At 34.4% G+C, this 134,540-nt stretch overlaps 4 protein-coding genes across 6 annotated transcripts; 1 reads left to right on the top strand and 3 right to left on the bottom strand.

Moving 5' to 3' along the window:
* Positions 1 to 1,433: 1,433 nt before the first annotated feature.
* On the bottom strand, positions 1,434 to 90,376 carry LOC128209928 (E3 ubiquitin-protein ligase TRIM9-like). Of its 3 annotated transcripts, XM_052914195.1 has the most exons (9): positions 89,560 to 90,376; positions 58,477 to 58,572; positions 53,623 to 53,856; positions 40,815 to 40,971; positions 36,004 to 36,143; positions 31,629 to 31,767; positions 23,209 to 23,281; positions 20,978 to 21,002; positions 11,095 to 11,213 (listed from the first exon to the last, which is right to left on the bottom strand). In XM_052914195.1, the coding sequence occupies exons 1-8, from the start codon at positions 90,331 to 90,333 to the stop codon at positions 20,987 to 20,989; spliced, it is 1,629 nt and encodes a 542-aa protein (XP_052770155.1). In that variant the 5' UTR covers positions 90,334 to 90,376; the 3' UTR covers positions 11,095 to 11,213; positions 20,978 to 20,986. The 3 variants fall into 3 exon arrangements, with proteins under 3 accessions (XP_052770154.1, XP_052770156.1, XP_052770155.1); XM_052914194.1 differs by lacking the exons at positions 20,978 to 21,002; positions 23,209 to 23,281 and adding an exon at positions 1,434 to 3,714 and having other exon boundaries at positions 10,989 to 11,213; XM_052914196.1 differs by lacking the exon at positions 20,978 to 21,002 and having other exon boundaries at positions 11,072 to 11,213.
* Positions 90,377 to 90,456: 80 nt separating this feature from the next.
* Positions 90,457 to 103,693, top strand: LOC128209238 (L-2-hydroxyglutarate dehydrogenase, mitochondrial-like). The gene is made up of 9 exons (XM_052913181.1): positions 90,457 to 90,575; positions 91,078 to 91,211; positions 92,991 to 93,142; positions 94,281 to 94,412; positions 95,649 to 95,852; positions 96,792 to 96,959; positions 97,502 to 97,659; positions 98,176 to 98,307; positions 98,873 to 103,693. The coding sequence occupies exons 1-9, from the start codon at positions 90,472 to 90,474 to the stop codon at positions 99,066 to 99,068; spliced, it is 1,380 nt and encodes a 459-aa protein (XP_052769141.1). The 5' UTR covers positions 90,457 to 90,471; the 3' UTR covers positions 99,069 to 103,693.
* Positions 103,694 to 108,698: 5,005 nt separating this feature from the next.
* On the bottom strand, positions 108,699 to 112,343 carry LOC128209771 (uncharacterized). The gene is made up of 2 exons (XM_052913972.1): positions 112,282 to 112,343; positions 108,699 to 110,952 (listed from the first exon to the last, which is right to left on the bottom strand). Exons 1-2 carry the CDS (start codon positions 112,303 to 112,305, stop codon positions 110,053 to 110,055), a joined length of 924 nt encoding a protein of 307 aa, XP_052769932.1. The 5' UTR covers positions 112,306 to 112,343; the 3' UTR covers positions 108,699 to 110,052.
* Positions 112,344 to 119,577: 7,234 nt separating this feature from the next.
* LOC128209980 (restin homolog) lies at positions 119,578 to 121,083 on the bottom strand. The gene is made up of 2 exons (XM_052914263.1): positions 120,932 to 121,083; positions 119,578 to 120,768 (listed from the first exon to the last, which is right to left on the bottom strand). Exons 1-2 carry the CDS (start codon positions 121,037 to 121,039, stop codon positions 119,911 to 119,913), a joined length of 966 nt encoding a protein of 321 aa, XP_052770223.1. The 5' UTR covers positions 121,040 to 121,083; the 3' UTR covers positions 119,578 to 119,910.
* Positions 121,084 to 134,540: the final 13,457 nt, after the last annotated feature.

Below are 134,540 nucleotides of genomic sequence, written 5' to 3' on the forward strand. Positions count from 1 at the left end.
GTCACCGCCAATACATCATTTTTAACCTGAAGGTAACCGCTACCTTGACCTTTGACCTTTTGATCTCAAAATCAATAGGGGTCATCTACTATCCATGAACAACTAGCATTCCAAGTATGAAGTTCCTGGACCCAAAGGATCTTTAGTTATAGAGCGGAAACCGTTTCTTCACCTCAAGGTCACGGCGACCTTGACCTTTGACCTAGTGATATTAAAATCAATAGGGTTCATCTACTAGTCATGACCAACTAGCATACCAAGTATGAAGTTCCTGGGTGCAAGGGTTCTTTAGTTATTAAGCGGAAACTGTTTCTTCACCTCAAGGTCACGGTGACCTTGACCTTTGACCTACTGATATCAAAATCAATAGGAGTTATCTATTAGACATGACCAACTAGCATACCAAGCATGAAGTTCCTGGGTACAAGCATTCTTTAGTTATTGAGCAGAAACCATTTTTAAGCTTAAGGTCACCGCCAACATATCGTTTTTTGCCTGAAGGTAACCTTGACCTTTGACCATTTCATCTCTTAATCAATTGGGGTCATCTACTAGTCATGAACAACTAGCATACCAAGTATGAAGTTCCTGGACCCAAAGGATCTTTAGTTATTGAGCGGAAACCGTTTCTTCACCTAAAGGTCACGGCGACCTTGACCTTTGACCTAGTGATCTTAAAATCAATAGGAGTCATCTACTTGTCATGACTAACTAGCATACCAAGTATGAAGTTCCTGGGTGCAAGCGTTCTTTAGTTATTGAGCAGAAACAAAGTGTGACATACAGACTGAGTTCCTGGGTGCAAGCGTTCTTTAGTTATTGAGCAGAAACTAAGTGTGACATACAGACTGACTGACGGATGGGGGAAGACATAATTTTTGGTGCTCACTCTGAGAAATATATTACTATCTTACACTAAATCCAACAATTATCCTTTATCTCAGGGCGTAGCTAGCCCTCCTATTCATGTGGATTCATAATTGTGCTACTGGGTCCGGGGGCATGCCCCCTCTAAAAATTTGAAAACCATGGTATATTGTGGGCATTCTGGGGTGCTTAATTTAATACTGTAAAAAGGGCAGTTTAGGATCATGTAATCAAGTACGCCTACTGCAACTTTGGTTGATTTGTTTTATTTTTTGTCAGAATCATGTGGATTCAGCAGCATACTCGTGTATAGGCAGCTACGCGCCTGCATTTCGTAACTAAAAAATAATTTCCATGAAAAGTCCCAAAATTCATCAATAGTGGAAATAAAAGGCAATGTAAACCCAAACATCAACAGTTCCAGCATAGCTCCATCAAAAGACACAGACAACGTTCTTGAAGTCGGGAGTTATTTCCAGAAATTAGGGCCTGGTGATTTTCTTTTCTTTAATTCTTTAAACTGCTTGAAGAGCATAAAAGACAACACCATTGTAGTTAGAGTTTTATCATTTATTATTGGTCAAAATCTGTTCACAGTCTATTTGCTAAACAGTGATAAATACATGAATAATGATGCATATTCTTACAGACTCCTCTAGACAAACATATAAATAGTGGTTTATTACAGATCAAAGCGAAGAGATGATGTAAAAGAAAAAAAATGTTGTTTTTTTTAATTAAATACTGTCTGGATATAAACGAACAAAGGCGACGTACAGAAAAAAACAATTTCTCTCATCTCGACATCAAATATCAAATGTTTTATATAAACTCAAATCTCACGAACAACAGATCAGACGATCATATTCAACAGAAAATAAATCAGAAGTCAGATGTCTTAGACATTTCTGCAGACTTATTAAATTTTATTTATAATATCCTTTAATGTTTTTTTCAGTTTAGTGTTCAGCCACATGTGTTCACCAATGGGATCGTCTGACAGATTCACATTTAATCATTTAGAAATCTAAATTTAGATCAAACTAACCATCAAATATCTATAAGGCAGATTATGAACAACTATTTAATTTCCATTTAGTCATTAAAGTTGTTTTTATTAAATGGGTTATTTAGAAGCTTGTGTGTGCACTCTGGCTTGAATAGATAAATATATATATATACTGAGCTCAACTCTAAATCTGAGCTCAACTCTAAATCTGAGCTCAACTCTAAATCTGAGCTCAACTCTAAATCTGAGCTCAACTCTAAGAGAGTTTAGCCTTCTAAACAATTAAGTCAGCACAAGAAATAAACACTAACTTTTACTTAGGTCAATGGAAAATATAAATTTTATAAGTGCAGTTTCGTCTGCCAAGTGTCTCTGAGAATTTATTTTAACTATATATTTAAATTCTAAATAAGTGTTGTTAATTAAGTCCAGCCACACCCCTAAATAGAGATATACATTATTTAATGTGGAGCTTGGATTATCAGAAACCCGTGATCGATCCATTCTGATACATGATTCATTGGATTGTAGAAGAAAGGATGACACATGGGTATCTTCCAGGGTATAACTCAAAGAAAAACATAAGATCTCAAATATATAACGTCACTGGAATTTCCGCCCATAGGCAGACGCTTCGAAAATAAACTGAACAATAATAGTATCTCTTTTTTTACCAAAAAAGTCCACTTTTGTCAAAAATTATATATTCATAAAAAATTGATCTTTCACACTTCAGAAAAAGGTATCTGCAACTTGCGTGACAAAAATAAGATGGTAGCAAAAAATGAAGATTCACATGATAAAATGATTACACTTTCATTTGGCATCTCTACGCGTTCTCTGGTAGTTAAATACGTGATATGTACAGCTAAAATGTAGTTTTTTACATGACAAAATGTAAAAATAGTTTATCGAGATGACATGACTGTAAGAAATGATGTTAAGAGCTGAAGTGCAAATGATATATAAATGAATGATTTTAATAGATGCTATCATCTTAAAATGAAAATGGCAATGAAATTTACTAAAATATTTTTTTTTCAGATGAACCACTTATGTATAATTTATCTGTGGCAAAATGTTTTCCCAAAATAGATTACTAATTAAGACAAAAATTCATTATTCAAAACCCATATTTACTGCCATAAAATTGTTTCACATTGTATGCAATAGTCGCTTCTCCTCCAATAATAAAAATGTGATAGAAACTACATAATATGGAAAAAATATGAAATCACTTCATTACTTCTTTAATCGCAGGCATCGCAAGAAAAATCCATTATTACCTGAATGAAATAAATTCCATATTCCATTTTCCATAAAAATAGCATAATAAAATAGCACATTAGCATGATAAAAAGATATCTAAAATTATACAACAAAAACAATAAAACTCTTTGATGCTTATGTAATGAGAATGATTTAATAAAACTATAATGAACAATGGTGATATAAGAAGATGAACGGAGAAACAATGATAATCTAACAAACAACATTGCAACAAGTTTCAATTTATCAAAAAATATTTTTCTAAATTGCTGAGTCATCGCTGTCATTAGCCTCAGTGGGTGGGGTAAGTCCAGTGTGAAGTGTCACTTGAACATTACGATTGATACTGACTGCTGGGAAAAGAACACCACACAAATTTGAGAACGCTATCGGGCCTTGAGGCTCCCCGTTCACAAAGAAACTCAGTGTCTTTTGTTTTAAATCGAGCAAGACCCCGATAATGCTAGATCGCTTGATTCCGCCGTCGGTACGGTCTGAGTGTATGTCGGCGTGCATGAACCAGCTCCGACTGCTGTCAACATACATGGACCAGCCTTTTTCGTCCTTGCCTGAAAATACAGAAAAACAAAATCTCATGTACTGGTAATGTAGGTTGAGGTCAGCGCATGCTGCTGAATACAAGGCTTATTTTTAGACATAGTCTCCATCAATTAGCAGCTCGCATCAGTCAATGTCTAGACATTCCTATGCAACAATTACAACCCAATTTAGACCAACATGAACTACACCAGTGCATTCAAATTAACTTTTTTTTCTACAATCTTACACCGATAAAAACCATAAAATTCATTTAATATTGTTCAAAAAAATTATATTGAGCCATAAAACATTGACCTCCTCAAAAACTTTTGTATGAAAAAATACTTTATGATTAGAACTAAAACTTCTGGCTATGGAACATTTTCTATCAATTTTGCCCATAAATAAGACAGGAACTATGTAACAATCATTTTTAAGAAAGGAAGTTCCAGACATCATAAATGTTTATGAACTTTTGATATTTCATAAACCAGCTAAATACACTAATTAATCAGGAAGGGCCTCTATTATACGAGATAAAAAGAAAAGAAAAAAAAAATCCTCCTCCATCTTCTGTTTCACGTCTGTCTGTTAAAATGCCAGAAAATCACTAGAGACAAGTTGAAATTAATGTCCAATAATATTTGTTTAACCTTGATTTTTCTGACTTTCAATAAAAACCCGACTACTTTTTTGGATGGCTGGTGCAGATAATGTCTGAACTTAATACACCTTTTTGAAAACTTGAGAAGTTTTTGTTTCCATTTTGTCTGTATTCTGTTTTCTTCCGTGACAATTGAGTGATTTTATTCTTGTTACTGAGAAAATGCAACTGCTCCAAAAATGTTATAATTACCTTGAAAATATTCAAGAAGTTTGTTCACCTTTTGAAAGAATAATACCATATTGCAGGTATCAACCAATTATACTGCTTTTTTAGAAAAAAAACACATTACCAGACATTTAACAATGGAATCCATACTTGCTTGGTTGCTTGTCTAAGTCAATACAGAAACTTCTACTTATACAAAAGCATGTTGCACTTCTGTTAAAGTGTTTCGCACACTGACCTGTAGGACAAATCGAACAACACCAAAGCCTATTGGTGGTTGCATATTTGCCTTGGCCAATGACAAGAATTTCCTTTAAATTAATTTTACTTAAACTGATTCTGACGAATGTCAAAGAGTATATTTCAGTCAGTCTGTTTTTCCACCAAGGGTTATTTGTTAAACTAGTGGTAGTAGCAAAAAATGTAGCATATACTTGGTGTTTGAATTTTTGTGTGGGCCAATGACAGTAAAGGATTCTTAAATATTTTCTGTTTATTTCTTTTAAATAGATTGATTCTGACTATTTTGGGGGAAGTACGTCTGCGCTATTTTCTATTGAACTCTTATATATAATTACCGTACAATATACAGTGGGTTTTTTTCCGCCTTTTCACCTCTTGAAAAAGTTCCCATTTTTTTAGGGGGGAGGAGCAGAGACATTGAGCATTTGCAGCAATACAGTGCTAGTCCATAGGTTTGTTGAATAAAAGATTTGAAAACAAGTTGAACATTATATAAATCATGTTAATATTATTCCCCTTTTTACCTAAATGACATTATGTTTTCCCTATCAAAGGGCCCCACCACCATTCCCTTAAAAGTGTATAAAAAAAACCAACTGCAATACAAACAGACAAGCTTAAATTAAGCACAAGCAAGAGCACTTACAAAATGAATTGTTTTGTAAAATTAATGTAAAAGTGCATACTTGTTGGCAAAAACCGATGAAGATGGCTCTTGATACACAAAACCTTTGCTATTGTATCAATAGATATTTCCCCGGCATCTGAGCAACATCTGTCTTAGATGGTGGTCATTCAACCAGCCTAAACTATTATGGATTAATAAACTTGAAAGGGGATAGCATGTTTAGTTTTTGTTTACACATCAAGCATGAACCAAAGAATGGTTTTAGCAACATGTTTACTTTCTACGAAAAAGATAAGACTACTGCCAACAGCGGCTGACAGATTTGACGAGTGAAACCTACACCCAATACTGACCCTTAGCCTTATGTTAGAACCTATGCCCTACCCCAGGGAAAATGTGAACTGAAATTTCAGCAATATTTCAGCACAATACCAGTAAGAATTTAGTAAAAGAATTGTTAGAAATTTTATTTTTCCACTGAATTATGACCAAAATTTCACTGATGCTATAAGTCAAATATTTTTTGAATAGTACTGTTTGAAAAAAAGTCTGACTATTAAGAATCATACTATGTATTTGAATGGATATTATGCAAATATAACAAAAACAAGAACCCTGCAAGAAGATGTCATTAAATGAGTGTTTCTCTCGTAGAAATGGACAAGCTAAAACATATACTATTACAGTAAGTGAATCACAGTGCTTTCTGAGTCGAAAAGGGGCATAACTGAAAGTTTTTTAAAAGCCAGATTTATGGGTCTTTCTACGAATGAAAGTTAAATAATTATGACCAAGGTTATTAAATTTATTGCACAACAATGCCATTGACAGTGACAAAGACACCATTAGGCTTAAACAAATTGCCTCATAATCACAAAAAAAACTTTTTTTTTCTTCAAAAACAGACAAGCCTAAATATTACCAGACATAATGGCACATCTCCTTTTTAATATGATTACAACCAATGCAGGAAAATATAATTCAGTAACAATTAAATCATCCCTTTGAAATCAGACACCATCAAACTTGATCATAATGTTGCACTGATGATTCAGACTTTGGCTACAAGTTCAATACCATTCAAAGAGCATACACCCTTATGAAATGGTCATAAATGAGTCACATATGGGGCCCCATTTGTTCGTTAATTAGTCTCGTTTGATAAACGAAGCTGATATTAGCCGATATTAATAGGAGTCAAATAGCTAGAAAAATACAGAGCCTAATTACAGGTTATCATATTTTTGAACAATGACAAGTTATTGATTTGATAGCATCCTCAGACAGAATCAACATTGAGAGATACTTTTTTAAAAATCTGGATAATAAAGAATGACCAGGCTGGGGCAAAATGCTCTATTTATAGGCATAGCGCTGGGAAAAGCACTTCCTCGTTTAAAAAAAGAAAATTATTAACCAACAGAGGATATATCACTCTGCTCTGCCTTAAGACATGTTGATGTTGTGTTTAAAGTTAATTTTTTATGTAGATTTTCTATGTTATGACCACATTAAAAAAATGCTATCTGCAAGGCAGCGAAATTCTAGCCAATGGGGAACAAGGTGGTGCTCTCAGCTGCCTTATCATGTTTTGCCATACTTAAAGGGACACTCTAATTGATTAACATAAAAATGTTTTATCCATAAAATAAATCCATGAAAACAATTTTTTTTCAGAATAATGTTAATCTTGATAAGAAAAATATCAATTTTCTGGCAAACCTAATCAGCATAGGACATTACAGACATTTCCTGCATCAGGTGTTACCTGGCTTAATTAGACAAACTTAGCTTGACAAAGCTATAATCAGTAAATCAGCTATTTATGCATTGGGGTAGGTTCTTTACCATTATTTCTCAAAAGCTCTATTTGACAATCTATGAGAGGGTCCCTGTAATAATTAAATCCTATTTTCAGTTATTATTCCAGCTGAAAAGATATTCTATGCATCACGTGTGCATAAATTATACTTTTTTTTGTAGTGAAACTGCAGGTCTTAAATTGCTGACAATAAAATAAAAATTAAAGAAATTATGCATTTTCAATTTTCTATCCGGAAGCAATTTAAATTTTACGATCATATAATACATTTGCACACCAATATGTAAGTGTAAAAGACTTCAAAAGATTAACTATTGCAAAAGCAGTGGTGATACACTTTGGAAAAAAAGATAAATAATTAGTGCCAAAACCCATTTTACAAACAGCTTAATTTTCCGCAATAATATTTCTCTACAGGAGAAAGATTTAGGAGGCCTAACAGGTCATAAATAACACGTTTACTTAATTTCATGTGCATTTCCGTGATGACTTATGAAGACTTAAGCAATAAATAAAAAGTAAGTAAAATTCTAAATCACGAACCATAATTTATCATTAACCAATGTTTGCTAAAACATATCTTTGAAAACAACCTACATTTGCAGCCAATGAAATTGCAAATAGGCAATCATTAAGTTCTAGGCTGTTTCATACTGAATTTCAACTTTCACGAGTGTTAAACACTCAAAGGTCCGCCTACTGCCACTCATCTGCTACACAATACCTGCGTCAGATTTTGCATTGACAATTGTCAGTCAATGAGGTAGTATTCTAAGACAGTAGGATGACCTGAAGTAATATTTTAATAATAAAGAAGGGCTTGTTCACTACTCTAACTCCGCCCATTCTTAATTATTAAAATGTTACTTCACTTCCTATTACTTAGTTGAATACTACATTGTATGAAATGCTGAACTCATGATTATGTAATACTGTTATTGTTCATTTTACTTTACTAAAGCAAAAATAGATAAAAACCAACTCAGTAAGGGTGCCAACATTACTATACTAGCCAGCATAATAACAAAATGGAACTTTGGCAGTCTTTTTGCTTCGAAGCTTAAAAATGTAAGTGATTCAATCAGAATCTGTCTCAGGCGGTCCTAATTGTGGAGACATGAGCGTAAACACTAAGTTGGCTAATTGTTAATGAAATACTTAATTATTATACATTCATGTATTTCTCACTGTAAAAGTAAGTTTACTTTTTGACTCATTTTTTGTTCAAATTCACCAACTCATGTTTATATACATGAGCACTTTTTATACTAGTCTGGCTAAACACAGCTTCAGATAATCGAAACGTTCAATCGTTTCTCATACGTTTAATATTTCCTAAAAACAAAGCCTCACTTGTCGGTATGTCTTTTTTTCTTTGAACTTTCAATAAACGTGGGTGGGATAAACAATTAATCAAAATTTAAATCCCCTATTACCTCCCTTGACTACTCTTTTAATCTTAATGTGGAGATTCTTGGGCAAGTTTCACCTTATCTGCATTAGCAGGTGGTAGCCAGGTGTGAAAAGACTCATAACAACATTAATTGTCATCATTGAGAACGTTTTGCAACAATTTGGGTTTGTTTTATGCTATTTTAAATACAAACAGAAAATTTTATTATGATCCATGCTTGTTTCATGTTATTGCAGAACCTTTATGCATCAACAACGATGTAGGCATTTAAAAAAAAATCAGTTCATGCAAACCTGGAATGTGCAAACAAATTGATGTAATTCTTAGTCAGACAAGTAGTTTCCATTCTAACCATCTGGACTTCATTTAAAAGTAAAAAAATCCTATTAAACAAGTTTTAACTAATTCATTTGATTTGAATAGTTTTAGATTAACACTTATTCAGTTGATTTGAATAGTTTTAGTTTAACACTTATTCGTTTGATTTGAATAGTTTTGGATTAACTGTTTGTCAAGGGGAGATAACTTTGCACATTAAGGCCTGAGAGTTATAATTTGTACATTGATTGCATAATTTCAAATTGCCATCTATCCTTAAGTTCCAAGTTTTCAATCCCTTCCTTCAAGTGGTTTCTAAGTTCTGCTCTGCACAAAACTTGGTTTAAGAAAGAGAAGGAAGAAGAATACTACTGTTTGCAAATGAACTTAGCATTTGAAGATCTTGGAGCATTGATTGTTTACGACTTTTGCTCCGCCCACGAACACCAAGTGAATTCCGAATCAAGTGCAACATCTAAAGTCTGTCAATGGACTTCACACATCAGAGAACTCCTACCACAGTATCATTGAGTTCTGCGATCAACAAGAAACTTACTGCAAAGGGGCCGGCTCATACACCCACAAAGGAATCCATGCATGTGCAGTGCATTTGTTTCAAATCAACACTCAATTAAATTGTAGCCTGAAATTACGCTTTGAAGTGCCAAAAATTTACTCCTCAAAATCGCTTTCGAGTTGGTGCATATTGATTGTCTCTTTATTGCAAAAAGGCATTATGATCATGCTTTTATAAGCTGATAAGACGAGTTGTTGTTTTTGCAATAGAAGTAAGAATAATGATTAAAACAGTATGTCTCCTTTTGTCGGAGGGGTGATGTGAATGTAGGAAATTTCAGTATTTAACTTTTCAGAGGACAAAGTAACGAGAATTTCAGAAAATAAATTGCTGGACATAATCCTGTTATTGACTGGTTTTATCTCCTGATGTGTGACAGTCTGCACTTTACAACGTCAGTCTGTACTTTTAGAAGTGAGTCCTAAATCTTCATAAAACAGTAAGATGAAACTAGGTATTACATACCAATTCAATAAGCTGAGCTTATGTAATCAGTTTTTGTTGCCAAATTTGATTCTTTTGGTTGCCTCGGAGAAAAATTATATGGCTTACTCCTTATGGGAAACTATATGTATATTAAATGAACCTTCTGAAAATGTCATTGCAACATAATGATATTCGGTGAAGTAAGCAGACACCACATACATGATAATTAAAAAGTTGCATTATCCTTCTAAAAATAGCTTATTTAAATTTCTGTCAGATTTAACTTGTTCTACAGACATTTGTAGGACCCATTCTCTTTCACTGTCTCCTTGCAAACAAAGGTATGAGCATGGTACAATGGATTGGTCAATGAGCACCAAACTTATTTAATTTTATATTCATTTCATTGAAAATATTTTTTTTTAACCATAGGCGTTTGTGTGATCTTATTCATGTTTATTTTAGTCAAATTAATTGGTAAAGTCTGTGTCATTTTCTCAGCTGGGTATGATAACCGTAGTGAAGGCTGGTTCGACTCCCTGTCAGGCCGTCGTGATGGGTAATTTTATTTCATCGCATATTTTCTTTTTAGGCATGCCATATCACATTTTGCAGTCAGGGTAACAAGATCTTCATGTCATCACCATTATGCCAGAACTCATCAAGTTGGCCCTATGATTTCTTATATATAATGTCATGCCCCAATAGTGTTATTGCACTTGTCTGCATGTGGTTCTGTGTTACTTCGATCAAACACCTCTTTCTACATTCTTTCATGTATTACTAATTAAACAAGTTCAATTATTCAAAGGGAGCCTAAGCAATTGCTTGAGATAGTTGTCTTAATTTGTATTACGTATACTATAACCATTTAATAGTTTATCGTTAAAATTCAGGTAAATAAATCATTAAGTAATAATGATGTCACCGCCTTATAAATATATTGAAAGAATCATGTATGCCACTATCTTTACCATGCATGAAATACTTGGCTTTGATTGGCTAGTTTGAAACTATTAACTATAACACAGAATATTACCCACCAAGCATATGATCCTTCCCAACATCGAATCTCGCAATGCCAACAGCAGGATCGGTGTTGCTCTCGAATCGGTCGATGGTCACTTCCCAATAGTGGACGCCTTTGGAAAAACCCGTACTGCCTAGTATGACGCGATGCTCGAAACTGTTGCATGTTGCTGTTAGATTGTCGTTGGAAATGATGATGTCACGATGAGCTGTGGACGGGTCAAGATTAAACCACGCCACTGAAATAAACAAACAAAATATTAATTTGAGCAACTTTGTCAATATCTTATTTCTGGAACGTTTGTTTTAAGTCCCTTATAACAGGCTCAAGCTTAGCTTACTATTTGTGTTGTGGTATAAAATGAGAAATGTTTTCCTTTCAAAGAGATTTGAGGCTGTTGAAGCAAATCATTTGAAATAATCACAAACTTCTTTTTGTTTTGTAGAATCAAGCTCAAACGAGAAGTTTGGCTAATCAGACAGTAAACAGTTCAACAGAAATATGCTTAAGATATTTTGAGAAATTCAGGTAAGGTGATAGTGTTTACTAATTTTTTATGGGTAATCTAATGCATTCAGTTTTAAACAACATTATAACATGATATTCACCAATATTTTTCTCAATCATAGTAATTCTTCCAGCAATGACATCATGATAAATAACAAACAATGACATCACATTATATGAATATATCGAGGATGGTATTCAAAATACATCTATTAAATATTCTGTCACTTAACATTCCTCATACTCTTAATTCTTCCATCTTCTCATGTATGCTGTAATGGATAACCAAATTTGATTTTGAAGAAAGATGGCTTCTTGGACGCACGATTTGTTCCCCATTAGCTCACATGCTATACATAAAAAACGTAACAACATAACATTAGTTAAAACCTTGTTTTTAAACTGAAAAACATTAGACTTAATAAAAACGTGTCAAAAAGTAAAAAGACTCTATGGCTTCATTCATTAACCCCTGTCTATTTTCCCAACCTATTAGGTTAAACCATTAATATCAATAGCACCATAGGGCTTTTCCTAGCAAAACGCATTAACCACTTTAATCAACTTAAATTTTACTCAGGTGCCTTCTTTAAACATATCAGCAGCGATAATGTTTTAGTTGCCGGCATTACAAATGGAGAACTGATTGAATGATGAAAGCCAACAGCAAAATATGATTGTAGAATCAGTTATGATATGATACATACACACTATTGTTTGCAAATTAATTTCGATTTAAAGGCTTTGAAGAATTGATTGATAGTGGCTATCACTCCGCCCGGATCCAACAAGTGTATTTCAAATCAAATGCAAACGTCTCTTTCCTGTCGATTGACTTTACACTTCAAAATCACATACTGCATGACTCTCAGCGATTGCACTTCAAATTCACATACTGCACGCACGACTCGTAGCAATTACAATTCAAAGTCACAAACTACATGCACAATTCTCAGCGATTGCATTTCAAAGTCACAAATCACAACCTGCATGACTCTCAGCGATTGACATATTATATTTTTACATATCAAGTGGACGATGATTTTGCACTGGTTTAGCTTCAACCAGCCAATTGAATCATAGATTTAGATAACACTTATATAAAGAATGTGCAAACAGAAGAGATGCTGCAACTAATCGTTCAATGCTGTTATTTTGGCATTACAAATCGAGTCTTCTCTTCAGTGTAAAAATGGCATACTTTGTTTAACTGAGTTTATTTGCGAACAATAGTCACATACACAAATTGTTGATAAACGGATTTTTTTAAGTCAAACTTACGTTCTTAATTGAAATGACACAGAAGCACTCTGATATGAATATTCATAACTGTTAAACCAATGGAGAGATCTACTGGTCACATGATTTCCCATGACAAACACATGGCTGTGGACTAAGCTGGTTTCAATAAAATCTTTGTTAAACAAAGAAGGTAATTATCAAGGGTCATCTTAATCCAATTTAGTGTCATGTCAATTACTGAATGAGACTGAAATATTCAAAGCAACTCAATTCTTATAACATTCTGCAGGATCAATGAATTTAGTCATTGCATATCGCAAATTCCAAATACAGAAACAATGGAAACCGAACATAATAACACTTAATAAAACAGACAACATAGTGAAATTTACTTATTAAATTACAATACAACTGAACTTTCTAAACATGAAAGAAGTAATGTCTTTGCAAAGAAAAGCTGGCATGATATAACCATCTGCGGATGATATTATGATTGAAATGATTATTCTAATGTTCCACATCAAAGAGCCAGCTAAGAACACCATCTACATATTGTTTTAGATCAATAGCAGAATGATGTGAGAATAGAAAAATTAATCTATATTTGTTTGAAAAAACGTCACTTCAAATGGCCATTATAGCCGAACAGAACACCACAACATTACAAATGGCTGGCCATTATAATATATTAGCCTGTCTGGTACAGTGAAAATTTGGAAAATGAAACGGTTTTTTTTAACTTCTCACAATCACTTTATTTTTATTCACTGCCATATTCAGTCTCGACCAATATTATTATGTTCATTGCCATATCGGTAAATACATTGAAGCTTTAAGTAACTTCCTGCCCATTCTCATATTTTTTTCATAGCTATAACTTCATTTGGCTGTATTAAAGTTTTTTTTATCTCTGTCAATTATCTTCATTATAAGCCATATGTGGATGCATTTAGGCTTTTCCCTGTCAATAATGTTAATAAACTTGAGTGCATTTAGGCGGCTGGTACTTGACCATTATGTACCTGTCCATTACATTCATGATGCATTTAGGCTTCTACCTGTCCATTATGTTCATTGTGCATTTAGGCTTCTACCTGTCCATTATGTTCATGGTGCATTTAGGCTTCTACCTGTCCATTTTGTTCATGGTGCATTTAGGCTGCTACCTGTCCAATATGTTCATGGTGAATTTAGGCTGCTACCTGTCCAATATGTTCATGGTGCATTTAGGCTGCTACCTGTCCATAATGTTCATGGTGCATTTAGGCTTCAGTACCTGTCCCTTTGGTTCATGGTGCATTTAGGCTTCTACCTGTCCATTATGTTCATGGTGAATTTAGGCTGCTACCTGTCCATTATGTTCATGGTGCATTCAGGCTGCTACATGTCCAATATGTTCATGGTGCATTCCAGCTTCTACCTGTCCAATATGTTCATGGTGCATTTAGACTTCTACCTGTCCATTTTGTTCATGGTGCATTTAGGCTTCTACCTGTCCAATATGTTCATGGTGCATTTAGGCTTCTACCTGTCCAATATGTTCATGGTGCATTTAGGCTTCTACCTGTCCAATATGTTCATGGTGAATTTAGGCTTCTACCTGTCCAATATGTTCATGGTGCATTTAGGCTTCTACCTGTCCATTATGTTCATTGTGCATTTAGGCTTCTACTTGTCCAATATGTTCATGGTGCATTTAGGCTTCTACCTGTCCAATATGTTCATGGTGCATTTAGGCTTCTACCTGTCCATTATGTTCAAGGTGAATTTAGGCTGCTACCTGTCCAATATGTTCATGGTGCATTTAGGCTGCTACCTGTCCATAATGTTCATGGTGCATTTAGGCTTCAGTACCTGTCCCTTTGGTTCATGGTGCATTTAGGCTTCTACCTGTCCATTTTGTTCATGGTGAATTTAGGCTTCTACCTGTCCAATATGTTCATGGTGCATTTAGGCTTCAGTACCTGTCCCTTTGGTTCATGGTGCATTTAGGCTTCTACCTGTTTAATATGTTCATGGTGAATTTAGGCTTCTACCTGTCCAATATGTTCATGGTGCATTTAGGCTTCTACCTGTCCATTATGTTCATTGTCATATTTGGGATTTATTTAGACCACTCCTTGTCCTTAATGTCCACAGTACTATTTAAGTCGGTTAAAATGCCTCTGTGCAGTATGCCATATTTGTGTTATCAATACTACTCTCTATCATAGCATTCATACCATATTTGTGTGCATTCCGTCCATTATGCTCAAAGCCATATTTTAATGCATCCTGTGGTGTTCAATATGTTTATTATTAACCATATTTGGGTGCACCCTGTCCATCATTCTCATTGCCAAATTTGGGTGCATGACATGTTCATTATGATCATTGCTCTGTTTGGGTGCACCCTGTCCATTATGATCATTGCCATATATGGGTGCACCTCGTCCATTATGATTATTGTCATATTTTGGTGCATCCTGTGCGTTATGATCAATGTCATATTTGGGTGCATCCTGTGTGTAATGATCATTGTCATATTTGGGTGCATCCTGTGCATTATGATCATTGCCATATTTGGGTGCATCCTGTGCATTATGATCATTGTCATGTGGGTGCATCCTGTGCATTATGATCATTGCCATATTTGGGTGCATCCTGTGCATTATGATCATTGCCATATTTGGGTGCATCCTGTGCATTATGATCATTGCCATATTTGGGTGCATTCTGTGTGTTATGATCACTGCCATATTTGGGTGCATTCTATGCATTATGATCATTGCCATATTTGGGTGCACCCCGTCCATTATGATCATGGCCATATTTGGGTGCATCCAGTGCATTATAATCATTGCCATATTTGGGTGCATCCCGTCCATAATGATCATTGCCTTATTTGGGTGCATTCTGTGCGTTATGATCATTGCCATATTTGGGTGCATTCTATGCGTTATGATCATTGCCATATTTGAGTGCACCCCATCAATTATGATCATGGCCATATTTGGGTGCATCCAGTGCATTATGATAGTTCAATCGTATTTTATTGTAAATAATAAACACACGGGGTATACATATATTCAACAAACAATATTATTGTACAATTGGGTTGGGCCACAGGTTATGACAACATTAGAAAATGGCCCTCCCCAAAATGTGTCAGACAATCGTTAAAATTGAAAAGTTATGACAATGTCTATATGCATGTGAATACATAAGTAAATTATAGTGGTTCTATATTTAAAGTTCGAATAAGTACGAGATTGGTTTAAGAAATAGGTAAGCGGAAAAGAGAGAGAGAGAGAGAAAGAGGGAGAAAGATAGGAAGAGAAATGGTATCTGAAACGAATTCGTTGTCGCCAAGTCCACTTTGGCTAAACCTACAAGTGTTTAGTAGACAGGCATCCTATTGAACTTCAGTTGTCTTAAATCTTTTAGATGCAACAATATATGTATGCACTTTTTGAAAAATATATGAATTCTGTTCGTCACTTAAATTACTGTAGCCGTGTAGTAATTTATAGGCACTCAGTGGGTGATATTGCATAGTCTGAAAGAATAACTGACGTCTTTGTGTAGTAAAACGACTACATTTGAAAAAAAAGGTGTTCAGCATCTTCGATTTCAGTATCACAAACACAGTTAGGAGACGTTGCGATATGATTATTGTAAAGATCAGAATTTAAGTTGCTGCAATTGTTACGCATTCGAGCATGATGGACTGAAGCGGATCTTTCGCCTTCGATATAAAATGTAGGGACTTTGGGAACAGTATACATAGATTTCATTTTACCTTTAAACGCGGGCAATAATACTGCATTTTTAATTGAGTTGTCAAGATCGTTCCACATCCTCAATGTGGATGGAAGTATAGACTGTGCATAAATTTGAGTTCTTCTAGGTAATGTTTGAAAGTTATCAGAGTTTCGTTAATAGTACGTGTTGTTACTAAAAGCTTGCACACTTGGAGGAAATAATTGTTCGAGATAAGGTGGTAACATGTTGTGTTTGTATTTATATACTAATGTCAGCTTTTGAATTGTTCTTCTATCCGTAAGGGACACCCAGCCAATTTCTTTTAGTAGATTGATTCTTGATACGGATCGTGTAAGACCGGTAACTACGCGAGCAGCCTCATATTGTATTTTGTCTAGTGTATCTTTTTCGAATTGGGCACAATTATCTCATAGAAGTGATCCGTATTCTAGATGCGGACGGAGATATGATAAGTATATGTGGTTAAGTGTTTTTCTGTGTAGTTTGAATTTCATCATTTTCATTGTTCCAAGAATTTTTGATGCTGTTGCGATGATATTAGTGATATGTTGGTGCCAAGACCCATCGTTACTGAGTGTTAAGCCGAGATGCTTGTGGTGATCAACAAACTGAACAACGGTGTTATCGAAAAGAAGTTTTGGAGCATTTCTTTGACAGAAACATAGCTTCTGTTTTAGCGGGATTAAAGTTAACCAACCATTGTTTAGACCATGCTAAGATTGAATTTAGATCGTGGTTTATTGTGTCTTCTATCATATTTACGTCACGGGAGGAAACAGCTAAAGAACTGTCGTCTGCGAAAAGACGAATTATGCTTAGTAGAGAATCTGCTATGTCATATACATAGATAAGAAAAAGTAGAGGCCCTAACACGGATCCTTGAGGGACACCACCTCCTAATACTCTTGATTCTGAAAAGGATGATTTTACAAAGACGCATTCTGATCATTGCCATATTTGGGTGCATCCTGTGCATTCTGATCATTGCCATATTTGGGTGCATCCTGTGCATTATGATCATTGTCATATTTAGGTGCATTTAGGCTATGCTCAGTGCCTAATGTTTGAGAAGTTCTATGAATATCAATTGCCTATATATATATATAATTTCCCTAAAACAACACTGGTGTTGCTCAATGTTAAGGCACTTTAGGCTCCATGTAGGCACCTTAGGCCCAGGCCTGCACATGATTTCAAAAATGTTCATTTAGAAAAGTCCATTATAAAAACTGAAGGAGTAATGGGGGTATATACTTCAGGTAAGAATATTAGCCAGGCTTTTTTTCTTACGTTTTTTTTTTGTTTGTTGCTTGTGTTTTTTCTAAAAGATATTTTGAGTGGACCTAAGCGCATCCTGCATTAAAAAATCTAGCAAACTGCTCATCAATTCTGGTCTAGCTGCACACTCCTGAAAACCTATAATATGCTGCGACTCCGGGTTAAAATATTTTAATTGCAAGGGTTATTACATATTGAATAGTAAATGTGAGTGCAATTCCAAACAGAAGTGTCAATGTCTTTATTACCAAGTTGATGCATGTCGGGCTAGAACAGAAAAGGAGGTTTTATTTTTCATTTGGGAAGAACTACTGCAACATAAACAACGCTTTCCCATTTATTATTTAAATATCTTGAGTTGAAACTGCACCCTGGAGTACATGTTTTACGAAAATGTGTGCTTTACCTACTTTAAAATGCAAATGTGAATGAAATTGTTCCCATTTAATGAACAATGGCTTGGTAATGCATCATGAAACTTTAATTTCTACGTTACAGTCATCAACTGAGATGATTACATACGAAATGAATTTCATTTGAGAGCATTTTCGTGTAATTAAATAAGATCATAAATGCCCATATATTTCATTGCAAAAGGCAAATGGTATCCATCATGCTAGGGTGAATGTTAAGGACACATTATACTATTACTAATTTGTCAGACAGATTAAAATCAGTCCATCTAGGGCTCCTATGTAATAGTGTATTTCCTTCCTCTCTACATAAGCCTTTTCTAAAAGAATACTCTGAAAAAAAACAGCATTTCCCGCAAGAATACTCTTAGAGAATAAAAGCTGATTAGGAGAAAAGTCGTTGACACAATTTTTATTCCATGGAAAGTCTTAAATGGGAGATTTTTTTCTGATTTTTTTAACTGAAAAATGATAACATTTGCAATGAATCTTATGCAGCTTTTTCTTATCAAACTTAACAGCGGAAATGTAGAGATATTTATGAACATGAAAAATTACTTATACATGCAAGCGACTATGACAGAAAGCAGATTGAATTGATATTCATGGAATTTATTGAACCAAAATTTGATTGACAATTAAATATTTCATTGAAGTCTGCAAAAATATTCCAGGCATTAGATGTAATCTCGGTGCAAATGTGCAACAGTGGAATTTATAGAAATTCTCCCATTATTTTCAGTATTTTGTTTAAGTTCTGACTTAATGCTTAAAACACAACAATCAATAATCAATTTTCGTAGGAAATAAATACACAGAAAATCTTTCAACAGCGATTGATAAACACACCTGAGTCAGTCTAAAAAAATGCTTTATATTCTTTCAGAACAACTGATTTTTTTTCCTGAGAAATGTTAATCAAAAAGTTAAGTGATGGAACTTGGAAGAAACGTTCATTCCCCTAGCAAAGAACAATGCTAACCATTACAACAAGTCCAGGTTAACAAAAACAATCATGACTTCTTTAACTATCTTGCAGACTCCGAAATGTCTCCGCAAGCCTTAAAATCAACAAACAGTTCCTTAATATAATCAATCTTTCACAGGAAAACGACCAAATAAAAGATGAATCTTTGGGAACACAGAGTAAACATCGAATATTTATTCACATATTTTTGCAATTCCATAAATTCAGAACTTGATCATCTATGCAAAGCTTATTCAGAATAGCTTGCAGGTTTTCTGGTCTACTCCTGGATATTAATCATTGATTTTTTTTATCTTACACTAATTTTACACTTTTTTCAGGAAGGGTTACAAAAACATTCAATATTTTTATAAGAAAAAAGGAATCTTTCTAATAAGCTATCAGACACCTGGTTCCCTATAGTACATCAATCATTTTAATTAAAACAAGGTGCGCACACTGTGACCTTGCAGGACGATATTTATGAAGACCAATATTTTATGTATTTTTTATTAATTTATACAAAATTTAGTTAAGTCAATAACATGAAAAAAATCCATGGTCACCTAAATATGTAGAAAATATAATGCTTTAAATGTTACAGTTTACAATAGAATTTGGTCCGAAAAAAATTCTAGTGAGGTTAACCTTTTTCTCAAAATATTGTATTTGACTTTGCCAGATAGGATTTAAAGAAAAAATATTCTGAGATAGATCCTCTTAAAACTTATCTCACTAAATATTAATAAATAACATCAAATAAAAGTCTAAAAATATCTAAATCACTGTGAACTGTAGATTCCATCAAAAGTTTTAACTGTCAAAATTGATTCAACTTTGAAAGATAAAACTTATCTAAGTAATGAATTTTAAAAGTTTTATTTCAAACAAAATTAATGTGTACAGTTTTATTACAAATATTGAGTTTTCTACCTAGGTGGCTATATATCAGATTTGTAATAGAGATTTTTTAATATAACATTCCATCTTTTTCCTATCCTGGTTTGAACTTATCATAGCAGACAATCGTAAATATTTTATTTGGAAAGAGAATACTGATAATGATTTGAGAATTTAAATGAACCAGTACAGTTACATATAATTGGTTTGCATTTTATTATTTCTATTATTTAATCCCATCTTTATCAAACTGATTGACCTTGACCTTGTTTTAGATTTGACTATTTTATTGACCTTGATTGAACTTGACCTTGGTTTACATTTGACTATTTTATTGACCTTGACCTTGGTTCACATTTGACTAATTTATTGACCTTGATTGTCCCTGATCTTGGTTTACATTTGACTATTTTATTGACCTTGTTTGACCTTGACCTTGGTTCACATTTGACTATTTTATTGACCTTATTTGCCATTGACCTTCTACAATAAACAGACCAAATTCCAGCAAGTTTCATTTAACTTATTATGCAAAGAACATATCGAGGACAATCAGTGTAAAGTCGCAATATATTTCCACCAAAAGCTATCATTAAGCAGTGCACAAGTGAAATATTCAATTTTGGTGCTCACGGTCAAATTGCTCAGCTTCAATAAATGCCTCAAAATAGAATGCAAATAAATAAATTTCTTACAGAATCAACATATGTTTTTTAAATGAACATCAAAAATTGTACAGAATCCTTCAATACATAACTCTGAATAAATATTTAAGCAATCAAATCTTCAACAATCCAGGAAAGAAAAAACAGAAAAGAGAGGTGACAAAAGGTCAGATAAATATTACAAAATGGTGATATATAGAGTTTTATATCAATCAAACTTGAATTGATAGCAGGAAAAAATATAGTTTACAATATCTCTCATTACCTATAAGTGTCATTTCCTCAGATGTCTGTAAAATAAAGGTATGTGATTGACTTGCTATATTATAGAACATCATTCTGATTGGTCAGTAAATCATGTTGTATTAGCCAATAAGGGCCATCTATTACAGTAAAATCCTTTTTTCTTTCTTTCTTTTTCTAAATGATGGATGAATAAAATGTTGTTTAACAAATTATAATTCTTAAAACATATTAAAAAACAATAAATAATTACAACAATTATGTCGATACAACAGGTTTACATTACAAAAGACATGAAAACGATATATGTTATGATTAATTGTGCAATGAATAAAAAATAATGTGTTCAAATTCAAAATGCATGGTGCGATATTTAAGGCCAAATTTCAAAAAACAAAATAATACATCACTTAAACATAACACTAACAGTGATTCATGTTCAAAAGAAATTCCAGAAAACAAAATGGATACAGCACAAGTGTGACATAAATCAGTAGAAAAACTCACATACTTTTCTTGTTATCATAATTGTTTAATCAAAGATCAGCCTTAGGTGTGAAGTAATAACTTGATCAAGATGTTCATGCAAGTTAGACAGTAAACCAGATGGATCTTGTTTCCTAAGAACTGATTCCAATTAAGAAATCCAATTAACAAAGTTTATTCTTAGATAATAAATGTGGGTAAGAAAACTAGCAAAAAAGGTGCCAGAAAATAAATAACTGAGTGAGAATTGGAGAATTTTGCCGTTAGCTATTTGCTGGAATGATTTGATCATAGCATGACATGCTCAATGCAAAAAAGCAAAGTGCTCAGCAACGCAAATTCTGCAGATTTTCTCAAGTATTTCTGCAGTAACATCAGAAAATGTGTTTTAAGTTGATTTATGGTTCTGTTGGCACTTAAACTTGTAAAATATAGGCCTTTAAAATTAAGCCCTATATTTGCGTCAAGATTTACTAGCAAAAACTTGAAGCAGTCTTAGGTCTATAAATAATGCTTTTAAACAGGAATTGTGGCTATATTTTTCTTTAATTATATTGTTGAGGCAGTTTATTGGTGAAATTTATCCATATCATAAAATTTATATGATTATTTTAACACATTTAATAAATATTTCTCTCATAGCCCTTTATAATTATTATTCAACAAAACACGGTAAAAAATATGTTCAATGTTACAGCGAAAATAACCTAGAGGTGACTTCAATGTGGTCAATGTCCTTAATTACCAAGTCAAATAGTGTAATTTCATAATGTCGTCTGCATTAGTACCGTAATTGTCAAGGTAACCAGTATTCCTTTTGGTCTCAACAGGTGTAGCTGTTTAATCCAATTAACGCCTCACGGATGATTTTTTTGATATGGGTGTGTTTATGTTACGCAATGTCAAAGAATGCTGAGTACCACTATTAAAGATGTTTTGAAAAGGTCCTCTTTTATGACTTCTATGATGTCACATTGAACCACAAATGAAGACAAACGTTATGAAATGGAGCGCTTCGACGATATGTACAACATCATAATACATCATGTCGTACCATTTTGAAAACAAGGCTATGAAATAGCGTGATTTGACTTCATGCGCATCAAAGTCATTGATGTTTTGTTGGGGTCTCTGTAACGTTCAAACTAGTTAATAACTGCAGCTAGCATGTGCTTTGTTTAATAGTGATACAGGTTGTATGCCTGAAATGTGCATTGAATGTGTCAAAATAACTTAAATCATTGAAGATATCGAAGAATAATTATTTAATTAATAGTGAAAACTACTAGAGAATTGTGTTACTAGCATGCAGCGTGCAAATAGAAAAAATATTTTGAATATAGTTATTTTCAAAGATTTTTTTTGTATAAAGTACCATGATACCAGTATACAAGCGTATTAAAACAAAACATTACAGATAACAGCTAAATCAATTCAAATAATATGTTTGTGAAAGAATGATGATGAATCAGTATGTTTACTTTGTTTTCTCAGTTGGGACACAATAAAAAATAAAAAATAATTAAAAATCACAATTTACAACATTTGACCACACCAAAACTTAAAACAAAATGAATGACCACAACCTTAGAACAAAAGCGTCCTGCCACAACTAACAACCAACAAAATCTATATATCTTGCAACAACAACAGTTATATGGGAATGAAATGATAAGAAATGATGATGACTACAACAACAGGAACCAAAATGCATAGCTCTAGATATATAACGGTAACATGCAGCTTCTGTAACTCTTTTCCACATACCGTAAATGCTCTAAAAGTCGTCTCGTGTCTGTCAATAGATGGTTTTCCAGCATACATTGGGAATAAATACCCGCTGTAAAACAAAAATAGCTATTCTATTATTATGCTAAATAACTAACCCTTTCCCCATTTCAAAAACTACCTTAAACTACCTTTTGCGTATTAGCAAATAAATTTTGACTCACATTTTCACAGACTTGTAAAAAACTTTTATCATCAACATAAGTGCATTTTTATCAAATATCAATGTGCAACCCTTATTTCAGACCGTCAAGGGTGTAACTCCATATTGATTACAGCTAGAGTTACCTGTCTTGCTACTCATGTGCCTATAGCCTATTGTAAACATTTGTACTTATGTTTCCTTTTAATAACTTTAACAATTCATTGTTATTATAATGGCCAATATTAAATAAATGCACTCAGAGCAGTTGAAAACACAACACAATTTTAGGCTGTGACACTGTGCCTTCCGAAATTTTCTCAGAAAAACGGACAAGATGAAGTAGAAAAATTCTTCCTTCTTTTAAGTGATTGATATTTTGCGAGTCAAGTTTAAAAAAAAAAACCTACACATGAAATTTTCTCCAGAGCATTTACACAAGCAAATACATTATCCACACCACTAAAATTTCACCATACAAAAATGTACTATACTTTTACCAAAAATATACTAATAATATACGCCAGGTACACAACCATGCATCTTAGAAAAGAGGAATTCTAAACAAATTGTTGAATCTGAAATAAATATGAAAATGGATGATCATAACGATGAAATAATTATTCTCAAAGTTTTATAGTTGATTTAAAAAAATGAATTATTTTATGACCACTGTGGTCAATATCTAGCTGTCAAACTTTCAGAAAAACAAGAGCACTTTGGAGCAAATGCCATCGCTCATCTGTTCATGTTTTTCAGTTGAACAAGGCGTATAACTTAATAGTTTTAAAAGTCAGAGTTATGCACCTTGCTATATACATCCGTAACATGTGTATCAAGTTCCGACGAAATATAATTATGGTTCTCAATATGTTATGGCAAACTTGTAAAACAAAAATCACAACAATGATGATGACAGCAAAACCTAGGCTATCATGATAGCCTGATTTCTTTCTTTGTAAAACAGATGAGCTTCAAATCATAAAAACAAAGAGGAGGTCCAGACAAAATATTTAAACTCGTTTTTACACTCATTTTATCAGGTTTTGAAATGAGCTACACCATAACAAACTCCATTCAGTTGCTTTTATTATGTTAATCAGTATCAGTGATTACGCTTTGACACTAAAAGCAACAGGTGACTTGAAATATTAGCATCGTAAAATTTTAACTCCTATTCCATAAACAGTGGGTGATTCCAAAGAATTATTAAGTACAGACAAAGTAGCGTGGCATTATCGGCTTTCATAGTAGGACCTCTCTGAAAAGTACGAGGTGTAAAAACAACTTTATAAGCCTTTCATTTACTTATAATAAACAGGAAGACACCAACTCATTAAAAATATAATGCCAATCAGATATCCAGGTGTAAGAATAATTCTCTAAAAAGGAACGTTTTGAAGGTGGTTGTTGTTGATGATGATGATGATGATGATGATGATGATGATGATGATGATGTTGTTGTTGTTGATGTTGATGATGCTGATGTTGTTGATGATGATGTTGATGATGATGATGATGATGATGATGATGATGATGATGAATTATCTATATATAAGAGGATATACACACAATTACTTCATTCAATAAGATAATAATAAACCGGCCAATTCAGCAAAAAAACATGTAATAGTGTTAATAAGGTAGACAATCCATCTTTACTTTTGCATGACACAGAATAAAAACCAGCAGGGAGAGATATTTAATGGCCGACAAAAAAAAGGACAAACTTTATGAGATTTCCTCCAGATCACATCAAATCCCTACTCAGCATTTTTTCTAATACATCTTCATACCCTACCCGGAGTAATCAATTAAATCAATAGATTTTTGCCAATAACAAACTCAATGCCCGATTGGAATGGAATTTTCCTTTAAATTGGAATGGTCGGGTAAACTCGATCATGCTGTCATATTAAAACAGGATAGATGTGAGTATCAGAGAGGCTGGAAATGTGCTGAACAAAAACATGTGAAAACTGCTGTTGCACAGAAAAAATCCCCGCTTTCTGAGTACAGGTAAGCCATCCGCTATGAAACGATTAAGCCTAGGTATCAAATTGGGTAACACTTTCGCCAGACTCTGAGACTGAGTGTGGAGGCTTTTGAAAAGGATCCAAGTACTTTATAAGATTTAAAGATGAGAGAGTAAGTTCTAAAGACCAGAGAATGGGGGTGGGTCGGGATGTTACGGCTGGCACGTGACCCTCGTGCATGGGTCACTTGCAACACGTGCCTCACAAGGCACATGATAGCACGTGCGGGATTTCAACTCTGTACCCTGGGATTTGTTTCAGGTACATTAACATCAACTTAAGTGAATAAACAACAATCCTCATCAAGCCTTGTATCAATCATTCTTCTACCTGAGTGGAGTTTAATGGCTAAATGGCTTCAATCGATATGGAACAGAAATATCGATATGAAACAGAAATATCGATATGCAAAAAACAGCTTAATATTAACTGATGTAGATGAAATCTATGTATAAAAAAGAGGTTTTGGTAAATTAGCTGAGATGAAAAGTTTTAAAATGATGCATTTCTGCAAAATTATGATTACTTGCACTTAAGTGATTGAAATTGTTTTTTTTATGCGAAATCATGCTGGGCTAAGTAATCTGATTAAAAGACTCAATGCAATTTCCAGTCATGTAGGATATATTTTATGTGATTCGCAAGTGAAAACAACAATAAAAAACAAAGAACTTCACAGTAATATCAAAATTTATTTTGCCTGTATAATTAAAACAAAATGAATGTGAAGACATAAAACACACATAACAATCTGCCTGGCAATAAAAAAATGCACTTCACTGATAAAAAGCAGCAACTGACTCTTTAAACAATGACTCATATGCTGCATTTATATGACATAAAATACCATAGTGGCGTGCAAATTTCCCCCACCTCCAGAGGGAAAATTTTCCCTGTGGGTATTTACTTTTGTATGCATGCACATTTTTGCCCCAGGATTGCTCCTTAGGGTAAAACTCTTCATATAAACACGAGGATGAAACAATTGGTACTAGATTATATGCATTTTGTATTGGATATTTTTGGAGACAAAATAACAGTTTTATCACTTTAACATAGTCCAAAGTATCTTAAGTGATGCACGGGTACAAGAGTACCAGTCACAAGAGTAACACAGGCGGTTGCCAATGCTCCTCTGTTTTTTCTCAGTCCGTCAAGGGACATAAATATACAAAACATTCGAGCAAGAGTTACCAGACTTAGTACACATTTATGACTTTTTTTGAGTACTTAGTTAAGTGAATATTTAAACCAAGTTTCACGTAAATAATTTGAACACCGCTTACAAGTTCATATGGCAAAAAAATATGGGGGTTTTGCAGACAACAATAGCAATGAAAATGGCACATGGTTGCATCACAGATATGACTACACTTATTTTTTCCCAAAAAATCAACAGACAAGCAAAATATATCGGATTAAGCAATATGAGAGCTAGGCTGACATGACTCTTTCACAAATGAACTCAGTGATTTGTCAAAATGGCCTTATCTTAATACCAACATTTGTGACAATTGTTTGAAACCCTGCCAAAAATATCAGAATAATGAAAAACATTTCTAAGAACAGCAGATTATGGCTTCGAAATTATTGAAGTTTTTTTTTTTCCTGTTCATGTAATTGTGAAGAACATCCCTTATGTAATAAAAAGAGTCTAGGCAAAACTCAATTAAATTTGAAATGAGCCGGTTCTTTCCTTTATTTAATGATTAACAAATTCTTGTCCTGGACACTAATTGCAAACTTCATAATTATTATCCTCATTTCTTTAGATTAGCTTTTAAATTAAGAACACACAGTGTCTGGGTAAAAAACAAGTGCACTGCGGTAAGCCGTTTAATACTTGTCTGTTGATGTTTGACAGTTTTACAGGGGGAATAACTCAACTTAAATTTTAAGCCAGTCTCAGTTATTACAGGCCTAGATTAACATGTCCCTATTTGTCTATGAGAACATGTGTACCAAGTTTCTGAGTTTCATTTGAATATCTCAACACTCAACACCAACGCTATGATAATACCTTGAAACTTTAAAAAAAACAAAAAAAAAGCGAGCTTATAAAATAACTACTTCTCTTTTTTCATTGGCATCTAAAAACTTTCCCCAAACAGTTATTGACAAGCAGTGAGTAAATAATAGCTTAAAAAGGAAGATTCTGAAAAACATCCCATTAAATTATTCCAGGAAAATTAGATCTTAAAATTTAAGAAAAATGACGAGCTTTCCATCACCTTCTGGCCTTTAAAATATATATTTGTATCCTGTATGTAATTTCTTTCTAGAAAGATAATCATGTGAAGAAAATTCCAGTTTTCCATCATTTATAAAGCTTATTCAAAATACCGTTTTTTTCTGAAATAAATCTTTCAAACTTTTCTACTCTCAAATTTACCTGATTAGTATCTTAAAAGCATTATATTTGTTGGGTTGTTGAAAATTAACCTCAAATGACCACGTATGATGTCTGCACTTAAGTCATTAGCGCACTCAAGAACAAAATAATGCTGCTCAAAAAAACGTACACTCAAATCATCATTCCCAAGTTGAAGCCAGGATTTTTCAGCTTCTGAATGGAATATCTTGAACTGATTTTTAAGCCCAAATGAACTTCCTCAGGTCTAAAAACATGAGGTTTAAATGTTTTTGAATACATGTATAGCTACAGTGTATGAGCGGATGACAAAGTGAATGCCAATGTTTGTTTGATATCATTTAGTATAACAAGGGGAATAATTTGACATTGATCAAAGTCAGAATTATTGGTCTTGCTACATATGTGCTTAATTATCATCTCTGGCAACATGTGTACCAAGTTTCATTTGAATCAACAGTTCAAGTGTGGTAGCAAAAAGAAATGTTTTTACATGATGACCATGCCAACATGACATCCATTACCAATGCTATCACAATACATCAACCTTTCAGTTTTTCATCATACACAGACCAGCTAAAAAAATCAGACATTTTATGCAATAAATCATTGAAATTGAATTTGCCTTGGATACTTAAAGCTAGGCTATGCAAACAAATGAAATTAAGTTAAGCATTTGACATTGTTTGCCATGGGAAATCCGAATTAGGTTTTATATTTAAATGATGAGCATTTGTATTGACTTAAATTGAAAGAATGATAGAAAACCTAATAAAAAGTGTCAAGCATGTTTTATCAATTTTAAACTTAATTTGATCTCTTGCAGCATCGGAAAACTTATAATAACCCTTTGAACTGGTTATTCAATCAATGTACTACAAAAGTTTAGGATAACAATATACAAATGCAAAGATGATGTCATAAAATATGCAAAAACTACTGAAAAGGCACCACAGTGGCTTGGAACTACATTGGACTTTTCCCAAAGCTGAACTTTCGAAGATACAGCAGTTAAATATGGTGCATATGATTTGAAATAATTGAAAATTTTGAGGGGGAAAAATTGCCGCATTAAACATCAAACTAGATTTGTTTGGGGTGTATATTGCAGCAAGCTCCAATATGCAAGCCATAAAAGTTTTATTAGAATTGGGCTCTGAGAAGCAGAGACTCAAAATAACCTGCGGTGATTTTTGGTGCAATTTGAAAGGCTGATTCCCTTAGAAAAAACAGTCGATTTTCCCATAAAATCAAAATAATTTCCCAATTCATTAGACAGAGTCTCCTTAAGTGTATTAAAAAGCAATGAACTTCTTGAAAAAACAACAACAAGTTCTTGACAAGACTTCCCTTATTTAGAATGGTGCGTGCATAAAACAGTCAAATTATGAATATTTGATATCATTAATATCAGCTATTTTGGTATGCTTTTGTTTTTTTCCCCAAGGTCAGAATTTTTCCCAGTTGGGAATTAGGCATAGGTAGTGGAAAAAAAATCCCCAAAATAATATCTTGAGTCCCAAAACTTTTAAAGCGCTTCAAAAAGCGAAACATTGAAACAAACAAACACACTATAAAAGTCAACAGGAAAGAAACTGTTCAACTTGTCGTTGACAATGATTGTCAGAGAGTATGCAAATGTCACATGGAGATACTCTTCAAGCTCTTCAATTGGAGGTTAGGGAGATTTGATTAGTCCCTACTGTAAATTTGCATCAGCAGATAACATTTTTTTACTTTTTTCTGGAGTTCATTAGCAATTTATACATAAGGATCACCAAGTCTTTGAGACAGTTTTTGCCACCTTCATGAAAAATAAAAGATCTTTAAAATTTTAAAGAAAACAAATTCCAAAGTTGTTGTTTTTTATTACTGTGACCATGACTTCATTTTAATTTGGTTTACTTTAAAATTGCAAATTTCTATAAAAACAATGGAGACGAAAAAAACAAAAAAATTAAAATGAAAACTTCTAAAAGAAGAGAAAATAAAAAAAAATGTTAGACGGTTAATGAGGTTTTGTGACCAGTTAATCTGCTCTTAATTGAAAGGTAATAATTTTCTACCAGAAAATTTCCTCTAAATTTATTAGTCTCTGCACAGCTCTTAAAAAAGCTGTCTTTCTTGAGATGAAAAACAAAAATAATTATTTTCATATGACCTTCTAACTAAATTGCGTAATTTATGACATAATCATTACCTAACTATTTTGATACTAATGCATTATACATGTCCTCCGATTAGCAATTGCACTGTAAGCACCCTTCTGAAGGAAATTAAACATATAAATCTGATTGTCACCAGCAGCAGAATTCCCAGAAAGTTAAAAGAAAATTAAAACAGCTTTGACAAAGTATAAAATCTTTAAAAAAAATTGAGAGGTTGTTGTTTCTCTGGCCTTAACCTTCTGTATCTAAAAGAGTCTTCTTGTTCTAGTTAGATGACATGAATTAAAATTTTAATGATTAAGAATGGGCGTAGCCAATAAGCCCTTCCCAATCATTAAGATTTTAATTCAGATCATCTTACTGACTAAGAATACAATCTCATTGGCTGATGCATTGTCAACGCAAAATCTGAAACAGTTATTGTGTAGCAGACAAGTGGCAGTTGGCGGACCTCTAAACACCCACAAAAGTTAAAATTCTTAATGATTAAGCCTAGTAATTAATGCCTATCTGCAATTTCATTGGCTGTAAATGTAGGTTGTATTCTAATATTTGTTTGTCTTCTTGGCTTGTCCCTGTAGTTTCCATCGTATTATTAAATCGAGGTTATTTATACTGATGTATTGTCAATTACAAGACTTATAAATATGTCGTAAGAAACAAACATAAATCATTGACAACAAAATGGTATGCATCCTTGTCTTAAGCATAGATGAAACAATTTTCATTCATGTGAATTTGCCAAAAAAATTGACATAACAATAACCATCACTCCAGTTATGATTAATAGGTACACATTTTATTACACATCGCTCAGATACCCAAGTCGGCAAATATGACACCGAACCTGTCAGGAGACATAATTTTATGCTACAAAGCTGTAAAATAGCAGCTGCAACATAATGGGACAGTATTATCACTCAATCGTCTCATAATTATGACAAAAATAATAAACACAGCAGCTCAAATTAAGAATTTGATTAGTATGTGTACACTTCATAATTGTGCTGCTCATAATTTTGCCGTTCACAAGCTAATATAATGCAACAATAAAAGAATGGCAGAATTTTGGCAAAGTAAATACTCATAATGCGAAATGCATAAAAAGTTATGTTTTATGTCCTCAGAGTGTTAATGATATAGTAGTTGAATACCACTTTATTACAGCTTTCACCACTATTTCAGCACCACAGACAAGGAACTCTCTCACAATAGTCAATAGCTGAACACCTAAACAATGCTGTATGGGTGATGTTCTAAGAAAATAAATTCAGGCGTTTTTGTCAATTTCATGACCTCAAAAAGTTGTTGAAAACATTATTTGTTTCTGACGAACGAGCAGAGAAGTACCTAAGTTACATCTAATTACCTGTACACATTTCTAATTTTACAATTACGATAAATTAAAACTTGGAATCCCATTTCTTAATAGAAACACTTCCCATATACCCATCAAAATAAAAATCTGAATGTTTTTTAATCGCTTATCAGCGAATAAATTGGTCAAGCTTTTGTGTACTTGTGCATTTCAAAAATCAGTTTAAAAATCAGCAATTTAACTACCTAATATTGTCACCCACATTATAGGGTGTGATAACACAAGCTTCTACTACACAAAAATTAAAGTTTGGGGAGTAAAAACTGTGTAGAAAGCTAAGTAACAATTTTCCCACTGTGCGTACCTTCTGCGGTTTGGAGACTGACTAGATCGCTGTATTCGCCTTCACCTGCATGATTCTGACATTTGACACGCGCGTTGTAGATGCTGTTAAAGTGAAGACCATCGACTGTACACATCATCTCCGGACCAACATACACAACCTGTGACAAAAGAAAATGAAAATTTGCAATCAAAAATTGACACCCATACAAAAGCAATCTATAATATATTGTCTATTGTATCATATTGGAGAGTTCTTTCTTTGTTGGTTTTTACACATTAATGCTCATATCAGAACAGTTACCAGAGTGCTTAAGCCTTGTGAATTAATAATGCAAAATTCACTCTTCACACTCATGTTGTATAATAACTCGGTAGTTTAACGTGTGCGGTAACTATAACATAATGGCCAAAAATTCCAATAGGCAAAAAATTCAAGAAGGTTCAGATAAACTGTTTGCCAAAAAATTGCCAATGTAATGTAATGAAATGTTCCAAGAAAGAGGCTGAAAAGTATAAAAACAAGAAATAAAAATGTACATATTGACAATTATTATAATGAAATGTCATTTTTTTTGTAAGACAGGTAATATATAAAAAAAATACTGCATATAATTTAATGTTATTATAAGTTTACTATATAATAATATTTCTATTGCTAATGTTACTCATGCATTGTCAATTCATAGTGGTTGAAACCATTTATGTCTTAAGATAAATGAATTTACCGTCTTTAGATAAATGAATCTACCAATAAACATAATTTAGTAAACTACAAGTTGATAATGTTTCTCACGATTCAGTGTCTTTAAAGAGAAAATTAACACAATTTGTTTTGTGAGCTAATTCAATTTTCTTCGATTTCACACAATACTGAACACCAAAGATTTTCGGCCAATTTTCTTTTTTCAGTCAATTTGAGGCAATATCCATTTGTGTCGGAGAGATTTATACGTCTACAGAATATGTCTACATTTGAGGCAGAGAGATGTATATGTATCCATATAATTGGTGCCTCAAGCATCTTCTTTAGGGAGAATCAAGAAATACAAATTTTATGTTTTTGTACTCTTCAATTGGAGATCAGCAGTTCAATGAACTCTTCAATGTAGAGTTATCAGGGGAGATAATAATTATTTTAATTAGTTAACAAGAACACCACAATACATAACAAGGCTCTTACATATTTGCAGACAATCAAGGGAAGTAACTAATGACATATTTGCCAGATTTATCAGGTTTGCTAAGCATTGTTACCTTTACTGCAAGTACTCCATAGCTTCTACTTAATCATGAACTTGTTGACTTTTTGCACAAAGGTCATGTTTTGTATATTCAATATAAACATGTGTACCAAGTTTCTTGTTAATATCTTCAAAATCTTTTGTAAAGCTTTGTTCGCAGCAATGATGATGATTATTATATTGCCACCCTCAACAATTTCAAAGCTGTATTTTTGTTGCTGTTATTTGTCAAAAAAGGGACATAACTGGACAATTATTTAAGTCAAGAGCAATGGGACATGCTACTCATGTGAATATTGTCGTCTGGCAACATGTGTACCTATTGTTATTTTTTTATTTTTCAAAAGGTTTCTAAGATATGGTCAAGGTTTGCTATCACAATACCTTGACTATTTTTCTTTGATAAACAGAAGAACTAAAAATATTTCATATTGTTTATATTTCATATTGTTTCGCATTTATCTTCGATTTCTTTAATTTCGTGAGTTAGTTTTTCAGATATTATGCATTTTGCATGAATAAAACTAATAGGGAGATCCAGCCTTTATCCACCTTTCAATGCAATCTAAGGTCATTTGAGATATTTTTATGTCCTACAATGGCCTATTTCAAGACTAGAATAAATTGTTTGGTCTTAAGATTTCAAAGCAGACTGTTTCAAAGTAAGACAAGTGCATCAAAGTTTATAGGTGTTATTTTTGTGCAAAATGATATTAATGTCAAATATTCTATTACTTCTACAGTCATAAATAAACCCTTAAATCAGTTTAACTGTTCTTTAGAAAATCTTGGTAGCCTATTTTAATTTTTTTAAAACAAATTTCACCACTTTATTAATGGCAATTACTGTCAGATGATTTTACTTTCTCAGAAAAGATTTCTTGCCTTTCTGACAAGCTCTTGACAATGTTGTTTATAATTTTGATAAATAGGTCTCAGACTGTATCTTTATAACCAGTAAATAATCCAGTGGAATATATAGACAAAATGTGAAACAATGTAACCAGTCTTATATGATTTATATTGATTCGGTTTTGTTACAGACAAAATATTGCTTGCGGGATCAGAGAACTTCAGCAAAGCAAATAAATTGTCATTCCATGTAATTGGCACGAAACTGTTTCCAAGCAAGCCTACCATGATCTATATGGACAACCACATGACATAAGCTTGAATCACATGACATTTGCCCAGTGCTCGGACATCAATCAACCTTTGCATGGCCAGTGTGAGGAAAATCTGGAATTATTTCGGGGACATTGCCTCTCTTGAATTAAAAGCGACAAAGTGACGCCGCAGGGATATTGGACTCAAAGATTTACGCACATGAGGAAAGTAAAAACGCAAAGTAAGGTCAACAGGGGTTAACATCTCCGAACATGTAAGGAATGAGAAGAAATAAAACTGCTTCTTATGTTATCAAGATTCTGTTTGGAAATGACGAGAAGATGCTCAGGCACAAATTCGCCCTTTCCATGGAATCACTTAGCAGTGAATACGAAATTAAGTCACGGCCCTGATGAATAAATTGTGCATTAAATGGCCGACAACAATATTGGGACAAAAACAGAACAAAAAAAATCTGTCTCAGCAGACTCTCGAGCCATTAGAGGAAACTTAGTTCCAATATCTGATTCCTAATGACTTACTTCACGATTGCTTTATTAGCATCAAGTTTCACAAACATTTTGGTTTCAGGAATGGTAAAATGAGCAAAATCATATAAAGTTGGTTACAGTCTCGTTGGTTTGTATAAAATGTGTATTTACACGGAAATATTAATTACTAATTGGTGCTTCTCTTCAAAGCTATTACACACCAAATATTATCAATGTGCGGAATAATTAAATGGTCTAATTTAAATGGCCGTACAACTTTAATCCAATTATTCATTGATTAGTGCTACATATTTAATTCCTTTAACATTTCCTCATTTGTTACATCAAATAAAGACAATAATTATTGCAATCCAAGATCAGTTTTCTGTCATTACAATGCACAGCATTCAACTAGCATTACTGCCACCGTAAAATAACCATAAAATTAGGAATATAGCTGTAATTCTTGTGATCAAAATCACCCATGACCGCATTTGAGACAAAGCTCAACTCCATCAACCAAGCTTGACATTCCAAAAAACTGACATTTTTAACACTGTCTTCGATTCCTATGGAAGTAAAACAAAAAACAATTGTTGATCTCCAAGAGCCAAAACCATGAGTCACCGGCCCCAAATCCTGTCCCCTTAGTCCCAAAAGAAATCTAATCCATTTTCAATTGGACCCTAAACATGATTAGTGAGTTTCTTTCCCAGCCAGATATCCCCGATGACTTTCCCTTGGAATGTCCATAATGTCTTAAGCTATATTTTCGACTTTAGAAATTTACCACACTCTGGAGGCAACATTGAACCCCTATTCCCTAAATTCTAATACATTAAATGGGTCAGTTCAATAATGCCACAAGTCCACCAATAAGGCTTAAAGGATAATTCATTTTTTAACATCAGCTCAAAGTACTCAACAGTCCTCTGAACTTTCTCTTTCTCGATGATGTCAATGTCACTTCACATAACCCCTTGACTAATACGTTATCCATAATTTCATACGAGTGACCGAGCCCTTTGTTTGGTGACAAATTGCGTTTTGTAGAGGGAATAGCTATTGTGACTTGGTGACTCAGTGCCAAAGAAATGAATTAAATTCGAGACAAATTTGTCACATTCTGCGACAAGACTTTTCTCCCTAAAAGGGGGTTATCACTTGTGGATTTTTTTTTAACTGACATGTTGCCATCATGGAATTTAATGAACAGTTTGGGATAGAAAATCAATTAATTTTAAACATGTGCTCTCAGAATAGGCTTTAGTCACAGATCTCAATGACTATAAATTAAATGTTTTATAACTCCAAAGCTAGCTGCATGTTACCAAACCTAGGTGTTATTTATATGTAACAGTCACACAAAATTATGTTTCATTAATGAAGGAGTTTTTATAGCTTAAAGCAGTAATACATATGGTTGTTGTCATGTGTTCAATTGCATCAGATGCACGCTGCCTCTTACAATTTCTTATGCTTCTTTAAAGGCCAACATACTTGAAAGTCTCAAATACATAATTCAAGCTACCAACTAATCTTAACCCGCATTTACCCGAAAGTCTCCACCATTTCCATCGTCAAGCTCCAATGTGTACGCCTCCACCACGCTTCCTGGATACGGTTGCCACGCAATGGTCACGCTGTTGTTCTCCGCGCTGCACTCCTCAGGCAGAATTGAGGGCTGACCAGGGGCTGAAAGGTCAAATATATAGAGATTAAGGTCAAAGATTTATATAATGAATGGAAATAATTAAGTTCAAGGTCACAACAATGTTATTAGATTCTGAGTTTAATACATTATTGCATGGAATAATTTAAAAAAAATATTAAGTCACAAGTCACACGATGGCTTAAAGCTACATTAATCAAGTTGTCATGTATGAGGACATTTTTTAATAATTTCAAAGCTTTCAGTAAACTGATATACTCATAATTTTTTATGTGTTTTATCACAATTCATGATTTCTTAAATAATTGTAAGGCAACCACATACAATTAGACTTTATAAGTCTAGACAGATATTTCACAATTGAAATTATACACCTGTGACAGGAAGCCGAAAATCATATTTTATACCATTCACATAAATACACAGGAGAGTTTCCGAACATCTTTCACTTGGAACAGGAACAAATTTCCATATTATAGCCCTGCAAGATCCCGTAATTCAGATGTCTCGAATAAATTGGACGGAATTATCAGATATCTACAACGTCTATATTCTGGCATTCTGATATACGATCAATATAAATCAATTATGTAGTAAAAAAAACAACGTTTTGGCATCACATATGCTGTCTATTTGAAATTAGCAAGATGGCACCAGGCAGGCATTTATGTCATTATACCATTTTTTGTGAAATATTTCTTTATGATTTGGGTTAATTAGTTGCTTGTATTCAGTGAATTAAAGGTAATTTATTGACTTGCCTTTTATGCAGTAATTAATAATGGTAATAGTCCCCAATTATGAAACAACGCAGTGTCTGGAGCTCCCAACCACAGGTCGAGTATTAAAGCTCATGTTTTGCTTATTTGACAGGAACTAATGATATGCTATTCAGTGGATACGTATTCATAAACATGTTTTTTGCAAGGACAAACAAAGTCAAATACCTACCCATCCGCACTTTACCACAGCTTTTTCACCACACGTAAATATAGCTTTTTTACACAATATAACTCCAAGCAATAAAATTTGGTACCCTATAGTTATAATGAAGTCAAGTACATTGTCTTTGAGCGGCAATTACTCAGAAATTAATCGCCTAATGAGAGAAATATGTTGCTGGTAGCCATTCACATTAATGGCTTATTGGCCATATTCTGTCCAAAATAAACATCAAACGTTTCCGCAAACTCATTACAGTACATTCAAGAGCCAGTTCAAAGGAATTTCACAGCATTGATTATGATTTTATAATAAGATAAATAATGTGTTTATTTTCCTTTCATTTCCCATAGCATTATCACAGGTTCAGTCAAGCACTACTTCGAGGATTCTCTTCTGGGCTAATTGTCTTCAAACCTAACAAATTTCATGAGTTACAGGTCTAATTAATGACCATTTGAAGTGTCAATTAACTCATCATAATAAAATAGATTACAAATCCTTCAAAGATGGGAAACTCTCTGGGATACTGCAAATCTAGCTAATAATTCTGTGTTTATTCCTATGATTGCCATAATGGCCAATCAGTATATGAAATAAGAAGTCTGATAAGCCCCTCTTGCATTGAGTTGACGCATTGTACTTGCACAAAAGCATAAGTTACTTGCAAACCTGGTGGCGCTCACTTTGTCAAATGCTAAGCCGTGCAGGTAGGATCATCTTTACTCTGTTTGATATATATTTCAATGAGATTTTTACCCTGTTAAATGGCTGACGATATAAAAAAAGCTGACGCCAAGGTACAGCATCTGGATGACATTCATCCTCCATGGCCAAGGGGCATAACTCAAGCAACTGAGTTTGGTCATTGAGGGACTTAATTGCTGCATATAACATGCATTATTGTCAGTGTTTTAATATAGATACTCCATACCAAGTTTCATACAAATGTCTTCAACATGTTGCTTAATGTTCAACATAAACAGTTTTGTACCGAAGCTGCAGAGAACACCAAGGCTATCATGATTATCATACAAATTATTATAATACAATACCTTGACTATTTTTCTTTACAATATCTACAACAGTTATTTATGTAAGCCAATATTAACAGAAAGGCCACATGCATTTTTCTATTAGTCAATAAAGAAATGCATTTAGGGTGACAAACGGTATCTATTCATATTTTTTTTTGATAATTATAATTCAAACAAAATAATAAAAGCCTAACACACACTACAATAAACAAGGCACAAGTTGTGATTTTCAACTAAAAAATGAAGACATTCAAATCCTTTTCAAACAAAACTTCACTATATTGCCTAAAAGCAACACAATGTCATGCAATGTGCCTTTCGTCTAATAATGATGAAAATAAATAAAAAGATTTACATAACGAAGCGCTGATTTCACAGACCGGAATTATAATCCAACTTACCTATAATACCATCTGAGAAGCATGGAAAAACAAAAACCATTTCATTTTTAAAAAGTAAGGGAGATAATTTTTCAACTTAAGCTCATTTCTCTTGTTATCAAATTACATTTTGGCCACGCCACTGTGAAAATATGGCTCTCCGTGATCACTCTGTAATCTAAATTTTCATCTTAGACCGAACTTAAATGTAAAAACATCTATTTCTTACGTATTTTTATCCGTAAAAACATAAAATAATGATAAGACATCTAAATAAGAAATAAATATATCTTGATTCATCATAATTTACCTAATAAACCGTCTCGCTAACAATAAAATAAAATTAAGAAGATCGGCTAGAGCATTGACCTTCTGAAATTTTATGACAATTTTTACCATTATAAACTTTGATATCATTCTCCACCCAACATAAGTAGCCAAAAACAATTGAGCGAAATCTCGATGATACAAAAATTAAAGATAACAATTATGATAGGTACGGTGATCTGGGGTATAATATTTTTTCTGGCCCAGGTATAAAAATTCCTGAATGGGTCTGGCATAGATAAAAGGATAAACTAATTATTTAGTGTATTTGTTTTAATATAACTTTGGGATTATTTGACATGAGCAAAATGTTAACAATTTGTACCTGGGGATACTTGATTTCATAAACAAAGGCCATGTTTTCTTTTGCATCGGACTTACAAGAACTTGATCGAGAACTTAATTGGATAATCATACAAGTGTCTGATAATTATACAAACATTCAAGTACACTATAATCGAGGAAATGAGAACAAATGTATATAGGCGTAATTTGGTAATGTTTAAAATCTTTTGGAGTTCGCACTTATTTGTGGGCAAATGTCAATCAATGATTTACCCCATTTATTTTAACCTCTGGAGCAGATTTGACAGTGACTACAACATTTGTTTTCATAGAACATATTTTGTCAGTCTACCTGAATTGGTAGAGTTGTCTATTTTTCATAGATCGCTCTGCCCTCTGCGCATGTACAAAGTAACTATGATTGACAATTAGGACTGCAGTTGTCGGGGGATGTTAAAGCTTACATCATGAACCAAAATTCAAACTAGATGTTTCAACAGCTATCAAATCATGTTGACAAGTATTCAGTTCACAATTAACTTTCGTGCCAAAATATCACGTGCCTAAATATCATGTGACGACACAAAGGGCGGAGCTAATGGGTCAAATAAGTGCGAACACCAAATAAGCTCATTTTGGCGATCAACAGAAAATGCTGCAAGCTTTCTTGGCCTTACCATGCCTTGATGCCATTGCCAGAATCAACTTGGAACTTGATCGATTAATCATATCAGTTTTATAATACTTCTGTCTGATTGTTTATTACAAATATTCAAGTACATAATAATGAAATAATTTAAGTGAATCCATTCTAAATGTATATCAGCATAATCATAATGATGTACTTTGTAAATAAATAAAGGGTGCAGAGATAAATTTATAAGATTTATTATCTAGAATGCTCTTACAGGCACTTCCAAATTGTGGGTGGAGACCAGTTTCAAGTTATTATAACCCAACATAACAAATTACAAATTCTTCTAAAAGAAGATCTCAATGATAGCATGTTCTTCTAAGCATTGCATCTGGTCCCTCTTTTCTGATGAGATCTTAATAATGATGTTCTTCTAAGCATTGTGCACACACAGAGCTTAAAACTTTTCAAGGTAAGTAATCTTTTAAATCTATTGAAGAAATTCGTAGTTAATAACATAGGTGTGCTAGGCTCTCTGTAGGCTCGTACAAACCTGACTATTAGCAATGTAAAGGTTATTATAATAAGTTCATGTTCTACAATTTAACAAATCTAATTTTCCTGGGGAGCAACAGCATCCCAAGGAATAAATTTGTTTAATAAATTAACCAATTTAATTTATTGTTGAAAACTCATCTAAGGATATCATTAAATATGACATGATGGCCATATAAGTGAATATAGGCTAATAAATGAAATAGAGTGCAGAAAAAGTTCTGATCAGCTTTACTATTCTGATAGGTTACTACAATGGGACGAAGCCCAGCTCTGCTATAGTCCCTTATAAGCCATTGAGTGCTGACAGCCAGATTTATAATATAAGTGAATAGGCCCATAATCTTAAGCACATTTTACCAGCTGATGGTGGCCAGATTGTGTCAGATAAATGCCACAGGTATCAAGTGACATAAAAGTATACAGTCCTTCCCAATTGTCAGACCCTAGACTTTAATGTAAAATTTAAGTTTGAAAAGTTTTTAATCACAAAAACTTCCTATATATGAAAAATGATTATTTTCTACAGCATACCTTTCATCTGGAAGAAGTTCATGGTCTGTACAGCATGAAGGACAGGAGAATTATCCAGGGTCAGTTCAAACTCCGGTGACACTCGCGGCACTAACTCGATCTCCTTGAAGAAGTTCTGATCCACAGCAGAAACCCTGTTCAGCAGTGAACTTGAGATCTGAAAATGCAAAATTAAGCGTTGAATTTTAAGACTCGTGCATAATTTTTCTGCATTTAACTCCAAAAGACAGGAAGAAAAATGTATCCTGTTTAAGACATTTCTAAAAAAAAATAATTATAAAAAAAAAAAAAAATAATTATAAACAAAATAACAATTCAGAAGTAATTATTTCATTTTCTGGAATTTCCGAATTTCATAATTCTTGAAAACAGAATAATAGGCGTAATAAATCAAGCTGATGCTTAAGGGTGATGTCCGAATTGCACTTCATTCCATTGGTGTCAATGAAGAGTCTCGGAATCAACTAAGTCTCCAGCAACATTTTCATATTTTGTACGTAATGGCTAATTGTTTAGAACTTTGTTAAAGTTAACAACGCCATTAACAACATTTTTTTTAATTTTACTTTTTAGGCCAAATATTTGATGACATTATATAACCATGTATTTAAATCAAAATGAGCACAGCTGAAATTATAAGTAAATGTCTCTAATCTTGTGAGAAATTGACCGCAGGTCATGGGTGTATCTGTGAAACTTCCAAGAGCATTTTCGATTTTAAAAAGTAACAACAATGATATTCATAATTTTGTTAATTTAACAAATTTCTGAACAATGGGCCCAATTAGTGTGCTTCAGACAATCTCAATTTTTCCTGCCAGAACGTATTTAACAAAAATACTCTCTAATCCATACTTTATATAAATGTTTGACTAACCATGTTTTTAAAATAATAATTGGCTATAACAAAAATGTGAAATTAAGCATTTTTTTTACAATTCCAATCATATGTGAAATCTGTCAAAACTTCAACACTCATCAAATTGTGACAATTGATCATTTGAGGAAAACCAGCCTTGAGGACAACAATTGAAGAAAATGGTGCATTTGAGGAAAAACCCAGCAGGGAAACAATATAAATGAAATGAGGAAAAAAGTAAAAAATAAAGTTCCTTTTCTTTTTAACTGCCTCCTGCTTTCCATATTCAAAATCTTAACCCACCCACATCTCCGCGTTTTTCATTATTCTCTCACCCAATATCGATGATATTTTTTTGCAACTAAGCGAAACCCAAACACTGTCCAATCAATATCTACCAATGAACCGTAAAAACTCATTTCAACGAGGGCAATATATAAACATCTCCGCAGCATCTTCGCTACCCTATGGCAGTGAGAGTGCATTAACACTCCGGGAAAATATCGTAATGGAGTGTGGGATTTCTGCTATCCCGACGGCTTTTAAAGAGGGAAATCGTTGTAGACTGCAGGCATTTCTGCGACATTCTTTTCTGTGATAACACTGACTTTTATGGCTGAATCGGAATCAATGCCTTACATACAAAACAGTGTCTCTGGTTTTAATGACAGTCAATCTCCATCTCAGTAGCTATGGGGAATCTGACGATCTTAAATATATTACAGCAGGCATACTAACCCCATTGTATCTTTCTCTTAGACTGAACTTCTCAGCTTTTGCATGTTATAATAGCAGACATATGAGTCTTTTCAAAAGACAGTGTTATTTATGGAATCTTTAAGCTTCTAGTAATAGACATTAAGTATTGAACTACTTTTTTCATGGCCATAATATGAGCAGTGCAGTTGAAAGAAAACAAGAGTACTGAAAGAGAATGCCATTATGCTCGATTTTTTTAGATGAAAAGAGCACCTTTAACTCTATTATTAAAAGCAGCTAGAATTAAAAGTCTAATGCTACACATGTGCTTCGTTATTATCTCTGTATGCAACATGTGTACCAAGTTTCATTTCAATATGATTAATGTTATGGCCTAGGTTAAATTTGAATATTTGCATGTCATTGACGATGCCAACTCCCGACACAAAGGCTATATAAATACCTAGTCTCTTTTTTTTCTTCAAAACAAGCTAAAAAAGATAAATTTAAAAAAAATACTTGTAGATGAGAGATATTTAGAAGACAGCAAATATCAGCAGAAATTCATTTCTTGATACTATCTTTCTCACAATGTATTCCGGTTTTACCACACAGAAATATTATCATATTTAACATAATTCTGAGAAACATTTAAACGATTTTACATTATTTTTCCCGTTGATATTTTCATCACTTCAATCTCCTTTCTAACAATTAACGAGCCTGTAGATTGCATGTTGCACGGAAACATAACGATACATAACGGAAAGCGCATTACTGCCTTACAGATACCATGACTGAATTATTAACCAATATGTGCACATGAGTTCCGTATTTGTTCCTTTTCAGCTTGCTTTTATGCTAAGAAATCATGGAAACGTTTTCCCTTGAGATGTCTTGTAGTTCTAATGTTTCATGAAACAGTGATACAGTTATACAGCTGAGATCATTTTATTGCAAAATTGGGGAAGATTTTCTTTACTTCATTTATTTCTTAATTACTATTCATGTTCATGAGTAACATTGATTTTTCTAACACTAAAAAAAGAGAATTTCACAAAACCATTTCATTTCATAGTTTCCTTTAACATTTTTTATGACTTCTAACTATTTGAAACCGTATTAGATTCCAGAAAACTATGTGGTCCGAAGCTGAAAATCAGCAATAAAACTGTACTAAACTGCTGTTTACTCACACTCATTATAATTAGTAAGATCCCCTGAGTCAAAGATTATAATCAAAAGATGATCACATCTGAATGAGTCTTTGTTAAATGACAATAAATTAACATAAAGTCTTCAAATATCCCCTTTGTCTTAAAAGCCCATCTCCTAAATTACATCTCATTATTGGTAATGGTCACTTTTATTTCATCTTGGAGCTTGATGAAACTTGGCCCCATGCTTCAGCTGTAAATCACCTGATAACTGTTAAGTGCAATGGTCAAGTTCGCCCTACCATGACCGATATATCTGCATATCAGAATGAGCCAGATTTATTTTCAGATTTGTTTTCAATGATCAAAAGCTCTCAGATGGGTCTGCAAAATGTTAAATGGGGAGTAAAATTAAATAAAATTAAATAAACAAGTCTGGGAAATTGCAAACTTTTTTACTGGAAGACACCCAAATAAAACACTATTTTCTAATATGACAAAACAAAACTAAACAAATATGTATTGTTTTAATTCATTTTTTTGCAGTTTGAGAAACAAAAATTGTATAGTGTACTCCAACATATGGTACTTTTTAAGTTTTGTGAATGACTCTTGGTAAAGTCCGAACTTTTCACTAAAACTTGATGAAGAAATACCCATTGTTTTTATCTAATATAAGCTGCACTCCATAATAATTAACTGATTCAATAAAATCTGTAGCTATTGAAAATGTACAACAGCATTTTTTAAGTGACAATCACAGTTTCCATAAAAATGCCCGCTACATGCTATTGCATCGGAATGATCAATTTCTTACCTTGATTAGAAATGGGGAAATTAATACTGGAAAATGTAAAAAAAGCAATCAATTATTCATTCTAAAGTTGTCAGGAAAATATAATCTAGTTCAGCGTGGTATAATAAAGAATGAAATATTAATTAACGCAAATTTGATATGAAACAGCGTAACACGAGTTAACAAACAAATGTATCTGCTAACCGTAGGATTAATTTACTGCTGATTCGACTAAAAAATAAAAAAAATACAATCTTGATGCAATTCTGTCTAAAGTTTAATGGAAAGATGAAATATTATCCAAGAAAATCTCCAACGAATTGCTCAGGTTTTGCAATGAAAGTTCTGTCCATTTGCAGTGCGTTTTAAATTTATAACATTCTGCAGAAATTCAAATCTGAACACATACAAGATCTCTGCTGTCGGAACGAATCTGACAATTATGACAGAGATATCTGACGGGTTAATGGAATTAAGTAGACATTATCATTTTCCAAAACAGGGGCCCCCAGCATACTTTGGACTCACATTTCATCAGGATGCTGCCCATAGATTTCCATTTTTCTTAAAAAAACAAACCAAGATGTTAGTTTTCGTGATGGCCTTCAATACTGATCCTGACATCAAATTATCTGGTTGGACTTTGTTTAAATTTAGACATAGAATTAACTTATTTTTCAATGATCCTACATTGTATGTCACTAATAAATTGTGTAATCTGGAACATATAAAATCTGCAATTCCTTTACAGACTATCATATCAAGAACTACAGCCACCAGGACGTTAACTCTTTGATGAGGCATTGACATTAATGGGGTTTACGACAAAACTTACCAAACAATCATTAATTTTCTTTGGTACCTTATGGGTATAAAACCCATATAAATATGCGATAATTGACGATCAAAGCCATCAGGGCAACACAGTTTTTCATAAGATTTTTTTATAACAAACATATCGATCGATCTAATTTCATTATGAAGTCTCCGCTTTGTCCCGCTTATTTCCTTACATTTAAAGCCACTTAACCACATCTTTCCTGGCATTTATCTCGGCTAATACTCTTTGCCTCATCTTATTAAGACATACACAGACGGCTCATGTCCCTTCTCTGAGCGCGACCTGGAAAATCTAACATCATCAGTAAAAAACATCAAACAATTTCGTTGCGACATAAGAGTATTGGTCCATTTGCATTGCAAATAATGGCCATGGCCGACTAGCTGTCCCCGAAGAATACATTATGCAATCAGTGAATTGTTCAGCAAGATATTGTCTGGCGTTTTCCTTATATTTCTTCACTAAAGAAGAGGCAATTATGCCAACTACAGGCTTAACGAACATCTGAGCGGAATTGTGAAGCCCATTGTCATTTATGCATTTATTCAGGCAATATTTGTTAAGTATGTCGTTTGAGGGGTGAACGTGACATAAGAAACAAATGCACTCCTTCACTTTTCCTCCCTCTGCATAGAATGTAATTATTTTGTCTGGGAGATCTGCAAAACAATGTCTATATTTAGCCGTTTTCAAATTGTCCTTGAATTCTGCTGCCTTATTACAAATACATTAACATACTGAACAGCAGCTAAATCTGTTAGGTTTTCTGTTTCCTTAGTTCCGAAACTGTACGCAGACTGTTCTCTTTGAATACAGACGATCAACACAGCATGTCTCCATAAACACTGACTAACAACTGCAGACCATAGAATTTGAAAAGCCTGAAATCGATCGATTTCAAGAAACATTTTACGCTATATTATCAGTAACCACTATCTGTTGAAGATTGAAACACATCTTAACACGCTTGTTTTGAGCAAACTTCGGCTGCTTCAGCATTTATTTCTAAAATTTACTGTGACAGAAATATATAAATATAACACACAGACAACAAAATCGTACCCAGCAGACGCCAGAATTGCACCCAAATGTATTATAAATATCAAAGACAATATCTGAATAAGTAAAAAATCAGTTGTTGGTAAGACATTAGCAAATTAGTTTCTGCGAAACTTACAAGCAAAAGTGGATATGATTATATTTATCTCCTAGCTGGTGCAGTTTAGATGACAAACTAAGTTTCCGGAAAATCAATATGTTGCCTGCTGGTTCGGAGCGCCTACTTTTTGGAGTGTGACTTTAGTCAAGGATTTTGGCAATTTAAGGACCATAACTCTGGTAGTGGAAATGAAAAAGCGACGCCAAGGACGCTGTGGATGAAGTTGATGCGGCCACGGCCTTACATATAGTCTGCGGTGCTTACAACATTGATATAAAAATTAAATTCCACTGTTTTCAAAAGTAAAATATCACCTTTATTTTTTTACTATTTTGAACTTAATGCCTGTTTAAAACAAGAGAAAGTGCACATAGGGTTGGAACATAATTTGACCACATGTTTATACTATCATATAAATTGGCACGTTTTTTTGAAAAAATACAATTGAAAGTCATTTCATATTGTTTGAGGCATTATAAAGAAAAACAGTTTGCTTCAGTGTATAAGATAAAAATAAGTTTTGTCTCTTGGACACCCAAAAGGTTAAGATTTTACTTGTGCCATAGTGAAATATAACTTTTGGACTGCACCCTCAATAAAATATATTGTGCTCTCACACAGTAGCGAAACTAACAATTATCCTCAATCGATGTATATTGATAAAATTATATCTAAACCTCATTGCAGCATGTGTAGAACATACAATATTATGAATGAAACACTATATTTAATTTATCAATGCGCTAATTGCAATGTCACTTTAAATTACACGCCAGTTGATTGGATAATTCCTCAGGTAACAGTTGTGGCACGCTGCCTGTCAGCACCAATCACATCTAATATTTGTTACTGTCAGGGACATGCAGGGCAGTTAGCCCTGGCTGGGGACCACTGCTGATAAGGCATTAGGCTGTCAGGGCTGTCAGGCCATGTCATTACCTTGGATAGAATTGATTGAGTCATTCTTCATTTGGAAAACCTGTACAGGTAAAAAGCTTAATGCTTCTCTTTAAACCAGTATTAGCCCATTAAGGCTGTCAGAGCAAATTTTCATAACATTTAACTAGAAATGGCTCAAGGGGTTTAATCTTCATAAATGAAAATCAGAACTGGTCAACTTTAATATGCTCTTCTTTTAACCAATCAGCCAATGTCCTAATATTCCTTGGCTAGAGATGGTCATTGTATTGTACATGTCCTTCATTTGAAAATTCAGTACGCGTAAACTTTATGCAATTCTTGTGAAACCAATCACAATCAACCAGACTATCACTAGAAATGACATTTACCAGTCTTGAAACAAATGAAATACTATTACATAACTAAGGACTGGAGATCAATGCTTTTTTAATTAAATTAATCCTGCGCGTTTAAGAAATACATCTTATAGGATTTTGCAATTTGAAAAAAAATATGGAAAAATAAAGTTGAAAAAAAAACTCTTTAATTGTGACAACCTTAAGTAGAAAAAAATGTAATAATGTCAATCAAGCTCGTAATAATTTGTCTAAGGTATGCACAAACATTTACTCAGAGACAGACCGCCTTGAGACTCAGGAAATTGAAACTCGTACTTCTGTAAGAAAATATCCGTCTTGCATTCTAATTGCTTTTTTTGCCGCAGACTGTTCTACATATGGTCTAATATAAAACAGTTTATTTCTCTTAATACCTAGACTGCTAACTTATATATAGCATTGCAGTAAGCCGTAGAAGACACCGAGTAGGTCTTTAAGTGGGCTTTTCCCTGATTTTGATGTTGATTCTGTCACACTTTGTTACCCCCCCCCCCCAGCCCCCCCCCCCCCACCACAGGTCCAGGGGTATACCGGGGATAGCTCAGGGAAAATGGGCAGTGTTTTTAGCTTCCAGGTGGCCCTGCAGTGCCAGCAGTGGTTAAAATTAACTGGTGCATTAGCTTAATATAGTGCCAAAAAGTAGCAACTATAATGTAAAGGTAACCCCAGATAATTTAGGCACAATTGAGTAGTTATTCCCACCTCTTTTATAATTTCACCTTCATAAAAATAATGCATTTCTGCAGAAGTATTTAGAGCTCTGACATTTGAGCATAATGCTTCAGACAAATTCATCAAAGGACCTGGGGGACCCCTTTATTACACCAATGACCTCATCACATTTTACTGGCCTGGAAACCATTTGTTTCAATTGACAGATGTTCATGTGACATTTTAATTTCTTTCATTAACAAGTATTCAATTGGTGATTCTTCTTACCGGAATTTCTGCTAATGGATGTCACTTCCTTATAATTCTTTCTCCATATAAGCTTACACAGACAAATAAGTCATGTTATTCTTGAAGATAAAATGTTATAAAAGTTACTAAAAGTACAATGTAACAAGAGTGTTGCGGAGTGAATGTGAACGCTTGTCTGTTTTTGATTCAGTCGAACAAGGGTCATAACTCGATCATTATGAAAGCCTGGAGATTCATAGGCCTTGCTATACATGTGTGTATTGTTCTGGTCACATGTACACACATTGTTTTGATGTCTTCAAAAAATATTTTAAATTATGGCTATGGGTTAAGTTTTTGCACAAGGACAAGGACGATGGCACCAAAGTTTGTTTTTCTTTGAAGACCTGATGAGCTAAAGATTGGTTAATATAATTATGCCTTTATTAAAGACAGGGGTTTTCTTAAGCGGACGCCCGCTTGCCCACGCCGGGTTAAAATCGCCGCGGGCAAGTGATTTTTCAAAGCAGGTAGCCCGCCGGGCAAGTGAGCTTTCGTACTGAACGCTTTCCGGTAGTTTTATTTTATTTTTCTTTGGGTTAAAATATTTCCTAACAAGCATAAGTTAAACCAATTTTGATTGGTTATTGGAGTTTAAAAAGCCAATCAAATGAATCGTTAACGTATAGCGTTCGTCAGCCTTTGCAAGATGGTGGACGGCGACAAACTGACCAAAACTGAACACTTTTTTCTCAATTTTCTCTAAAAGTAAACAAAAACCTAAGCCGAAAACTACCGATAATGAAAGAAAAAGATAGTAGAAAGAGAATCTTTCAATCTTCCTGGTTAAACGAATTTAAATGGTTAGAATACGAAAATCATCTCATGAAATGTAAAGTTTGTACGAAATATGATGATGTTGGTTCTTTTGTTACGGGTTCAAACTTCTTTCGAAAACACTCTTTAAAGGCTCATGAAGAATCGCAAGGTCATTGTAAAAATGAAAAGATGCAAGAAAATGCAAAAAATCGACAAGAAGTGACAGTGAGGCTATGGCTGGATGATGCTCGTTTGAAAATAAAATGTAGCAGTTAAGATCTGTTAAATGTTATTCTTTGTGTTTATTAATAAATATCATTGCCTTTAATACAGATTGACTAAAATGGTATACATATAAACATTTGCAATGATCGGGCAACAAAATTTCACAGGGGGCAAGTAGATGTTCAAATTGACTTGCCCCTGGGGCAAGTGAATGTCAAATCATTAGGAAAACCCCTGAAAGAGTGCAATGTTTTCACAAGAATGCATGAATACAAATCATCCCACCAATTAACCCTGACAGGCCCTTACCCCAGGGAGCCGCCCTAACCAATTGAATATGGGAGTGGAATGGGAGGACATTCCCAAGGGGCTAAAAGAAACCATTGGAACTTGCCTTTGACCCCACAAATGCAAAGGTCTGTCATATCCAGAAATGGCCCTTGACTGGCTAAGGAAAATGTATGTGACTTCATTTGCCCCAAAGCATTATGACCCCACATAGGCAACTCTATCCTATTCTGATATGCGCCTTGATTTCCCTGGGGTTGGGGAAATGCATGTGGCCTCACTGATGTCCTTACTGACATAAACAGCATTTTTTTTTCTAAATGTCAGACTGGATCCGTGCATGAATACTTAGAATAATAATAACTCCCATAAAACAGGATGCATAACTCAATAATTGTAAGCCAGAGTTAAGGGTCTTGTTGTACAGGAAGTCATGCATATCTTGTCTCTGAAAATATGTGAACCAAGTCTTGACAATAGATTTTGTGTTATGGCGAAAGTTAAAGTATGTGCACGCAACCAACATCAATGACTCTGCCGATTATGCCAACAACAGCAAGGCTTTGACTTAATATCTCAACTTCGTTCTTTGAAAAGCAGATGCTCTCATAAAGGCAGATAATGGTTTACCACACACATAAAAAGATCCACATTTCCACACAATTTCTGACATTGTTTAATGAAAGAAAAATCCCTTTAAGAGCTGGACAAATAAATGTAAATCTTCTGAATAATATAAATCCAGAACGAAAAAGACAGATTTGCCGACAGCTTAAACACCTTACATCAGACAATCAAAAAAGTACATGAAAATAAAGGCTTCCAATCAGGGATCAGACACATCAAATCCCTCCGTAAAATTGGATGGCAGAAATAATAATACATCAAAAAGGCAAATTAAAGCAGAACTGCAATTTGTCCACAGGGTCGGCCAAGTTGTTTTGGTTTATGCACTTTGGAGTCCAGAGCACCAATAAGCTCAGACATCTTGGCTCCACAAGCCATGGCTCATTTCTCCTGGCCATCTAATTAACACATCTACCTTGCCTGCCTGTCGGTAGGTTGATACATGGGTCACATGGTGGCACTAAATCAACACACCTAGGCCATACTTAACAGATTATTTGTTTAATTGCTTACAGTGGCCAGACCTTCCTGCCAAAACTACCGATTCGGTAATAATTGTGTTGCTCGTTCCTCCCTTGTTTTATATTAAGTTTTCACTCAAACACAAGACAAGAGGTTAGCGGAGAGAACACAAACACTCACCTGTTGCTGTTTTGATCAGTTGAACAAGGGGCATAACTCTACAATGATTATAGTCAGAGTTATGGGCACTAAAATTGCTATACATGTGTATATTGTCTCAAAGCATGTGTAATAAGTTAGTACGAATATCTTGAAGGGTTTAAAAGTTATGACCAAAGTTAAAGATTAATCACTACGATGCCAACATTGATGAAGCCAACTATGACATAAAACATTTTTTCTTAGAGAAACAGACGAGCTAAAAAAAAACAACAACTCAGCCTCCACTGCAAACGAGCATTATTTTTAGGATTGCCCTATGTCCATAGTGGCAGGTGTTCCATCTCCAGTGGTTAAAGGTGACAGCTTAATTTAAGCAACATGCATCTTTTATCAAATATGATGTCAAAATTTCATGGCATTCTGCAATGATTGGCATGTATTCTGAGATTTTTTTACAAAATTCATGTTTACTGTTTGGATTTTAACATGCAGGAAAAGAAGTTAATATGTTTTAGCAGTATAATAATCTAACATGTTTGTATTTGAGAAAATCTAATAGTTTGGGATATATTTGTCTTAGGTCAAAAAAAAAAAATTGTTTGTTTAGGGTAACCTTCCCAAAATTTCTAGGTAGGGTAGGTAGGGATTTTTTTTGATTTTTAAAAAAAAATAAAATCAAAATCTGTCGTAAGTTCAGAGTGTTTTCTTGCACATGGCAGTCTTTCCTACATTACTGTCATTGCCTGACTTTGTTTGATCATATAAACAATAATTCTGATTAAAATCTGCATTTATCCGCCCTTCGTAACTCTCTATTCGCTATCGAATATATTTTTTGCTCAGAAACGGAAAAAAATAGTTAGGGTCGGCTCATTTTTATAGGTAGGGTCGGGTTACCCGAAACAGACATATTTTTTTTTAGGCGCTTAGGTACAAGTATTTTCAAGAGTTATCTCTCCTATTTCTTGAATATTAATTTGCCATTGAAACTGTTAAACTTCAGTAAATGAAATAAGATACTTAAGCCTTAGTATTAGTGTTACCCTTAGGATTTTTGTTAGGAAACCGGAGTCTTAAACAATAGAAACTGACTTGAAGCATCATCTGCACACCACCTGACAATCAGCTATAAAATGGAACAATAAAAAAGATATTCCCACATTGATCTGAAATAACAAAATGATGGTCAAGCTACTTGTTTCTATAAGAGAAGAAAATGCTACCCAAACTGTCTAGGGCTCAGTTCCATAAACAGTCCGTGTTTTTATTGCCGATAGGTGCCTGACAACTTGATTGCGGCCATTGATTCAATTGCTAGTCCACTCCTGACAACATAAAAATAGCTTTTAATACTCAAGATTTCGTGTTCTTGGTTAGGGCAAATGTTTGCTAAGAAAATATATTTGTGTACCAGGAGAACTTCAAACTAAAGAAGCTGACATTATTTTTTTCATTACTTTGCCAGTAATTATCTTAATTTATAATTTAAGCTAATAATATGTGATCTTAACAAGAAATATTTATGAAATGATCTATCGTTAGCACTTATGATAATAAATTTAACACATGAACGTTCCTGGCAAGAATTAGAGCATCACTAAAACCACTTGCTATGACCATCCCAAAACACTTCAGCCACTTAAACATGAAAGGCACTGATCACATACATTTTATTTTGTGGTCACTAACCAAGACATTTTACAATGATCATTATCAAAACACCAGATCTGTGCCAATTCTGAACACGTTTTTATTCTGAACATGTTTTACGGCGCCACTACGTTATCTTTATCACACTTATGAAAACTAATAAATTCTGAAAGATCTGTACCTAATGTTTCCACACTTTACTTTGTTCTCCAAGAAGTGTTATCAAACTTATCATCGACCTTCAACAACTTCGACAGCGTAAAAACATAACTTTATACCTCAGTATTAATCATAATCAAGTTTACAATTATTTTATCTCGTAAATCCATTTTCGGCATGTAATCACGATATAATAACAAAGATAGATGCATTTCTTCTAATAAATATTACAAAAAGTCAATAGATTTCCACAGAAAATCGTATTTAATTTAAGACAAATTATAGAGGCATTTGATATAAAATTACAACATAGGCCAGACAGTTTCATCTTGAATGCCATGAAATGAAGCTAACAGACCTATTTGTTTGAAATAAATTCCGGAACTATTCCAAAATAAATCATAGAGAGAGAGGTACACATGATGATTTCCACAGTATGAAAATAATAGTTTTATTTGAGACTGTTCTGAAATAATGTCTCTGTCAAAGGCCCAAAAACTAGTAAATTCCTATACTTTTTAGAACAGGTTTCAGTATGGTGCCGATGTTGGGTACCAGTATCCAACCCTTCTTATGGCCAAAGTCAAAGTTTTTGCACGATGACAGCAATGTTAAAGATAAAGATTAACACATCGCCTACAAAAAGCTATCACAATACTTCAATTTTTGTTGCTTCAAAAACAGACGACAAAAAACAAGGCAGTTACCTGTAAAAATGAGGCAGGGTCAGACTCCTTCAACACTTCAATGCAGAAGTACAGGAGACTCGTGGTTTTCTGGAGGTGTGCCGTACAGGAGTGCGCCTGGTCTTTGAGGATTTTCACCTTCATTTCCTGTTCTGCACTGACAAAATCCAACAGTTCCTGTTTACGCTCGTTTATGGCTTCAATGAGAGCGTCACACTGAGCAACAACGACTGCTTCAAACTCTATGCAGTTCGACTGAAAAGGTTATAAACAACTATCATAAGTTACATCAAAATATCAGAGCATCGAACCTGGTTTACAAGGATTTTACAGTTTGTCTCTGAGTCTATGGTTATTTTTAGGGTCATTTCTCAACAAATATTAAAACCAGTGGGCTTATGAGACTATTATCAAAGTAATCATGATTGTGTACCAAGTTTCATGCGACTTACATCTCTTTAAAGCTATATTTGTGTTATTCGCAAAATTAACGTGTTTGCATGATCTTGATGTGACGATGACACCAAGTTAATGAAAATACCTCGACTTTTTTTCTTTGAAATTACAGGCACGCTAAAAATGTCGTTGAACTGCAATTTTTACCCAGACAACCTAAGAGTACTTGACCAACCAGTCCTTACTGAATCTTTCCTTTGCTAAGTGCTTTGTAAAGACATCTCCGGAAACAACAGCTGACACAGAAATGACAAAATAGCAGGTCTTTAAAACCATGATTTTATCTTGTGAAATTGGTTTCTGGCAAAAAGTACACAGGAAATGTTTCGACTTGTACATGCCATTGATTTCAAATTATTTTTTAGCTCATTTGAACTCACCAGAATATCATAAGTCGGGTCACTGTCACAATGCCACTTTAATTGTGTTTCTAATATTTTTCATTATTTTATGGCTTAAATTATTCATAATTGTCATATCATCATGGAAATGTCTATACAAGGCAGAGGCAATTTTCATCATGGCACAGGTTATTTATGGCACAAGTTCAGAACGATGTGGAAGTGTTCACACTCCTGTCTCCGCCCATTGTCGCCAACCATGGTACTAACTTATGTTACACTCCATGCACATACCGAGGGAAAATTGACAGATAAAATCTCGCTTTAATGAATATGCATGATGCATATTAACTCTTAACTCCTCTTCCAATGAAATTGCATGTTACAATTCAACACTCTTCAACAACCCTTTACTGTCATTGTCTTCACAGGTGAGAGGGCTAAATGGCTGTTTTAAAATTTGTATCGATCTGGTGGAGCAAGTTCAATTTGAGCTTTTGCCTGAATACTTTATGTAAAAAAAACATCATTATGAGTGACTGTGCATATTTCCGAAATTAGTTTGCTGCGGAACAAATTAAACTGCATAATTGATTATTAATTCATGATTATGAGATTTGCTTAGTCGAATCGCCCATGGTCCATAACAAGGCATAGAACAGTAGTGTATCGCCGGTGTCCGAGGATGGTCTCTCCGCCAACGAGATTGCTGGATATATTCTGATTTAAATATCTCAAAACAGCTCTACCAAAATGATTGGTAAAATTGCATTCAACTGTCATTAATTTAGATATATAGATAGATAGAAATAGGTTATTTCAAAGTTTACGTATGAGCAGCTGCTAGAACAGGGACATTCACACAAACACTAAGAATGTTAGTAATGCTGACTTAATAAAAAAATAAAAACATCAACTTTTTCTTCATGATTAACAAGCAGAACAGCTTCTAACCAGGTAGAACAGTATGATGAATCATACATTTAGCCAAAAAATCATGATTTAAAGCAAATTGTGTAAAATTTTATTTTAACAATACAATTTATCAATAACATCTATCCATTTGAAATAATCACTGCAAAAATCAGCCTTTCAAAGTCATATTTTATGGTCATCATAAAGTAATTCCATTTTTTTTTATATAAAAGCTTCCCCAGACCAATATATCATCGGCATCAATTTATCAATTCTTTCTAGAAAACCTCACTTTTAATCTATTATACCCCCAAGCACTGAATGTCAGATTTGTTTACTTAATGCCAACTTATGATTGTATCTCAATTAGCAATACAAACAGAAGATGCTGGCAGTTTTTTTTTTATAAATTGCATACAAATTATCCTGTTGCCATGTAGTGTGCCTGTAGTTCAATCAAATTTATCTTCCAGCTCAGATGTGGTTTTCTGGATAGATTTAAGAATGTGTCCCAAGTGGGTTTCAAACTCACATGGAGGGGTAGGGGGTCTTAAGTTTGTTACCCAAGTGGGACTTAAACTCACATGGTAGGAGGGTTGGGGGCCTTAAGAATGTGTCCCAAGTGGGTTTCAAACTCACATGGAGGGGGAGGGGTTGGGGGCCTTAAAAATGTGTCCCAAGTGGGTTTCAAACTCACATAGGGGGAGGGGTAGGGGGCCTTAAGAATTTGTCTCAAGTGGGACTCAAACTCACATGGAGGGGGAGGGGTGGGGGGGCCTTAAGATTGTGTCCCAAGTGGGTTTTAAACTCACATGTAGGGGGAGGGGTAGGGGGCCTTAAGATTGTGTCCCAAGTGGGTTTTAAACTCACATGTAGGGGGAGGGGTAGGGGCCTTAAGATTGTGTCCCAAGTGGGTCTCAAACTCACATCGGGGAGGGGTGGGGGCCTTAAGATTGTGTCCCAAGTGGGACTCAAACTCACATGGAGGGGGAGGGGTAGGGGGCCTTAAGATTGTGTCCCAAGTGGGTTTTAAACTCACATGTAGGGGGAGGGGTAGGGGGCCTTAAGATTGTGTCCCAAGTGGGTTTTAAACTCACATGTAGGGGGAGGGGTAGGGGCCTTAAGATTGTGTCCCAAGTGGGTTTCAAACTCACATAGGGGAGGGGTGGGGGTGGGGCTTTAAAAATGTGTCTCAAGTGGGACTCAAACTCACAACTTCTTAATTGACGCCATATAACTACTTAGATATTTTTCAGTTTCTTTTAACTTAATAGCTTAAAATTCCTATATGCGATCAGTTATTTTCTTGTGAATATTCAGTTGCAAATCGTGTTCTTAATTTTCCGTTGTTTTCTGTATCAGTTTCAAAATGCCCACATTAAAGGTGATTTATTTTTTTGTTTAAATTTGAAACATGTTTAATTGAAATTACAGGGCAATACCCGAGTGCAAAAGTATTAAGTAAACCCCCACAAGTCTGCGGACTGGCCTTAAAACAATAGCTTCCTGTGGTGCATTCTGTAATTAAGCTGATTATTAAGACAAAGGTGACATTCAGTTTGCTTAAGTAAAGTTACAGGCCAAATTGACTGTCTACGCGTTTCAGACGGTTTCTGATTTCAAACTGATTTTCATGAAGCGATATAATTACAGAGCATTTTTGCAGTTCAGTGCACTATTCTGTTTACAGCAATTATTTTAAAGCCTTTTTTCATGTGTCAATTATAATGTTTTTGAATCAGTTCTGAAACCTTTTTTTTCAATTGGAGAATTTTGCAAAAAAATCCTAATCATTTCAGAGACAGACTACATCAAAGCTAAATATCAATGCACTAAAGATCTACATTGAGATCAGAATTACTGAAAGAAGACATTCATTTTGCTATAATATCTGATAAACACTAGATCAATAAAACATATCAGTATCTCATAAAGGACCATTAAACCCACAGATACAAACCTAAGCTATAAAATGCCATTGTCTCGAAATAGCATTAAATTCCCATTAATTGTCTACCCTGCATTGCCGCTACTGATAAGCGCAGCCATATTATGGCTTATCAGCCATCCAGCGGGTATGATTAGCTGATGATGACTGACCTATCATGCTCAACTTATCATTACCTGAGGGCCATAAATCACTGACATTGTTAACAGACCTGGATAAGGTTTCCATAATTTTCACACTCAAATTTGCTTTAATTTTACGGCAAATGTTATCCAGCTGAAGCATGACATTTTATGATTAACCAGTGCTGTTGTTGCAGTGTGTGCATTTGTGCACCAATGAAGCAGGCAACAGTATTATGCTATGAACAATTGTGTTATAAAAGCCATGAAGATGGCTGGATGGAGCTGGTATTAGTTTATTTTCAGTAGCTCCAGGGTTCCCTTCTTCATCAATTATTAAGTTATCAAGTTAAGCCCCAGTCTAATTGACTTCCCGGACTGTCCCGAATCGAATCAGCCCGGATGGAAATTTGGCTGGTCTTAGATCAGATCTGTGTTGGGTTGAGGCTGATCAGAGCCAGTCTGGGATGGTACGGGATAGTCCTGAATGATCCGGGATAGTCCTGAATGATCCGAGATACCACCCCTGCAATTTTAAACTGTTTAAAACTGCCTTGGTGATCTAGAGCCGTCTGGGACCATCCAGAAGGATCTTTCAATTTGGGGTAATCTGGGAAGGTCCATGTAGGGACCTTGTTGGCTCCAGTCAGGGATGTCATCAGTGTTGACAATGTGTTGGTCCAGGTCATTCCTCGACGGTATGTGGTGCTGCTGTGATGGTACCAGGATAATTGGTGTTGGCTCTGTGTTGATCTGTCATGGTGCCTTGTTGGAACTGGGCCAGTCCGATGTTTTGAGACCGTTGAGGGATCGTTGACTCAGTTTCATCCAGGACCACATTGCATCACCCCATTAAGATATCTTAAGATCCAGGTTATTCCATGTTAATAGCTTTATCAGCCAGAAATGTTGAGTGTTTCTTAATCACATATATTTAGCAGATTTTAAAAATACTCATCACAATAAAACTTGTTAATCAGTGTGATGCGAATATTAATCCGACCGTAACCTCTTAATTCCATTATAAGGACTGAATTTTACGAAACTTTTTTTTGATTTTAAACAATTGTGCTGGGTGTTAATTAATACTTACTGGTATTCGCTCTGTCATTGCCTTAAGCTTCTGTATGAATTCTGTTTCAGTTTTTGCCTTTTCCGACAGGGCTTGCAACGTCTGAGATAGTTCCGTCTGAAAGCATGACAAAAACGGAAAATTAAACAATGCATCAAACTTGACCTCACAATCCAAAACTCTGAGAGAACTAGGAATGGAGACATAATTGAAACCGTGAAAGGCGGGGATTTTTAACGGATTATAGAGAGTGCAGCTCAAATATCTGTGAACCAGTGGACTTTTTTAGGCCATTCACTGTGCAATGATGGAAAATGTAAGGCAGTGGTCAGACTTTTGATGACCTTGAAAACAGTTAATGGTGATATCAATACTCCCCAAGTTGACATTATTGACTTTTGACCAGGCTAATCAAAATTTCCAATGATATGATTGTAAATGACAATTCACTTTAGTGGACCCATAAACAGGCAGAAACTAGGGGCAATTCAACTTCCCTGGGTGAATCAAGTACGTTAACAATGGGCACACGACCACGTGTATTCAAGATCGTGATGGTCACATGTCGTCATTGGCTACTGCGGCAATTAGTACATTGTAGGGGGTAAATCAACTTAGAGATGCGCGTGTTTTCCGATATCTTAGTATCATCCTGTCTTCGCATCAGCAATATTTTTCTCATTTTCCATGGAAAATATGGAGTACGCCACATTTAATTGTGGGTAGTTCAATTCCATAAATTAATCTGGAATTTCTATCATGCAGAAAAATCAATGCTGATAACGATAAGATGGGAAGACCTCTCAAATGAAGCCCTAAACCGGGCTTTGGCACAGGAAAGAAATTAACTCAAAAATAATAATGTTTAAATTGTCACCAAAACCTTTCATAGCCTGACATCAGTTGGTAAAAGGTCAATTAAGTTCATTTTTTATTTCCTCGTCTCCAAAATCAGAAACCTCCACCACAATGTCTTATAACCTGACAGCAAGGACTTAAATGAATCAATGCTGAATGCAATTAAAATTAAAATCTACCTACCCTGGTGCACAAACCCCAAATTTAATGAGAGTAAACAAAAAATAATGTCTGGCCAGTAGTGCACTTATTATATTTTCCCTGGACCATAAAAAACTTAATGATATTAAATAAAAAAATGTCTGGCCAGCAGTGGACTTAAGAATTTTACCTCTGCACCATTATTTTTTAAATACCCCTACTCCATCTCTATCAAGTTGTAGTACTTAGGCAAATAGTTGGAAATGAGTGAAATTTCTGGAAAATTATCAGACAATTTATTCAAGTGGTCTATCTTTATTGTTCTGCTATCATCCTTTGAAGTAGCTTTAACGACTTCCCTGACAGTCTGCATTTCAACACAGATGTCATGCTGACAACGAATTGCAGATTCACAGGAATTAAACTTTTTTTCCTGAAGACAGGTAGTGTGACTATTAATGAAAGTGTGTCTGGATCTTCTTCAAAAACTGACAAAAAACATAAGCCAGGGTTTCATCACACAGTTGTCCAAAACCACAGTTAGCTAAAATTGAATATAATTAAAATTCATTTCAAGAAATACTGTAAAATGATCATTCTTGATTAACTATGACAGTTTATGTGAAATCTCAGCTTTAAGATTAAATCTTAATATAAAGAGAATTTTAACTTAAAATTCAAGCACAACATTACTGAGAAAATGATAGCAGAAACATTCGTATTTATATAAAATAAGACAAAATATGACTTACGAAAGATAAAATATTTGAAACTAATCCCTGAGTATGTCACAAAATATTTTAAAGGATCGAATGCAGAGAGCATAACCTTAATAAACATAATCTGCACATAAATATTACAGAGTTCTGTCGTTAGTTTGTCCTGAAATACATATTATCATAAAGTTTTTCATTGGCCAATTGATCGAGTAATTGTCCTTGGAATTAGTTTCTTCTAATTTATTTTAGTTTTAGATAGGGGTGACAGAACATGTATCTTCTGAAATGAATCTTTCTAATGTCAGTCCTTGTCCTAGGTAGATATCAGTACTGGTGTGCTTTAAAGAGAGGCCACGAGAACTTCACCCTGGTGAGGCACTCACCCTCTTGGATGATAAGCAGACATTTGTACATCTAAACCAATATGATGAACAATAGTTTCAAAGTGTTGTAAGTGTTTACAAAGAATTCGGTCCAAGCATATTGGCTCTTGGACTGTATACTTGAAAAGGGCACTCAAAGCCTTAATTTTTATTAGAATCACTTGCTGGTTTTCACATACAACAGTCTCTGTTGGGTTGCTTTTCATAACAATAACAATAATCCATCAATCAAATTTTACATGAAAAATTCCTATATTTATAGAGCGGATGACTTTCAAGAATACATCAAGGACATTAACAAATTAACATTTGGAAATTTTGGAAAAACAGCAGCACCCATAAATGCTTATCTTTGTTTGTACAGGCTATGAAATGTAGCTAGGAAGACATATAAATGGTGATTAAGATGATGAACATCTGATCGGACTGATATATGAAACTGGGGAAGTGATATGATAGCCCCCTGCACCAGTACTGCACACTTCCTCAGCACCAGAAAAGCCCCCCAGCTGTTTAGACTGCTGTCTCAGATAATTCATTGATAAAATGACTTCAAAATACTCAAGTGCAGTTACCAGATTGGTTTCTTTTTCATTTTTCAATATAAAAAAGGTTCCAAACACTATATTTTCGTGTAGCTGGAAATTGCAGTTGTGTTTAAATGTTGTTAGTTAATTTTCTCTTCAAGCTTTTATAGGTTTTAAACTTTCCTCATGCTATCATACATGACATTCTAAACTTGTACACAGCACCTGGTGACATCATTAGTGTACAATAAGTAACCCACCCGTTCAAGAAGTGTTTTGAAGCCCCTCTATTATGTCTTGACTATCTTTGTTTGAGTGGTCACCAACTATTTTCATTTAACTGATCTAAGGTTTGATTGTATCCTGGACACTCAAAGAGATCCGAAGACAATCTTATGGCCATTGTATTATATTAGTCAAATAAAGTATTGAGATTCAGAGAACCTTACCCATAGAGGGCGGAGAACAGAAACTTGCCATTAAAGATACTGAAGTCAAAATTATAAGAAACTGCTCACACCTCACAAACTAATGCCGACTTTGATGAGCATGGTGAAACGGTGTGAATTCGACTGCAAGAAGATTTTATGCAGTCTCACTGTGAATTACCCACATCAATTACAAAATCTTTACCATATCGTTCTAGGCCAGTTTTGCCAAGAACAGACCATCAAACTGTCATTAAGTGACCAGTAGTGACCAGTCAGGTCCACCCACTGACCAGCATCCACCTCTAACTTGATGACCAGCAGATGAGGAGTTTACTGTCCAACTGTTTAGGTGCAAGATCTAGAGTTCATCCAAGTCAAATTTAGTTAATAATGACTCCATTTAGGAAAATCATTATTAAGCTGACAGTTATTAGAGTCCTGCTTGTAAAAATTGAAGGGCCATTCATAAAGAGTCCTAGCTCTAAGATCAATTTCCTACAAGAAAAGATTTTGAGCAACACAATACTGTAACTGTTACAAAATCTCAAAAGGTACAAATTGCTCCTAGGATTCTTCAAAAAACAGCCACCGGAATTCACGTTATCCAATGGGAGGGGCCAAGAAAAATAGTCTCTGCTAAATGCCTCAAACCCACGACCTTTTGGGTAAGAGGTGGACAGTCCAACATATAACACATATACTACTAAACAAGCTCACAGTTAGCTGAGATGCTCCAAGAAAAAGAACTCACTCTGCAAAATACATCATGACAGGACTTGTTAATTGAGTGACCAACAGTTTAAAACAAATACTGTGATTAACTGAAACTAACAGCTTTATTTGTTTTGAAATATTTGCCCATTAACCTAGAAGTCTTTGTCCTAAAAAATGACAACTTCAAACACTGAATTAAACCACTGAAAAACCAAGTCTTAGTTAGTTATGGACAAGTCATGAGAAAAACCAAGCATGGCTGACCATAGGTCATTGAACTAAAGTGACCTGTCAAAGAAGCCCAACAATGCATGCTTTTCATTTGTCTGATAGCTCATTATTACCACGTTATCACCATGCCATCACAGCCTCGTCAACTCAACCATCATTACTTATAATGCCTTTTATCACTTATACTGTCAACTGCATCAGTTGAAGATAAATTACAGAAGTTATTATTCTGGCCTGGTCATTATATTTAGTTAAACAAAAATTTTAATGATACACTTTTAGAACAACAGTAACATTGAAATTGGTTTACCAGCATAATTGTTTAATTGCCCACATGATTGTTTTTTGGATGACCTCATAGGGGTTACACCGCACTAAAATCAGACTTCTTGTAAACTGACATTAGGAAATTTCCATTGTTCAGTGGTGGTAAGAGTCAATGGGTTCAAAAGGATAATGGCTGCAATTATCCTTGCCTGAGTCTATTTTAGTATAATACAATTGTTGATCCTATGATCCAGAAATAGAGGATTTTCTTTCCATTTGCAATTCGCACAGTGCAATGTTTTTCCAACACCATTCAAATTGCTTCCCTTTGCTAAAAATTGTCCATGAATTTTCCTTCTACACATTTCTGTTGATATTAATTTTGAAACTAGCTTAAATTGAACATGGAACATATTAATATCATTAATATGATGTCATTGTAAACAAAATTTCTTGTACAAATTCTTGGTAAAAAAATAATGGGACAGGAAAGTAAAAGAAAACAATGATATTGTAAACAATCTGAATTCCAGCATCTGACATATCGGTTTTGCATCTCTTGTTTTCTTTGTAAGATGGTTATGTTAACATGAGTGATTATGATCAGAAAATGTGTATTGCATGGAAGTTAATGTCATAACATAGCACTAATTCTGACAGCGTTAGTGATAGTCTGATCAAGTCTGTAGAACTGATCATCATCAATACATCATTTTCTGATGTGGTTTTTCCATTCTCTTTTGTGATATAAACCATAGATGATTTATGGTCCCAGAAGTTTGGTTATCAATATAATTCCATATGATATATATAGCTGTTGGCAATGAACATGATTAACATTTGTTTGCTGTGGTTTTAATTATATCAGGTTTGTTTATATATTTTCAAAATCATTAACATGGAATTTGACACAACGTTAGTATTTGCAATATATATATATATATATATATATATATATATATATATATATATATATATATATATATATATAAGCTATCAATTCTAATTGTTCAGACCTTTGTTATAGTCAACAATTTTTTCAACACTACAATTTTAAACTTTTAATCGTATACTACTCTTAAAAATTCATGGCCATCCCCAACACTAATATTTGAAAGGAATTTGAAAAAAAATAAAATTGTTTCAGCTATTTTTGTTTTATTTCAATATACATCAAACATTATATTTAACCTTCAAAAGATATCAGCTAGGTCTAACAAAGTTCTGAACAATCCCATTGTTATTTAAATGTAAGGCAAAAATAAACATAAGGACTAACTAATACTTTAATCATATCCTGTCTACCAAAAGTACAAAAACAAGGCAAGAAAGAACTATTTATTTACAATGCAACATTGCAGATCTCTGGTAATTCTTTGATGCAACTTTAAGTACAAGCAAAAAATGACATCGACAGGCACGTGGCTCAATGTGCAGGTTTTGCCACTGTAAAAATATCCCACAATTGAGATTTAATACGAATGTGGAGAAAGATCACTTAACAGAAGTGATTTCGATAATAACAGTGAAGCCTCTTTAAGCGCTAAAGAAATGAGAAATTGCGAAATGAAAATTTAATACACAAGTGCAAAATCAAGTGTCATTCGCAGACACGTGTGCTGTGTTAATGATGTAAAAATATAAGCGAACACGCAGCGCAAATTTTATTACATAAAATCTGAAGAGAAATAGTCATCAGAATTTTCAGAATATGAATGCAACTTTCAGGAAAACTCATAGCACTGTTATCATCAAGAACATGTCAAGATGCGCTTATTATGATTGCCTTGTAATGAAGTTTGGATAAGCAACTAAAGAGCGCAGCAGTTTTCCGAAGATTTCGACAGACTGATGTCTCCTCGCCTGTAAAATAATCAGCATAATCCCCAGATAGGAATCGGAAGAGACAAAACAACAGTTATCATCATTATGATTTTTTACAAAACTTACATTTTCTTCGCGATAATTTACATCTTGCTTCAAACAAGCACTCTAGCCACCCCAGTAACGTTAAAGCCATCTGATTTTGACTCATGATAAAAAGGATGATAGACATTTTTGCTTTAGAATGGAGCCACCAAAATCTTTGGAAATATGAGAAAAAATGCTGTAAAGTCTATTATTCATGCTTATCTTGTAATATTATCTGAACAGGACGGGCTTTATTACAATAAATAATAAGAGATTCCAGTCACATTTTTGCAGGCTTTTAAATCTTTTCATTTCCCTCATTAATTCCTAGTATCAGCAGAAAATGAAATGATTTAACTACATGTATGAATAAAGACAACAAAAATTGCTCATGAAAATATCTCATGCAATAAATGTGCAAAGATGTAAATTGACCGAATCAATACTCATCAAAAGTAGATCCTAACGAAAATGATCCTAATGAAAATATTCTTTCACTGAAAAAAAAAATGTTGAACATCGGAAACAACAACATTCGCCTGTACATAAAACTGCTGTAGGTATCTTCATTAGAGTAGCAAAATTTGACCAGAGGTAGCTGTGGAATGCCTATTAGCGGTGCTGTTCACCACATAAGTTGTGTTTTTACAGCCAACTTTGTCTACATGAATGCCTTCCACGGTCATTTTTCATCATTTTCTTTTGTTATCTTACTTTTGCTTGAATTGTTGAGAAAGAAATTACACATTTTCCTAGGGGTCTGAACAATCATTCTACAACTGCCAGTCTTTCAATGAGTCTGGCTTACAATTGACAGTCAGATTGACCCTGATGATGGAAACAGTTTGTCCTATTCCCATTCCACGGCCTGTAAACGCCAGCTCCACCACTTTACGTTGGTGCAAAGACAAGGAGCTGTCAACACTTCCGTGGTGGAGCTGTGCCCTATATTTACATGAACAAACGTGAGTATGATTTATATATTATTTGATAATTTCATTTAACGGACATATTTCGAAAATCGGAGAATGTGGTACTGTGTAAGAACACTTCTACTGTAGGCTGGTTACTATTTCGTTTCAATATTGTGCAAACTGTGGTGCCAGGAGCTTTTCTCCCGAATCAGACTTGTGCTTATTTTGAGATCTGATTGCATAGCGAGTACATTTCGGTGCTTACACACTCGGTAAGAACATTCTCACTCATGCAAAAATAACTGTTATGTATTGTACCTATGCCGGAACACAACACAACTAATAAGCACTTCTTATATCTGTAGATAACTGTGATCAGCGTCATGTAGTATGTAATTTATTACAATGCATTATATATATTTAACAGTTTCAAAGCTCTGGTTGATGATAAAAACAATTATCTTTGGTCTAGTGAAATAAATGTCCAGCTCTCAACCAGGTGGTCTTGCAGGGTTGGAGCTCCACCAGTTGGAATGTCCTGTAGCCTCATTGAATAAACTGGATGACACTGTTTTTTCTCTTTCTGATATGCGTCCGAAATTAGGCTGTTCACAATGAGACTACTTAAAAGTATTACTATTTTTGAAAAAGTGGTAGCAAAATTCAAAAGAGAATGTACCCCTGGTTGACACCTGCACCACTTGACCACTCCAACCCTCAGTCTTAACAATCAAGCTTAAAGAAATATGTTATTTAATTTGAATAATCATCAAAATGTTTTACTTGCACTTAGCAGACAAAAATGTTCAGTCAATGACAGGGATAAAACTGAAGTAACAAATAGTTCCGAACATCAGACCTGTAACATATTTAACATAACCTCTGTGAGAGACAGCCAAATGTTCTACTCCAGTTGAAAAAACATTCCATGTTTCTGAGATGGTACCAAACAAACACAGCGACCAGCATGGGGGAATAATTGGACAGATTCTGTTCACATGTCAAGCAGAGACAAATGACTTCTTCCCCAAATCTCTCACATCAATGCCTCTAAGACAATGAAACTTCACCAATCTAGACTCGACAAGCAGCCTTACTCTAAAAGTCATTTTGGAGTTTATGTATGGTTAGCTAGGTATGGATTTGGGACTTACGATAATTAGTACAGTACAGCTAGCTATACATTGCGCATGCCTTTTATATTCATCATAATGTCATTTGCACGTTTTGCATTATGTGTTAAATATGTCATGTTTTGTATGTGCGCGCTTTTTACATGTTTTGAATACTTGTTTAATGTTACTTTAATTATGCGCGCTTTATATATAATTGTAGTGGAGCTGTTAGTTAGTTTGTCTGAATAAAGCTCTCTTTCCCCCTTATCTTTGTTGGTCATTCGTTTAAGTGTAATTAAGAGTTAATTGTATTTAAACGAATGGCCAATAGCGCTCCCTGCTTGGTACCCCTTGCTGGGGATCACGCAATTCTGGTGGGCTTATCAGCGCTCTTGTCCGGCGTGGGCATTCTTCACACGCCAAGCAGCTGAGCAACTTGAATTACCCTCCCTCCCGTCCCTGCGGGTGTCTATTTTGCTTATTTGTCCTCAGAGCGGTAAGAGGGTCTGAGAGGCTTTCTTTTCATGTTTTTTTTTTTTTTTTTTTTTCAAGTACCTGTTTGTGGACTTACGATAATTAGTATAGTACAGCTAGCTATACATTGCGCATGCCTTTTATATTCATCCTAATGTCATTTGCACGTTTTGCATTATGTGTTAAATATGTCATGTTTTGTATGTGCACGCTTTTTACATGTTTTGAATACTTGTTTAATGTTACTTTAATTATGCACGCTTTATATATAATTGTAGTGGAGCTGTTAGTTAGTTTGTCTGAATAAAGCTCTCTTCCCCCTTATCTTTGTTGGTCATTCGTTTAAGTATGGTTAGCTAGGTTTCTTGAGAGCCAAGTCTTCAGGTGATGCATTTTTTTTATTTAAAAGCGTTACAGGAAGTTGATAAAAAATACTTAACAATAGGGCCTTAAAAAAATTATTCTGACCCTACCTAAAGCCATAATCTGCCACTAACTACCGTTTTTTATAGTCTGTTAGTTAAAAAAATAAAACTTACCTACCCAACCGGTTTTTTAAGGACAAAATGTAACCCTGATCACAAAACTATTTTTTGGGGCCTAATCGTCCCTGACCGTTTTTTTTTTCTACAATTTCATGCTTTTAACTGATTCAAATAAAATCATACCACTTCTCTACAATATTAAAGCATATTTCGGTCATCATGTTACAAACTTTCTTTAACTAGCAAAACTGATTTACTATTCCAAGATCAATTTATAAGCCTTTGCAACATTCCTCAACAAAAAATATAGAATTTCTTCCCAATGGTCGATTCATTTGCATGTAAATGGATACTGTAAATCTTCTAGCAGTAAACAGTGATGCCAAAATATGTCCCTAATATCAGAGAAATGTTCTGCTGATGCCACAATTTTTTATCGCAACTTTGTGGTATGTTTCCTCGATGGCCTCATCATGGAAATAACACCATATTCAATCAGCCATCAATTCGGTAGCATAAAAATGGCTGCATAATAAATATTTGCCATTAAAGTGTTGACATTATCGGAATAGTCATTTTGCATATTGGAAGCAAAATTTGATATTGTCTGCTATAAGCATATACTATATTTGCCCTAATAGATGCACAGGGTAACATTAAATCTGGGCTCATGTCCATTTTGTTTGTAAAAATTAGTGGTGTGTAACCTAAGAAGAACATTAGAGAACAGCAATGCGTTCATTCAGGCGAGCGTTTACAACACGCTCGCAAACGTTTTGTTTTGTATCCCTGTTGCAACGCAGCGCATAAACTGCAAGGGGGGGACCATAAAACAAACGATCGCCGCAAATGTCTTTACTGAACGCACTGCTGGTTTATAGTGATGACACCATCAGGTGCATTGTCAACAAACTTGTCCTACAAGAAAATATGCTTATTTGTTTTAAAAACCTGTGAGAATGCTAAAGAAAAGAGCTCCTGTGTTTATTTTATTGTATTATATTGTATATTTATATTAAGTCTGTAATGAAAAAATACTGCATTTGTGTCTTCTTTGTTATTCAAGACCAGACAGACCTGTATGTATCTCATAGTATGTTTTGGAATCTTATACATACTTTATAAAAACAAGACCTTATACAGCAAGTTTGATTCTAAAACAAGAGCTGTCACAGAGACAGCGCGCTCGACTATTCCGCCACTTTTCAGTGTAAGGATTGAAAAATTTTGGCGAAACATGCATGGATCACTGTTAGATTAGATTTCAATGCAATACATGATGTGCAGAGATATTAACATAAATGTGGTTACATGCAGAATTTTAACCAGAATTTTTAAGTGTAATAATAAAGGGCCATTATTTTCAAAACACAGTTATCTAACTTGATTTTTCAATTAGGTTGGGTGGTTGAATACCATTGTATAAAGTCTCAATGCAATACATCAAGTAGTTGCTGAGATATTATCCTATGTGTGCTAACATGCAAGACCTTAACCAGAATTTCTAAGTCGCATAATAAAGGGGCAAAAATTATATAATAAAGGGGCAAAAATTATATAATATGAAAGACAGAGTTATCTTACTTGATTAAATAAGAAGGTTAAATGGTTGGGAGCCTGTGTGTAAAGTTTCAATGCAATACATGATGTATTTGCTGAAGCATTATTGACTTAAAAGTGGTTACATGCAAAACCCTAACCAGAAATTCTATGTTGAATAAAAAAGGGGCCATTATTTGAATTTAATGCAAACTAGAGTTATCTTACTTGGTTATTTAAGTAGATTGGATGGTTGAGTACCATTTTATAAAGTCTCAATGCAATTCATCCAGTAGTTGCTGAGATATTAACCTATGTGTGCTTACATGCAAAACCGTAACCAGAATTTCTGAGTCGAATAATAAAGGGCATTATTTGCATAAAATGCAAACTAGAGTTATCTAACTTGGTAAATTAAGTAGGTTGGATAGTTGAGTACCATTGTATCAAGTCTCAATGCAATACCACAAGCAGTTGCTGAGATATAACCTATGTGTGGTTGCACGCAAAACCTTAACCAGAATTTCTATGTCAAATAATAAAGGCCTATTATTTGCATTAAAATGCAAACTAGAGTTATCTAACTTGGTTAATTAAGTAGGTTGGATGGTTGAGTACCATTGTATAAAGTCTCAATGCAATACCTCAAGTAGTTGCTGAGATATTAACCTATGTGTGCTTGCGCGCAAAACCTTAACCAGAATTTCTCTGTCAAATAATAAAGGCCTATTATTGGCATTAAATACAAAGTAGAGTTATCAAACTTGGTTAATTAAGTAGGTTGGATGGTTGAGTACCATTGTATAAAGTCTCAATGCAAAACCTCAAGTAGCTGCTGAGATATTAACCTATGTGTGCTTGCACGCAAAACCTTAACCAAGGGGTGACGCCGACGCCGACGCTTGGGTGAGTAGTATAGCTCTCCTTATTCTTCGAATAGTCAAGCTGTATGTATGTATTTCTTTAGACCTTGCGATCAAGGATAACCTGTGAAAGTGCAAGCACTTATTTCCAATGGGGTCCTTTGTTTTTGCTGAAGGGACAGCATGCTGAAGAGACAGTGGTGGGATACAAGGAAGTCCGGGTGCGAGACCCTAGCTCTTTTTCGAAGAGACTCCTTGGTTCTTTTACGTGCTCGGTGTAAAGCACCGATACACGGGGTACAACTTTCCTGGGTTAAACCAGTACTGAGTACACCACTTTTGCAAGCACTACCCTTTAAATGCCGAGCACAGGGAGCTACTTGTACCAACTTTTAATGTCTTTTGGTATGATGCGGCCAGGGATCGAACCTACGACCTCCCGCTCCGTAGGCGGACGCTTATCCACTAGGCCACGGAGACAGTTTAAATAAGCTAATAAGTTTACATACAGATTTATTTGCCAGCAGAAAATGTAATATTAAAACATGCATATTTGAAATTCTAACTGTTCAAAATCTCTGAGAAATACTTAAGTCTATCCATCACAAGTGTCACAAATGTGTTTAATTATTACATCCCTACCCCAATTTGTTTTTCAACTAAGCTTACTAGAAGTGATCCATCACTCTTCATTATGCGAAAATTATACCCAACTAGAGGTAAAAAGAAAAGTGACTTATTGCAATCAAACTTGTAATGAGGGTTAAGACAGTATTGAATTAACTGAGAATAATAATTAACTTGACACAATATTAGAATAGGTATCTCATTTGTACATCATATATAAATATTTTTGACATGGTGGGCCCTTAGGCCCCTAAGGGCTCCTCATTTGGTGTCAAAGTAAACACTTATTTGCGTAACTCTGGAACAGTAATGTTGACCAGCTGTCCAGACACATCACAAGTAGTATGACAAATGGGATATGACATCACTAAATCATTACAATAACTAATGTCTAATGATGCTAAAATGATAACATTACTAATTTTACAATACATAGCTGACAGTCACCAACATTAATTATAGTTCAGGGCAATTTTTTTAATTTCCTAAACAACTCAAAAATCCATTAATTTCTGCTTGTTTTCCTGGTTGGCAAAGACAATTTACAGTTCTTATCTCCGAAAATCAACATTATAATGCCATTTATACATTATGAGCAATGTTTGAATTATTAATTGGAGTCAATACATTGACTCATTCATAATTAGTGGTTATTGTTTTTCAACAGGCTCCTCAACTGTATCAAATCCCATAAATCTTTGTGCCTATGACAGAAAGGAAACAGAAGTACTCTCAGACCTGAAAAGGGACTCTGTAGAAAAAATATGTGACTCATTGGCTCCAGTTTTGAAAGACAGAAATGTTAGTTATAGTTCATCGCTCGCTAGGGAGCTAATTGGCGCCAAGAGTTACTCACATTCCCTTTTATGCTATGATGATAGTGGAATCAGTGGGCCAACTTAAGTCACACTTAATCTACTTACCTGAATTTTAACAATAATCTATGTCATAGTTAAAAAAACTTGTCTCTTTGGTCGCCATCCCTCTCTTGAAATATTTGTTTAATCTGCAATGCATGAACTTAACCAATATATTTTCAATGCTAAGAATGTACAACAGAGCAGTATAATTAGCACTGATGATCGGAGCCCATATACTGAAGACCCTTTTCAGCTCTTTTAATTCAACATTCACTGACTGATATTATATAATTATTTGGACCATTCCTTCAACAAAATGTCACCATATCAAGCACTGCATGCATATTATGAAGAGTCAGGAATCTAGCTGTAAGTTTCTAAAGCTTTAACTTCAAGTTCATATAAAAGTCAATCTATTCTTTTCATTAGCTGTCAGACTCAGGTGGCAATACACTTATACAATGGTACAAAATTTTAGCAGTCTTATCACAAAATTTGATAATTTTTTTGCAAGGTAACACCTTTTTGTGCAGTGTCCAACAACTTATCACCAAATTTGATCAAGATTTTTCATGTTTACACCTTACTGTGCAAGGTCCAACACTGATAGCCATCATGACATCATGTGACTAATTGCTTCAGGGATGTACTTCCATTGAATTCATTTATGAGCATCAGAACTCTCCACAAAATACCCCACCTCAGCAGGTGACAAAGTGACAGACCATAAAATAGTGATTAAGTCATGATTACCTGCTGAAAGTTTCAAAAATCATCATTATTTGGTTAATGTGACACCTTCAAGTGGTCTGCTAGGTCAAAAGTGTAATGTGAACAAAAGTAGCAATCAGTTTCAACTATCCAGTCATGAATAATTGCATACATTGAATGTACCCCAAATCGTTGAACTTGGACTATCCAATACATTTAACCATGATTACTGCAAACAAAAAGTTGCTTGCCGAATTGTTAATTTCCGATGCGGAGGGTAATAAGCTTTCCCCCCTTAACCCCCCACCCCCTACACACACAAAAAAGGTGGGGTTCTGAGTCCTACTATTCATAGCTGATGGGGGAACCATAAATGTACCATTTTGGACTTTAAATTTTTACACTCCCCCCACCCCCACCAACAACATTTTGGTTCTGAGGGAAGGGGTACAAGTGAAAACGATAACCCCCTAAGTTATACCTCTGTCTAACATCTAATCCTGGATCAGCCCCTGCTATAGCTTCACTGGATAATCTAAGAACACCTGGAAATTGGGAGACTTACATAATTTTATGTTTGTATATCAAAGCGGACCATTATTTTGAAAATATTCAGTTTGACCAACAAATTTGATCATAACAGCTTCAGCTAGCCTTTGTACAAACATTTACAAGATAATGGATAACACTTTTACATCAAAGAGTCATGTTTTAAATATTTATTATCACATATATTAAAAGGAAGTTTTTCTGTTACATAAAACATTGTAATGAACAAAAATCCTTTGTTTTGAAGCCCATCATTGCCATCTGTCATAACTAAATAGCTTGTAAAATGAGCCGGGTGGATTCATTATATTGATGAATATGACCATAAACATCGCTTTCACATAGTTGCACAAGAAAAACAAGAAACATGAAATTGAAACAAAATCACTCACCGTCCTCCAATCATGCATAATGCTTTGATTGATCAATTTGTTCTACAAGTAATAAAATATGCTTTGGAACACAATAATTTCTAACAGCTTCCTGTGGACTTGATTACGACTCATTCATTACTTAATTGTAACTCCAGGGACTGAATATGTTTGATATTTGATACAAAACACAATCATGATGATGCAATAATTGATGCAAGACTTCACTTTAATACATTGTAAGCAGTGGCTGGATTTTAATTATAGTCCTCATTGCTGAAAAGATGACATGAAACAAGTTTACTGAATAGCAAATTCTCACGCCATATCTAAAAGGCTTAATGTCAAACCAGTCCTTTTCAAGACTATGGAGATATGGAACATTAACAAAATGTGGTTACATAACAACCATTTCAACATTGACAACATCAAAAGCCGAAACAGTTAGCTTCACTTTGATGGCTTCAATTCACCGTTCAAGCTGATTATCCAATTTTAATGTGATGCAAAAAGTGACATTCATCTTCAACATCATTGGCTAAACACAGGAGACATTTCCTTCCATGCTGTTTCAGGCCCTCCCAATGCTGCAATTAATGTTTGCAATGTGTAAATTATGGGCGCAACATATTGTAATTACATTAAATGAAAGAAAGCACAAAATTTAATTATTTTTTCAAACTGCACATTTTCAGATCCAACACAACAAAGTGTGCACTCTTAAACCACATGCAATGTTGTTATTTTTAAATTAATTTTCTTTTTTGTATAAACCTTTTAATACCATTGAAGTGAAGCTGTACACAACAAAGAGTGCCGTTGAGCCAATTCTTGTCCATGGTAGTTGTTCAGCCAAACAAGGGGAATAACCCAATAGCCTTTAATGCCAGAATTATGGCTTGCTACAAATTTATAAATTGTCTCAAATGCAACATGTGTACCCAGTTTCATACAAATATCTTGAACAGTTTCTGAGTTTACAGCCAAGTTTAAGTTTTTGAATGACTAAGACCAAGCAAACTCTGGCTTTAACAAATACCTCCATCAACACTAAAAGACAATTGTTATAAATGACCTAGAAACTGAAACAGCTAATTAATAATTGCCATGACTTTGAATTTTAGTAACACGTTCCAGATCAACATTGGTTCAGTTCTGTTCCTGGAATGTTTACCATGTTGGTACACAAGCTCCTGAACTGGACATTGTCAGCTTTTACCAGCTACAGGATGTTACAATCAACAGCTAGCAATCTTTTATTATACAATACCAACAACCAGGCTACCCTGCCAGTAATTTTTACCAAAACTTCCTGTGTTCTGCTAATATTAACTTATAGTTTGACCTGTTGTCTTCAACGCATGGTGATTTAAGGAACACAAATGCATTCCATGCATATCGGGGAAAGAAGTAACTCGCAGTAACACAAAGTTACTCAGAGACTTAAAAGCCAAAGCTACAATTTGGAAGAAGGAGCAATTATAATTATTTAAACATAACTTTTTGTCCAAATACCACTTCTGTATACCAAAATGCTTAAACCCTTATACAATCTCATAATATGTAATAAATGTCAGCTCTCCATCAGAATAAAGCAACAACTTAGCATCCATTTAATTCTCTGTGAATTACAAGGGAACAAAACATGAAAATCCATTTCCTAATTCAATTTGAAGTCGGTAGATATTGATGGCCATTCCCTCCAAGCAAAATTGCGTGCACGAGCTAAAATTGCCTCCTTGGAGCTAAGTCGCTTGAGCAAATACTTATTTCCGCTATAATTCCCCATGCAGAAACGAATTGCGTTCAGAAGTGAATTGCATTCAAATAGTTGCCTTATAGTTCATTGTCAGTAGATACTGTTTCCATTAACAGAATAAAGCTTGCTGTACTCATCCCATCAGGAAGTACTTTTATTAGTCCCTACAGAGGCATAGCTCGTTATTTCCAAGGATTTGTTAAAAAAAAAAAAATTCAGAAAGTAAAAAAAGTCTGTTACATCTTGTGACTTAAGTTAAACCTTTTGAGTTATTAAATCTTCTTTTTTTCTCTGAAATAAAAAAAATTACTTTAACTTCACTCTATGCGACTTAACGTGAGTTGCTGATTAAGTTCGACCCATTTAGAATTGATGAAATTCCTTTGATGCTTTGTGTTTTTGGAACATTTCACAACAATGTCAATATTAGCTGAGAAAATTCTACAAATGTGAATTCATTTAGTTGTAAATGGCATCACATGTCCTATTTTGGCACCAATGTCACCCAATCAATCGTCTAATGACACTGATCAGCAGAACCCAGCAAGCTCCTGACAACATTGATGCAGCATGGTTCCTGAAAATGTTGATACTCATGTACAGAACTGCAAAAAAAGAGGAATTTCATTTCTAAGTGCATAACAGGCATTTTAATTTTAAATGCAGTTGACAGTTCCAGACTATTTTTAAATCTTTATTGACAATCAACTTAATGGGTTTTAAGAAGAAGTTCTGGAACAGATGCAAATGTTAACAATTATGGTTCTTTCACAATAACAAGAGGTTGTGAACAACTACTTGGGCAGGTATGAGTGCAGGTGGGCTACTTTCTGTGCACTACGTAATTCAGGTATGCATACACTATACAAGGTAAGATGACGTGTACGATAGAACAAGGAAAGTGACGTGTACAAGTTTCAGCAAGCCAAGTACAAGTTTAAAGTTATGTTTTTGGAAACTACTTTTCAACTGCAACATACATTAATTACCATGTAGCTACTACAGGTACACATACACATTGTGATTAACAACCTCTCTAATAAAAATATTTAGAACTTTGTAAATTTATAAAGGTTTCTTATATAACTTGCAGGGTTCTCAATAAGTTTAGGTTTAACCGTCTCAAATGGTAAAGTAACCGACCAGCTTCTACTTATTCTACTGAAAATTCATTTAGTTTTCCAAATTTGAACCGGCCCTATTGCCATTTGAACCGTCCATTTTGGCCGGCAGCCGGTTCTTATTGAGAACACTGACTTGGTCTAGCAAAGTAGGAAATCACAATCTGCTCTATAAACAAGAGCACCACAGAATGCATACAAATTATGCTCGTCTGTTTTTTTACATTAGAAAATCATGTAGGATGCACACAGCCTTGAAAAACAGTCATAAAAATTTGCTATAATGCCAGAATTGGAATGTTTTAGTATATCAGCTTATCCCAAAGAAATCGGCAACCCTTTTTGAAAGTTGAGTCACCAAAAAACAACAAATCGGAGTAATATCCTGGAAGGCCCTCTTCACTGTGTAATTGCTCCCCCTTGAATCATCCACTCATTATCACACTTAGATGATACAAAATAATTGGGCTTATAAATGGAACTCCAATATCAGATTTTGGAAGTAAAAGGCTGCTTGGAGACTTTAAGTTTGGCCTAGAGTATCGTAGGAGGCTGTTAAGAACAACTGGAATGATTAATCAATTAACAGTTTTTTTCTGTTTAGTGAGTCATGAAACTAATATATATAGTTATGATCCCATTGCAACAAATTTTCCTTCAAAAGTAGTATAATACATAAAGAACGTATGTTTAAATGCCTTATAAACACTTGGAATTACAGACTGAGCATGGTATAGTGCAAGTTAATTGTGAATAAGGTGTCCTCCTCTAACCAGAAGTGTTGTCAGTTCAAGCCCCGCCAGGTGCACCTGGAACCATATTCACTCAGACATCTTGAGTCTTAAGTTCAGACTCAAGACTCAAAGGTGCTTATCATATTTTTATTGTAAAATGGATACTATTAATGTATTGATGGTGATAATTGCTGGTTATGTTAAAACTAACAGGTTTTTCATTAAAAAAAAAAAAATCATGTTGGATTTAAAATTTTACATTTCTGCATCTCAGGCTCAAGACATGATAAATATGGGACCGGTACTATAATTTCTACCCAGTATTCCTAAGTGAGCTAATAGGAATTAACTAAAGTAACAAAATTATAGCTGTGCAATAATAATGGACAGTAACTCAATTATCCTCCTTGTCAAACTAATGATATTGAAGATGAAGACCACACACATTGTTTAGTGCTCTGATTATTGACAATGCCATTGTCGGTGATGTTTAAAACCTTTTTTTATGGAGTAACAGAATGTCAATTAAAATCTACAGAGGATAAAACTACTATAAATAATTTATTTGATTTACTTGGTTTATAGATAACCAGTGCTTTGAACTTTCCATTTCAAGCCATTAATCTTTGTTTTCATACTGATAAAACAATCAAACAAAACAACATAGAAGCAAAAAAACTGATCGAAAAATGGTGTTTGTTTGTATTTATCTCCCAACAGAAAATACTACAAGCGTTTTTTTTCCACTCCGGAAAAAAACATTTACGAACAATGACCTGAAAATGACGATCCTCACAATGATATTAGTTGATGAACAAGGTACCCTGTTCCATCACTAGAACTACGTTTGCTTGTTATGATTTAAGGAAGCGTGCAATCTGAGATGCCTACTTTTCCACATTATTTTGAAATAATATACTTTAATGAGATGAAAGATACCCAGGAAGCCTTCCGAGGCGTTGACGGACAATCTTTAGTAACTACCTGCTAAGAATTCTAGAAGGAACAATAAGAACAGGAACTGTTTTCTCTTCATAGCTGGAATTGTAATCATGATCAAATTCAATTTCTTCAAATATAGAACATAATTTGACAATGGACTACAGTAACGATATTTTTTTATAAGTTTGGTCGATTTCAAGAAGATTTCATGTTTTTTTTTACAATTCATTACCTCAAATGATTCCTGCATGAAAACACTCACAGATTTTTTATGAAATCTCTTAAGATTTATAGTAAAGATGTTCATTGTATAATATGGTATACAGTAACTTTTGATTTTACAATGAGCTGGTATGTAGAGTGGTGTTATCAGGTACTTCTGTCTATAATGTCCTGCAAAGGACCCTTGGAAATCAAGTGTTTTCTTATGATTTCCGCCTTTGATTTGCTTATTAAACTTTCACCTACCTGTTAAATTTCACACTGAACTAAAGCTGTCATGATTTACTGCATACATTATTGGCCTTATAAACCTGAGTGGAAAACTTTTGAAATAGTTTATAATACATGTAAGATGGCCTAATGCAATGCATAAAGCCTTTTCAAACATCAAGGAAAGAATTTTTGCTGAAGTGCATAATAATCAGAAATAATTCAAACTTGTACTGAAAGTGATCAATTTTACAAATATAGAACAATACAGCTTTAAAGCTGATCGCCCAAGTGCCTGACTGGAATTCTGCTCTTGGGCAATCTGACTGGGGCTGGCTGGACTGACATCTACTGGCATTATGTATCACTACACACTTTACTGGCTCTCTGATTCAACTGGTCAAGCACAAGACACACAACAAATTCATTGTCCGTTGATGAGTCACATTATAACATTCGACTCAAGAGCAAATTGTTCCATAACACAACTGGTATGTAATTGCAATCATGCAAATAGTATAGTCTTATGTTTCCATATTTTAATTGTATCAACAATTTCTGAGGTAGGGTTTGTAACTGTAACATATGACCATGCAAACCCATCCTCTCAACAGAAAGCAGAATCATTCAGCCTTCCTGGAATTCAACTCTCAGTCAGTCTGGCACCACCAATCCTCATGAGGCTGGCTGGAGATGACCACTGGCTATTTGGTGGAACTGACCACTTGACAGGTCTGCTGATTGATGGTCAAACAACCAATTCATTTTCCAAAGAAATGCATATTTTGTATTGTTTGTTCAAAGAGCAAGTTATGTCCTCTACACCAAATGTATGTATATAATGTACAATAATTACTTATAATGCAATTTTCTTCAATTTCCATTTTATTTTTTCAACTATTTCTGAGGCAAGAATCCAGTAAAGGATTGTAACCATGATAAGGCTGTACATGTCCTTTCAACAGAAAACAGAAGCATTCAGCCTCCCTGGAATTCCACGCTCAGTCAGTCTGGCACCACCAATCCCCACGGGGCTAGTTGGAGATGACCACTGGCTATTCTGTGGCACTGACCACTTGACAGGACACTGATTGATGGAATACCATGCACTGACTTAATGGAAATAACATAAATATGAGTTTGATTTTTTGCATTTTCAGGATGATATTCTATCCATGTTACACTAGTCATGTTTGCCAATGTTTGTACACAGTCATGAGTTTGTAAAGGTATACAAAGCCAGGAGTTTCAGCTTTGATTTCTAAAACATGTCTGAAATTGGACGTCAGTTTTTAAGACTACCGAAAGAAGTTCAATTCAAACTTATTAAATACTGATTCTTTTGTATCAATGTATCAATTTAAATCTATCCCAAACATCATTAGACCCCAAATTGTCCCACTTATGCAGCCAAAGAAGTTCTTCAAATATGTGTTTACAGAATACCTCAAATAAATGTCACACTCCATTTCCAACTGATGTCTTTAAGAGGTAGCAATTTGAAGTAAACATACATGGGGAACATGTACATTAGATCATTTTATTGCTTTAGTCTACCACCTCACACTCTTATAGAGCTTCCGTCAATAGTCCAGCAGAGAGTGTCCAGGAAAAGACAAACAAGTAATTACTCTGGATTATCATGAAATATTCAGGCCAGTCTGTCACATTTCAAGGCCCTTTAAGCCCATGGAGAGTGTGCTAAGTGCCCACATTCACAAGAGTTTTTGAGACCTACCATATTTCAGGGTAAAATTTGTAGCAATTTGTCTGTCCACTAGTAGTGAATGATGTATGCCCAGCAGCTAGTGATGAGGGGGTGATTACTGTTAAAGTGGTTCTTACGAATAACGAATAACCATGGTTCTTACCAATCGTCGGTCAAGGATATAGGATCGGCTGATACAAGTTTACATACAGTTATTGTCCTTGGGTAGAGGCACAAATGCAAGAAATTTGGAAAACATGTTTTAGTAGATACAATTTTACCCCCTGTCCTCAAGCTGAAAAATAGCATGGAGGATTGCTTTGAGAAATTGCATGGGGACTCGCAGCATAACACTAATAAAGTAGAATCAAGATTCTTAATTTCATTTAAACATGCGAACTACTGCGCAATCTGTGCTCACCTGACCATAACGAGGCGGGTTCTGAGAGTGCCATTCATCCTGTTACTCAGTGCACGCTTAGCAGAAAATGTTTTTAAAGGCATCTTATAAATAAAACACCTTAAGCCATCTTGTGTAATATGTGACAGTCGGATATTTAAGAAGTATTAAACTAGAATAAGTTGTCCAGGTTATTTTTCAGCTAATTTACACTTTCAAATGATTTGATTAGTAAGAAATAACAATTTCATAAATATTGACCAATCAATGAACATTTCAGATAACGTTGACCACCCTCAAACCAAAAAGGATAACTGTTTTTATACAACTGCCTGCTGCAGGTAGCCAAATGCCTGATTTAGTTCAGACAATGCAGTGAGTGGAACTGCATCCTTTAAATGTCATATTGAGTCTTGCAATTGAATTGTTTTGATTTGCAATTTTTTCCAGACAAACTGCAGCTGTAGCCTGCGATTCAAAAGGAAACATATCATTTAAAAGACAAAACAGGTCATGGAATAAAATAAAATGTTATATAACTAAACACTGGCATATATATATTATAACTTCATTTTTCCTAAATGCCTAACATTCACTGTACAGCAATTAATCTTCACATCAAACAAATACCAGTAAGATAATTGTCATTAAAAAGCCATAATAATTAAACCAATTTCTTTTCAATAAATCAATGAATTTAATTATTGAAAAAGTGACAGTTTTAATAAGAAACTAAAGACCAAGCCTACAGAAAGTCAATATTTATTGAACACTTATAAAGAAAAGAGAAAAATAACTTCTGCTATAAAACTTAACCATGGAAAAATTAATTGGTCCGTGGGGAAATGTAATGTGATTGAATAGGCAATCTTATTGAAAGTGAATACACACAGAAAAACGAAATGAAAATTTATTACTTCTGTTCTTATGTTTTGACTTTTATGATAGTTTTAATTGATTCTTTTTTTTTGCTTGCTGTCAGAATGATGAAGCATTTTTCATTACAGAATTGTTCTATCAGCGTATTAATGCATCATGGTTGGATCTATGACGCTCTAAGAGTCGGAAAATTTGGAATCTTTCTTTCAAATGTCTCAAGCAATTCAATACAAATCTGCAAAGATGATTGATTAAGGTTTCACCTAAAAGTCATGCCACAAATCTGTATTAAGGAAAACATCACACAAACAAAGACATTATTATCAAAGCAGACATTATGTCTTTAACAAAAGTTTACTTTCAGCACCCCTCTTAGGGTAAGAAATTTTGCAAAAGCCAGTATAATTCTCAGTGGGACCAAATATATATAATGTTTTAAATGAAAATTTATTTTTCACCATAGATATAGTTCATGTAAGACCTCAAATAATTTATTGCCAAATATGAAATAAAAAGCAATTTGCAAAACAAAAATGCAGTATCCGGAATTCTCCATTAAAAAATATGGCATTTGCTAATTTCACAACTAGATTTTTTTTCCACCTCCAAACTGTGCATCTATAAAATTATGACACTGAAAAATGCTCTTTAACAATTATTTAACATGCCTTAAAAACCCAATCTAGCGACTTTTGTATTTTTGGCCAGCTTCAGGTAACAAGAAACAAAATTATTTTAAGGCCTATGGTTATAAAAGGACTATCATAAACAACAGAGAGGTTGCAAAACACTACTTGTATAGGTACAGGAAGTACATGTGAACTATTTTTGTGCATGATGTCAACCAGTTTATATGTGTACATTTAACAATGTTAAAAAGAAATGTGAAAAAAACATGGGGTCAGTAATTAAAATATATATGAGTGTCCACATTTAGTTACCAAATAAATAACGATAAAAATGTACAGGCACACAATGTGTTTTGCAACTGCTCAACTGAACAAATGGTAAAATGATAAAATACTTTTTATCAACTAATGACTAAATCCTTCCATGAAGAGGATCCTGACTTTTTCACAAGCTAAGAAGCCCATGTGTTTCCCAGAAAGTCTTTCATGTGGCACCAGCAAGGTGCTAGGGGGTGGGGCAATCAATCATTCCAGTGAGGCCTGCTAACTCTACCCTCAAACTTCAAAGTCACCAAAATGTCTCAGATCCAGTCAGAGATGAGCCCCACTGACATTACCCCTCCCACTTCTGAATTATATGTAAACTGATCCCTTTTAACTCATATCTTCATTAATAATTTTATACCTGTTTTTCACCACAAGACTGATGGATGATTAACACATGTATATACATTTAATTCATTTCTGCATTTAGTTCAAAGAACTATCGAAACTATTCTTAACTAGGGTTTACCAAAAAATGTGCTTCAGGCAATTTGTAATGAATTTCATACCAACATTTCTACTTAAAATAAGAATCAGAGATAATCATTTGGTATTAAGTAATTTCGAAGAGATTAAACAAATTATAAACAAATCTTAATTTTATATTCCTACCAACACCTTCCAAATCGGAAAACATCTCGATTAATCGGAAAATGGTGCCAAAAAGCCTACCGTATGCAAGCTTCTTGGCATGGAACCCAACATAGCAGGCACCGTTCATGATAATTAATTACCACATGTTAATGGAGCCAATTAACCTTTAATCAAAACATGCCGACAAACCTTTCTTTTTTATTTCATGGGCCCCAGATTGTCAACATATATCGTTTCACATTTAATTTGTTCCATGTGAAATTGTAGATAAATCAAGTCCAACAGCCACTTCTTGGTCGTAAAATGGGCTCGTTTTAATTGCAAAACAATCAACGTAATTACAGGTTTTTATCTAAATTAGTATTTATATTGGTAGAGGCGACACTTTATAATTAAGTATACCTGTTGCAATACTTTACACATAATATTTATTGTTATTCTCCTTTTCAGATAAATGCTGCGTTACATTTGATATGGGTGTATTTTCTTCATTAATACCACCTGGAAGTCATACAATGCCATAAAACTTGAGTGGTTGTTGGACTTGAGACTAAAATGTAAAAAAATCAACAAATTTTTAACAAATTCTGTCCAAAAAAAGACACCGGCCTTTTAACATTACAAAATTACTGTGCAACCTAAGTAATAAAAATGCACATCTTGCATTTCTATTACAATGCATTCCCAACTGAAAGTTACAAAACCTACACTCCGTTACTAGGTTGTTAACAAATCCCCCACTTACCAAAAATAGATAAAACATAAAATCATAAAGAGCGAATTATATTTTATTTGCACCAAACGTATACTGCGCTGCACCCCTTGTCTAAATAATACCAGAAGCACTAGGAAAAAGCTAGCATCGGACAAGGATAAAACCCCTTGCCGGACTATACTTGGGCCAGATCTTATCTTAATGCAATAAACTTTCAAATCGGCTTAGCCAGCAGACGCCTGTCCTCGCGCAGTTATCTCAAAGGTAAATACAAACATTACCTTGTTTAATCAAATGAAATTTAGCACTATCAGGCATAAATAACGGAAATTGAGTCACACAGTTTTTGTCCAACAAAGGAATTATTTTCACAGGAAACAAACTTAACTCAATCATGAACTTGCACCCACTTGACTCAAACTTATATTTAAGCATAATGTTTAAATAGGACTTTTCAGTGCAAATTTTATAAAAAACAACACCATAACAATAGAAGCAGAGCGTATTAATTCTTAAGGAGCTGTTTTATTCGCAGTTGATTCTTTTTTTCCACTATAATTCCTATAAACGCAGGTGTTTAAATCAAGTTATTCTTAAAGAAACAAAACATGCCCAAATGGAAAAAATCTATGAATACTTTTTAAACAGAACACTGTTTTCACCTGCAGATCATGCAAATAGTGCATTGTTGATAATTTCATGGTCAAAATGTTATATCTCCTTAATGTCAAAATAAACATCTAAATAAATTTGCAAGGTCAGATTAATTTATTCATTGATATTTAAACCAACTTTGGAAGGCTTTAAAAGACAGGATTATATATTTTCATTTAAAAACTGACAAAAAAATCTGCAGCATTTCACAAAATAGAACCTTTCTTTGTTAATTTTCCTCATTTATAACTTCTAACCCACAGTGCTGAATAGAGTTTAAAAATATAGCCTAAAAACTTAATTTAAAAAAAGCTTAAAATTCCTCACAAAAAAATGTAATCAATAACATCTTGTCATGCATTTCCTTGTTGACAATCCATCATCCTTTTCACAGCCCAATTGACTGCCATATATTTCAATTTTCGTCAATTTACGCAATTTTCAATCATAACAAAGAATCCCAAATCTGATTTCTTTACACTGATTATGATGATCAGAGGCAGCCAATGTGATGAGCAATTTTTATTGACCATCTGTTCAAAATTCTTGTTAAAATTGTTACACCTAATTGGGCACCATTTACCAACATTGATTTTTTTTCACACCAGGACAAACTTGTATGGACATTCTCTACATTGTCCCCAGACCATTCTGAGACCATTCCAAAGATTGGAATCTTCATAATACTGATCACAATTTCCAGTTAACCATCTGCTGGCCAGACAATCAGGCCATTACTTCCTGTATCCCTTCAAAAAGGAAAGATTTACAAGAAATATTTTAGGCTTTGCCACCCTGGGGACCAATATCTACCTCCCTTACTGAAGAGTATTTCCCTGGAATTGTGTTGATAACATCAGAGATATAATGATTACATCACTAAGTTTCTTTATGATTACATCACTACAATGATGTATTTCTTTCTTAAGTACTGGAAGTTTTCTATTCTGTTGGTTTTCTTATCTTATACTGCAAGTTTATTCAGATAAGTGCAACCCCTAGACCACTTCAGAAGAACCAAAAGGTTACCCACTAAGAGGATTATTATCTTAATAACTTGACCCCAACTGTGGTCAAAATGTGAAGTACCTCTATTCATGATGTGTGTCCAGATTTAAGGAGAATGAAAGTAACAGTGAATAATGGACATTCGTCATAAAACTGCCTGTCATTCCTACCCAAAATTAGCTACATTATCATTCCAAAGCAAGCAGCATTAATATTAAGGCAACCAGCATGAAAGACCACCATCCACCTTTCACGATATTTCATTCTGACATTACTGACTGCCTTCAAAATAGTTATTCGTTGCCAAAATCCAAAATGCTTTTGCAACAATGAAAATAATCACTCTAAAAGCCAAACACTGTTTTAGAACTGTTTTAAAGACGATAAAAAGAAGGAATACAACAAATTTAAGAAACTGAGCAGGAGCAGTGTCAGTTTTGGCATGAAATGTGAGAAACATACAACAGAAATCTCCAACCTCAGGTAGCAAATTAGAAGTGATTAGCGGCATGAATTTCACAAATGTAGCTACAGCCATGGTGCCGTTCTGGCTTGTATTAATGCTAATGATTGAAAAACACCATGAAATTGGTAAGGAACACCATGCAACGGTTAAAAGGGCAGCTACGTTATCAGAGAAGAAATTATGCGATATGATTCAACAATTTGAGCAGTTTTAATGATTGAGTGCACATTAATCCATCTAAAAATGCCTGCAAAAAAGATGCATTGAAATCCCTCTGAAATTCTTAAACAGATAATGGTGGTGCCATTTAAAAAAAAACAGTAACAGAACTGCATTAAAAACTCATCATTTAGTTAAACACATCAAATTAACTTCTGAGGGAAAGCATATTTTTTCATCTATTGAAAATCACTTATTTCTGAGTCAATATTTTCTATCTCATCACTTCATAAATGTTTGACTCAGGGCATTAATTACTATATTTGAAGTTGGCCATTATCAATAATGAGTTTTCTTATCATTGTTATCTTTGACAGACAGATTTCACCTGTACAATGGGAGTCAGATACACAATCTTGCCCTGACCCTGGGGACATAGAGCCTTCAGGGCTGGAGCTGATCAGGGTAAAAACATACACCTGGCATGCAGGCTTGCATTGTTATTTTTTTTTGTAAAATATGTAGAATTGCTAATCAGAACATAATTATTCCTTTCTTCAGTTATATTTTTTGCTTTTCATTCACAGAAAACCCATCATGATATTTGCATGGAAATTATATTGTATGCATCAACGAGCGCCATACAGAACAAGGAATTAAGATATTCTCTTCAATTCTTTTATATAGAAGGAGTCTGTTGACAAGGACAATGCATATCATAACCTTACAAGAAAGAAGAGAGTTTTATTAAGGACATTGGCCTATGAAACTGCCATAAAACGACACATTAAAAAGCATTAAAACGCTTATGCCCTGAAGGTCCACATTCTCAGAATCTCCATTGAAAATCTACCCAGGGTGGGAGGAACCGAACTGATAATTTACAGAAGTCATCAGACACTCTGGCGGCAGGCTTAATAATTGCTGGCAAAGATAAAGCATGTAGCTACTGTTTGAATAGTCGGAGAGAAAGTGGGGTGTATTTGCATAGAACAATCACAAATTTCTGTTGAGAGGTGTGTGATGTGCATTCGAAACTGCAGGAGTTATTTAACATTACATTACTCTTAAAGCTGCGACATTGACATCCAATAAAGGGATGAATAATGCAATTATTGTAAGTTGTAATCCTGCGTTTCAATTTATCTTGATTAAATAAAGTGTTTCAAATAAATAGTACACACAGACATTGTCAAAATTTTCAATGAAATTATTCATGATAATCAGTCCTTTCATAGGAGTAAAAAAAAGATACTAAAAATACTTCATAAAATTCACGCTACCCCAAATGTTTTTTGGAACACACACTGCACATTATATTAATGACAGTTAATTTTGATAAACTTGCCATTTAGTGTTCAGACTTATGCCCTAATCTATTGGATCACCCTGCAGATCCACATTTAATCATTGAAATAAATTCAAATTGTTTAGAAGATCAAAAATAAACACTTACTAGTACGTAAACATTGTATTTTTAATTGTTCGTATTCAGGTGAATTCATAGTAAAACATTAATTGTCCCCCTAAAGAAAGTATTTAAAATACAAGCAGCGTAGAATGAATAGATTTTAATCATTTTAAATTGATCAGTTTATTGTTATTTGGAAGCAACAATACAGCAAATAGCCAGAACAAAGCTTACTGGCGCTAATGGTTTACTTGGGAACACCCCCTATTTACTACCGCTATTCAAATGATAGAGACCGGCTCCGTTCGTCTACATTCACTGACTCAGATATCCATTTAATCTTTAAATTATTGTACAACCCAGGCTATTCTGTCAAATGTCACATCTCCTTAAGAGTCATTCAAAAACTTACCTTTATTATTATATCACACAGTGGCAAAAATATAAGCAAACTTCAAGTGGATCTTTTAACATTCAGGCCTGAGAAATCAGAAGTTTAAACTCCTAAATCTTTTTAAAGTGGTGGTTTTAACAGAATCTGTTAGATAATAAAATCTTATTCTCACCACTATAATTTTTAACATGATTCGACAGATTTTTTCAAGAAGGATAAAGTTATGGTCTATACAACAAAGTTCATTTGGCATAATTAATTTATATAAATCATATATGATAGAAAAAGCCAATCAAACTAATGCAGAATTATTTCACAAAATGTCATTCAAAATAAAGCTTCAAAGTTTATCGATACTGGTTAAAAGGCAGATAAGCGACACTGCATGACATTTTATGCTTCCCTGGTCTGATTTAATATGATTTGATCTGTCGTGCATAATGAAATACAAGAAAATATTACTACTCTGACATCATACATTCACCACTTTTTTCCCATATCGAAATGCTGCTTTATTGTGTGTAACACTGAAACATGGTGCATTGCTGTAATGAAAACGAAGTTCATGGTTTCATGCGGGGTTTTTTTTCTTTTTCATATGGGAAGTGAATAAGACCACCGAATAAAGAAAATTATATATTCCGCGGTTAACTCTAATACAATATTAATTGATTTTGGAAAAAGGAAATGACTGGCAAGGCCCTGATCCCAATAAGGTCAAAGTACTTCACAAGATTATGACCCTCAAAGGTGCCAAAAGTACCGACACAATCTATTGAATTTTTAAGCATACTTGACGTTTGGTTTCAAATTCTATCAAAACATTAAGTAAATCATTATTGATAACCTATGGCCAATAAAAACAAATAGAACCTCAAATATGTACGTCAGTTGATTGACTTGATACAAGAGCTTATGAAATTATTTAAACTGGACCTCACAGTGAATAGGTCGAAAGATAATTAATTATAAAGTCAAATAATGGCATCCTAGCTACAGTGATATTTACAATAAAACAAAGCCAATTATGAGGTCGCTGGACAAACAATTAGCAAAAGATATTACAAGAATGTCACTTCATAATGCTTTGTGTCAAGAAGCGTTATCTCAAATTACACAATAACTGACCACTGTAAATAACTAACAAGACTAATAGCGCCACATGAAACTACTTAACACTTTCAGTAAGCAGCAATTACACACTGTGGCAGGTATTTTGGAAACCTGTTAATGAATGATAATATCAAACAAATGTCAATTGTATTTACCATTGCTGCCATTACTGAATGCCATTTTTTTAACTTTAATATCACACAAACACCAATAATGACTAAAAAACACCCGATATTCTGCTCAAGTCATTTTAACAAGGTGACAATGACATTTGTTTGATCCTTAATTAAACAAAGGCCACAATTTAAAAATGCTTGAAACAAAGCTTGAATTCACTGAGTATTTTCAGGAAATATTTCTGGATGATTCAATGGTAGTTCATTATTTAAACAAGGATGTTAAAAAATATCCTATTAAACCTATTTTAATGCCAACTAATGCAAATTCAACAAGACAATTTGACAGCTTAATTTAAGTACACACCATGAAACAAAATTTTATTCAACATCCTGCGAAATCAATATTGACAATGCCCTTATATGGAGAATAAAATTTGTATATAAATATTTGATCTATTGGGAGAATGAAATTCATGGTTCAAGTATCATTTACTGTCAACAATGATGCATAATTGGTAAATATGATACAACTTATACTGCGACATGACAAACACTGTTTTATTGAGATATGGGGAAATTATGTAAAACATTAAACATTGAAATGGTCTGGTCACAGTAATACTATGTGAAGCATCATTTCCAAGAAAAAAGATTGCACTTTATTAAACCAGCTCCAACAATCAAGTGTAATGGAAAATGTACCATGGTTGCAGAGGACAACAATATTAGGCCTTGTAGCGGTAGTTGTGGCTAGGCCTAAATATAACAGAACAATTTCATTGAAATACAAAGGTATAAATTTCTAATTATAAAATAATAAAATGGAACAAATTTTGCTCATAAAAATACCAACCTTGTGAGATTTGCACATAGCACCTATAGCCTGAGACTCATGGTTTATATGAGGACCATCCTGGTGACAGATTATACACATTGGGATTTTACAGGTTAAACAGTACAAACTTAAAACCTCCCCGGTGTGTTCGTAACACTTCTGATCCTTTTGCTTCAATTTTGCACGTAATAAATCACTTCCCTTTTTAGAATCCACCAAATTGTGCTTCGCAAGAGGTCCTCGTGCGGGATGACAATTTTCTCGACACGTTTCACAGTAAAACACTTCACACTGTTCACAAACTACTGTTGCGTCTTTTGGGTTTTCGCTATCACAAAGTTCACACTTTTGCGTTACATTTTCGGCTTTCTTAGTCGAATCACCTAATTTTTCAACAATGATATCCAACACACGATTTCTTGGAAGGGATTGGAACCCTGTTTCGCCCATGTATGTAACTTTTCTGCATACTGGACATTTTATTCCATAAACGCATCCTTGTGCAAGATGAGTTGAAGACAAAAATAAATTATGAATACTTGGGGTACTGATGTAACTATTTGGCCTGCTGTTGCAGACAACCCCACTATCAGTCTCACTGACAATACTTAATTTGTCCAACTCAGGATAATCACCCTGGTCTGAATTATTTTCATCATTTTGAGGTAAAAATTTATCAACTGAGTCTTGCAAGTTATGCGCACATCCAGAGCACAAATTGTGAGAACATGACAATAATACTGGTTTCACATAAAATTCGGAGCACTGTGGACACTTTAGTTCCCCTTCCATAGTTCACACCTTTACCAATCAACTTTTCTTTTGAACTGTGAGCGGTCTCATCAACGGATACACATGTACTGTTCACATGTACAATACAGCGAGCGTCTCGAGCGAAGCGTGTCCGATATTAGTCCTACGTCATCAAATATGTCTGCTACATTTTCGTTACGACGATTCTCTGTATTTTTGCGGAATTCAAGACAAAATAAATATATCTGGAGTACTTGTTCTTGCCAGAAATATTCGCAAAGGTTTGCTTTGTATTTTTCAACTTCAAATATGGTGTATTGCTTTAAGTAGCAATTAAAATTCAATTATAGGTAAAATTCTCCATCATGGTTAAGGAGCGCTTGTTTTTACATACAATTTTCAACAAGCGCCTATATGATGGCTTTGATATCTCGATGTTTATATCAGTTTATAAAATGAATATTGGTTTATATTAAAGCAGAATGCAAATGAAAATATATTTTATTGTTAATTTAAATGTACTAAGTTCAATTTATTTCATAAACTGCCCTGGTGATTCAGTTCAGAATCTTGGTTCTTAGGGTCATATTTTAGGTCACTGTCTAAAATTATGCTCTGTCAGCAAAGTCCTTATCACAATTATGTCATAATGAAATCCAATGGTTACTTTAAGAATGTATTAAATTGTCCTAAATTTGTAGCTTGTGTAAGGTAATCACATGAAGTAAATCAATGAAAGTTCAGTAAATTTATATACAAGCAATGATTTGCATTTTTTTACAGCACTCATGAAAACTCAACAGTTTATGATGTTGTCATTGTGGGAGGGGGCATTGTTGGCATGGCAACAGCCAGAGAGCTCATCATGAGACACCCATCTCTCACATTTGCAGTGGTTGAGAAGGAGAACAGGCTAGGTATATTTTATTCAATCAGATAACTCTTACAAGAACTGAGAGTGTGCTGTAGCAATTGTTACCTGCCTTGGAATGAAATGCACACTTTATGTTAAAGTTAAAGTACTTTATAGCAATTGACATACAAACCATAAACCTGGACACCATGCCAGGGAATTTTATTCAGTAAACCAGAGGATTTTGACATGAATTTAGGGATTTTTTTAACATTTCTAAAAAACATGTCAATATCTCATGCATGCCATATTTCATGCAGACTTCCCCAAAGGGGATGTTATTTAAAAGTCGCTCTTTTGCGTTCTGTTTTTTTAATCATTAAAGTCTGAATGCATTTTGTTTAAAGTTGGATTTCTTTATAACTAAAAAAATATTGTATTGAGTACATAAGTTGTTAAAAGGAGTTTAGTCTTCATATTCATCCCCTGACGGGAGACCGGAAAATAGATCCAAATTTCTGGTAGATTTTTCAGCGCCAGTGGATATGGCATGTATGCTATGATACTAAATTAGTTGTAAGAAATTAAGCGTGTTGCAATTGTTTGATCAATCGCTAAAATTTTGTGAACAAAATGTCATGTACTACTGTAATTGCGATGAATATATCAAATGAATGCTTCTTTCACAGCATTTCTTAATAATGTCATGAACCTATATCATCTAAAACTTAGTTGTCATCAGCTGCACATCAGAGCAGCCATCATTATGGCATTATTGGTTTGACGATTCATGACAAAATCCTTATTTGCCATTTCCATACCAACCACAATTATTATATGCGTGAAGTCAAATTTAGTATTCAAATTGCATAATGTATGGTAATATTTTAAGTATCATTTATCTTACATATACTTTTATATCCATCTTTGTGATTTTTTAAGTCTTGCTTTCTGAAATGTGTATAAACTGAAAACCAAATAAATCAATTATTGCAAATGCCTGTCTAAAGACCCAAATCATGTGATATGGCTCATTTGTGTCTGAGTACACACCTGGGTCCCTGAAAGCTCGGCAACGCTTTATGAGGCTTATTACAAGTATGTCACGAACAAATAAAAAGTTGCAAATATAGAGAAATATTTTTCATAGCAGTTCTCCAGAGCTGCTTCAACAATGTGTGATATCATATAATGCAGGCATAAACTGCCATCTAGAAGGTCAGCAGTGCTTCAAGGGACTTGTAACATAACTTTCATGTAATTTTATGTGTGTCATAGCAAAACGAACTGTGCAAAAAATGCTCTGGTCATGAATATAGCCAACACCATTGTTAACAAAACCAGATGCCAACCACTAATGCAGAATATTCCATACTGAGTGCTGTGCTGGCTCTAGCAAGACTCTAAGTATATACTTGGGGTCCCTGTTCTTGTTATTGCTCACCGAAGTGGACATAATAGCGATGTGATGCATGCAGGAATTAACTACACACCAGGGTCCACCAAACTCAAGTCAAGGTGCTGTACAAATAACATCAATGTCATGGACAAAACAATTCTAAAAAAGCAGAATCTTGTTGTTGATCATTATCATGATAAATAAAACTAAAATTGTAACATGTTTTTACCAGCTGCCCACCAGAGTGGTCACAACAGCTGTGTGATACATGCAGGCATATACCATGCTTCATCGTCTCTTAAGGCTTGACATTGCAACCTTGACTTTTGTTCTTGAAGCTGCCCACCAGAGCGGTCACAACAGCTGTGTGATACATGCAGGCATATACCATGCTTCATCGTCTCTTAAGGCTTGACATTGCAACCTTGACTTTTGTTCTTGAAGCTGCCCACCAGAGCGGTCACAACAGTGGGGTGATACATGCAGGCATATATTACACTCCGGGGTCACTGAAGGCTAAACTTTGTGTGAAGGGTCTCGATATGCTGTACAAGTACTGTGATGAAAACAGCGTGCCTTACAAGAAATGTGGCAAGGTAGAGTGGTTATAAGATTAAAATTATTTTGAGAGCAATTGCTTCTGTTAAAAAGTAGAAAATCAAACTTGGAAAAGTTCAAGATTTCTCTATGATTAAATAAATAAAATCAAAGAATAGTTTTTATAGGAAAAGACATATTTTACTGTACAATTATTTATGTAGTATACAATTAATTGTGAAAACTCATAAACATATATTGGGGGGGGGATAAAATTGAGTGGTTTTCCAATAAAAGGGGGCTTTTTTGTGGGTTGATGAATTTCTAGATTGTCTTTGCAAATTTCTAGATAAAATATAAATAAATGGGAAACTGCAATCATATATTGTGTGCAATCTCAGCAGGGTCACGCCTATCTTTCCTATAACAAGTGTTATTTAGTGCTCATATAGTCTTCTTTCATTTACTGATTTCTTGTACACGAATTATACTGTTTTCATGTTTATAGTAACTCTATCTTTATTCTGTGTTTATAAATCTCTTTGAATTACTAGTAAATTTCCTACATGTTTTGTGATTGTATATTATCCTTATCATTTCATACCTATTTCAGTATCTTTCCTATTGTTGATTAGAGTATTCTGTCACGCTCAAGACATTTTGTGCATGGTTATTGGAAAGAAAATTATACCATGGAAACCCTCTGTATTGCCCACTCTTAAAATGCTAGACATTAGTTAAAGTTTCTCATTATTTTCTCATTTACGTAATCTCATTGAAATGAATTGATTAATTATTTGAAAAGATGAAGCACCAATGTTCAATACACCTGGCATTGTGTAAACAGAATGGTTTAATGAACATCACATTTGATCACGTGTTTTCAAAATTTAACGTCGTAAATATAAAAATGAACACATTGATTAACTGGTTTTTTTTTAATTAATGTTAAAAAACATTATATTTAACAAATTTAGTACAAATAAGACAATCCATAAATAAGGTACGTATACTGTATACCGCGACCATATGGCTTTTTAAGATTATACATACATAAAATATGGCAGTAAACTACGGGGATTTAATGTCAAATATTTCATTAGGATATTGAATTCATGGTCTGGATTGCTCAATAATGAAAGCCATGAAAATTCATGTCCCTCAAACTCCAACCAAATTCACAACTCATATTTCCAGCTGATAGTGGCAACTCATCCTGAAGAGATTCCTCGTCTTGACGGGCTGTACCAGCGGGGGATAGAGAACGGAGTCAGAGACCTGCGTGTTATTGGCCCAGACAAAATAAAAGACATTGAACCTAACTGTGTGGTATGGTGATCAGTTACTTAGCCAGGCTTTGAAAGGACATTCTTGCACAACCTCTCAACGGTTTCACCTAGGATTTTGCAACTTTAGTGGATTGTACATGCCCAGTAGATGAACCCTATTGTTTTAGGTCAAAGGTCAAGGTCATGGTCAAAAGTCTTATGAAAACTTTGTTTGATAGGTTTGCAAATGTTGGTTGGTCATCAGGTCTATCAGATGGTTGATCAGTCTTTCTTTCAGTCTGACCTTCAGTCAATTATATGAAACTGGTTAATACTTTCATTTGGTCAGAGTTAGACAAAATATGTGTTCTTTGGTCAGTATTAATCAAATAATTGCTAAAAACAAATCACATCATTTAAATGTGCAATCTAGCCTTAAGATAACTTGTATACAACTTATCCATGTTTTGTATTTAATTGGCTGCTGGTCTTTTCTACATCATAACTGGAGAATCCGGTTAGAAGTCAGACCATGGAACCAGTAGGCTGTCTTCGACCAATAGATTGCTGCTAGTGTATATTTGGTCTGTAGGTCAAAGTCAGTCAATATATTTTCGAAAACTTTGTCCACACATGAAGTCAAGAATATTTAATGAAGGACCATAATTAACATCAGTGGATTTCCCTTCGCTAATAGATTACTTCTATTGTGTGTTTTTTCAGTGGGTCAAAGGTCATAATCAGTGTCAATGAATTTCTTCTTAAAGCTCTTACATGCAATCACAGGGGACACTCTGGTGTTATACTCTTCTGCAAAAATATTTTGTTCCATTTGAAGTGTGTTAGATAAATGTGATACAGATTATTCCGATGTAAACATATCTTAGTTAGTCACTAACGAATTAAGAGGCGTGTGCCCCCGTTGAATAAATCTAAGTTTTCTTTTTATGTTAATATCGAAGAAAAAAATCATAAAATAAGCGCAAAATGCACCATTTCAGACTAGAAACTGTAAAACATTTTATGTTATTTTCATTTCATTTCTGAGGGAGGGGTGCATATGAAAAGGTTGTGCCCCTAAGTTACACCCCCTCTAATGTCAATTCCTGGATCCACCTCTGTGGTTGTTACTTTTGAATTTAGTTCAAAGCCATAGACTGAGTTAAGGACACTCAAGTATAACTCTCAAGGAAATGTTTTATGATGCATAATTGTAAAGAATATATACAGAGCATGATGATCATGCTCAATGTTGATTACAGCCAGGCAAGATTTTAGACCCTCATTTCACTTCCAGGGTTTGAAGGCAGTCCATTCTCCGCACACTGGCATCATAGACTATGCCGTGGTGACTGATTCCTACGGGAAATTTTTCACAGAGAGGGGAGGGAAAGTGTTCACCAATTTCCCTGTCTCAAAACTAACAGGCACTCCGGAGGGACAGACTGGGGATTTAGACGGAAACAAGTACCCTCTTACTGTGATAGGAGATTCTAGCAAGGTTTGATGTAGTTGCATTTAAAAAGCTTACTATGAACAGTTCAAGATTTACATTAATTTTGTAGATACTGTCTAAAAGATTATATATTTGTGGTCGAAAATGAATTTCAGTATTTTCATGATTTGTCCATTGTAAATCACTGTGACATTTTCTTTATATTTTCAAATCTTAATGGACAATACTTGACAAACAATTATTTTACAGAATTACGGCTGCAGAAAAAGACATTCACATACAACATTGCCAAATAAATATTTGAAACTTTTAAATTAAGAAATTATTGCTGTCTATATTACATTTTGTGCACTCATTTTTGTTGATACATGTACATCAATGTGAAATAAAGTTTACACTTATCTATAATCATAGGGGTCACGCTTTGAACATTAAAAATATCATTTTAACATGTATTGAAACTGTTCATAACTCATTGCTTTGGAGTGAATAGATTGTAAACAAAAATTACCAGCGCTTTTTATCGTTTGATTGTTTAATGATGGATGTTTGTTTTCCCCATTCAATGTAATTTTTATGTCACCTGCATAACATCCATGGCTGACCTATAGGGATCATATTGTAAGGTGGCATCATCACCAGTGTCACAATTTCTTTTGTTATCTTTTTTACACTTGTTCATAATGTTTATTGGTATAAAAGATCAACTGAGTTTGTTCTACCACCAGATCAAACTATGAACTTCAGAGTTTTGGCCCTTGAAATTTCAAAATTGACTAAATTTTCATTCAAAATTGACTAAATTTTCATTCAAAAAAGTAGGTTACATATTCAATGCATGAAATTCTAGTTTCAGTTTGTAAGTTTGTAAATCCAGTATTGAAGTATTGAAGTGCAATGATGACTATTATCCTCTTGAATGGCATCACCAATCTTGACCTCAAACACGCAAATTTATATTTCGATGTGATTTTGTTTTTTCAGAACCAAGTATTACGTTGCAAGTATGTCGTGACATGTGGAGGCTTGCAGTCTGACCGTATAGCAGAGATGTCTGGATGTAGTCGAGAGCCGAGGGTCGTGCCATTTCGAGGAGATTATCTCTTACTCAAGCCAGAAAAAAACGATATGGTCAATGGGAATATTTATCCTGTAAATACTTTTGATTCTCTTGATAAGACATGAAATTTTGGACAACAAATCCTGTATATTATATGGCTTTAAAACTGCAGCAAGTCAGGCAATATAAAGTGATCACTGCTTTCAAAAGAACTTAGCCTTTCAATGATTTGAAGCATTTAATAATAATGGCTTTAACTCAGCCCCAAATTGCCTATTTCTTTAGTGTATAGTCTGTCTTTGGAATCACATGTCAAAGTAACAGACTGCTGCCATCAGCGATTTGGCACGTGGTACTAACTACTGAAGAGGTGGCTTGTACCCCTGTAAAGCATCCATACATACACAGTTTGCACTGCAAGCTACCAATTAAATCATAGTTTCAAAGTATGCTCACAAGAACATCACAATGACAAATGAAACTGTTTTAAGAGTTAAAGTGTATCAAATTGACGTTATCTTCGCAAAGGTTTTGCTTTGTATTTACAAGCCAGTTTGCATGTTTAAGTAAGGTTATCCCTTACCTAATCATATTTTCCACTTTTTAAAAATTTGAACATGTTTGGTGTTTTCAGGTCCCTAATCCTGCTTTACCATTCCTGGGCGTCCATTTTACGCCTCGTATGGATGGGAGTGTATGGCTCGGACCAACTGCTGTGCTGGCGTTTAAACGAGAGGGCTATAATCTTCTAGACTTCAACATCAGTGATACTTTTGATGCCCTCCGATACAGGTACATCTACATTACTGCTTTCATCCATATCCAATATGGAGACATACAATGTAGATCTAGAGATACATGTTGATACTGTAATCTGAAAAGAAATTTGATTATCAACAATAACATCATGTATCTTTAAAAATAAAAAAAGAATAAACAAAAAGACCTTAATAACTATAAAGAAATATTTAGCCGCATACTAGCTTCAAATTCTATCTTTGAGAGAAAAAAAAGCATATGAGGTTCGGTCTCAGTGCATTGCAGCAAGCCCCTTCATGTCGGCCTAGGTACAGAGGGTAAGGTGAATGTCATGATGTTCTAATAATTTCACTGTTTTTCCTCAAATCATGAAATGTTATCTGCAAACTGGCCTTAAAGCATCTGAGGTTTGGCCTCATTCAGATATGGTGAGCCTTCGACATGTCGGCCCAGTCGCAACAGTTACAGTGTTTTATACCCACGCTTAGCAGGTCAGATGTCATCATTTAGTTGCATTAATATCAAATATATCTTTATTTCATCCTCCAGTGGAACCCGCAAGCTTGCCATAAAGCATCTGAGGTTTGGCCTGAGTGAGATGTGGCGAGCTTTCTTTATGTCAGCCCAGGTGAAACAACTACAGAGGTTTATACCGACACTTAGCAGGGCTGATGTCATAAGGTAGTTCTAGTTTTTGTTTGCATTTCTAGTTTTCAAGGAAAAAAGTTGAGGTATTATTGAAGTTTTGCTCTCATCATCTGGATTGTTGTCTATTTCCTCATACAAAAACTTTAAGTTTGCTATTCCTTGGAAGACATACATGCATATGAAGATATTATAATGAAACTTGGTCCACAGCTTCACAATGACAATATACACATATTTGAATGTCATCCCTCTATCTAGCATTGTGTTGAGTTATGCTTATAAGGGGAAGATAAGATGGGCAGATTGATATTGAAATCTGATTGTAGGGCTTTTGTTTTTATCTGTTTTAGTGACCAAATACCAACAGAACATAGAAAAATCTTCACTTAAGTAAAGTAAAAAAAGACTTCAGTAAATGTTTAAGATTATAATTATTCTTCTTGTAAACTGATATGCTGTATTTAATACAGACATGTTGATTGTTGAAAATTATTTAAGCTAGGTCACTGTTTACCGTGCTTAACATTATGCAATCTGTAAATTTGACTAAACTGATACAACGAATGTGCATGATCAAATAATAAAACCAATCTTTCAGAGGGCCTGCTGGTGTGAGAGCCCAGGCTCTGGGCCATGATGGATCCCTTGTGGACGATTTTGTGTTCGACACCGGCGATGGAGAGATTGGCAGCCGAATCCTCCACATTCGCAACTCCCCGTCTCCCGCAGCAACGTCGTCACTCGCAATCGCTGATATGGTAGCGGATAAAATTGACACCACATTCCATTTGTAGCATTGATGATTTCTGTCTGTCTCTCAAAGTTGTTGTTATATGATTCTGTATGATTTAATGGTGCTAATAATGAACTATTCTATTGACATTGAAATTTGGGATGAATTAGGATGTTATTATGTATTCAAGAAGGGTGGGGTATTTTATCTATTGCATTTGATAATCTTGTTTTAATCCCACGAATTATAGTTTGGGCTTTATGGGTGACACTTGTTGTCCCCTGGTCTGTTATTTATGTAGCTTTGTAATACATAAAGATTTTGGAATACCTGAGGATGTATTCATATTGTACACAAATTTGAAATAAACAGGGTTTTATGGGATTAAGCAGCATTTTTTTACAATTAAGTTAAGTTTACATGTTGACTTTGTAACCTGGAATTATATGAAATCCAAATAAAATATAATATGCATTTGAACTGTGATATAACAACATGTTGGCGTAGGAATGGTATTTTAAGAATTTTAGGCAAGTGTTATGGTTAAATCGGTAACATGGTTTTGTACATTTTGTTAATTTAAGTCTTGGTATGATTTTATTGGATTGTTTGAAATGTAGTATAGAAAGAAAATCAAAATTATTGCAATATCTATGTAAAGTACACAATTATATATATATATAACAACTATAGCAAAAAAAGAAACTGTGTCTGAATTGAAATATGACTAAACATGCTCAAGAGATATTCGTGATTCCATGTTGTGAATCTAATCAAACTAATATTTCAGTGCAAGTCTTGTGCAGACTAATATGCTCTGCTCAAATATGACAATTTTCATAGATAAATTATCTGGAAAATTGGCCAATTCTTGAGCAGTAATTTGTGTGCCTTATACCGCTAGTATATATGTACATGTCCTACATTAATACTTATAGTACTATATTTACAGATCTCAGTTTATTGTTTTTATTGTTTCATGATTTTTGTTTCTGTTTCTAGAGAAATTGGTCCATAAAAGATATACATTCACGTGTATTACCTGGAGTTTAAAGCATTAATTTTGTATGCAGTCATACATATGAATCAATTACTAAAGGTGTTTTAAAATAAACATGTTTACCATAAGACTGCTTGTTTACCGTAGGTTAACAAACTCATATTGTGTGTAAATATGAATACCCGCCCTCTTAGGCCCCAAATTAGCCAAAATTTCTTATTTCATTTCTCCAAATTAGTTTCTTGTATATGTGATTTATTATTATGTGCTTACTGTATTTCTGCCCTTTTCATTTCTCAAAAGGCCATAAGAAAACTAGACCATTTGGACTGGGTTATGATAGCTGGGTTACATTGAGTGATGCTGCCATATAAGACTGCCTTCCACTATGACTATAAGTTCTGTTGCATTAACAGCTATATTCTGATCTCCATATTGAAAAAGTTACAGTGTGTTTACCGTAGTTAATGTTTGGAGAAATCTTTTTTATCACTCTTACTTCTCAGTAAAAAATATTGTAATGACAAGCCAAAGATTTATTAGCTCCACTGGCCGAAGGCCATGGAGCTTATGTCGTCACAGATTGTCCGTCGTGAGTGCGTGCGTGCGTGCGTGCGTGCGTGCGTGCGTGCGTGCGTGCGTAAACTTTTACTTTAAACGACATCTCCTCTGAAACTGATAAGCGGATTTTGACAAAACTTCACAGGAATGTTCCTTTGGTGGTCCTTTACCAAAATTGCTCAAATGGTTCTGGTCCATTGCACAATATGGCCGCCAGAGCTAAAAATAGCAAAATCTTTAAACGACATCTCCTCTGAAACGGTTCGGCAGATTTTGATGAAACTTGACAGTAATGTTCCTTGGGTGGTCCTTTATTAAAATTGCTCAAATGGTTCTGGTCCATTGCACAATATGGCCGCCACAGCTAAAAATAGCAAAATCTTTAAACAACATCTCCTCTGAAACGGATAGGCAGATTTTGATGAAACTTGACAGAATTGTTCCTTTGGTGGTCCTTAACCAAAATTGCTCAAATGGTTCCGGTCCGCTGCACAACATGGCTGCCAGGGCAAAACAATAGAAAAACCTTTAAAGAACATCTTCTCAGAAACCGATGATCAGATTTTGATGAAACTTAACAGAAATGTTCCTTGGATGGTCCTTTATCAAATTTGCTTCAATGGTTTCGGTCCACTGCACAAGATGGCCCCCAGAGGTAAAAATAGAAAAACCTTCAAACGACTTCTCCTCAGAAACCGATGATCGTATTGCAATGAAACTTGACAGAAATGTTACTTGGGTAGTCCTTAACCAAAATAGCCCAAACAGTTCTGGTCTGGTGCACAACATGGGCACCAGAGCTAAGAATAGAAAAAAACGTTAAACTACATCTTCTCAGAAACCGATTATCAGATTTTGATGAAACTTTACATAAATGTTCATCGGGATGCCCTTTAACCAAAATTGCCCAAATGGTTCCGGTCCGCTGCACAACATGGCTGCGAGAGTTAAAAATAGAAAAACCTTTAAGGACTTCTCGTCCGCAGTCTTCACGAAAAACATTTTAACCTACTAGCCAGTTGGACTAGCATAATGGCATATTTTACTAGTCCGAATGACAATCTAGTAGTCCGACTATTTTGCCACATTATAAAACTGTATGCTTGAGGTAAATACCTATTTCAATTGAGCAGCTTGCAGTTTGAGTAAACATTTCTTTATTATGATGCTCATGCAGTGATAGGGAGTGACATCCTTCTGTTGGGAATAGTGCTCCTTGTTTTTCAGAACCTATGGGTACTATGTAAAAACAAAAGGCATCTTGCTTGAATAGACTGTAATAATATCAACATGGTTAGAAAAGAAATGCCATGCTTTAATAGCTTTGATTACATTTTACCACTGAATTACCTCCCTTTAATAGAAAAAAAATAATGTCTTAATTTTTCACGTATAGCATCTTTAAATAATTTTTAAACAATAATAATTTATGAGTAAACATATAAGCATAAAGTTCTCACAAAAAGATCAATTTAAAAACCTTACATTTATACATAGGAAAGTATATATAGACTGAACATTAATTTTCGTTTAAGTGACATTCTGAAAGTTTATGAAACAGCTATTTTTAGTAACTTAAATGGCCGAAAAGTGTAAGTGAAACACCAAGTCGATTCTATCTCGTCAGTTCTTGTTCAGGTTAGATATTTGCTTCATAATCTATTCAGATTAAATGTTAACCGATGATCAGATTTTGATGAAACTTGACAGAAATGATCCTTGGGTGGTCATTAACCAAAATTTGTTAAATGGTTCCAGTCCACTGCACACCATGGCTGCCAGAGCTAAAAAATAAAAAAAACTTTATACGACTTGTCGTCGAAACCGATGACCTTTTTTCGATAAAACTTGACAGAAATGTTTGTTTGGTGCTCCTTTACTCAAATTGCCCAAATCATTTCGGTCCACTGCACAACATGGCAGCCAGAGCTATTAAAGTAAAAAAAATAAATAAATAACTTCTCCTCAAAAATTGATGATTGTATTTCTATGAAACTTGACGAAAATGTTCGTTAGGTGGTCTTTGCTTGAACCTTTTGGCCAGTGGAGCACAGGCACTGATGTGCCTCTTGTTTTTAATTATAACTTGGTTTTACATTTTTAACAGCGAATGTATTTTTAATGACAGAGATGGTCTGTGATATTTGGAGATTCTTTTTATATGTTTGTAATTTTTGACTTTAAGTTATTTTATTCCTCATTGAGCAAAATATTTCTCAGCTCTGATGACCTTATTTAAGCTTGTTTGCTTTTCAAAGAAAAAAGGCCATCTATTGTCATAGCCTTGTTGTTGTGGTCAGCAATGGCCATCTATTGTCATAGCCTTGTTGTGGTGGTCAGCAATGGCCATCTATTGTCATAGCCTTGTTGTTGTGGTCAGCAATGGCCATCTATTGTCATAGCCTTGTTGTGGTGGTCAGCAATGGCCATCTATTGTCATAGCCTTGTTGTGGTGGTCAGCAATGGCCATCTATTGTCATAGCCTTGTTGTTGTGGTCAGCAATGGCCATCTATTGTCATAGCCTTGTTGTGGTGGTCAGCAATGGCCATCTATTGTCATAGCCTTGTTGTTGTGGTCAGCAATGGCCATCTATTGTCATAGCCTTGTTGTGGTGGTCAGCAATGGCCATCTATTGTCATAGCCTTGTTGTGGTGGTCAGCAATGGCTGAGTGCAAAAACTTCAACCATGGCCAAAACTTATTAACTGTTCCAGCTTGCTTGCTGCAATAAAAGTTTGGTCACTTATTTTAAAGTTTGATTTCTTTTTTGTACACTTAACAATTATCATGCATTCAAATGATGAACACTCCTATTAAATGAACACCTCTTGAATTGCGCAAAATAGGTGTTCTAGAAGGTAAACTTTATATGAACATTCGTAAGGTGGGTGTATTCTTATCTGGAAAAAATATAAATATCACATTGATTTTAGGAATATAAGATATTAAAAGAACTCTAAGTTCATTTTTGTATTTATTTCATTGTATTATGTGAGTTTAAAAAAATAAATGAATTTCAGTGCTTTGTTTAGTGTTTGTGGTATATAATGGTTAATTATACGTTTACTTCTCAGTGTATGTTATTATTATTTTGGAAGATATTTGTTGAATAAATAAAAACTCTGTGTTATGTTTATCAATTTTTAACTTCCAATGTTTTCCTTCTCCAGCTAGTACGTAAACAATTGACAGTTTCTTTGATGTTATCTGACCAACTCACAAACATACCTGCAATCCAATTATTTGTTTAGCCTTACAGGTAATCATAATATGATTTTACTTAAGAAGCTTTGCCCAATAATAACCTAATTTGTTCAGTATGTGTATGGGCATAAAATCTTGAGACAAATTCGTAAACGAGCCATATTTCTGAAGTCACTCAAGAGTTATTACCCTTTGAATATAGAAATGACCTCAAATCGTTCTTCTTTGATCACTTACTTCCCTTTTGTGCCCTTACTTAGCCTTAGTCCAATCATTACCAAATATGGTCAGAATGTGTATGAGCAAAATATCTCAGTCAGTTTTATAACCAGCAATGTTGGCCTATCACCCAAGAGTTATGACCCTTGAATTGGCAAAAACTATTTAACAGTTTTGGCTCTTTGTATTTGGCTAAATGTTCAACCACTTATCACCAAACTTGGTGTCTTTAAAATTAGACTGGGTTTTTAGTGATGGTTGGCCCTGTTGTTTCTTGTTTCTACTGGACAGGTATTCCTGTTTCATGAAAGATCAGTCAAATGCAGCAATGTTTTGACATTGTATATTTTTTTTTACCCAAAATTTGCCTATATGAATACGTAATTTGTAAAGAAGACTTTAATGTGAAAAAAAGGACTACCCAAAGCAGATGATCTATAGATATGTACCAACATGTACATGTAATTACTTATTATGTCCTCACTCATTAAGTGGGGGTCGGGTGAAAAACGATTTGTCAATAAAGTTTGTGCAAAAGAAGTTGATATGTGATCATAATTAATGATGGCCTTTATAACTTTATTTTTGAATATGTAAATGAAATAAATGCGGGAGACTGAAATTTGATGCACATTTGCATATTTGGAACATAAATTCCATTACAGACCCTGGTAGCTCTGAAAGATAGGATTTTTTGAAAATGCAATATTTGAAAGATATTTGGATGAGATTTGTTTTGTTCAATACTTTTCATGTTTCTAATCTTCCTGGTTGCTGAATGTGACTTAAAGAGGCTCCCTCATATTTAACAGGGGTCAGACATCATTGAAGAATTATATAAAATAAAAATTGTGTGGTGAATCATCATAGTTTTATTATATTATATAGTGATATAATTTAGAAGCGGTGGCATAAAATGCTTCATTTTGCTGAAAATCATTATTATTACAATTAAAATTATAATGATTAAAGCTTGAATTTAGAATATTTCTGTGAAAAATTTATCAGTGTGTTACTGTTGATTGTTGATTCAGAGCAGTACACATCATTTCTTCATTTGGAGATGGTCAATCTGCCTTTTTATAAAATATTTACATTCGCCTAGTCCTTTTTATAGATAAAACTTGAATTCCTTATCCTACAAAACAAAAGAAGATTGTTTATTTCAATATTACGCTCTGATTGGATAAGCGCGACATCATTCAACCAATAAAATATGATGTTACAAACATCAGCAGCTGCTATGCTTTTATACAAACATGTTGTCAATTACATTTCTTTAAGAACAAATACTCATTTGTAGAAGATACTGCTAATTTTCAATTGTGCAAAATAATTATTTAAAATGTAAATATAAGTATTGATCACATTTTTTCTTGCGTTTATGCTGTATGAACCCAGCAGGGCAAGTGAGCAAATAACATGGAGCGGTAGCTTCATGGACTTTGCTTGCATGCTCTTCTGCGTTATAGAGCAAAAATGCAAGAAAAAATGTGATCAATCCTTAAATGTCTTGCATTCCCTCTTAAAAATGAAGTAATGTTATGTTTGGATCAGGGGCAGTTTCAGTAAACATCTTAGTTGGTAAATTGAAATTATCTTAGTGTTAAATTTTGATTATTTAGCTACATATTTTACTGATTTGAACTCCATCCAGTATTAACAATGAATATGAAGTTGCGGATTTTTTTAAATGTTACCATTTGTGAGGTTTTTATGGACTTAAGATTTATCAATCTTAAATGTTTATGGAAAACGGTCCCTGATCAGATTGTTTTTGGGGAAAAAAGGATGCTGTGAGAGTGAGAGAGTCTATTTAAAGATAAGTTCAAAAGTAAATATAATTTGGATTTCTTATCGTATTTAAAGAAAATAAAATGATACTACATGTAGTTAAGTCTTCTTTTTGGCTGTTATCTATCAAAATATATTGATCATCAGGTTATTGGATAATAGAACATCGTTACAATTACAAACATGTGTCATTTTAATAGATCTATTATCTATAATTTTAAATCCATTTAATACCTTTATATCTGAAGTTACATGAACTAGGCCAAATTGAAGAGGGAAGGCATTTCCTATTTGAATGCTATCCATATAATGATTTGCAGTTATTGTAATTTGATGAAATACAATGAGAAATTGTCAGCCACTATATGAATATTAAATTAAACACTCTAATGTCCTTATATCCTTTATAAAAACTTGGCTGTTAGTGCATATTTAAAACAAAGTATTATATATTTGTGGTGACAAATCTGTTAACATTGAAAGGATTGGTACAATCTATGTTTTGATTAAATATTATATAGACCGGGAAATAGTATGTCACAATAATAAACAATTTACTTGTACAGGACTTAGCTGCATGTTTCAAAGTCATTCTTATCTGCTAAAAAATCTATTTTCAATCTTTTTATAAATAAATATAGGATTGGACGAGCTTCTTAGAAAACCTTCAAGGGACTTATTCACAGATTTCATGCTGTCAACCAGCAAATGCAAGATACTCAATTAAACATAATGTAGTAAATTCGAGCCTAAAATGATTCAATTTTCAATAACCTTTTTCGGTTAAATGAACGCTTAACAGAAAATAGAACTTCTTCTGTCACATTTCAATAATTCAATAGAGCTACATCTTATTAGAACATTTGTAGTAAACCACTCGTTCAAGACACAGCACGACTTCTTTTCGCTGAAATAAGGCTGGTCTTTCGAGTGGGCTCTTATCTCTTAACAGAATCTAGGTCAAACTTGCGTCAATTTTATATTCAATTAATGTCTCCATACCACCCAGGGTTGAGTCATGATATGCCTGGGCAGGTGGGACCATATTCAATAACTATTTGTTTGAGACTCGGAAAAGCCAAATTTTAATTGTGTTGAAAAAAATCTTTTATAGGAGCAAAGAGTAAAAATGATGTATGTTTAAAATATAATCTGTTCTACAATCAGGCACACATCTTTTGTCAAAGAAAGATATTTTGAACTATTTAAAAATTCAGATATCTGAGTCTGAAAGACAGACTCAAGACGTTAGCAAATATGGACCCAGCACTATCAATGTTGGTGCTAGACCTGGGCAGATCTTGTCTGAGAGATGCCAAATGCTGGAGGGCACAACATGAAAAAAAGTCTTTCCACTTATGAGGTATTTGGGCGCCCTCCCATAAGAAGATGCGGTCTATATTGTCGGATTCTGACAAAAACACCCATCAGAAATTTAGGCCATCAAGTTTGGTGGTAAGTGGTTGTGTGTTAAGCCAAATTTAGAGAGTAGACACAGTAAATCCGATTTTTGCCAAATCAATGGTCATAACTCAACGTGACTAAGGCCACATGGCTGGTTATTGAACCAGGCCAAAACATTCTGCCCATACACATTCTGACTAAATTTGGTGATATTATAAATTTGACAAAGGATTCTAAAATTATTCATTGGATAAGACCGATGTTAGGTTATTTCTATAATTAAAGGGTGATAACTCTCAAGTGACTGGAACAATATGGCTGGTTATCAAACTTGTCTAAGACATTATGCCCATACACATTCTTGCCAAAGTTGATGATAATTGGACAAAAAAATAGTCATTAATCAGACAAGACTGATGTGAGGTAATTTCTTAAATTCAAGTGCGATCACTCTCGAATGACTAAAGCAATATGGCTGGTTATCGAACTTGTTCGAGGTATTATTCACATTCTGACCAAATTTGGTGATGATTGGACAAAGACTTCTAAATTGATTGATGGGACAAGACTGATTTGAGGTAATTTCTATAATTAAAGGGTGATAACTCTGATGTGACTAGAGCGATATGGCTAGTTATTAAATTTTTGTGAGATATTATGCCCAACACATTCTGACTAAAATTTGGTGATGATTGGACAATGGCTACACAAGTAATTGATTGGACCGAACCAATTTGAGGTAATTTTTATAAGTAATGGGCGACAACTATCGAGTGACTATCGAGTGACTCTAGCAATATGGCTGGTTGTCGAAGTTGTTCAGGATATTATGCCAATACACATTCTGACCAAATTTAGTGATGATTGGACAAATGCTTCTAAAGTGATTGAGCGGATAACACACTGGACGCCACCTACCCACCCGCCGGATTGCAGCATGTTAAACTATAATACATCCTATTTTATAAACGGGTGTAACGGTCCGCTGTATGCGGCGGATGTGCGTTCATAGTCTCCACTTCTATGCACTTGCTAGAAAGCTCAGCTGTCCTGTGAGGCATAGAAAGTTGGAACTTCAACAATCTTTAAAGCTCTGCTTTCCTGATGGTTGAAGTGTAACGGCCCCCTGTAAGCGGCAGAGGTCTACAGCGGCGGAGGTGCGTTCATAATAATATTCCGTATAAAACGGAAGTACGTTCATACCGGATGTAAACTTGGTTGGTAATATGCAAATTAGCAAAGCCCGGGCTATGTGAGAATAGAGAAGTTAGTGTATATAAAGACCAGTGGACCCCTTCACGGTCGAGCATGTTCTTCCCTGAAGGGATCTGTTGGTGTTTCATTAAGCCAGAATAAACATTACACGGGCTAATAAAAAGGCTTTAATGCATTATATATATTCTGGTACCAATAACAAATCCTACTCACAGATATATTATTTTATGCAAAAGTAAGTACAATTTATAATGTTGACAAAATAAATAATATGAATATAACTTTTGACAGTCTTCTAACCATAAGGTCATTGCACTATTATGCTGCATCATGTGATTATGTGATTAACTAATTATAGCTAGTAATTTCAAACAAATTCATTCAATTGCCTTTTAACGAAAATGATCAAATTTTGAACTGACCTCAATATTATAAAAATAACGGCCTTTGTAGGTAATTCCTTTATACAATTGTGCAATGGTTAATGTCATACAAAACGAAGCGTTTAAGCTGCACTCTCACAGATTGAACGTTTGACAACTTTTTTATTATTTGTCTTGGAACAGGCCAATTCTTGCGAAAATACATTGAAGCCAGTTACATAAGACTGCTGACAAAAAATTTAGATCGCAGATTTTTAATATTTAAGTTCAAAAATTGATGCTTTATGCATTTTTCTTAAAACGTTAGTAATGGTTTAGGCCATAAAACATTAATTTTCTAACATAAATATGAAAATCTATGATCTGATTTTTTGTCAGCAATCTTATATCATTGGTTGGCAGATATTTACGCGAACATTTACTCTTTCCAAAACAAAAAATAAAAAAAGTTGTAAAAATGGTAAATCTGTGAGAGTGCAGCTTTAAGTTACAACATACACAATATAAATCATTTTATATTACACAAGTTGATGTATCAAAATAGGTTATTATTTGGGACTTATTTTATACAAAATAATATTAATAAATTGAAGGTAAAAAATATACATATATATATATATATAATTTGCTAGGTTTGCATCTCCACCCTCATCTTTGTCTCTTTTTCCGCCGCCCCTAAAATTTAATTGACTCAAATAAAAGTGTTGAACTTGGGTGAGTATGTGCGTATCGGTCTGGTACTGTCTGGGAATGGCATTTATTCATACCAGCCGGTGTGGATATTAACATTCACATGTAAAAAAAGTAGAATTGTTACGATTGTGATCTCTTGTGCAATAAGAAAGAGCATGGACACATATTCAACAGTGTAACAGCCATCTCAGAAAAAAAGTATTACCCTCTGACTCTCATAAAACAAGAATATTGAGATGAAAATCTAGTAATTAATTTATATTGGCCTCACCGTATTTTGTGGGTATTTAATTTAGATAAAAAGGCCTAAAACAACTCTATAAATGAGCAATCCTATTAAAACAATACATGTTCTTGTCTTATTAATCTTCATTGTTGCTATTGTTTTCTCTATGTTTAGTTGTTTTGTAAGGTATTGGATAAACATGGCACCTCTTGGTATCTTCCCTTTTCAGTTTGATTTAAAGACGAATTAAGAGTGATATTTCTTGCACTGTGCACATCATCATGACGCCATTTATCATGCTCAAAGTTTGTTTGAATTCCTTTGAGAGTTTTACATCTTATTGATTTTACTTCTTTTTTGAATTTGCACCGCGTATTTTTGGGTCACTGAATCCTTGGGGTCCATGCCGTTGTCCAGTTTTGTTCTCACTGAATTGTTCCGGCTCATGTCTTTGTCCAGTAATGGTTTCACACATCTTATTCATCATGCTCCACATTTCAGCTTGCTGAGCCTTCATTTCCCTCATTTCAGACGTTGATTTGTTGTGTGCTTCAGCCATTGTTGCTAAGGTATTTCTCAGATGCCTCTGCTCTTCGACCATTTCGCGATGCCCTTGTTCTATTGTAGCATGTAGATCAATCTGTCCCTCTGTCATGTGGATGTTCATACCAGCCACTTCATCCTTAACTACATCGACAGATGTATTTAAGTCGCTCAATGTTGATGACATTTCCAACATTGTTTCAATTTCAACGTTCCTCTTAGATAGCAGATCAGTAAGCAGAACAATTTTCTCTTGAAGACCTGAAACCTCCACTTTGTGCTCGTTCACCGACGACATCATTTCATCACGGAGACCTTCCGGATACGTCTCGTTGACATTCCTCAGTTCTTTTTCCAGAGTTTCAATCCGTGACTGCAGTTTCATTATCTCGTTACTTTTCTTCCATAGCTCTATTTTCTGTTCGTTTATTTCAGATTTTGCCAAATTAAGTTCTTCTTTCGTTTTGTCGAGGGCAAGCTTAGTTTCGCAACCTTCTCGCTGCTTAACCATCGCATCTGCGTAGAGAATTTTAAGTTTTTCTCCTTCGCTCTTCTGTTGGTCGTATTTGCGTTGCCATTCTACACACACCGTTTCCAGCTGACCTTTTTTCTCGCTTATAACGTTCTTCAGTGCTGATATTTCCTTTACATGTTCTTCTCTTTTCTGAAGTCCAGTTCCAGTCACAACACAGTAGCTCGAGTCCTGATAGGAAAACAAATAGAAGAAAGTATTAAACAAATAAAATCTAACCGCTAACAATCACACAAGTGTTTCATTAAAATCATCTCAAACAATATCATCATACATGTATGTCGACAGTAAAATCATGAAAACTTTTAAAATATAAACGGACGATAAGTTAGTTCCTTATTCCTTATTCCTTTTTCGAATAAGGAATAGGGAACTGGTTCCTTATTCCTTATTCAAAATAAATAACTGTAGATATGCATAAACACACTTCTTTGTGATATTTTCATCACAATTAAACAACTTTGTGAATAAAATAATGCACGATAATAGAAAAAATCGAATAAGGAATAAGGAACTAGTTCCCTATTCCTTATTCAAACTCCAATAAGGAATAAAAACTTTTTAAGTAATACATTTTTTTCCAATAACTATGCAGATGTGGTCTACATAAAAAGTTAACAGAAATGCATTGTCTATTCAAGAAAGTTTTAGTGCTTCAAGTGCTTTAAAAACGTTCCAAAAACCGAATAAGTAACAGAATTTACGAAAAAACCTCAATTTCAAAGTGCTTAATTTGCTATTTTTTTGAAGAAATATCAAAAATTAATCTTTTTAAACAACTTTAATAAATGCATTTACTTTTTTAAAGGAATGGAGAGTTTCAATTTCTTTATAACGCACACTAAGTCGAATAAGGAATAAGGAACTAGTTCCCTATTCCTTATTCAAAGTCGAATAAGGAACAGAAATGGTGAATTTTCAACTTTTTAATTAAGACATATTTTGATCCAATAACTATGCAGAAGTGGACTAAATAAAAAGTTTACAGAAATGCATTGTCTATTCAAGAGAGTTTTAGTACTTAAAGTGCTTTAAAAACGCTCAAAAATCCGAATAAGGAACAGAATTTACGAAAAAATACTGAATTTCAAAGTTTTTTTCGTAAATTCTGTTACTTATTCGGTTTTTGGAACGTTTTTAAAGCACTTGAAGCACTAAAACCTTCTTGAATAGACAATGCATTTCTGTAAACTTTTTATGTAGACCACTTCTGCATAGTTATTGGAAAAAAATGTATTACTTAAAAAGTTTTTATTCCTTATTCGAGTTTGAATAAGGAATAGGGAACTAGTTCCTTATTCGATTTTTTCTATTATCGTGCATTATTTTATTCACAAAGTTGTTTAATTGTGATGAAAATATCACAAAGAAGTGATTTAATGCATATCTGCAATTATTTATTTTGAATAAGGAATAAGGAACCAGTTCCCTATTCCTTATTCGAAAAAGGAATAAGGAATAAGGAACTAACTTATCGTCCATAAAATATAAATTACTTACACTGCTTTTGGTATTATCAGACATATTTTCCTTCAGAGTTATCAATAGAAAATGGTTTAATCTGTGATGCCTCTCCAACCCTATGATTTTAGATTTGTGGATTTATCACCCTCAATTTACAAGTAATGATTCGGTATAAAGGTTATCTCCTAGCGCAAGTGTAGTCCTATTAAAGGGACTCGCTTATGTTTTTGGACCAAAAAATAGTTTTCCTGGTTATGCCCAAGCCAATAAAGTCAAGAAAAGTAGTAAATGGACGCCTGTATCTCAAACTTCCACAAGGATTTCATCAAAAGATCTGGATATTTTGACGATTTGATAATACGTTGATAACATCACGCGATAATGATAATCAACCAATCACGCTACAATGAAATCGCTAAAATCGTTGAAACCCGTTAGTAACTGTTTTGAAAGTTGTTGTCTTTCATGATGACATCCGAGCAAGTATCAACATTTGCTGAAGGGTTCTAGCTTTTGGTATTTTAGTCTTAGCACTCCTTATAATTTGCCACACTTCATTTCATTTTTTAAAAAAGGTGCGTTTTAAAAACCACGAGGGAGTCCCTTTAAGGCCAAAACAGAATATGGTTGGGCATAATAGATCTTGGGGGATTTACTTATCACTTGTAAAATCAATACATCGGGAATAGAAATTCCTGGATTTTTTTGTCACAAACGGGAAATCTGCATGTTTTAAAGAATTTTTACATTGGTTCAGAATATCTGAAGCTTGATATGGCTGAAAAACGGTTATTGTTTCTTCACTATTGAATGTTTTCCCATCTACTTGCTGCTTTAAAATTGGGATTTCTTTTTTATGAAATGATTTAAATGTCATTTTTTTATAATGTTGTTGTTTTTTAAATGATTTACTTGTTTGTAAGATCTAGGTTACCAAAAAATGTGTGTATTGCAATCTAATAATTTCCTATCGGTTGTGTTGCCATAGTGAAACGATTTAAAACGATTTTCATTATTTCAATATTAGCCCTTAATCACTTGTACACAAAGCTGTATTAAACATGTTCTCTTGAGTTATAGCAGGACATTTCTTCCGGGTGAACGGAAAGGCATTCACATTAGTTTTGTCATATAAACTATAATTTTATAATAACTACTATGGTCGACAAAAATAGAATGACATGCATAACCTCCGTTTGGACTAACCACAATAGTATACATTACCAAGTTTCATTGACCTAGCTTGCATACTTCTTGAGTAATTACAGAGTTCAGTTTTTCCGTACGAACATAGACGGAACGATGTACGGATTGTAGGCGTAAGCCTATAGTACCTGATGTTTTCCTAATGATGTTACGGTGCGACTAATAATCAGTTGAAGCTGTACTCTATTTAGCTAAACTTATCCTTTAAAGCACCCATAGTTTCACCCTTTTGCCGATGACAAAGGGACATCCTGTTTGAGTAATCCCGCCCCTTCTTCCGTCTAGGGTTCCGATGGTATGAAACCTAGAACAAAGCGTTTGCTTGGCCTTAATGTGTACTTTTATTTTGATCCTTTGAGCCATTGAATTTCATAAATTTATGTGATTTATTCCAGTTTTCAAAGAAATTATTCATGATTTTTCATACCTTATTTAATTTCAATTGCGCAATATAGAATATCATTATAAATCAAGCAAACCTGGACACTTGAAAAGGTTAATATTTAATGGGTATATAATGATATATAGATTTTATATAAATTCTAAATAGTTTCAAGTAAATACAAGGGTTCATGTGAATTTTAGAAAAAAAATTGTAAATGTAAATGCACGATGATCTTATTAAAGTTATGATCTTATATCTGATTTACACTATGCATTTAGCATATTTGAATATGTTCGATCTTTAACCCATTATTTGCTTTGTACTTCCGTGTTCACCAGTCTCAAACAGTGACTCAAATATAATAAAATGTGACATGTATGTAGCATTGTTTCTGTTATTATCTTAGATATAAACAGCTGGTTTGTACACGCAATTTCAAATGTCATTCTCATTAATAAGCAGAGGTTTGACATATCTAACGCATTGTAGTATGTTTTCTTTTTTCGTTTTTGTTTGTTCTCTTTCGAAATTATGCATTTATTGTATCTACTATCCATTGGCACCGGATTTTCAAACTCAATCATTTTTTTTTTTAAAAATAAAAAAAAAATCTTATAATTCCTTACTAAAATTATAATACCGAATATGTAAAAAAATATTGAAAAATATTTTTTTTTTAAATATGCAATTTGTACTGTATGATAGTTAGTATAATTATTATACAGTACAAATTGCATATTTAAAAAAAAAAAATTCAATATTTTTTTACATATTCGGTATTATAATTTTTAGTAAGGAATTATAAGATTTTTTTTTGATTTTTTAAAAAATGATTGAGTTTGAAAATCCGGTGCCAGTGCTACTATCTCACATTCAATTACTTTTTTCTTTTTCTTCCACCGAATTCTGTCGGGAGCAGAACTCAAAAACAACTTGAAATAATTGATTGAAACATGGAACATAGAAAGATATTGATGTGAAGTTGTGCACATTGGCAGAAATATAACTCTGTAACACTTTATTGCAAAGTTAACCTCCATTGTTCTTTTTTATATTGATACTTTGTCCAGGCTCTTACTAAAATGCTTGAAGCAATTGATTAAAACTTGGTACATATAGCAATGTGAGGTTGTGCACCCCTGCAAGAAGTATAACTATGGGCACTTTGTTCAGAGTTATATCTCCTTGTTCATTTTTTTACAATGTAAATTTTGTCCTGGCACATTCTAAAAACATACTTGGAGGAATTAATTAAAAATTGGAACACAGATAGATAATGATGTGAAGTTGTGCACTTTACAAGAATTATAACTTTAGGGCACATTATTGCAGAGTGATCTCCCCTGGTTTATTTTCAATAATTAAAAGCTAATGTAAGAACTTTTTTACCCACTCCTTCAATATTATCTCTCTTCAACTTAGCTCTCGTTTTAAGAACAGAACGAAACATTTTCTATTACACGTAAACTTTACATTTTTTGTGATATATTTAAAGATATCAATAGTCCAACTATACTAGCAGTGAGTGACATAAATTGTTGACGTATAATGGATGAAATGAAAATAGTTATATTGCAAGTTAGTACAGGAACATTATTTGACTGTCGTATAAATATACATGTTTGAACAATCATTTTCAATAAATGGCTTACTAACAAGACAAATATATCATAAACTATATAAACATAAGGATAAAACATGACTGAAGTATTCTAAATGTGAATGCAAAAAAACCTTCTTATTTTGATGCACCAATTAATAATCTATATTCTATAATAATCTATATTCATTAATAAAGTACATCGAATCTTAAATGCTTCCGATATATATCTACCTTACATAAATGCTTCTATGGTGGCTATGGTGGGATATTACTGCAGGAAGATAACCTAATAGCGTTTGTGAATTGTTTCGTGTTAACCACATACTTTTCGCGATATTTATCTAGCTATCTAGTTAATATTCGCGAAACTTTTTCGGTAAGATAAATATCATAAGACTAAAAACCGGCTTGAAAGTGTCCAGAACTGCCACCCGTTACCCTCTTTTAGCTGTGAAACATTAACAGGTTAACTAGTTATGGTTTGCGAATTCCACTTAATAAGTAACATACATATTGATTAACTAGATAAGATTCGGGTTACCACTTATTTATAAATGCATTTTTGGCTTTTAGCAGTAACTGGTTATCTATTCCACTTAGTAAGTAACTTACTGGTTAAATAGATTAGATGTATGCTGGTGTAACGTTCCGCTGTAGGCGGAAGTGCGTTCGTAGTACGTTGGTGTACTTGGTTATGTGCAAATTGGCATAACCAGATCTCCGTGTGGATGGTGAATATGTGTATATAAAGACCAGTCGACCCCTTCCGGGTTGAGCATGATTTTCTTTGAAGGGATCTGTCGAGTGGCAGCGGTTTTTATGAAGACAACTGCCAGATCGGAGTTGCATTACCCATTACGGTAAAGTTGGAAGGTAGTTGGTAGTTGGTAGTTGGGGATTCGAATAATCAACTACTTACCAGTTGCCAGTTGGGGATTCAAATATTCAACTACCTGCTAGTTGCCAGTTGGGGATTCGACAAACACTGTTTTAATTCACTTTTATTCGTATATTACCGGTCTTACACGATCCGTATCAATAATCAATCTACTAAAAGAATTGGCTGGGTGTCCCTTACGGATAGAAGAACAATTCAAAAGCTGACATTAGTATATAAATACAAACACAACATGTTACCACCATATCTCGAACAATTATTTCCTCCAAGTGTGCAAGCTTTTAGTAACAACACGTACTATTTACGAAACTCTGATAACTTTCAAACATTACCTAGAAGAACTCAAATTTATGCACAGTCTATACTTCCATCCGCATTGAGGATATGGAACGATCTTGACAACTCAATTAAAAATGCAGTATCATTGCCCGCGTTTAAAGGTAAAATGAAATCTATGTATACTGTTCCCAAAGTCCCTACATTTTATATCGAAGGCGAAAGATCCGCTTCAGTCCATCATGCTCGAATGTGTAACAATTGCAGCAACTTAAATTCTGACCTTTACAATAATCATATCGCAACGTCTCCTAACTGTGTTTGTGGTACTGAAATCGAAGATGCTGAACACTTTCTTTTCAAATGTAGTCGTTTTACTACACAAAGGCGTCAGTTATTCCTTCAGACTAGGCAATATCACCCACTGAGTGCCTATAAATTACTACACGGCTACAGTAATTTAAGTGACGAACAGAATTCATATATTTTTCAAAGAGTGCATACATATATTGTTGCATCTAAAAGATTTAAGACAACTGAAGTTCAATAGGATGCCTGTCTACTAAACACTTGTAGGTTTAGCCAAAGTGGACTTGGCGACAACGGATTCGTTTCAGATACCATTTCTCTTCCTATCTTTCTCCCTCTTTCTCTCTCTCTCTCTCTCTTTTCCGCTTACCTATTTCCTAAACCAATCTCGTACTTATTCGAACTTTAAATATAGAACCATTATAAGTTACTTATGTATTCACATGCATATATACATTGTCATAACTTTTCAATTCTAACAATAGTCTGACACATTTCGGGGAGGGCCAATTTCTAACGTTGTCATAACTTGTGGCCCAACCCAATTGTACAATAATATTGTTTGTCGAATATAAGTATACCACGTGTGTTTATTATTTACAATAAAATACGATTAAACTTATTCGTATATTCGCCAGTCGGATATTCGACCAGTTGGTGTACTTGGTTATATACAAATTGGCATAACCAGATCTCCGTATAGACGGAGAATATGTGTAAATAAAAACCAGTCGACCCCTTCAGGGTTGAGTTTGCTTCTCTGAAGGGATCTGTTGCGTCTTTGACGTCGCACGTTACACTAGTTAATATATATTAAATAATTTGAGTTACTGAGTAATTAAAATAACAAATGCATGAGAGTAAATGTGATGAAAAAAACAGAGTATTTAACATAACCATTGTTAAAATTTAGAATTGTTTTTCACTTAGTTGAAATTTTTCACTAAACAGATACTTAGTGTTCAGTTACCCAGGGACCGTATTTAATGAGCTGCTCTGTTTTAACTTACCCTTAAAGTTAAAAATAAAATATGGCTGCTTTGTTTAGTGTATAAGGAAAACACTCAAATTTTGCTGGTTAGATTAAGTTCAATCTTAGATGTTTATTAAATACGTCCGCCAAACAGCTTGCTTTGGGGGAAAAGAATATCGTGAGAGTTTCTTTACAGGTATGAATAATTGTGAATATGATACAGATGTCTGATCGTATTGAAAACATAAAAATAGTATCGGTTTTGTCTTCTTTTGTGCCGTTTAATACACTGCAAAATGTATTGATCATCAGATAATTCATCATAATTGGGATAGCAATATTATAACAAGCTATTGACATTTTGATTGTCAATAATGTTTGATAAATGTAATACCTTTTATCCGACAATACATTCACATGTTAACCACAAGATAATTTCATAGCCTTTTTTATCTGTAAAATCAAATTTCCAACCTTTTATTATAATCAAATGCTATCACGATTTGAACAAACTTGATAGCATTTAATTATAATAAAAGGTTGGAAATTGAACAAACTTGATAGAAAATCATGAAGGGACTTGTTATAAAAACAGATTTATGTTGCCAACACATTTTTTAGTTGTCATACGGACGCTTTGTCCGTCCTTCTGTCTGTACGTCACACATTTGTCCGAAGAAAAACTTCAAAACCACTTATGGAATTGAAATAAAACATGATATATAGATATATGGCAATGTGAGGAAGTGCAGAGCGCAAGAACCATACTCATATCATGCATATTTATCAAGCTATATCACCCTAACCATTTTTCCATATTAAGTCAGTACTTTCAATGCCTTTTCTTAAAAATGAATGAAATGAAGCTTGAAGTATCGATAAATGGCAACGAGAGTAAGCACAGTGGACAAGAACCATAATCATATCATAAATATTTAGTCAGTTATCTTTCCTTAACCTGTTATTTTTCGAAAACGGGCTCTTGTCCGGGGCAATTATTTTAGAAAAATGGGAATGGAATATTACTTTAAATGCAAATAGATGGCAATATAAAAGTGCAGTGCAAAGGAAACATAATACTGCCTTGCATATGTTTTGAATTATATTTTACTTTTACATGTCATAATATGTTATTCTTGCATGTTATGAATACTTCAATTTGTGTTCAAAATAATGGCTTAACCAATCACTTTCTACCAGCACATTGTAATACAATTCATGCCTTTTCATTGAAAATCGGCGTTTGGGGAGCATCCATTGCTTCCAGCGATACTCCTGTTTTTAAGATTGTTGAAATTTTATAAATAAGGACCAACGAACAACTGCCAGATACTCATTTGAACATAATTTACGAAATTTAAACCTAAAATTATTCAATTTTCAATAGCTTGTCTATAGCTTTCAAACAAAAATAAACATCTTTTGTCACACTTTTCAATAAATATTAACAATAGAACTAATCTGATTTTGTTACATGTTACAATCATTTTGTTAATATTAACGAGTCCCTTTAATGTGGTGCTACATACCAACTATTAAAGCGGTAAATATGCCCTGTCAGACTGTTAGGAAAGTTTATGTCTGTTTCAAACCGTTTGATATGAATCTACATAGAAAATGTCAGGTTCAAATTTTATATTAGTCTTCTTGCCTTATGTTACAGAAGGTAAAAAAAAAAAAAATTTAATTTTAGTCAACAGAGTCGCACCTCTAAATTTTTATGTACTCAATTTATCAATGAACCAACAAATACCAAAAAAATAAATAAATAGGAGAAGCTAGAGTTAAAGTGTTCTTAAAATAAAGGTAAAAAATGAAATGAATAACGTGGGAAAATACTAGCTTAAAAGAGAAACCTATAAATGACAGTATTTTGATAATAGATATACAAGCCTAAACACATTACTATATAAGAGTGCGCAACTATTAAAACACTACATTTTGTTATTGTTGTATTTAAAGTATTATTTTTTCTCTGTTTTAGCTGTTAAGCTGATTTTTGCAACGTATTGCTTTTACTTCTTCTTTGAATTCGCACCGCGTATTTTTGGCTCACTGAATCCTTGAGGCTCATGCCTTTGTCCAGTCATTGTTTCACACATCTTATTCATCATGTTCCATATTTCAGCCTGCTGGGCCTTCATTTCCCTCATTTCAAACGTTGATTCGTGGTGTGCTTCAGCCATTTTTGCAACAGTACTTCTCAGTTGCCGCTGCTCTTCGACCATTTCGTGATGCCCTTTCTCTATTTTAGCATGCAGTTCACTATGTCCCTCTGTAATATTAACGTTCATACCAACTACTTCATCCTTAACTACATCGACATTTGCATTTAAGTTGCTCAATTTTGATGACATTTCAGACATTGTTTCAATTTCAACGTTCCTCTTATTTAAAAGATCAGTAAGCAGAACAATTTTCTCTTGAAGACCTGAAACTTCCACTTTGTGCTCGGTCACCGACGACATCATTTCATCACGGAGACCTTCCGGATACGTCTCGTTGACATTCCTCAGTTCTTTTTCCAGACTTTCAATCCGAGACTGCAGTTTCATTATCTCGTTACTGTTCTGCCATAGCTCTATTTTCTGTTCGTTTATTTCAGATTTTGCCAAATTAAGTTCTTCTTTCGTTTTGTCGAGGACAAGCTTAGTTTCGTAACCTTCTCGTTGCTTAACCATCGCATCTGCGTAGAGAATTTTAAGTCTTTCTCCCTCGCTCTTCTGGGCGTCGTATTTGCGTTCCCATTCTACATACACCTTTTCCAGCTGACCTTTTTTCTCGCTTATAACGTTCTTCAGTGCTGATATTTCCTTTACATGTTCTTCTCTTTTCTGAAGTCCAGTTCCAGTCACAACACAGTAGCTCGAGTCCTGATAGAAAAAAACAACAAATTTTATAAATAATTAAACAAAGAAATACCAAAAGCTAAAAAACACACTAATTGTTTATCATTAAAACTCGTCGTAAACATGATCATAATATTTCGACAGTATAATCAGGGAAACCTTATTATATAATTTGATATCTACTTACACTACTTTTGGTAAAATCAGACATGTTTTCCTTCTGAGTTATCAATGGAAAATGATTTAATCTGTTATGCCTCTGCTGCCCTATGATTTTTGAATTTATAATCCTCATTTTAAAGATAATGATTCGTTGTCAGGTTATTTTCTAACCTAGATATTAAGGCCACAACAAAATATGCTTGGGCATTTGAGATAGTTTGCACTATCATATGGGAGATTTACTTATCACTTTAATCGTTGAATTGGGAGTGGAAATTCCAGGGTTTTGTCAAGATCGGGAATTCTGCATGGTTTAATATGTTTGTTTTTTTACTTTGGTTTAGAATATCTGATCAAACACGTGTATTGTTACATAACTATTCGGAACTTCTTGGCAATTTTCCATCGAAAACAACCTCGGGTGTATATGGACGGTTTACAATACCAGAAATCTTTGCATTTAACTACACTGCAAGTAGATCGCGTAGTAATTTCAATTTATTAGTTAAACTCAATGACTTTACTGTTGGGAATATCAATTATATGTACAATAAAACACTTCACTGACAATCATTTTAAACAAAGGTATACAAAACACACGGTAAAGACTACACTTATTTAATAGTATTGTTTATTTTACGAACTACTTCCACTGATGTACATCCGGGGTTGTTTTCGGTGGAAAATGGCCGATGAGCTCCGGATGAACTATTCAATGCCTTACTCCTACATGCTTTTTAATATTTTCATGAATTGTGTCTGATGTCCTTTTTTGAATAATGTTTTTTTTTTTTTTTTTTTTTTTTTTTTTTTTTTTTTTTAAATGTAACCGTTTGAAAGATCCATGTTAACAAAAAATGCACGCATTGCAATCTAAAAATCCTCTACCGGCTTTGTTGCTATAGTAACAATTTAAATAATGTGCACAATTTCCTATTTGACCTCTAAACACCTGTACACAAAGCTCGCATTCTTCTTGAGTTGTGTATTTGTTGCATACTACAAAATGAAGTAATTGCAAGGTCGAGTTTTTCCTGTATGGACGTAGATGGACGGAGGGTAAGCCTAAGCCTATAGTACTTGAAAGGTTATCATAATCATAATGCGGTCACGGTGTGACTTAAAGGTCTGTTTAGCTATACTTTAAGAATCTTTTTTCCAAAGATATGAACCCAGTTAAAAACGTTTGCATGGTCTTATTATGTATGTGTTTTTTAAGCCATTGAATTTGATAAATTTATGATATTCTTTCCTGTTTTCAAAGAATTCGTACATTGTATTTATTTAATTTCTATTGCGCATTGTAGAATATCCTTAGAAATCAGGCAATACTAGAATTTAAAGAGGTAAATATTCATTGGTAATTCATACATAAATTCTAATGAGTTTCCAGTTACCGGAAATACAAAAGGTTTATTTTTTTTTTAATCATTGAAGATGCATTGAATTATTGACTTTTCAAATCATCTTAGATTAATCATCTTTTTACAAAATTAAATCTTCCTCTTTCTTTTGGAATTCATTATGAATAAAAAGTGCACTTATGCTCTCTCTTTTTGTTAAGAAATGATGACACGTGCTGACACAAATAAAACAAAATAAGTTTTTTCGTAGTACTTGTTAAGAGTTGTGGTTTTGAAATCATTGAATGTGATTAGAAATAAGGATAATATATACTCAACAACAAAATATCCATTTTTATTACTTCGTCTGTTTTTCAAAAAGTCAAGGTGCGGTCATCTGCATCGTAGTGACCATTGGCTACCTTTCATATTTATGGGTTTTGAAGCTGAATGGTTTGTGATTTTAAAAAAACGTTGAACTTGCTGGATCGAGTTGATTTACTTTTTTATTGTTTAATTGAAAAATTAAACATTAACATTAAATTAACATTTTAGGTAGCATTGTTTGTCATAGTAAGCGTGTATTGTCATGTTACCGAATATACAGTGGTAACGTTCAACAAGTTTCATTTTTTAGGAGAAACTTAACTTCTTCTCTTACGTTGTTTAATGTTTAGTACACAAGTGGAACGTTCTCTCCATATATGGTGTTCGGGGTCGTGAAGCACCAGTCAACATTTTAGAAAGCACGCTCTTCTACCCGCATGCTTCAACATTTAAGATAGCATGCTCTCCTATCTACATGCTACAACATTTTAGGTAGCAAGCTTTCCTACCCCCTTGCTTCAACATTTTAGGTAGTATGCTTTCCTACCCGAATGCTTCAACATTTTAGGTAGCATGCTACCCGCATTCTTCAACATTTTAGGTAGAATGCTCTCCTACCCGCATGCTTCAACATTTCAGGTAGCATGCTCTCCTACCCGCATACTTTAACATTTTAGATAGCATGCTCTCCTACCCACATGCTTTAACATTTTAGGTAGCATGCTCTCCTACCCGCATGCTACAACTTTTTAGGTAGCATGCTCTCCTACCCGCATGCTCCAACATTTTAGGTAGCATGCTCTCCTACCCGCATGCTTCAACATTTTAGATAGCATGCTATCCTATCCGCACGCATCAACATTTTAAGTAGCATGCTCTCCTACCCACATGCTTCAACATTTTAGATAGCATGCTCTCCTACCCGCATGCTTCAACATTTTAGGTAGCATACTCTCCTACCCACATGCTTTAATGTTTTAGATAGCATGCTCTCCTACCCGCATGTTTCAACATGTTATTATTTCAAATGTATGGCTCCCATGGCCCTAATTTTGAGCTGATTGCAACATTATAAAAATAACGGTCTTTGAAAATAATGCTTTTGTATGCCTTTGTTGTGTTCAGGCTGACGAAACGTTTGAAGTATCGGTCAGGGTACGTATATAAGGTTAATGTATATTATGTTTATAATGCAATAATGGATCAAAGGGTTATTTTTATTCGGGTTTCTTTTTAATTGCCCAAATTGGCATTCGTAAATACAAGTGTACAATGGTTTATGTCATACCAACAAAGCGTTAAGTTGCAAGCATTTAAGTTAGAATATAATAAAACAAGTAAATTTATCAAAACAGGTAAATAATTGGGACTTATTAATACAAAAAAATAATAATGAGAAAATGGGACAGATAGTGTGTAACCAGCTTCAGGAAAAGTATTTTAAACTGTGAAGGTTAAACAATATATAAATCTAATATGACAATAGCGAAAAAGAAAACAAATAAAAATATAACCGAATTTTGTGAAATTTCATTGAAATACACTTTTAACCTTAAAACAAACTACTGTGTAAGAGTGCACTGCTATTAAAACAATACATTTTCTAATTGTTTTCAATCTCCACTTAAAGGTATACTTTTTTCTCTTCATTGTTGCTATTGTTTTCTCAATGTTTAGTTATTTAGTTAGGTATTCGATAAACATGGCACCTGTTGGTATCTGCCCTTTACCTTTTCATTTACAGATGAAAACTGAATGAAGAGTGTTTCAATTCCTTTCAGAAGTTCGCAACTTATTGATTTTACTTCTTTTTTGAATTTGCACCGCGTATTTTTGGCCCACTGAATCCTTGAGGCTCCTGCCTTTGTCCAGTCATTGTTTCACACATCTTATTCATCATGCTCCACATTTCAGCTTGCTGGGCCTTCATTTCCCTCCTTTCAAACGTTGATGCGTGGTGTGCTTCAGCCATTTTTGCAGCAGTACTTCCCAGTCGCCTCTGCTCTTTGACCATTTCGCGATGCCCTTTCTCTATTTTAGCATGTAGTTCACTCTGTCCTTTTGTCATCATAACATTCAAACCGACTACTTTATCCTTAACTGCATCGACATTTGTATTTAAGTTGCTCAATGTTGATGACATTTCCCACATTGCTTCAATTTCAATGTTCCTCTTATTTAAAAGATCAGTAAGCAGACCAATTTTCTCTTGAAGACCTGAAACCTCCACTTTGTGCTCGTTCACCGACGACATCATTTCCTCACGGAGACCTTCCGGATACGTCTCGTTGACATTTCTCAGTTCTTTTTCCAGAGCTTCAATTCGAGACTGCAGTTTCATTATATCGTTACTTTTTAATAGTATTTTTTTCCCAAACTACTTCCACTGATGTACATCCGGGGTTGTTTTCGGTGGAAAATGGCCGATGAGCTCCGGATGAACTATTCAATGCTTTCCAACCATATGCTGTTTTAAAAATTGGATATTTTCATGATATGTGCCTGATGTCATTTTTTGAATATTTTTTTTTAAATTAAACCGTTTGAAAAATCCATGTTAACAGAAATTGCACGCATTGCAACCTAAAAATCCTCTACCGGTCTTGTTGCTATAGTAACAATTATTAAAAATGATGTGCCCAATTCCCTATTTGACCCCTAAACACTGGTACACAAAGCTCGCATTCTTCTTGAGTTGAGTACCAACAACTGGGGCATTATTACTGGATGGATTGAAAGGCATTCACGCTATTTCTGTTGTCACAGAAACCACATTTTTGGCCGACTAAATTAATAAAACGTCATTCATAAATCTCCTAATGGCCCTAATCACATTACCAAGTTTCATTGACCCAGCTTGCTCACTTCAAGAATAAGTAATTGCAAGGTCCAGTTTTTCCTGTATGGACATAGACGGACAGATGGACGGTGGGTAAGCCTAAGCCTACAATACTTGAAATGTTATCATGGTCCTAATGCGGACATAGACGGACAGATGGACGGTGGGTAAGCCTAAGCCTACAATACTTGAAATTTTATCATGGTCCTAATGCGGTCACGGTGTGACTAAATATCAGTTGAGGCTGAGGTCTGTTTTGCTAAAGTTTAAGCTTATCCTTTTTTGAGAGATATGAAACCTATTAAAACGTTTGCATGCTCTTAGTGTGTTCTTTAAGTGTGTTTGTAAGCCATTTAATTTGAAAACAAAAATATATTCTCTTCTGTTTTCAAAGAATTCGTACATGATATTCATACTTTATTTAATTTCTATTGCGCATTGTAGAATATCTTTAGAAATCAACAATACTAGAATTTGAAGAGGTAAATATTCGTTGGTAATTTATACGTGAATTCTAATGAGTTTCCAGCTACCGGAAATCATTGAATGCGTTTAGAAATAAGGATAACATACACTCAACAAAATAGCATTTGCATTTTATTACTTCATCTGGGGGGGGGGGGGGGGGGGTCGAAAAAAAAAGGTATTGTCATACAGTTTGTGTGGTCGTCGGCATCGTAGTGCAATAACTTGGCCCATTACTCAAACACAATTAGAGCTGCACTCTTACAGATTGAACGTTTTGACAACATTTTTATTTTTTTGCCATGGAACAAGCAAATCATTGCGAAAATCCATTGAAACCAATTATATAAGACTGCTGACAAAAAATAGATCGCAGATTCTTATATTTAAGTTAAAAAATGATGTTTTATACAGTTGTTTAGCCATAAAAGTAGTTAGAAAATAAGGGGGGTGGGACTCCCCAAGGGAAAGTTTTGCAAGACTCCTAATGTATACTGTGATGGTCCTTTACGATATAAGTAAACGAATTGACAATAATGCGAGTGTGTATTTATAAGTAAACATAAATGAAAATTGTTGTAGAACGATATTGTTCTTTATAGTATAAGGGAAACAACTGCTACACTACACGAAGTGGAAATACGGAGAAGCGTTATTCTTCTTAATCACAGTCGCTGGGTTGCGAGAATACTTTAAATTAGTACTTGGTGTTGCTAATTCCAGATCGTTTGCTTATATTTAAAGGCGGGATTATAAAGACCCTTTTTTATAGATAAATGCTCATTCTATGTTAGACCAGTACCTTAATAACTCACAGATAATAAAGAGAAAGAAGACATTTTAGAGCGATATTATTTTGATGAGAAAAATCCCGCTGCTTATGCGGGTGTGCAGAAACTGTTTCGTGTTCTTGATGATAAATATCCCTGAATATTTACGATATCTTACGTAAAACAGTGGCTAAGTAATCAGGATGCCTTTTCACTTAAAAAAACGAGAAGACATCGATTTAAGACCGCGGGTGAGGCTTTAATGAGTTTCTAGTAGTGTTTTCCAAGCACTTGAGAAACGTGAGGGTTGCATTGTGCGCATTCCTTTAACAAATATACTTGTGTCGAATTAAAGTCAGTGTCCGGCGAAGTTCTGTTGAAAGATCTGCATTTATAATGGAAAGAAACAAGAACGAAATTCGTCTATATTTGTGCGTCAAATGTAGGTTCTTTTTCTTTTCCTGGAGAAATCTTTTGCACCATTTACGAGTATGGCATACCTGCGCGTATTATTCCTACACATGTATATGCTGCGAGCAAACGTTTCAGGGTCGGAAAACATTTTTGTTGCATTTGAAGAAAAGACTTGGAACAAACCCGCGCGGTTAATGATGCTACTATAAAATCAAGTGTCATGAAGTTTTCAACCTCAGTGAGTGTTTGGATGACAAGTAGTCAAGTCGTACATTAGTGGAAAAAATGGATCTATTGGATACACGAAAATATAAGATGAGGAGAAAATTGAAAAGCAGTGCCTCTCGAAATAGACATGAGCCTCTCTCCAAAATGCATATACGGATGGTTCTCCCGGCTGAACAGACGACAGCATGCTTGACCGTCAGTCGAAACCTAAAGGGACTTGGATTTACTTGGAATTACAAAGAATGAAAGAAGCCAGCAAAAAACAAAAGGGCAAAGTGCTCAGTGGAGGTGTTATCGGTAATAAGGGCAACAAGAAACCTAGAAAGGTGGCACCATCTAGACAGAAAACGCCGAGCCAAACTTCAGAAAAGTCCGAAAACATCGCTACCATCGGGCAGGTGTAAAGCTGAATGATTCACTCACTCCTCCTCTTAAGCGCTTAAGGATTTTGTTGCGATGCACCAGTGTGATATTTGTTTGAAAAGTTTCGGAAGACGCGATAATATGTTGCGACATAAAAGGTCTGCGCATTCAAACGAAGATTCGAATGAAGACGCTATATCTGACGTTACTGACCAAGAGGATATTTTTGGATCTGTTGATGAAAACGAGTCTGATAACAGCGACGACGACATGTCTGTAACCTCGGAGAACTCTTCGGGTATTGATCCTTGGCAAGAGGTTGTCGATGAGGCTTTTCAAGAGTGTCATTCGCAGTATGGGGAGGAAGTGCGTGAACTTATGCAGGATGATACCGACCTTAGTGAAAGCGAAGCCAAGAAGGATGTCTTTGATGATATGCGAGGTACTTACAGAAAGGCCCTGATGAATAGTTTTGGGGCAAAACTGATGTGGTTTGACTCTATCAAGCGAGATACCATCTATAAGACCATAAAGAAAACAGTTAATCAACTTAAAGACACAGAGGACTACGACGAACAGGAAGCCGTAAAGTACGCCATCCTTAAGCGGAGATTTCTGTTCGATAAGGTCTTGGGCAGTTAAGACGTTCCTCAGTTGGACGCAGAGCAAGAGGAGAAACAAAACAGTGAAAATCATTCAAAGATACTTTAATTCGTTCGGACTAGAGTGCTTTTGGAATTTATTTGTTTTCAATCCTTACACAATGCAAAATACAGACGCCATTTAATTCCATAACACAATTGTATCTGAAAGTTTTTCAACACTTACTTGTTTTTAAATAAAATAAATGTCTTTAATGATGTAAAATAAAATGTCTTATAATACGAAACGGAGTTGTTGTTGTGTGTTTTAGTTGTTGTTTTATTTATGTTTTAGGCGTTTTCCATATAGAAACAAGACAAATGTTGATGCTGGGTATCAAAGACGCCGCCAGATCAGTTAAAAATAATAATGATTGCATTAAAATATTATGTTAATATTGTATTCAGTCATACCTCTTAGTTTGTAAAAAGGTGTGCTTAAAATTAAACATCTGAACTCTCCAAATAATGAACTCATTTCATTGTACTGAGCATTAGGTTTAAAACTACATTACTACAAAATTTAATCAAGTAAGTTTTATATCTTTATCTTTATTTATTACCTTCAAACGGGAAACGAGGCTCTCCCCGAACACTTAAACAAGATCCTGACTCCTTCCTTCATCACTCAGAGGGCATCCTGACCCCTCATTAAATCTCCTTAGTCACTCCGAGGGCCTCCTAATACTCTCCTCAAACCTCAGGAGTCACTCCGAGGGTCTCCTGATATCCCCATCAAACCTCCGGATTCACTCCGAGTACCGTCTTACCCTTCCTTGAGCCTCGTTTCCCGTTGGAAGGTAATAAATAAAGATGGCGGACTTATAAAGATATAGAAGGGTTCAACAGAGCGCATCTTTTCTGTATAGCCACAGCTGACTATAATACGCTATATTAAACTATATAAAACGTGAAGCGTGTAACAGACTTGATGTTTCGTATTGTCACACGTATGCATTCCACGAAACATGTATTGAAGAACCCTATATCTATCTTTAAGCAATATATATTTATATCAATATGTCTGTTAGGATGACCTCGTTAGAGCAGCACAACATATTTAACTTAAATTGTATACATTCGTTTTTAATTATTCATTGGATTCAATTTACATGTAATTAGTCAACGTAGTTCCGGGCCGACGAAAATTTCATATGGGAACATGAAGGATCATGTTAACTGAAAGCGAGACCTGATTGGTTGACCTCTTTTTTAGACTTCTCGATTCTTTACATTTAGGTACCCCCATCCCATGTAGGGTTATGTGATCTGTAAGCGAGACCTGATTGGTTTACCCTTTTCTTTAGACGTGTCCATTCTATAGCTTTAGGAAAATCAGAAAACCAAACAGAAGGTAAATTGATATTTTTTATCTTTAAGTAAGAACTAAGAAATTATGCAGTATCAGTATTATAAAAACAGGTATAAAATACAACAAACAAATGTGAGCGTTGAGTTTATCAAATAGCATGGATGTGTTCGATTGAAACAATCCGACGGAGATCGCTTGATTGCTAGCAGAGTTTTAATTCACGATGGTCGGAAGTATTATAGACATTTCTCGCTATTGGTTCCCTATATTTTTCACAAAGAAATGGCAAGCAATGTTCCACAAGGATATAATCAGCACTGTTTGCTTTATTTTAAAATTGATAACAATAGTCAAACTAGGATTGAAAAAGAACTCGAAACACCATTCGAAAAGGCACTTAAAGCAATCTGGTTACGGGCGCAGACTTAAACGCATATTATAGATATAGTGTTGCAGATATCAAAGGCGAAAAAGGATTTGCACTGCTGCAGATGACATACACAATGAATGTGTTAGTAAACGCATATAACATAGATATATAGAAATAGAACATAACCTGAAGATATACAAGCTGGGTAATAAAATGTCATCGAGAATATTACTTATGTAGTATGTATGAATTGTAACCAGATATAAAACTTACTTGATTAAATTTTGTAGTAATGTAGTTTTAAACCTAATGCTCAGTACAATGAAATGAGTTCATTATTTGGAGAGTTCAGATGTTTAATTTTAAGCACACCCTTTTACAAACTAAGAGGTATGACTGAATACAATATTAACATAATATTTTAATGCAATCATTATTATTTTTTACTGATCTGGCGGCGTCTTTGATACCCGGCATCAACATTTGTCTTGTTTCTATATGGAAAACGCTTAAAACATAAATAAAACAACAACTAAAACACACAACAACAACTCCGTTTCGTATTATAAGACATTTTATTTTACATCATTAAAGACATTTATTTTACTTAAAAACAAGTAAGTGTTGAAAAACTTTCAGATACAATTGTGTTATGGAATTAAATGGCGTCTGTATTTGCATTGTGTAAGGATTGAAAACAAATAAATTCCAAAAGCACTCTAGTCCGAACGAATTAAAGTATCTTTGAATGATTTTCACTGTTTTGTTTCTCCTCTTGCTCTGCGTCCAACAGAGGAACGTCGTAACTGTCCAAGACCTTATCGAACAGAAATATCCGCTTAAGGATGGCGTACTTTACGGCTTCCTGTTCGTCGTAGTCCTCTGTGTCTTTAAGTTGATAACTGTTTTCTTTATGGTCTTATATATGGTATCTCGCTTGATGGAGTCAAACCACATCAGCTTTGCCCCAAAACTATTCATCAGGGCCTTTCTGTAAGTACCTCGCATATCCTCAAAGACATCCTTCTTGGCTTCGCTTTCACTAAGGTCGGTATCATCCTGCATAAGTTCACACCCTTCCTCCCCATACTGCGATTGACACTCTTAAAAAGCCTGATCGACAACTCTTGCCAAGGATCAATACCCGAAGAGTTCTCCGAGGTTACAGACATGTCGTCGTCGCTGTTATCAGACTCGTTTTCATCAACAGATCCAAAAATATCCTCTTGGTCAGTAACGTCAGACATAGCGTCTTCATCCGAATCTTCGTTTGAATGCGCAGACCTTTTATGTCGCAACATATTGTCGCGTCTTCCGAAACTTTTCAAACAAATATCACACTGGTGCATCGCAACAAAATCCTTATGGACAATGGATATGCGCGAACGTGTTGTAAGCTATGCTTAATTATAAAGGCGCTTAAAAGGTAAGATTACTCCCACCAGAAATACACTACAACAAAAGTATACAATGTTGGTGTTCTAAAATATACATATTGTATTTCATATCAAAACAACTGATAAAATCCATTTCCATTTCCACACCTATCTGGTACTGTAAAACAAGTTAGTAATAAATGTCTACGTGTCATATTTTCTTATATCACGCCACCCTTACTTAATTCAGTTCTCAGATCACCAGGCATAAGTAATTCGGTCATCTGGGTCACTGTCACACTGTACTCACCCGCGGTCTTAAATCGATGTCTTCTCGTTTTTTTTAAGTGAAAAGGCATCCTGATTACTTAGCCACTGTTTTACGTAAGATATCGTAAATATTCCGGGATATTTATCATCAAGAACACGAAACAGTTTCTGCACACCCGCATAAGCAGCGGGATTTTTCTCATCAAAATAATATCGCTCTAAAATGTCTTCTTTCTCTTTATTATCTATGAGTTATTAAGGTACTGGTCTAACATAGAATGAGCATTTATCTATAAAAAAGGGTCTTTATAATCCCCGCCTTTAAATATAAGCAAACGATCTGGAATTAGCAACACCAAGTACTAATTTAAAGTATTCTCGCAACCCAGCGACTGTGATTAAGAAGAATAACGCTTCTCCGTATTTCCACTTCGTGTAGTGTAGCAGTTGTTTCCCTTATACTATAAAGAACAATATCGTTCTACAACAATTTTCATTTATGTTTACTTATAACTACACACTCGCATTATTGTCAATTCGTTTACTTATATCGTAAAGGACCATCACAGTATACATTAGGAGTCTTGCCCCCTCCCAATAGCTTTTCCAAGGACAAAATCTCGTTTAGGGGCAAAACTTTCCCTTGGGGAGTCCCACCCCCCTCATTTTTTAACTACTCATAAAACATGAATTTTCGAACGGAGATATGAAAATCTGCGATCTGCTTTTGTCAGCAGTCTTATATCACTGGTTTGCTGATATTTACGCAAAAATTGGTTCATTCCCTTCAGAGAAAAGCATGCTCGGCTTTGACAGGGTCCACTGGTCATTATATACACTAAATTCTATGTCCACACAGAGCCCGGGCTTTGCTAATTTGCATATTGCCAACCAAGTAAACATACGTACTATGTACGTACTTCCGTATACAACGAGTGTTATATTATGAACGCACATCCGCCGCCTACAGCGGACCGTTACACTATGTTCGCCGAGTTTCATTTGTATATTTTGAAATATTTGTGAATAATGGCCATATGACTTACCGTTGCTTAAGCAAATGATACATGCGGAGAGTATGTATTGTTTTTTTTTTATATTCCTTCTCAGTACAATGGCTGTACTTTGTTGATTCCCATCCAAAAATGCATAAAGATTTAATAACTTTTTTGGCAATTGCATCGCACTATAAATATTTCTGCTTTTCAGGGTGTCTTTTTAAATGTAAATTCGTAATACTCTGCTTAAATCTGATGTTCATGTATACTGTACATTGAGCATATGTATGTTTGACCTTAAGGCCACACCAAATTGATGTTTCGTTCTGCAGATTTAGCACTCCTTTTTTTTGAAAATGTAAAAAAAAGTGTGTTTTTTTTGTGTGTTTTTTTTGTGCGCCCGCTCCTATATTTAAATCGCCAGCTAGATTTTGGTTGAAATATTTTTTTTCAAATGCTGAAGAAATAATTAATTATAGTTTTTCTACGCTAGTTTAAGTGTTTTTGTGCGGTGTTTTATATGGCTACCAGACAAATCGGCCCCTTACCAAATCGGCCCCTAGTTGAAACGGTTAACTTTTCGGCCCCTTACCAAATCGGCCCCATCCTGAACCATTTCGGCCCCTGATTACGGAGACGTTTCGGCCCTTATTTTTTTGCAATTTTTGCTTCAAAAATCTTAATTATAAGGGAGTTAACTCTTGTACCTCTAACCCCTTTCATTCCTTTTCGGTAATTCTACGCTTGATTACCTGTATTTGGCGCTCACATTTATTGTTAAAATTTAAGTCGCGGGGACGGTCGTCTAATATTTTTATCCATGGCAGATTCGGGAGCTCGGCCGAAAACTTCGCGATCGAAGAGGCCCTCGTCGCTGGACGAACAAATTTCGGAGTTGGAACGTGAGGAGGATATTTTAAAAAGGGACTTGGAATTGTTGAGCCCCAGACAGAAGCCTATTCCGCAGGACATTGAATCTCTGAAGGAAGAAAGGGCTACCCTCCAACGTTTGGTTGAGGATCGTCGTAAATCTTCTGAGGCCAGGCGATTAAGGCATGACATTGAAGAACTAAAAGGTCAACTTTCAGCGTTGAAAATTTCAGATACACGTGACCCCATCTCCCCATCCCGACCCATGTTTGGACATAGGGTTGCAGAAAATATTCAGCTGCTGCGTGCTTCAGAATCGCTCAACCGCAAGGTGGATTCAAAAATGCCGCTTGAAGTTTTGAACATTGTGGAAGGTAATGTTAAACCAAAGAAAATTAAATCAGGAAAAACTTCGAAATGTACTGATATACAAGTTAAACGACCCCAATTGTGGCCTCATGCATTTGTACCTAGCCAGTTATGTAAACAGTCCGAGATCGAGTACAATGACTTATCCATGACTCAATTTATTGCGGGGTATTGTTCAATTTTAATCCATTTATTTCATGAAGGCTCGAGGACTTCTTTGGATGAAATAGACCGCAGGATTACACATTTACGATCTATGATGTGCTTTGCACATGTTTATCAATGGAAGTGCATTTTAAACATTCATCAAGAAATATTGCTGGACATTGAAAGAGGCAATCGTACATGGCAGGATAGTTTTGCAGACATTGAAAGCCTGAATCTGCTACTTGACCGGGGACCTGCCGTTCCCGCGACGCGCGCTTCCGGTCAGTCTGGTTTGTCACTTGGATCGTCGGGAAAGCGATCATGGTTCTGCTCCTTGTATCAGAAGGGTGAGTGCAAGAAATCTTCACCTCACGCAGCTCGTATTGGGTCGGATTAACGAACGGTAAAACATGTGTGTGCTATTTGCTACATGAAGGATCGTGAACTGCGGGAACACCCGGAATGTTCCAGTTGCTGTCCGCACAAGCAGGACTGACTAGATAACTTGTGTCTAAAGTCTGGGTTTTCCAGT

Source organism: Mya arenaria, chromosome 11 (assembly GCF_026914265.1).
Source record: "Mya arenaria isolate MELC-2E11 chromosome 11, ASM2691426v1".
Taxonomy (NCBI): Eukaryota; Metazoa; Mollusca; class Bivalvia; order Myida; family Myidae; genus Mya; species Mya arenaria.

Excerpts from the sequence above, each read along its gene's own strand:
- LOC128209928 (XM_052914194.1), bottom strand. The coding sequence starts at position 90,333 with ATGGAAGGGGAACTAAAGTGTCCACAGTGCTCCGAATTTTATGTGAAA. Across the intron at positions 58,573-89,559 it reads CTATGTGCAAATCTCACAAG|ACGGAACTATCTCAGACGTT; the intron begins GTTGGTATTTTT and ends TCATGCTTTCAG. Across the intron at positions 11,214-31,628 it reads CAGTCTCCAAACCGCAGAAG|TGGCGTGGTTTAATCTTGAC; the intron begins GTACGCACAGTG and ends TGTTTATTTCAG.
- LOC128209238 (XM_052913181.1), top strand. The coding sequence starts at position 90,472 with ATGTCTGCTACATTTTCGTTACGACGATTCTCTGTATTTTTGCGGAAT. Across the intron at positions 90,576-91,077 it reads TGCCAGAAATATTCGCAAAG|CACTCATGAAAACTCAACAG; the intron begins GTTTGCTTTGTA and ends ATTTTTTTACAG. Across the intron at positions 94,413-95,648 it reads ACATTGAACCTAACTGTGTG|GGTTTGAAGGCAGTCCATTC; the intron begins GTATGGTGATCA and ends TTTCACTTCCAG.
- LOC128209771 (XM_052913972.1), bottom strand. The coding sequence starts at position 112,305 with ATGTCTGATAATACCAAAAGCAGT. Across the intron at positions 110,953-112,281 it reads CTGATAATACCAAAAGCAGT|GACTCGAGCTACTGTGTTGT; the intron begins GTAAGTAATTTA and ends TTTTCCTATCAG.
- LOC128209980 (XM_052914263.1), bottom strand. The coding sequence starts at position 121,039 with ATGAGGATTATAAATTCAAAAATCATAGGGCAGCAGAGGCATAACAGA. Across the intron at positions 120,769-120,931 it reads CTGATTTTACCAAAAGTAGT|GACTCGAGCTACTGTGTTGT; the intron begins GTAAGTAGATAT and ends TTTTTCTATCAG.